Source organism: Tachyglossus aculeatus, chromosome Y4, assembly GCF_015852505.1.
Source record: "Tachyglossus aculeatus isolate mTacAcu1 chromosome Y4, mTacAcu1.pri, whole genome shotgun sequence".
In the NCBI taxonomy this organism is placed as follows: Eukaryota; Metazoa; Chordata; class Mammalia; order Monotremata; family Tachyglossidae; genus Tachyglossus; species Tachyglossus aculeatus.
Window position 1 is genome coordinate 11164848 of NC_052096.1, and position 121916 is coordinate 11286763.

At 54.0% G+C, this 121916-nt stretch overlaps 3 protein-coding genes across 6 annotated transcripts; 2 read left to right on the plus strand and 1 right to left on the minus strand.

Annotated features, from left to right (window-relative positions):
* Nucleotides 1–11816: 11816 nt before the first annotated feature.
* Nucleotides 11817–52689, plus strand: INTS3 (integrator complex subunit 3). The gene is made up of 30 exons (XM_038769011.1): nucleotides 11817–12054; nucleotides 24147–24230; nucleotides 24321–24404; nucleotides 25562–25675; nucleotides 25760–25844; nucleotides 26474–26540; nucleotides 29997–30141; nucleotides 30247–30376; nucleotides 31819–31916; nucleotides 32015–32206; nucleotides 32301–32388; nucleotides 33402–33481; nucleotides 34079–34170; nucleotides 34294–34400; nucleotides 34999–35118; nucleotides 35227–35356; nucleotides 37590–37644; nucleotides 38404–38507; nucleotides 39676–39720; nucleotides 39802–39921; nucleotides 40022–40175; nucleotides 40331–40399; nucleotides 41097–41172; nucleotides 41387–41500; nucleotides 41596–41644; nucleotides 42023–42190; nucleotides 46084–46184; nucleotides 46300–46372; nucleotides 49197–49353; nucleotides 52441–52689. The coding sequence occupies exons 1-30, from the start codon at nucleotides 11941–11943 to the stop codon at nucleotides 52516–52518; spliced, it is 3093 nt and encodes a 1030-aa protein (XP_038624939.1). The 5' UTR covers nucleotides 11817–11940; the 3' UTR covers nucleotides 52519–52689.
* Nucleotides 52690–52859: 170 nt separating this feature from the next.
* Nucleotides 52860–68983, plus strand: SLC27A3 (solute carrier family 27 member 3). The gene is given in 11 exon segments (XM_038769013.1): nucleotides 52860–53248; nucleotides 53250–53452; nucleotides 59450–59671; nucleotides 59773–59931; nucleotides 60040–60164; nucleotides 61325–61519; nucleotides 61878–61968; nucleotides 65394–65592; nucleotides 65687–65784; nucleotides 68513–68643; nucleotides 68744–68983. Coding segments are annotated over 11 exon segments (1932 nt in total). The 5' UTR covers nucleotides 52860–52916; the 3' UTR covers nucleotides 68921–68983.
* A 14422-nt stretch (nucleotides 68984–83405) lies between these two features.
* Nucleotides 83406–119452, minus strand: GATAD2B (GATA zinc finger domain containing 2B). 4 transcript variants are annotated; one of them, XM_038769015.1, is made up of 12 exons: nucleotides 119344–119452; nucleotides 94681–95013; nucleotides 94395–94524; nucleotides 94174–94305; nucleotides 93896–94027; nucleotides 93616–93786; nucleotides 93073–93403; nucleotides 91822–92024; nucleotides 90394–90504; nucleotides 89978–90061; nucleotides 83679–83796; nucleotides 83406–83561 (listed from the first exon to the last, which is right to left on the minus strand). In XM_038769015.1, the coding sequence occupies exons 2-12, from the start codon at nucleotides 95010–95012 to the stop codon at nucleotides 83428–83430; spliced, it is 1878 nt and encodes a 625-aa protein (XP_038624943.1). In that variant the 5' UTR covers nucleotide 95013; nucleotides 119344–119452; the 3' UTR covers nucleotides 83406–83427. The 4 variants fall into 4 exon arrangements, with proteins under 4 accessions (XP_038624943.1, XP_038624942.1, XP_038624945.1 ...); XM_038769014.1 differs by having other exon boundaries at nucleotides 93073–93406; XM_038769017.1 differs by lacking the exon at nucleotides 93896–94027 and having other exon boundaries at nucleotides 93073–93406.
* Between the last annotated feature and the right edge of the window lie 2464 nt (nucleotides 119453–121916).

The window sequence follows — 121916 nt, forward strand, 5'->3', positions numbered from 1 at the left end:
ACTTACTATTCATTTATTTATTTATTTTACTTGTACCTATCTATTCTATTTATTTTATTTTGTTAGTATGTTTGGTTTTGTTCTCTGTCTCCCCCTTCTAGACTGTGAGCCCGCTGTTGGGTAGGGACCGTCTCTCTATGTTGCCAACTTGGACTTCCCAAGCGCTTAGTCCAGTGCTCCACACACAGTAAGCGCTCAATAAATCCGATTGATTGATTGATTGATTAAGGGCTTACTATGTGCCAAGCACTGTTCTAAGCGCTGGGGAGGTTACAAGGCCTGTTACCAGCGCTGTCACCTCCCCAGCGCCTAGAATGGTGCTTGGCACATAGTAAGCTATTTATTTACTTACTATTTATTTACTTATTTATTTTACTTGTACGTATCTATTCTATTTATTTTATTTTGTTAGTATGTTTGGTTTTGTTCTCTGTCTCCCCCTTCTAGACTGTGAGCCCGCTGTTGGGTAGGGACCATCTCTAGATGTTGCCACCTTGGACTTCCCAAGCGCTTACGACGGTGCTCTGCACATAGTAAGCGCTCAATAAATACAATTGATGATTGATGATGATGTTTAATGCCATCATTATTATGATTACTATAGCCGGCGCTCAAAAAAACACGATTGAATGAATAATGGAGGGGCCTGGGCCTCAGAGGCCTCTCCTCCATAAGGAAGTCCCCAGACCGCTGACCACCCTCTCCCCTACCCCCCATCCCTCCTCTCCCACCCTCTCTGCTTTTCCCAAAGGAAATGAGACCATATCCTCAAACACCGAAAATAAGGAAGGCGGAGATGGCGGAGGTGACGTCCACCCCAGCCCCCCTCGCCTCATTTCGGGGCCGAAGCTGGTTTCCTAATAAAGGCGGCGGGGGAGGCGGGCGGGAGATAAGCGAAAGGAAAAAGAAAATAATTATTATTTATACCTTTCAGGATGGAGCTTGGGAGATCCAATTAGCGGCTGGTTCGGAGGAGCGGTCCCCTCGGGGTCATTTTTAATTAAATAGCCGGGCTGGAAAAATAGAGAGAAATAAATCAATCTTTTTTTAAAAAAAGAAAATTAAAAATAACATCCCCGGAGATTTAATCTCGCCTAGTTGAAAAGCGGGGAAAGGAGTCCATGGGCGGGAGAACTGGCGACGGGATTGAGGAGTATTCATTCGTTCAGTCGGATTTATTGAGCGCTTTCTGTGTGCAGGGCACTGTACTAAGCGCTTGGTATTGCGATCTGATGAATTTGAAGACTAATTAGGTGAGATAAAGTTGGGGGGTGGGGGGGTTCTCACCCTGCCTCTCAGCTCCGCTAATTTTAAGTGGCTCCTCTCAAAGAGAAGGGGCCTTTAAGATTTCACCTCCTCCCCGCCATTCCCTGCATAATAATAATAATAATAATAATAATAACGATAATGGTATTTGTTAAGCACTTACTATGTGCCAAGCACTGCTCTAAGCACTGGGGGAGATCCAAAGTGATCAGGTTGCCCCACGTGGGGCGCGCAGTTCTTCATCCCCATTTTCCAGATGAGGTCACTGAGGCCCGGAGAAGTGAAGTGACTTGCCCAAAGTCACCCAGCTGACAAGTGGCGGGGCCGGGATTTGAACCCATGACCTCTGACTCCAAAGCCCGGGCTGTGTATATGTTCATATTGATCATTCTATTCATTGATATTACTGATGTGTGTATATCTATAATTCTGATCACCTTGTAACCTCCCCAGCGCTTAGAACAGTGCTTTGCACATAGTAAGCGCTTAATAAATGCCATTATTATTATTATTATTATTTATTTATATTGATGCTATTCATGCCTGTTTACTTGTTTTGATGTCTGGCTCTCCCCCTTCTAAATTATGAGTCCATTGTGGGCAGGGATTGTCACTATTAGGGAAGCAGTGTGGTTCAGTGGAAAGAACAGGGGCTTTGGAGTCAGAGGTCATGGGTTCAAATCCCGGCTCCGCCAATTGTCAGCTGTGTGACTTTGGACAAGTCACTTCACTTCTCTGGGCCTCAGTGACCTCATCTGCAAAATGGGGATTAAGACTGTGACCCCCCCGTGGGACAACCTGATCACCTTGTAACCTCCCCAGCGCTTAGAACAGGGCTTTGCACATAGTAAGCGCTTAATAAATGTCGTCATTCCAGCATAGCTCAGTGGAATAGAGCACGGGCTTTGGAGTCAGAGGTCATGGGTTCAAATCCCGGCTCCGCCAATTGTCAGCTGTGTGATTTTGGGCAAGTCACTTCACTTCTCTGGGCCTCAGTTACCTCATCTGTAAAATGGGGATTAAGACTGTGAGCCCCCCGTGGGACAACCTGATCACCTTGTAACCTCCCCAGCGCTTAGAACAGTGCTTTGCACATAGTAAGCGCTTAAGAAATGCCATTATTATTATTATTATTATCATTATTCGCAATCCCCATTTTACAGATGAGGTAACCAAGGCATAGAGAAGTGAAGTGATTTGCCCAAGGTCGTTTATTTCTATTAATGTCCGTCCCGCCACCCACAGATGGTAAGGTCGTTATGGGAAGGGAATGTGTTTACTGTTGTACTGTACTCTCCCAAACGCTTAGTACAGTGCTCTGCACACAGTAAGCGCTTAGTAAATATGATTGAATGAAGGTGGCAGTTCTCAAGCAGCGTGGCTCAGTGGAAAGAGCCCGGGCTTTGGAGTCATTCATTCAATCGTATTTATTGAGCGCTAACTGTGTGCAGAGCACTGTACTAAACGCTTGGGAAGTCCAAATCGGCAACATCTAGAGACGGTCCCTACCCAACAGCGGGTTCACAGTCTAGAAGGGGGAGACAAACAACAGAACATATAAACCAAGAGTCAGAGGTCATGGGTTCAAATCCCGGCTCTGCCACTTGTCAGCTGTGTGACTTTGGGCAAGTCACTTCACTTACCTGTATATATGTATATATGTTTGTACATATTTATTACTCTATTTATTTATTTATCTTACTTGTACATATCTATTCTATTTATTTTATTTTGTTAGTATGTTTGGTTTGGTTCTCTGTCTCCCCCTTCTAGACTGTGAGCCCACTGTTCATCATCATCATCATCAATCGTATTTATTGAGCGCTTACTGTGTGCAGAGCACTGTACTAAGCGCTTGGGAAGTACAAGTTGGTAACAAATAGAGACGGTCCCTACCCAGCAGTGGGCTCATAGTCTACTTGGACTTCCCAAGTGCTTAGTACAGTGCCCTGCACACAGTAAGCGCTCAATAAATACGATTGATTGATTGATTGATTCACTTGCCTGTATATATGTTTGTACATATTTATTACTCTATTTATTCATTTATTTATCTTACTTGTACATATCTATTCTATTTATTTTATTTTGTTAGTATGTTTGGTTTGGTTCTCTGTCTCCCCCTTCTAGACCGTGAGCCCACTGTTGGGTAGGGACTGTCTCTAGATGTTGCCAACTTGGACTTCCCAAGCGCTTAGTACAGTGCCCTGCACACAGTAAGCGCTCAATAAATACGATTGATTGATTCTCTGTGCCTCAGGTCCCTCATCTGTAAAGTGGGGACTAAGATTGTGAGCCCTCTGTGGGACCACTCCCCAGCGCTTAGAACAGTGCTTGGCACATAGTAAGCGCTTAACATTATTAAGCATTATTTAATAAGCATTATTAATTATTAAGCATTATCATTAATGCTTAATAATGCTTAAGTATTATTATTATTATTATTATTATTATTATTATTATTATTATTAAAGGCTATTCATTGGAGTCCTGGAAGGGAAGACAAAAGGAAAAAGGGTGTCTGAGGGTGAGGACCCAGAAGGAGGGGAGAGAGGGTGACCCTCTCCTGCCCTCCCTTTCTTTGAGTAGAGGCAAAGCAGCAGGAAGGATGGAGATTAGACCAGGAAACTCCTTAGGGCCGCGGGGGGTTGGGGGGCTCCGGCTCCTATTCTCCTTTCCTGGAGACAGCAGGAAATGGGTAGGAGCGATGCAGCAGGAAGGATGGAGGTTAGACCTCAGAACTCCTTAGGACTATGATCACCAGGGTGAGCTGCGGGAGGGGCCCGCCGGGATGTCCAGAGGCAGAGGGATGGATGAGATGAAGCTCAACCGGAAGAGGCTGGAGGCCCTCTTCAAATGATGGATAATAATTATCGTGGTGTTTATTAAGCGCTACGTGCTAAGCACTGTAATAATAATAACGATGGCATTTGTTAAGTGCTTACTATCAATCAATCAATCAATCGTATTTATTGAGCGCTTACTGTATGCAGAGCGCTGTCCCAGTTGGCAACATATACAGACAGTCCCTACCCAACAGTCAATCAATCCATCAATCAATCAATCGTATTTATTGAGCGTTTACTGTGTGCAGAGCACTGTACTAAGCGCTTGGGAAGTCCAAGTTGGCAACATATAGAGACAGTCCCTACCCAACAGTGGGCTCATAGTCTAGAAGGGGGAGACAGAGAACAAAACCAAACATACTGACAAAATAAAATAAATAGGGTAGATATGTACAAGTAAAATAAATAAATAAATAGAGTAAATAAATAAATTAAATAAATAAAGTAAATAAATAAAGTAAATAAATAAATAAATGAATGAATAAATAAATAAATAAATAGAGTAACAAATATGTACAAACATATATATAACTGTATATATATATACAGTTGATCACCAGGGTGAGCCGTCGGGATGTCCAGAGGCAGAGGGATGGATGAGATGAAGCTCTTCAAATGATAGATAATAATTATCGTGGTGTTTATTAAGCGCTACGTGCCAAGCACTGTAATAATAATAACGATGATGGCATTTGTTAAGTGCTATCAATCAATCAATCATATTTATTGAGCGCTTACTGTATGCAGAGCACTGTACTAAGCGCTTGGGAAGTCCCAGTTGGCAACTTATACAGACAGTCCCTACCCATCAATCAGTCAATCAATCAATTGTATTTATTGAGCACTTACTGTGCGCAGAGGACTGTACTAAGCGCTTGGGAAGTCCAAGTTGGCAACATCTAGAGACAGTCCCTACCCAACAGCGGGCTCACAGTCTAGAAGGGGGAGACAGAGAACAAAACCAAGTATATTAACAAAATAAAATAAATAGAATAGATATGTACAAGTAAAATAGAGTAATAACTATGCACAAATATATATACATAGATACAGGTGCTGTGGGGAAGGGAAGGAGGTAAGATGGGGGATGGAGAGGGGGACGAGGGGCAGTGCTTACTATGTGCTTACTATTTGCAAAGCACTGTTCTAAGCGCTGGGTAGGATACAAGGTGATCAGGTTGTCCCATGTGAGGATCAAAGTTTTCATCCCCATTTTACAGTTGAGGGTACTGAGGCCCAGAGAAGTGAAGTGACTTGCCCAAAGTCACACAGCTGACAAGTGGCGGAGCTGGGATTTGAACCCATGACCTCTGACTCCCAAGCCCAGGCTCTTTCCATTGAGCCACGCTGTTTCTCTATAATAATAATAATGATGGCATTTGTTAAGCGCTTACTATGTGCAAAGCACTGTTCTAAGCGCTGGGGAGGATACAAGGTGATCAGGTTGTCCCATGTGAGGCTCACAGTTTTCATCCCCATTTTACGGTTGAGGGAACTGAGGCCCAGAGAAGTGAAGTGACTTGCCCAAAGTCACACAGCTGACAAGTGGCGGAGCCGGGATTTGAACCCACGACCTCTGACTCCCAAGCCCAGGCTCTTTCCATTGAGCCATGCTGTTTCTCTATAATAATAATAATGATGGCATTTGTTAAGTGCTTACTATGTGCAAAGCACTATTCTAAGCGCTGGGGAGGTTACAAGGTGATCAGGTTGTCCCACGGGGGGCTCACAGCCTTAATACCCATTTTACAGATGAGGGAACTGAGGCCCAGAGAAGTGACGTGACTTGCCCAAAGTCACACAGCTGACCTTTGGCGGAGCTGGGATTTGAACCCATGACCTCTGACTCCAAAACCTGGGCTCTTTCCACTGAGCCACGTGATTCATTCATTCAATCGTATTCATTCATTCATTCATTCAATCGTATTTATTGAGCGCTTACTGTGTAGTACAGTGCTCTGCACACAGTAAGCGCTCATTAAATACGATTCATTCATTCATTCAATCGTATTCATTCATTCATTCATTCAATCAATCATATTTATTGAGCACTTACTGTGCAGTACAGCACTCTGCACACAGTAAGCGCTCATTAAATACGATGCATTCATTCATTCAATCGTATTTATTCATTCATTCAATCAATCGTATTTATTGAGCGCTTACTGTGTAGTACAGTGCTCTGCACACAGTAAGCGCTCATTAAATACTATTCATTCATTCGTTCATTCAATCAAGGATATTTACTGAGCGCTTACCCTGTAGTACAGTGCTCTGCACACAGTAAGCGCTCATTAAATACGATGCATTCATTCATTCAATCGTATTTATTCATTCATTTAATCAAACGTATTTATTGAGCGCTTACTGTGTAGTACAAGGCTCTGCACACAGTAAGCACTCATTAAATACAATTCCTTCATTCATTCAATCGTATTTATTCATTCATTCAATCAATCGTATTTATTGAGCGCTTACTGTGTAGTACAGTGCTCTGCACACAGTAAACGCTCATTAAATACGATTGATGATGATGATTAAATACGATTCATTCATGCATTCTATCCTATTTATTCATTCATTCATTCGTATTTATTGAGCGCTTACTGTGTAGTACAGCGCTCTGCACACAGTAAGCCCTCATTAAATACGATTCATTCATTCAATCGTATTTATTCATTCATTCATTCAATCATATTTATTAAGCGCTTACTGTGTAGTACAGCGCTCTGCACACAGTAAGCGCTCATTAAATACGATTCATTCATTCATATTTATTCATTCATTCAATCAATCATATTTATTGAGCGCTTACTGTGTAGTACAGTGCTCTGCAAACAGTAAGCGCTCATTCAATACGATTCATTCATTCATTCAATCATATTTATTCATTCATTCATTCGTATTTATTGAGCGCTTACTGTGTGGTACAGTGCTCTGCACACAGTAAGCTCTCATTCAATACAATTCATTCATTCATTCAATCGTATTTATTCATTCATTCAATCGTATTTATTGAGCGCTTACTGTGTAGTACAGTGCTCTGCGCAAAGTAAGCGCTCATTAAATACGATTCACTCATTCAATCGAGCGTACTTATTGAGCGCTTACTGTGTAGTACAGTGCTCTGCACGCAGTAAGCGCTCATTCAATACGATTCATTCATTCAATCGTATTTATTCATTCATTCATTCAATCAAGTGTATTTACTGAGCGCTTACTGCGTGCAGAGCACTGGACTAAGCGCTTGGGAAGTCCAAGTTGGCAACAAATAGGGACGGTCCCCACCCAACAGCAGGCTCGCTGAATGAATGAATGAGTGAATGAATGAATGAGTGAGTGAATGAATGAATGAATGAATGAATGAATGAATGAGTAATTACTCTCTCGCGCTACCGCGGCCTGAGGTAAACGTGGTGGGGGGGGGTGGAGAAGGAAGCCGCCCCGGCCCCTTCTGCGCACGCGCGCCGCCCTTCCGGGCGAGCGGGCCGATCCGAGACGCGATTGGCCGACGGCGCCGCCCGTCAGGCCGGCCTCCGGAGGCGATTGGCGGCGGCCCGACGGCGGTGCCGCCCCCCTCCCTCCCGCCCTTTTCCCCTCAATCGTATTCATTCATTCATTCAATCGTGTTTATTGAGCTCTTACTGCGTAGTACAGTGCTCTGCGTACAGTAAGCGCTCATTAAATACGATTCATTCATTCAATCGTATTTATTCATTCATTCAATCAATCGTATTTATTGAGCGCTCACTGTGCAGAACAGTGCTCTGCACGCAGTAAGCACTCATTCAGTACGATTCATTCAATCGTATTTATTCATTCAATCAATCGTATTTATTGAGCGTTTAGTGCGTGCACAGCACTGGACTAAGCGCTTGGGAAGTCCAAGTTGGCAACAACTAGGGACGGTCCACACCCAACAGCGGGCTCGCCGAATGAATGAATGAACGAATGAATGAATGAATGAGTAATTACTCTCTCGCGCTACCGCGGCCTGAGGTAAACGTGGTGGGGGGTGGAGAAGGAAGCCGCCCCGGCCCCTTCTGCGCACGCGCGCCGCCCTTCCGGGCGAGCGGGCCGATCCGAGACGTGATTGGCCGACGGCGCCGCCCGTCAGGCCGGCCTCCGGAGGCGATTGGCGGCGGCCCGAGGGCGGTGCCGCCCCCTTCCCTCCCGCCCTTTTCCCCTCAATCGTATTCATTCATTCATTCAATCAATCGTGTTTATTGAGCGCTTACTGCGTAGTACAGTGCTCTGCACACAGTAAGCACTCATTAAATACGATTCATTCATTCATTCAATCGTATTTATTGAGCGCTTACTGTGTAGTGCAGTGCTCTGCGCACAGTAAGCGCTCATTAAATACGATTCATTCATTCAATCGTATTCATTCAATCAATCGTATTTATTGGGCGCTTACTGTGTGGTACGGTGCTCTGCACACAGTAAGCGCTCATTAAATGCGATTCATTCATTCATTCAATCAAGCATATTTATTGAGCGCTTACTGTGTGCAGAGCACTGTACTAAGCGCTTGGGAAGTCCAAGTTGGCAACAACTAGGGACGGTCCCCACCCAACAGCGGGCTCGCTGAGTGAATGAATGAACGAATGAATGAATGAATGAGTAATTAGTCTCTCGCGCTACCGCGGCCTGAGGTAAACGTGGTGGGGGTGGAGAAGGAAGCCGCCCCGGCCCCTTCTGCGCACGCGCGCCGCCCTTCCGGGGAGCGGGCCGATCCGAGACGTGATTGGCCGACGGCGCCGCCCGTCAGGCCGGCCTCCGGAGGCGATTGGCGGCGGCCCGACGGCGGTGCCGCCCCCTTCCCTCCCGCCCTTTTCCACTCAATCGTATTCATTCATTCATTCAATCGTGTTTATTGAGCTCTTACTGCGTAGTACAGTGCTCTGCGTACAGTAAGCGCTCATTAAATACGATTCATTCATTCAATCGTATTTATTCATTCATTCAATCAATCGTATTTATTGAGCGCTCACTGTGCAGAACAGTGCTCTGCACGCAGTAAGCACTCATTCAGTACGATTCATTCAATCGTATTTATTCATTCAATCAATCGTATTTATTGAGCGTTTACTGCGTGCACAGCACTGGACTAAGCGCTTGGGAAGTCCAAGTTGGCAACAACTAGGGACGGTCCACACCCAACAGCGGGCTCGCCGAATGAATGAATGAACGAATGAATGAATGAATGAATGAATGAATGAGTAATTACTCTCTCGCGCTACCGCGGCCTGAGGTAAACGTGGTGGGAGGGTGGAGAAGGAAGCCGCCCCGGCCCCTTCTGCGCACGCGCGCCGCCCTTCCGGGCGAGCGGGCCGATCCGAGACGCGATTGGCCGACGGCGCCGCCCGTCAGGCCGGCCTCCGGAGGCGATTGGCGGCGGCCCGGGTACGGCGCCGCCCCCGTCCCTCCCGCCCTTTTCCCCTCAATCGTATTCATTCATTCATTCAATCAATCGTGTTTATTGAGCGCTTACTGTGTAGTACAGTGCTCTGCGCGCAGTAAGCGCTCACTAAACACGATTCATTCATTCAATCAATCGTATTTATTGAGCGCTTACTGTGTAGTACAGCACTCTGCACACAGTAAGCGCTCATTAAATATGATTCATTCATTCAATCGTATTCATTCAATCAATCGTATTTATTGGGCGCTTACTGTGTGGTACGGTGCTCTGCACACAGTAAGCGCTCATTAAATGCGATTCATTCATTCATTCAATCAAGCATATTTATTGAGCGCTTACTGTGTGCAGAGCACTGTACTAAGCGCTTGGGAAGTCCAAGTTGGCAACAACTAGGGACGGTCCCCACCCAACAGCGGGCTCGCTGAGTGAATGAATGAATGAATGAATGAATGAATGAATGAGTAATTAGTCTCTCGCGCTACCGCGGCCTGAGGTAAACGTGGTGGGGGGTGGAGAAGGAAGCCGCCCCGGCCCCTTCTGCGCACGCGCGCCGCCCTTCCGGGCGAGCGGGCCGATCCGAGACGTGATTGGCCGACGGCGCCGCCCGTCAGGCCGGCCTCCGGAGGCGATTGGCGGCGGCCCGACGGCGGTGCCGCCCCCTTCCCTCCCGCCCTTTTCCCCTCAATCGTATTCATTCATTCATTCAATCGTGTTTATTGAGCTCTTACTGTGTAGTACAGTGCTCTGCACACAGTAACCGCTCATTAAATACGATTCATTCATTCAATCGTATTCATTCAATCAATCGTATTTATTGGGCGCTTACTGTGTGGTACGGTGCTCTGCACACAGTAAGCGCTCATTAAATGCGATTCATTCATTCAATCAAGCGTATTTATTGAGCTCTGCATTAAGCGCTTGGGAAGTCCAAGTTGGCAACAACTAGGGACGGTCCCCAACCTACAGCGGGCTCGCTGAATGAACGAATGAATGAATGAATGAGTAATTACTCTCTCGCGCTACCGCGGCCTGAGGTAAACGTGGTGGGGGGCTGGAGAAGGAAGCCGCCCCTGCCCCTTCTGCGCACGCGCGCCGCCCTTCCGGGCGAGCGGGCCGATCCGAGACGCGATTGGCCGACGGCGCCGCCCGTCAGGCCGGCCTCCGGAGGCGATTGGCGGCGGCCCGGGTGCGGCACCGCCCCCTTCCCTCCCGCCCTTTTCCCCTCAATCGTATTCATTCATTCATTCATTCAATCAATCGTGTTTATTGAGCGCTTACTGTGTAGTACAGTGCTCTGTGTGCAGTAAGCGCTCACTAAATACGATTCATTCATTCAATCAATCGTATTTATTGAGTGCTTACTGTGTAGTACAGTGCTCTGTACACAGTAAGCGCTCATTAAATACGATTCATTCATTCATTCAATCAATCGTATTTATTGGGCGCTTACTGTGTAGTACAGTGCTCTGCACACAGTAAGCGCTCATTAAATACGATCCATTCAATCAAGCGTATTTATTGAGCGCTTACTGCGTGCAGAGCACTGTACTAAGCGCTTGGGAAGTCCAAGTTGGCAACAACTAGGGACGGTCCCCACCCAACAGCGGGCTCGCTGAATGAATGAACGAACGAACGAACGAACGAATGAATGAATGAGTAATTAGTCTCTCGCGCTACCGCTGCCTGAGGTAAACGTGGTGGGGGGGGTGGAGAAGGAAGCCGCCCCGGCCCCTTCTGCGCACGCGCGCCGCCCTTCCGGGCGAGCGGGCCGATCCGAGACCTGATTGGCCGACGGCGCCGCCCGTCAGGCCGGCCTCCGGAGGCGATTGGCGGCGGCCGGGGTGCGGCACCGCCCCCTTCCCTCCCGCCCTTTTCCCCGCCCTCCTCGGGCCGCCCGGCTCTAGCCCCGCCCCCCGCGGCGGCGGAGCGCGCTGATTGGCCGCGGGCGAGGCCGGGCGAGCGGTCTCTTCCGGTGCCGAGGGGGGCCCCGCCTCGCTTCCCTCAGCAACGGTCCCCCTTCCACCATGGCGGCCTGTGGGCGCTGTGGGCAGGGCCCGGGGCCCCGTGCCCCCGTGTAGAGACCCCCTGACAGCCTCCCCGGGGGGCGGGAAGCAGCGAGGGCCGGGCCTCCCCTCAGGGGCGGGATCCTTAGGGAGCCCCCTCCTCCATTTCTCCTCAGGACTTTGGGGGTTCACCTCCCCTGAGGGGGGTGTGTAGAAGTGGGGGGTCCTCCCCACCTTGGCCTAAAGCCAGTTTTGGCGGGGTTTCCTGGGTGGGGGGGGGGTGGGCCCACATTGGAAGGGGCCTCCCCCCCTTTCATCCTCATCTTGGGGGGGTTGGGGTGCACCCCTGACCCCCCCCACACGCCCCCCTAAGTCCCCCCAAACCCATTAGGCCCCCATGGAGCTGCAGAAGGGGAAGGGGCCCGGCCCCGTGGGTCCCCCAGGCGCCCCCGCCATCGCGGGGAGGCTGCTCCTGTCCACCAGTTTGGACGCCAAGGATGAGTTAGAGGAGGTAGGTTGGGGGGGGGGGGGGCGTCCAGCTCGCTCAGGGGGACGTCGTGAGCGCCCACCACGTGCGAAGCGCCCGGGGAGGACAGGCTGGTGGCCTGGAGGGCGGGGGAGGGGGATGACTTCCGGGAGGACGTCGCCATGGAAACGGTTGCTGGGGGGGGATGGATGCATAATGAGAATCAGCAGCAGCAGCATCAGTCGTATTTATTGAGCGCTTACTATGTGCGGAGCACTAGACTAAGCGCTTGGGAAGTCCAAATTGGCAACATCGAGAGGCAGTCCCTACCCAACAGTGGGCTCACAGTCTAAAAGGATAATAGTGATGGCGTTTATTAAGCGCTTAGTAGGTGCAGACTGGTACTATATGTTGCCAACTTGGACTTCCCAGTCAATCATTCGTATTTAGTGAGCGCTTACTGTGTGCAGAGCACCGGACTAAGCGCTTGGGAAGTCCAAGTTGGCAACATCGAGAGACAGGCCCTACCCAACAGTGGGCTCACAGTCTAAAAGGATAATAATGATGGCGTTTATTAAGCGCTTAGTAGGTGCAGACTGGTACTATATGTTGCCAACTTGGACTTCCCAGTCAATCATTCGTATTTAGTGAGCGCTTACTGTGTGCAGAGCACCGGACTAAGCGCTTGGGAAGTCCAAGTTGGCAACATCGAGAGACAGGCCCTACCCAACAGTGGGCTCACAGTCTAAAAGGATAATAATGATGGCGTTTATTAAGCGCTTAGTAGGTGCAGACTGGTACTATATGTTGCCAACTTGGACTTCCCAGTCAATCATTCGTATTTAGTGAGCGCTTACTGTGTGCAGAGCACCGGACTAAGCGCTTGGGAAGTCCAAGTTGGCAACATCGAGAGACAGTCCCTACCCAACAGTGGGCTCACAGTCTAAAAGGATAATAATGATGGCGTTTATTAAGCGCTTAGTAGGTGCAGACTGGTACTATATGTTGCCAACGTGTACTTCCCAATCAATCAATCAATCGTATTTATTGAGCGCTTACTATCAATCAATCAATCGTATTTATTGAGCGCTTACTATGTGCAGAGCACTGTACTAAGCGCTTGGGAAGTACAAATTGGCATCACATAGAGACAGTCCCTACCCAACAGTGGGCTCACAGTCTAAAAGGGGGAGACAGAGAACAGAACCAAACGTACCAACAAAATGAAATAAATAGGATAGAAATGTACAAGTAAAATAAATAAATAAATAAATAAATAGAGTAATAAATATGTACAACCATATATACATAGATACAGGTGCTGTGGGGAAGGGAAGGAGGTAAGACGGGGGGGATGGAGAGGGGGACGAGGGGGAGAGGAAAGAAGGGGCTCAGTCTGGGAAGGCCTGGAGGAGGTGAGCTCTCAGCAGGGCCTTGAAGGGAGGAAGAGAGCTAGCTTGGCGCTTAGTAGGTGCAAACTGGTACTATATGTTGCCAACTTGTACTTCCCAATCAATCAATCGTATTTAGTGAGTGCTTACTGTGTGCAGAGCACCGGACTAAGCGCTTGGGAAGTCCAAGTTGGCAACATCTAGAGACAGTCCCTACCCAACAGTGGGCTCACAGTCTAAAAGGATAATAATGATGGCGTTTATTAAGCGCTTAGTAGGTGCAGACTGGTACTATATGTTGCCAACTTGGACTTCCCAATCAATCAATCAGTCGTATTTATTGAGCGCTTACTATCAATCAATCAATCAATCAATCGTATTTATTGAGCGCTTACTCTGTGCAGAGCACTGTACTAAGCGCTTGGGAAGTACAAATTGGCATCACATAGAGACAGTCCCTACCCAACAGTGGGCTCACATTCTAAAAAGTGGGCTCACAATCAATCAATCGTATTTATTGAGCGCTTACTCTGTGCAGAGCACTGTACTAAGCGCTTGGGAAGTACAAATTGGCAACACATAGAGACAGTCCCTACCCAACAGTGGGCTCACAGTCTAAAAGGGGGAGACAGAGAACAGAACCAAACGTACCAACAGAATGAAATAAATAGGATAGAAATGTACAAGTAAAATAAATAAATAAATAGAGTAATAAGTATGTACAACCATATATACGTATGTACAGGTGCTGTGGGGAAGGGAAGGAGGTAAGACGGGGGGATGGAGAGGGGGACGAGGGGGAGAGGAAAGAAGGGGCTCAGTCTGGGAAGGCCTGCTGGAGGAGGTGAGCTCTCAGCAGGGCCTTGAAGGGAGGAAGAGAGCTAGCTTGGCGCTTAGTAGGTGCAAGCTGGTACTATATGTTGCCAACTTGTACTTCCCAATCAATCAATCAATCGTATTTAGTGAGCGCTTACTGCGTGCAGAGCACCGGACTAAGCGCTTGGGAAGTCCAGGTTGGCAACATAGAGAGACAGTCCCTACCCAACAGTGGGCTCACAGTCTAAAAGGATAATAATGATGGCGTTTATTAAGCACTTAGTAGGTGCAAACTGGTGCTATATGTTGCCAACTTGTACTTCCCAGTCAATCAATCAATCAATCGTATTTAGTGAGCGTTTACTGTGTGCAGAGCACTGGACTAAGCGCTTGGGAAGTCCAGGTTGGCAACATCGAGAGACAGTCCCTACCCAACAGTGGGCTCACAGTCTAAAAGGATAATAATGATGGCGTTTATTAAGCGCTTAGTAGGTGCAAACTGGTACTATATGTTGCCAACTTGTACTTCCCAGTCAATCAGTCAGTCAGTCGTATTTATTGAGCGCTTACTGTGTGCAGAGCACTGGACTAAGCGCTTGGGAAATCCAGGTTGGCAACATATAGAGACAGTCCCTACCCAACAGTGGGCGCGCTTAGTACAGTGCTCTGCACACAGTAAGCGCTCAGTAAATACGATTGATGAGGATGATGATGCAAAGCACTGGTCTAAGCGCAGGGGAGGTTACGAGGCGATCAGGTTGTCCCTTGGGAGGACTCACAGTCTTAATCCCCATTTTGCAGATGAGGTCAGTGAGGCCCAGAGAAGTGAAGTGACTCGCCCAAAGTCACACAGTTGACAATTGGCCGAGCCGGGATTTGAACCCATGACCTCTGACTCCAAAGCCCGGGCTCTTTTCCACTGAGCCACTCTGCTTTTCTTATAAATATGTACAAACATATATACAGGTGCTGTGAGGAAGGGAAGTGACTCACCCAAGCGCTTAATATATGCAAAGCACTGCTCTAAGCACAGGGGAGGTTACGAGGCGATCAGGCTGTCCCTTGGGGGACTCACAGTCTTAATCCCCATTTTACAGATGGAGTCACTGAGGCCCAGAGAAGTGAAGTGACTCGCCCACAGTCACACAGCTGACAATGGGCAGAGCCGGGATTTGAACCCATGACCTCTGACTCCAAAGCCCGGGCCCTGTTCCACTGAGCCATGCCGCTTCTCAAATATGTACAAACATATATACAGGTGCTGTGAGGAAGGGAAGTGACTCGCCCAAGCGCTTAGTATGTGCAAAGCACTGTTCTAAGCACTGGGGGGAATACAAGGTGATCAGGTTGTCCCACATGGGGCTCACAGTTTTAATACCCATTTTGCAGATGAGGGAACTGAGGCCCAGGGAAGTGAAGTGACTCGCCCAAAATCACACAGCTGACAAGTGGCGGAGTCGGGATTAGAACCCATGACCTGTGGCTCCCAAGTCCGTGCTCTTTCCACTGAGCCACGCTGCTTCTCTTAATAACAATAATAATACTAATGATGGTATTTGTTAAGCGCTTACTATGTGCGAAGCACCGTTCTAAGCACCGGGGAGGTTACAAGGTGATCAGGTTCGGGGCGCACAGTTTTAATCCCCATTTTGCAGATGAGGTAACAGAGGCACAGAGAATCAATCAATCATATTGAGCGCTTACTGTGTGCAGAGCACTGTACTAAGCGCTTGGGAAGTACAAGTTGAAGCGTGGCCCAGTGGAAAGAGCCCGGGCTTTGGAGCCAAAAGTCATGGGTTCGAATCCCGTGCCGGCCCTTGTCAGCTGTGTGACTTTGGGCAGGTCACTTCACTTCTCTGTGCCTCAGTTCCCTCATCTGGAAAATGGGGATTAAGACTGTGAGCCCCCTCGTGGGACAACCTGCTCACCTTGTAACCTCCCCAGCGCTTAGAACAGTGCTTTGCACATAGTAAGCGCTTAATAAATGCCAAATATATATATATAAATATATATATATATATATATATATATATATATACACAAGTTGGCAACATATAGAGATGGTCCCTACCCAGAGAAGTGAGGTGACTTGCCCAAAGTCACACAGCTGACAGTTGGCGGAGCTGGGATTTGAACCCGTGACCTCTGACTCCAAAGCCCGGGCTCTTTCCACTGAGCCACGCCGAGCGCACCCCCTCCCTTCAATAATGCTAATGAAAAATCATAAGAGTGGTGGTTGGCGGAGCTGGGATTTGAACCCGTGACCTCTGACTCCAAAGCCCGGGCTCTTTCCACTGAGCCATGCTGAGCGCACCCCCTCCCTTCAATAATGCTAATGAATAATCATTAGAGTGGTGGCATTTGTTCAGCGCTGACTATGTGCCAAACACTATTCTAATAATTGTAATAATAATAATAATGTTGAGGTTACAGGGTGATCGGGTTGTCCCACGGGGGGCTCACGGTCTTCATCCCCATTTGACAGATGAGGGAACCGAGGCCCAGAGAAGTGAAGTGACTTGTCCAAAGTCACACAGCTGACAAGTGGCAGAGCCGGGGTTTGAACCCATAATAGTAATAATGTTGGTATCTGTTAAGCGCTTACTATGTGCCAAACACTGTTCTAAGCGCTGGGGGAGATACAAGGTGATCGGGTTGTCCCATGTGGGGCGCACAGTCTTCATCCCCATTTGACAGATGAGAGAACTGAGGCCCAGAGAAGTGAAGTGACTTGCCCAAGGTCACCCAGCTGAATTGTAAGAATAATAATAATAATAATAATAATAATAATGTTGAGGTTACAAGGTGATCGGGTTGTCCCACGGGGGGCTCACGGTCTTCATCCCCATTTGACAGATGAGGGAACCGAGGCCCAGAGAAGTGAAGTGACTTGCCCAAAGTCACACAGCTGACAAGTGGCAGAGCCGGGGTTTGAACCCGTAATAGTAATAATGTTGGTATCTGTTAAGCGCTTACTATGTGCCAAACACTGTTCTAAGCGCTGGGGGAGATACAAGGTGATCGGGTTGTCCCATGTGGGGCGCGCACAGTCTTCATCCCCATTTGACAGATGAGGGAACTGAGGCCCAGAGAAGTGAAGTGACTTGCCCAAGGTCACCCAGCTGAATTGTAATAATAATAATAATAATAATGTTGAGGTTACAAGGTGATCGGGTTGTCCCACGGGGGGCTCACGGTCTTCATCCCCATTTGACAGATGAGGGAACCGAGGCCCAGAGAAGTGAAGTGACTTGCCCAAAGTCACACAGCTGACAAGTGGCAGAGCCGGGGTTTGAACCCATAATAGTAATAATGTTGGTATCTGTTAAGCGCTTACTATGTGCCAAACACTGTTCTAAGCGCTGGGGGAGATACAAGGTGATCGGGTTGTCCCATGTGGGGCGCACAGTCTTCATCCCCATTTGACAGATGAGAGAACTGAGGCCCAGAGAAGTGAAGTGACTTGCCCAAGGTCACCCAGCTGAATTGTAATAATAATAATAATAATAATGTTGAGGTTACAAGGTGATCGGGTTGTCCCACGGGGGGCTCACGGTCTTCATCCCCATTTGACAGATGAGGGAACCGAGGCCCAGAGAAGTGAAGTGACTTGCCCAAAGTCACACAGCTGACAAGTGGCAGAGCCGGGGTTTGAACCCGTAATAGTAATAATGTTGGTATCTGTTAAGCGCTTACTATGTGCCAAACACTGTTCTAAGCGCTGGGGGAGATACAAGGTGATCGGGTTGTCCCATGTGGGGCGCGCACAGTCTTCATCCCCATTTGACAGATGAGGGAACCGAGGCCCAGAGAAGTGAAGTGACTTGCCCAAGGTCACCCAGCTGAATTGTAATAATAATAATAATGTTGAGGTTACAAGGTGATCAGGTTGTCCCACGGGGGGCTCACGGTCTTCATCCCCATTTGACAGATGAGGGAACCGCGGCCCAGAGAAGTGAAGTGACTTGTCCAAAGTCACACAGCTGACAAGTGGCAGAGCCGGGGTTTGAACCCATAATAGTAATAATGTTGGTATCTGTTAAGCGCTTACTATGTGCCAAACACTGTTCTAAGCGCTGGGGGAGATACAAGGTGATCGGGTTGTCCCATGTGGGGCGCGCACAGTCTTCATCCCCATTTGACAGATGAGGGAACCGAGGCCCAGAGAAGTGAAGTGACTTGCCCAAGGTCACCCAGCAGACAAGTGGTGGAGCGGGATTAGAATCCAGGTCCTTCTGATTCCCAGACCCAGATTCTACTAGGCCATGCTGCTTCCTTAAGCATTCCCCCGCCGCACTTAGACTGTAGAACAGGGGTTGGTTTGAACTTGATTATCTTGTGTCTACCCCAGTGCTTAGCACAGAGTGGCTCCCAAATACAATTATTATTATTATTATCATTATCATTATTATTATTATTATTATTATTATTATTATTATTATTATCGGGCTGGGGGTTGCAGAGGGGGCAAGTGCTGGGCTGGTTTCGGTGTGGTGGGCCTCTGGGTAGCAAGCTCATTTAGGGTGGAGACCTTTCACCCCCAGCTTGGAGCTAATAATAATAATAATAATGATGGCATTTATTAAGCGCTTACTATGTACAAAGCACTGTTCTAAGCACTGGGGAGGTTACAAGATGATAAGGATGTCCCACTTGGGGGGCCTCACAGTCTTAATCCCCATTTTACAGATGAGGTAGCTGAGGCACAGAGAAGTTGGGTGACCTGCCCAAAGCCACACAGCCGACAATTGCCAGAGCCAGGATTTGAACCCATGACCTCTGACTCCAAAGCCCGGGCTCTTTCCACTGAGCCACGCTGCTTCTCTAGGATGGGGTGGAGGTGTGTGTTTTTTGGGGGGGGGGGGTCCTCTGCCAAGGGGTCCTGATGGGAGCTGGGGGGAAGCAGACCCTCTTCCCCCCAGAGGGAAGCAGCGTGGCTCAGCGGAAAGAGCCCGGGCTTTGGAGTCAGAGGTCATGGGTTCGAATCCCGACTCCGCCCCATGTCTGCTGTGTGACCTTGGGCAAGTCACTGGACTTCTCTGAGCCTCAGTTCCCTCCTCTGTAAAATGGGGATTAAGACTGTGAGCCCCCCGTGGGACAACCTGATCGCCTTGTATCCCCCAGCGCTTAGAACAGTGCTTTGCACATAGTAAGCGCTTAACAAATGCCATCATCATCACAGCCTCCCGCTGCTCCCCCACCCCTCTGCAAGGGCTCGGCCACGTCCCACTCGCCCGAGCAGACAGGCCTTGAAACTGCAACCGGAAGGAGTTAGGTTAGACCTCAGATAAGTGACTTGGGACTAGCCGGGGGCCTCCAGATCTCCCTGGCGGAGATTTGATCCCCCCCCCCGCCCCCCCAAATCCCGAGCCGGGTGTCCCCTCCGACCTTTCCCCCATCCCTGTGGCTGTCTCAGCAAGAGGAGCTGGTGGGGAGGAGGGGGCGTGGAGTTAGTTGCATTCGACCAGGGGACCATTAACCAAAGGAAATGACTATAATCAGCTCCAAAATTACTCCCTCGCCCGCGAGTGACCCTTCAATGGGGGCCGGGGAGGGGGGCCCCTCATCCCGCACGTCCGAAAGTGCCCGTGCCCTTTGCCGGGAGATTCTCTGGGATCTCGGAGCAGGGGAGGAAGCGGGTGGACGTGAGGGCCAGAGCTGCGCTGGACTGGGCTATCCGCCCGCCGCCTCAGGAAGCCCGGAGGGGCCGCCCCCAGGGTTAGGAACGGACCCTCCGACACCCCGACTTCCCCTTCTCCATCCCCGACCCACCACCGGTGACCCAGCACGGACCACCCAATCAATCAGTCAATCAGTCGTATTTATTGAGCGCTTACTGGGTGCAGAGCACTGGACTAAGCGCTTGGGAAGTCCAAGTTGGCAACGTATAGAGGCGGTCCCTACCCAACGGTGGGCTCACAGTCTAAGAGGGGGAGACAGAGAGCAAAACCAAACATACTAACAAAATAAAATAAATAGAATAGATAGGTACAAGTAAAATAAACAAATAGAGTAATAAATACATAGGAACATACATACATATATACAGGTGCTGTGGGGAAGGGAAGGAGGTAAGGCGGGGGAGATGGAGAGGGGGAGGAGGGGGAGAGGAAGGAGGGGGCTCAGTCTGGGAAGGCCTCCTGGAGGAGGTGAGCCCTCAGTAGGGCCTTGAGCTCTCAGTGGTCACCCAACACCCTGACCCTCCCCTCTCCTTTCCCCGCCTCTCCCCCAGTGATCCAGCATGGACCCCCCAACACCCCTGACTCTCCCCCAGTGACCCAACAAGAACCATCCAACACCCCGACTCTCCCCCATTCATTCATTCATTCATTCATTCATTCAATCGTATTTATTGAGCGCTTACTCTGTGCAGGGCACTGGACTAAGCACTTGGGAAGTACAGGTTGGCAACATACAGAGACGGTCCCTACCCAACAGCGGGCTCACAGTCTAGAAGGGGGAGACAGACAACAAAACAAAAGATATTGACAAAATAAACAGAACAGTAAGTATGTACAAGTAAAATAGAGTAATCTGTACAGACAGGTAGGTGCTGTGGGGAGGGGAGGGAGGTTGGAGGAGAGGAAAAGGCTCAGTCTGGGAAGGCCTCCTGGAGGAGGTGAGCTCTCAGGAGGGCTTTGAAGGGAGGAAGAGAGCGAGCTTGGTGGATGGGCAGAGGGATTGGGGGCATTCCAGGCCCGGGGGATGACGTGGGCCGGGGGTCGACATTGGGACGGGCAAGAACGAGGCCTAACGGGGAGGAGATTAGCGGCGGAGGAGCGGAGGGTGCGGGCTGGGCTGGAGAAGGGCAGAAGGGAGGGGAGGTAGGAGGGGGCGAGGTGATGGACAGCCTTGAAGCCCAGGGTGAGGAGTTTCTGCCTGATGCACAGATTGATTGGTAGCCACTGGAGATTTTTGAGGAGGGGAGTAACAGGCCCAGAGCGTTTCTTCACAAAGATGATCCGGGCAGCAGCATGAAGTATAGATTAAAGTGGGGCGAGACAGGAGGATGGGAGATCGGAGAGGAGGCCGATGCAGTAATCCAGTCGGGATAGGATGAGAGCTTGAACGAGCAGGGCAGCGGTTTGGATGGAGAGGAAAGGGCGGATCTTGGCGATGTTGCGGAGGTGAGACCGGCAGGTTTTGGTGACGGCTTGGATGTGAGGGGTGAACGAGAGAGCGGAGTCGAGGACGACACCAAGGTTGCGGGCTTGTGAGGCGGGAAGGATGGTAGTGCCGTCCACAGTGATGGGAAAGTCAGGGAGAGGGCAGGTTTGGGAGGCGAGATAAGGAGTTCAGTCTTCAGTTCAGTTCCCCCAGTGACCCAGCCTAAGCATCTCATCCTTCGGTCTGTCCTCTGGGACCCACTGATAATCATTGTGGTGTTTGTGAAGTGCTTACTACGTGCCAAGCACTGTTCTAAGCGCTTTAGACTGTGAGCCCACTATTGGGTAGGGACTGTCTCTCTATGTTGCCAAATTGTACTTCCCAAGCGCTTAGTACAGTGCTGTGCACACAGTAAGCGCTCAATAAATACGATTGATGATGATGATGGGGTCGCTACAAGGTGATCAAGTTGGACACAGCCCTTGTCCCTCGTGGGGCACGCAGTCTTGATCCCCATTTTACAGATGAGGTAACCGGGGCCCAGAGAAGTGAAGCGACTTGCCCAAGGTCACACAGCAGACAGGTGGCAGAGCCGGGATTAGAACCCACAACCTCAGGCTCCCAGGCCCTCGATCTTTTCACTAGGCCGCGCCGCCGGCCTTCCAGCTCCCTAGGGCAGTCGAACCCCCCCCGGTCCCCCGACCCTAACCCGGACCAAGGATCTCTGACACCCAATCCGATTCCACCCTGAGCCCAAGCCGTTGATTGATTATTAATCACTAATTAGCAGTATTGAATGTCTGCCTCAGGAAGAACACTATGCTAAGCGCTTAGGAGAGTACGCTAGAGGTAGACACGATTCCTGGCCTCAAGGAGCTTGAGGATTAGAGACGGGAGGAGGTGATAACCCGTATATGATACAGTCCATAAGTGCTCCTGGGGTTAGCGCTTAGTACAGTGCTCTGCACACAGTAAGTGCTCAATAAATGTGATTGATGATGATGATATTTATTCTATTTATTTTATTTTGTTAATATGCTTTGTTGTCTGTCTCCCCCTTCTAGACTGCGAGCCCGCTGTTGGGTAGGGATCGTCAAGTTGCCAACTTGGACTTCCCAAGCGCTTAGTACAGTGCTCTGCACACAGTAAGCGCTCAATAAATACGATTGAATGAATGAATGAATCAGTACTTTGCACTCAGTAAGTGTTCAGTAAGCACCACTGATTGATTAACTGCCTAGGGGGTGCTGAAATATGTTGCCAATTTGTACTTCCCAAGCGCTTAGTACAGTGCTCTGCACATAGTAAGCACTCAATAAATACGATTGATGATGATGATGATGAAATGGCAGATGGGGGAAATGAGAGGTGAATCCAGGGAGGCCTCCTGGAGGAGCTGGAATTTCGGGAGGGGAAAGCTGTGTGATCTACAGGACATTAAAGAATGAGAAGCAGCGTGGCTCAGTGGACAGAGCCCGGGCTTTGGAGTCAGAGGTACTACACAGTAAGCGCTCAATAAATACGATTGAATGAATGAATGAATATGACTGAATGAATGAATCGTATTTAATGAGTGCTTACTGTGTGCAGAGCACTGTACTACACAGTAAGCACTCAATAAATACAATTGATTGAATGAATGAATAAATACGATTGAATGAATGAATGAGTCGTATTGAATGAGTGCTTACTGTGTGCAGAGCACCGTACCACACAGTAAGCACTCAGTAAATATGATTGATTGAATGAATGAATACGATTGAATGAATGAATGAGTCGTATTTAATGAGCACTTACTGTGTGCAGAGCACTGTACTACACAGTAAACGCTCAATAAATACGACTGAATGAATGAATGAATAAATACGATTGAATGAAAGAATCGCGTGGCTCAGTGGAAAGAGCCCAGGTTTTGGAGTCAGAGGTCGTGGGTTCAAATCCCGGCTCCGCCAACCGTCAGCTGTGTGACTTTGGGCAAGTCACTTCGCTTCTCTGGGCCTCAGTTCCCTCATCTGTAAAATGGGGATTAAGACTGTGAGTCCCCCGGGACAACCCGAGGCCCTTGTAACCTCCCCAGCGCTTAGAACAGTGCTTTGCACATAGTAAGCGCTTAATAAATGCCATCATTATTAGAGGGCATGGCGCACATACATGTGTGTGCATGTGAGCGCATATGTGTGTGTCCCCGTGGGGATGGGTCTCTGTGAGCATCTCTCTCCCAGGGGGTGAGCCCCTTGTGGGACAACCTGAGGATTAAGACTGTGAGCCCCCTGTGGGACTCACTTAAGCGCTTAGTACAGTGCTCTGCACACAGTAAGCGCTCAATAAATACGATTGATGACAACCTGATCACCTTGTAACCTCCCCAGCGCTTAGAACAGTGCTTTGCACATAGTAAGCGCTTAACAAATACCATTGTCGTCGTCGTTGTCTCTGTGTCTCGGGGTATGTCTCTGTGTCCCGGTGGGTGCCAGTCCACGTCTGGGAGGATGCCCCTATTGATGGGTGGCATCTGGGCAGAAGGCAGGGGGGTCCCACCTCTGTGGGGGGAGGTTGGCAGGAGGCGCGGGGTGGCAGTCGAGGCTTGGGGCTGAGTGGTGGTGGGAGAGTGGATGGCGGGAGGGGAGGGCACCTCACGTTTGGACGGATGGACGGATGGACGGGCCTGAGCCTCACCGGGAAGGGGAAGGCATCCCGGAGGCGGTGGTCGGGGGAAGAAGGGAGGGCCGGGACCGGCAGAGCGGCTGGGGCCGAGGAGAGGGAGGGGGGTCCCGTCCTCCCGACCCCGGGGCCGCCCCCCGACCGCCCCGCGTGTCCCGCCAGAGACTGGAGCGCTGCATGAGCATCGTCACCTCCATGACCAGCGGCGTCTCGGAGCGGGAGGCCAACGACGCCCTCAACGCTCACGTGAGTAGCCGCCGTCCCTCCCCACCGCGACCCCCGGCCTCTCCCCGTCCCCCTCCCGGGGACCTCACGGCCACCGTCTCCCCGCTCCAGGTTTGCAAAGGGTCCCCGCAGCACGAGGAGGTCTGCCTCGGCCTCTTCACCCTCATCCTCACCGAGCCCCTTCAGGCCCAGAAGGTAAGGGGCGTCCCCCCCCCACAGCGGCAGAGGGGCCGGGGGACCCAGGAGAGGAGGGGGGCCGGACTCAGCCAAAGGGGGATGTGAGATAATAATAATAATAGTAATAATAATGGTTTTTATTAAGCGCTTACTATGTGCAATGCACTGTTCTAAGTGTTGGGGAAGTTACAAGGTGATCAGGTTGTCCCACGGGGGGCTCACAGTTTTAATGCCCATTTTCCGGATGAGGGAACTGAGGCCCAGAGAAGCGAAGTGACTTGCCCAGAGTCACCCAGCTGACAGGTGGCGGAGCCGGGATTCGAACCCACGACCTCTGACTCCAAAGCCCGGGCTCTTTCCACTGAGCCCCCCGGCTACCCCCCTCCCCGCCCCATCTCCGGACCGGCGCGAGGGTCAGAATCAGGAGTGCCCCTCGGGGCGGGGTACTTTAGAGTCACCGTCTGGTGTCGGGGTCCCGGCCGGTGGCGGTGGGAGGCGTTTGGGCGTGTGTTGCCCCCTCCCTCACCTGAGGGGCAAGGGTGGGCCGATCTGTGGGCGACCCCCTCCCCCCTGCCCTTCCATCCCTTGATTTTCCCTCTGCTTGAGGCTGAACCTCCACCCCACCTTTGGCGGGCGGCAAGGGGCACTGCGGGCATCCTGAGACGCCTCTGCGTCAGCCCCGAGGCGGGTGGGGGGCGAGTGGGGAGGGGTAGGGTGTCAGGGGTAGGGTGTCTGACCTTTGGAGTCAGAGGTCATGGGTTCAAACCCCGGCTCTGCCAATTGTCAGCTGTGTGACTTTGGGCAAGTCACTTCACTTCTCTGTGCCTCAGTTACCCCATCTGTAAAATGGGGATTGAGACTGTGAGCCCCATGTGGGACAACCTGATCACCTTGTAACATCCCCAGCGCTTAGAACAGTGCTTTGCACATAGGAAGCGCTTAATAAATGCCATTATTATTATTAGGGTGGCCCCTTGCTTCCCCCCCAGGCTGGGTCCTGACCCCCTGGAGGGGGACTGGTGGGCATGTCGGGGGTCGGACGTGCCTTGGGCCTGGTGGTCAGCGGAGAGACGGAAGGTGGGCAGGTCTCTCCTGGCCACTGGGCTTCCGGGAGTGGGTTGGGGAGCACTCGCTGCCGCTGGGGCCACCCCTCAAAGACCCCCCCCCACCCCCAGTGCTACCGCGACCTGGCCCTGGTGAGCCGCGACGGCATGAACATCGTCCTCAACAAGATCAACCAGGTCCTCATGGAGAAGTACCTGAAGCTGCAGGACCCCTGCCGCACCCAGGTGAGCGGGCGGGAGGCCCGCGGCGGGGGGCGGGAGGGTGGGCGGGCGGGCCACCGGCCTCTGACCCCCTCCAACCCCCCGCAGCTGGTTTGGCTGGTGCGGGAACTGGTCAAGAGTGGGGTGCTGGGAGCCGACGGCGTCTGCATGACCTTCATGAAGCAGATCGCAGGTGAGGGGCCGGGGGGCTTTCGGGGGGCCCGGGAGTCCCGTCCCCCCACTCCCGCTTCCCTCCTCCCTCCCCTTGCCGGCTTGACGTGGGCCCTCTGGGGAGGGAGGCTGGGGGGAGCGCGGCCGAAACCGCGGCGGTCCAGAAACTGACATTTGGCTTTTATGGCTCTGTGGGGGTGGAAGGATGGGGCGGGGCCCCGAGGACACTGGGGTCCAAGGCCCCGGCTGGGCCCGGATGGACATGGGCCCATGGTGGGGGGGGGGGGTGCAGGCACGTGTGTGCATGTGTGTGCACGCGTGAGTGTAAAACTTTACAGTGCTGAGGGTCAGTAGTGAGGGAGGATATGGGATCCAGGGAGACTGCCAGGGGCCCGGGTGTCATCGGGGGCGGGCTGTGTTTGTGTGAGGCCATCGAGGGGAGGGGGTGTTTGGGGTGACCCCGCGTGACTGCAGCTCTGTGCCTGGGAGAATGTTTTCTTGGGCCTCGAGACGGGGTCTGGTTATTTCTGTCCCATCTCCCGGCCCCAGAGCCCCCCGCCCCCGGCCGGGGCTCGGGATCCGTCCAAGCAGTCCCCAGCCCCGCTCACCTCCCCACTCCTCCTCGTCCTCGTGTGTGTATGTGTGCGTCAGGCGGAGACGTTACAGCGAAAAACATCTGGTTGGCAGAAAGCGTCCTCGAGATCCTGACGGAACAGAGGTGCCGGGACGGGGGCGGGGGGTGGTCGAGGGGAGGGGTCAAGGACCCGCCCGAGCGGGCCGGACACCAAAGAAAGCCTTCTTCCGCGGCCGATAAGGATTTATTTTTGTCTCCAAGGCTCCTTGGAATGTTTGTCTTGGGGGGCGGTTGGCGGCCCTGAGCCGGGCGCTGCGGGCGGGCCCCGTCGGACAGGTGCCCGGCTGCTCCCACGCTGGCCGAATCAGGGGTGGGAATCGGGGGTGGGAACAGAGAGGACCCCCCCCATCTCCTGTCCCCACCGTTGGGTAGGGACTGTCTCTATATGTTGCCAACTTGTACTTCCCAAGCGCTTAGTACAGTGCTCTGCACACAGTAAGCGCTCAATAAATACGATTGGTGATGAGGGACCTTTGAGTGGCAGAGGGCAGGGTGTGAACAGAGAGGGACCCCCCCCCCCATCTCCTGTCCCCACCGTTGGGTAGGGACTGTCTGTATGTGTTGCCAACTTGTACTTCCCAAGCGCTTAGTACAGTGCTCTGCACACAGTAAGCGCTCAATAAATACGATTGATTGGTGATGAGGGACCTTTGAGTGGCAGAGGGCAGGGTGTGAACAGAGAGGGACCCCCCCCCCATCTCCTGTCCCCACCGTTGGGTAGGGACTGTCTGTACGTGTTGCCAACTTGTACTTCCCAAGCGCTTAGTACGGTGCTCTGCACACAGTAAGCGCTCAATAAATACGATTGATTGATTGGTGGTGAGGGACCTTTGAGTGGCAGAGGGCATTGCCCGTGTTTTCCTGTCCGGAGACCGCCCCGTACCATCACCCTGGCCTTGGCGCCAGCCCCGACAGCCTCCATCCCAGCTCTGCCCGGCTACTGGCAGTGACCAGGCCTGCCAACTGTACTTCCCAAGCGCTTAGTACAGTGCTCTGCACACAGTAATCGCTCCGTAAATACGATTGAATGAATGAATGAATAGTACAGTGCTCTGCACACAGTAAGCTCTCAATAAATACGATTGAATGAATGAATGAATAGTATAGTGCTCTGCACACAGTAAGCACTCAATCAATACGATTGAATGAATGAATAGTACAGTGCTCTGCACACAGTAAGCACTCCGTAAATACGATTGAATGAATGAATGAATAGTACAGTGCTCTGCGCACAGTAAGCGCTCCATAAATATGATTGAATGAATGAATAGTACAGTGCTCTGCACACAGTAAGCGCTCCGTAAATACGAGTGAATGAATGAATGAATGAATAGTACAGTGCTGTGCACACAGTAAGCGCTCAATAAATACGATTGAATGAATGAATGAATAGTACAGTGCTCTGCACCCAGTAATCGCTCCGTAAATACAATTGAATAAATGAATGAATAGTACAGTGCTCTGCACACACTAAGCACTCAATCAATACGATTGAATGAATAGTACAGTGCTCTGCACACAGTAAGCGCTCCATAAATACGATTGAATGAATGAATGAATAGTACAGTGCTCTGCACCCAGTAATCGCTCCGTAAATACAATTGAATAAATGAATGAATAGTACAGTGCTCTGCACACACTAAGCACTCAATCAATACGATTGAATGAATAGTACAGTGCTCTGCACACAGTAAGCGCTCCATAAATACGATTGAATGAATGAATGAATAGTACAGTGCTCTGCGCACAGTAAGCGCTCCGTAAATACGATTGAATGAATGAATAGTGCAGTGCTCTGTGCACAGTAAGTGCTCCGTAAATACGATTGAATGAGTGAATGAATAGTACAGTGCCCTGCACACAGTAAGCGCTCCGTAAGTACGATTGAATGAGTGAATGAATAGTACAGTGCTCTGCACACAGTAAGCGCTCCATAAATGTGATTGAATGAATGAATAGTACAGTGCTCTGCACACAGTAAGTGCTCAGTAAATACGATTGAATGAATGAATGAATGAGCCAGCCTGTTCTGCCGCAGGGTTTAGATTGGGCGCCCCCCACCCCACCCCCAAACAATGGTGTTTATAGAGCACTTACTGTGTGCCGAGCACCATACTAGATGCTTGGAAGAGGACAGTCATTCAATCATTCAATCGTATTTATTGAGCGCTCACTGTGTGCAGAACACTGTACTAAGCGCTTGGGAAGTCCAAGTTGGCAACATATAGAGGCGGTCCCCACCCAACAATGGGTTCACAGTCTAGAAGATGAAGCCCCCCTCCCAAACGATGGTGTTTATAGAGCACTTACTGTGTGCCGAGCACTGTACTAGATGCTTGGGAGAGGACAGTCATTCATTCAGTCGTATTTATTGAGCGCTTACTGTGTGCAGAGCACTGTACTAAGCGCTTGGGAAGTCCAAGTTGGCAACATATAGAGGCGGTCCCTACCCAACAACGGGTTCACAGTCTAGAAGATGAAGCCCCCCTCCCAAACGATGGTGTTTATAGAGCACTTACTGTGTGCCGAGCACCGTACTAGATGCTTGGGAGGGGACAGTCATTCATTCAGTCGTATTTATTGAGCGCTTACTGTGTGCAGAACACTGTACTAAGCGCTTGGGAAGTACAAGTTGGCAACATATAGAGGCGGTCCCTACCCAACAACGGGTTCACAGTCTAGAAGATGAAGCCCCCCTCCCAAACGATGGTGTTTATAGAGCACTTACTGTGTGCCGAGCACCGTACTAGATGCTTGGGAGAGGACAGTCATTCATTCAATCGTATTTATTGAGTGCTTACTGTGTGCAGAACACTGTACTAAGCGCTTGGGAAGTACAAGTTGGCAACATATAGAGGCGGTCCCTACCCAACAGCGGGCTCACAGTCTAGAAGATGAAGCCTTCCCCCCGCCCCCCCAAACAATGGTATTTATAGAGCACTTACTGTGTGCCAAGCACTGTACTAGATGCTTGGGAGAGGACAGTCATTCATTCATTCAGTCAATCATATTTATTGAGCACATACTGTGTGCAGAGCACTGTACTAAGTGCTTGGGAAGTGCAGGTTGGCAACATATAGAGACGGTCCCTACCCAACAGCGGGCTCACAGTCTAGAAGATGAAGCTCCTCCCCGCCCCAAACGATGGTATTTATAGAGCACTTACTGTGTGCCAAGCACCGTCATTCATTCATTCAGTCAATCGTATTTATTGAGCGCTTACTGTGTGCAGAACACTGTACTAAGTGCTTGGGAAGTAGAGGTTGGCAACATATAGAGACGGTCCGTACCCAACAGCGGGCTCACAGTCTAGAAGGGGGAGACAGTCAGTCGATCGAGTGGTTACTATGTGTCGAGCACTATACAAGCGAATCGGCAGCCCCGTTCCCTGCCCTCAACGAGCTTCCAGTCTAGAGGGGGAGACGGACACTGAAATGAACTGGAGAGAGGGGACGTGGGTGTGTCCAAGGGGGCCGAGGGTGGGGTAGGTGGGGGGGGGGGGGCACGGTGACAGGCGCGTCCCCTGCCTCCACCCCCCAGGGAGTGGGTCCTGAAGAACAGCCTGTTGGTGGCCATGACGGTCTACACGTACCTGCGACTCATCGTAGACCACCACGGGACCCCCCAGCTGCAGGCCCTGCGCCAGAGGGAGGTCGACTTCTGCGTCTCGTTGCTGCGGGAGCGGGTGAGCGGGGCGGCGGGGTGGGGGGGGGGGGTGCCCGGCCCCGGCCGGCCCCGGCCGGCCCCGGCCCGCCCGGTCAGTTAACGGCGTCCTCCCTGTCCGGCCCAGTTCATGGACTGCGTCATGATCGGCCGAGACCTGGTCCGGCTGCTGCAGAACGTCGCCCGCATCCCGGAGTTCGAGCTGCTCTGGAGAGAGATCATCCATCAGCCGCAGGCCTTGAGCCCCCAGTTCACAGGTCGGGGCGGCGGGGGGGGGGACCGGGGTTGGGCGGGGAGGGTCATCATCATCATCATCATCATCATCATCAATCGTATTTATTGAGCGCTTACTGTGTGCAGAGCACTGGACTAAGCGCTTGGGAAGTCCAAGTTGGCAACATCTAGAGACGGTCCCTACCCAACAGTGGGCTCACAGTCTAAAACACTTCTCTGAGCCTCAGTTCCCTCATCTGTCTAATGGGGATGAAGGCTGTGAGCCCCACGTGGGACAGCCTGATGACCTTGTATCTGCCTCCGTCCCCCGCCCGAGCGCTTAGTGCTTCGCACGTAGTAAGCGCTTAACAAATGCCATCATTATCATTATTAGGAGCCGGCCCTGAGTCGACAGGCAGGAGGTTCCGGGGGTGGGAGTGTGGGGGTCGAACCTGATGACCTTGCATCTGCCTCCGCCCCCCCGCCCGAGCGCTTAGTGCTTCGCACATAGTAAGCGCTTAACAAATGCCATCGTTATCATTATTAGGAGCCGGCCCTGAGTCGACAGGCAGGAGGTTCCAGGGGTGGGAGTGTGGGGGTCGAACCTGATCATCATCATCAATCGTATTTATTGAGCGCTTACTATGTGCAGAGCACTGTACTAAGCGCTTGGGAAGTACAAATTGGCAACATATAGAAACCTGATGACCTTGTATCTGCCTCCGCCCCCCACCCGAGCGCTTAGTGCTTCGCACATAGTAAGCGCTTAACAAATGCCATCATTATCATTATTAGGAGCCGGCCCTGAGTCGACAGGCAGGAGGTTCCGGGGGTGGGAGTGTGGGGGTCGAACCTGATGACCTTGTATCTGCCTCCGCGCCCCCCGCCCTAGCGCTTAGTGCTTCGCACATAGTAAGCGCTTAACAAATGCCATCGTTATCATTATTAGGAGCCGGCCCTGAGTCGACAGGCAGGAGGTTCCGGGGGTGGGAGTGTGGGGGTCGAACCTGATCATCATCATCAATCGTATTTATTGAGTGCTTACTATGTGCAGAGCACTGTACTAAGCACTTGGGAAGTACAAATTGGCAACATATAGAAACCTGATGACCCTGTATCTGCCTCCGCCCCCCACCCGAGCGCTTAGTGCTTCGCACATAGTAAGCGCTTAACAAATGCCATCATTATCACTATTAGGAGCCGGCCCTGAGTCGACAGGCAGGAGGTTCCGGGGGTGGGAGCGTGGGGGTCTTGTGCCAGTCTTGAGCCCCCCAAGGGGGCTGTCAGGGGAGGGAGGCCCAGAGGGGCAGGTGGACAATCAATCAATCAATCAATCGTATTTATTGAGCGCCTACTGTGTGCAGAGCACTGTACTAAGCGCTTGGGAAGTCCAAATTGGCAACACATAGAGACAGTCCCTACCCAACAGTGGGCTCACAGTCGAAAAGACTGACAGGGTTGACGGAGGGGGGTCCGCTCCCCGCAGGCGTCCTGCAACTCCTGCTCTCCCGGACGTCCCGCAAGTTCCTGGCCTGCCGCCTCACCCCGGACATGGAGACCAAGCTGCTCTTCATGACGTCCCGGGTGAGGGGGCTCTCGGGGGGCTTCCCGGGTGCCCCGGAGAGGGGAGGGTGCCGGGGGGGAGAAGGGGCGTCCGCGAGCGGCCGGCTCGGTCCCCCCAGGTGCGGTTCGGCCAGCAGAAACGCTACCAGGACTGGTTCCAGCGGCAGTACCTGGCCACCCCCGACAGCCAGTCCCTGCGCTGCGACCTGATCCGCTACATCTGCGGCGTCGTGCACCCCTCCAACGAGGTGCTCAGCTCCGACGTCCTGCCCCGCTGGGCCATCATCGGCTGGCTGCTCACCACCTGCACGGTGCGGGGGCGGGCGGGGGGCGGGCCGGGGGCGGGGGAGCCTGGGGGGACGGGGGCCGCCGGCCACACTGAAGCGGCCCCCCCCACCCCCACAGTCCAACGTGGCCGCGTCCAACGCCAAGCTGGCCCTGTTCTACGACTGGCTGTTCTTCAGCCCCGACAAGGACAGCATCATGAACATCGGTAAGGGCCGTTATCGTCATCATCAGTCGTATTTATGTGCGGAGCACTGTACTAAGCGCTTGGGAAGTCCAAGCTGGCAACATCTAGAGACGGTCCCTACCCAACGGTGGGCTCACGGTCTAAAAGGGGGAGGCGGAGAACCAAACCAAACATACTAACAAAATTAAATAAATAGAATAGATAGGTACAAGTAAAATAAATAGAGTAATAAATACGTACAAACGTATATACGTAGATACAGGTGCTGTGGGGAAGGAAAGGAGGTAAGATGGGGGGATGGAGAGGGACGAGGGGGAGAGGAAGGAAGGGGCTCAGTGTGGGAAGGCCTCCTGGAGGAGGTGAGCTCTCAGTAGGGCCTTGAAGGGAGGAAGAGAGCTAGCTTGGCGGATGGGCAGAGGGATTGGGGGCATTCCAGGCCCGGGGGAGGATGTGGGCCGGGGGTTGATGGCGGGACGGGTGAGAACGAGGTACGGTGAGGAGATTAGCGGCGGAGGAGCGGAGGGTGCGGGCTGGGCTGGAGAAGGAAAGAAGGGAGGTGAGGTAGGAGGGGGTGAGGGGATGGGTGGACAGCCTGGAAGCCCAGGGTGTGAGGAGTTTCGGCCTGATGCGCAGATTGATTGGTAGCCACTGGAGATTTTTGAGGAGGGGAGTAATATGCCCAGAGCGTTTCTGGACAAAGATAATCCGGGCAGCAGCGTGAAGTATGGATTGAGGTGGGGAGAGACACCCGTTGTGGCCGGGTTGGGGAGGGTGGAGGCCGGGCTTCCTGTGCCGGAGACAGAGCCCCGGAGATCAGTCTCCGGTGGGGCCGTAAATCTGTCCCTGCTTATCTAGAAACAATTCTGCCCCCACCCCTGCCTTGACTCCGTGGGGAACAGTGCTTTGATGAGTTTTGGGACCCGTGTGTGAGAGGGAGAGCGGGAGACCTTGGGAGGGGAGGGGGGCAGGAGACACGGGGAAGAGGCCTCCCCACTCACTCCTGTTCCCCGCCGCCCCCCGACAAACAACAACAGAGCCGGCCATCCTAGTAATGCATCACTCCATGAAACCCCACCCGGCCATCACCGCCACCCTGCTGGACTTCATGTGCCGGGTGAGCCTTTACCCGCCCTACCCCGTCCTCCGTCCCCACCCGTCGTGCCCCCCAAACCGGCCCACCCCTCTCTCGGCCAGCGCCCACCCCTCCTTCTCTGACTGACCCTCACCCCCGGCCTTTCCCACAACCCTGACACCGGGAAATTGTCTTGTCCAACCCCCGATGCCACGTGCGCCCCGGCTGCCGAGGGGCTCCCTCCTCCCCGCGGCAAGATCTCCGCAGGAGCCCCCTGTCCCGTGATCCCACCCGTTCCCTCCCCCCGCCCCGTCCAGTGGCGGGTGTGTGTGTGTGGGGGTCACACGTGAAGCAGCGTGGCTCAGTGGAAAGAGCCCGGGCTTTGGAGTCAGAGGTCATGGATTCAAATCCCGGCTCCGCCACTTGTCAGCTGTGTGGCTTTGGGCAAGTCGCTTCACTTCTCTGGGCGTCAGTGACCCCATCTGGAAAATGGGGATGAAGACCGTGAGCCGCACGTGGGACAACCCGATCGCCTCGTAACCTCCCCAGCGCTTAGAGTACTGCTTAGCACATAGTGAGCGCTTAATAAATACCATCGTTATTATTATTATTATTCTCTGTACCCCCACGCCCCCCCAGATCATCCCCAACTTCTACCCGCCGCTGGAGAGCCACGTCCGCCAAGGGGTCTTCTGCTCCCTCAACCACATCGTGGAGAAGCGGGTGTTGGCGTGAGTGGGGGCCGGGGGGCGGGGAGGCCCGAGGGAAGGGAGCGGGGGAGCCGGTGGGGGAGGCGAGGGGCTCACGCTCCCTTCTCGCCCCCACCCCGCCCGGCACCCCCGGCCGCCCCGCAGCCACCTGGCCCCGCTGTTCGATAACCCCAAGCTGGACAAGGAGCTGCGGTCGATGTTGCGGGAGAAGTTCCCCGAGTTCTGCAGCTCGCCTTCTCCGCCTGTGGAAGGTGCGGGCCTCCCCCTTGTCCCACACGCCCCACCCCCCGACACCCCTGTGACCTTGGGACCCCCCCCCCAACTCCTCCACCCCCGAGACCGACAACTCCCTCCGACCACTCCATCCAACACCCCCGAGAACTTGGGTCCCCCTCCTACGCCCTCAAGACGGTGGGAAAACTCCCTTTAACCACTCTTTCCAGCACCCCTGAGACCTCAGGACCCCACCTGAGACGGTGGGACTCTTCCCCGACACCCCAAGACCCCCCTCCCCTGACTTCCCCTGGGCACCCCCCACCCCACTCCGCCTACGTCATCATCATCAATCGTATTTATTGAGCGCTTACTATGTGCAGAGCACCGTACTAAGCGCTTGGGTAGTACAAATTGGCAACATATAGAGACAGTCCCTACCCAGCAGTGGGCTCACAGACTACAGCATTGCAGGGAAATCTGTGCCCAGTACATAGTCCCCGTCCCCCTCCTGTGGTCCTCCTCGCTCACCCCGTTGTGGGGAGGGGGTGATTAGGATACAGGAAGGAAAATGGGGTGTCTAATTGTTTCTCTTCCGCATGCATGCCACCACCACCCCCCACCCGCCATCTCCAGTCAAAATCGAGGAGCCAGTTTCCATGGAGATGGAGAACCACATGTCGGACAAGGAGGACAGTTGCTATGACAACGCCGAAGCGGCTTTCAGTGATGATGAGGAGGATCTGAGCAATAAACGTGAGGGCTCCCGCCAGACCCTTCCGCCCCGTCCCCATCCGTCCCGGTCTTGACGCCCCCGGTCCCGGAGCCCGCCCGGCTGTGACGCCCCTCAATGCTGTGCCACAGGGAAGAAGCGGGAATTCCGTTTTCACCCGGTCAAGGAGGCGGTGGTGGAAGAGCCAGTCGACATCACCCCATTCCTGGACCAGCTGGACGAGTCTCTGAAAGACAAGGTCCTCTTGCTGCAGAAAGGGAGGTGGGTATCACCCCGGTCTCCCCGGGACCCCCTCCTCCCCGGTCACCCCAATCTTCCAGGATCCTTCCCGGTCATCTTAATCCCCCTACTCCTCATCCCAGTCGATCGATGCGCTGTGTTTATTGAGTGCTCACTGTGTGCAGAGCACTGAACTAAGCAGTTGAGAGAATTGACTACAGTAGAGTTGGTAGAACCAATCCCTGCCCTTGAGCTTCCAGTCTAGAGGGGAAGACAGATATTAACGTAATAATAATAATAATTGGGGTATTTAAGCGCTTCCTACGTGCCAGACACAGTTCCAAGCGCTGGAGAAGTTGAGGCATCAATCAATCAATCAATCGTATTTATTGAGCGCTTACTGTGCGCAGAGCACTGTACGAAGCGCTTGGGAAGTACAAGTTGGCAACATATAGATATAGACATATAGGCAACATATAGTTATAGATCGGGGAAATCAATCAGTCATATTTCTCGCGCGCTTACTGTGCGCAGATCATTACACTTAGGAGAGTACGGTATAACAGAGTTGGTAGACGTGTTCCCTGCCCACAGGGAGTTGACGATCTAGAGCGGGAGACGGATGTTAATATTCAGAAATTATGGATACGTCCCTAAGTGCCGTGGGGCTCAGGGTAGGGTGAATAAAGGGAGCAACTCCCAAGTGCAAGGGCGATGCAGGAGGGAATGGGAGAAGAAGAATTGAGGGCTTAGTTGGGAAGGAATAATAATAATAATAATGGTACTTGTTAAGCGCTTACTATGGGCCGAGCACTGTCCTAAGTGCCGGGGAAGATACAAGTTGATCGGGTTGGACACAGTCCCTGCTCGACATGGGGCTCGCAGTCGTAATCCCCGTGAGGGAACTGAGGCCTAGAGAGGTGAAGGGACTTGCCCAGGGTCACCTAGCAGTCCTGTGGCGGGGCTGAGATTAGAACCCAGGTCCTTCCGACTCCCAAGCCTGGGCTCGGTCCCCCAAGCGACACGGAGTCGAGGGATGTGGACTTAGGGGCTTGAGGGCTGAGGGCGGGGTGAATATCAAGCGCACAAAGGGGAGATCTGAGTGCGCAGATGATGCAGGAGGGAGACAGTGGGGTGGAGAAATGAGTTTAGTCGGGGAGGTCATCTTGGAGGATTTGGGATTTTAGGAGGGTTTCGAGGGGGTCAGCGGTCATCTGAGGCCATGGGCGAGCAGTGTCCCCCTGGCTGCGCCATCCCCCAGGATCCCTCCAATTCATTCACGTAATTGTATGTATTGAGCGCTTCCTGGATGCCCTACTGAGAGCTCACCTCCTCCAGGAGGCCTTCCCCTTCTTTCCTCTCCCCCTCGTCCCCCTCTCCATCCCCCTCATCTTACCTCCTTCCCTTCCCCGCAGCACCTGTATATATGTATATATGTTGGTATGTATTTATTACTCTATTTTACTTGTCCCTATCTATTCTATTTATTTTCTTTTGGTAGTACGTTTGGTTTCGTTCTCCGTCTCCCCCTTTTAGACCGTGAGCCCACTGTCGGGTAGGGACCGTCTCTAGATGTTGCCAACTTGGACTTCCCAAGCGCTTAGTCCAGTGCTCTGCACAAAGTAAGCGCTCAATAAATACGACTGATGATGATTTTACTTGTCCATATCTGTTCTATTTATTTTATTTTGGTAGTATGTTTCGTTTTGTTCTCCGTCTCCCCCTTTTAGACCGTGAGCCCACTGTCGGGTCGGGACCGTCTCTAGATGTTGCCAACTTGGACTTCTCAAGCGCTTAGTCCAGTGCTCTGCACACAGTAAGCGCTCAATAAATACGACTGATGATGATTTTACTTGTCCCTATCTATTCTATTTATTTTCTTTTGTTAGTATGTTTGGTTTCGTTCTCCGTCTCCCCCTTTCAGACTGCGAGCCCACTGTCGGGTAGGGACCGTCTCTAGATGTTGCCAACTTGGACTTCCCAAGGGCTTAGTCCAGTGCTCTGCACACAGTAAGCGCTCAATAAATACGATTGATGATGGATGCAGAGCACTGTTACTAGGCGCTCGGGAGAGGACCGTAGAAAAATAAACAGACGCGTTCCCTGCCCGCGTCATCCCATCTCCTCCAGGTGCCTCCTGCCACCCACCCCACCCCCTAGATCCCGCTCCCGGCCATCCTCTGCCCCCGATCCTCCTCATCGCTCACCCAGGCGCCTCCGCCCGATGACCCAGTTCCTCCTTTCCTTCTCTCCCTCCTTCCTTTCACATCCGCAGTGACACCGAGGCCCAGTGTGAGGCCATGCAGGAGATCGTGGATCAGGTGCTGGAGGTGAGAAGCTTCCACTGCCCCGGGGACGGAGCAGACGGGTGGGTGCGGAGGCGAAGGGGTGGGTCTGGGGTGCGAGGGGTGTCTGGCACGGCCCACCCGCGGACCGCGGCCCCACCGGGTCCAGCCCCCGTCCCCATCATCATCATCATCATCATCAATCGTATTTATTGAGCGCTTACTATGTGCAGAGCACTGTACTAAGCGCTTGGGAAGTACAGATTGGCAACATCTAGAGACAGTCCCTACCCAACAGTGGGCTCACAGTCTAAAAGGGGGAGACAGAGAACAAAACCAAACATACTAACAAAATAAAATAGAGTAATAAATATGTACAAACATATATACATATATACAGGTGCTGTGGGGAAGGGAAGGAGGTAAGATGGGGGGATGGAGATGGTAATTTGTACTTCCCAAGCGCTTAGTACAGTGCTCTGCACATAGTAAGCGCTCAATAAATACGACTGATGATGGAGAGGGGGACGAGGGGGAGAGGAAGCAAGGGGCTCAGGCTGGGAAGGCCTCCTGGAGGAGGTGAGCCCTCAGCAGGGCCTTGAAGGGAGGAAGGGGCTGCTACGCCGAAAGGGAAAGCGATCCCATTCTGCAGAGGGGGAGACCGAGGCCCAGAGAGGTCTCCGGCCGGGGTCTCTCCCCGCCCCTCCCGCCCCCATTCCTGCCCTCCTGCTCACAGGCTGGGGGAGTTGGGGGGGGGGGGAGCTGGGGGGCAGGCGGGGGGCCGTGACACATCTCTCCTGCCAGGACGACTTTGACTCCGAGCAGCTGTCCGTGCTGGCCTCCTGCCTGCAGGAGCTGTTCAAAGCCCACTTCCGGGGGGAGGTGCTTCCTGAGGAAGTCACGGAAGAGTAAGGGTTCCCCTCCCGCCCGCCCCCCAATCCATGCCCTCCTTCCCGGTCCCCCCCCACCCCCACCCCCAGCCCCTCCTGCTCGGTCTTTCTCTCAATAATAATGATGCTGGTGGCATTTATTAAGCGCCTACTATGCGCCAAGCACTGTTGTAAGTGCTGGGGAAGTCACGAGGCGATCAGGTTGTCCCGCGGGCGGCTCGCAGCCTCAACCCCCCACTTTCCAGATGAGGGAACTGAGGCCCGGAGACGTGAAGTGACTCGTCCAAAGTCGCCCAGCCGGCCTCTCCCCCCACCAACACCCCCAGTCCCCCCCTGCTTGCTCTTTCTCTCAATAATAATGATGATGGTGGCATTTATTAAGCGCCTACTATGCGCCAAGCACTGTTGTAAGCGCTGGGGAAGTCACGAGGCGATCAGGTTGTCCCGCGGGCGGCTCGCAGCCTCAACCTCCCCACTTTCCAGGTGAGGGAACTGAGGCCCGGAGACGTGAAGTGACTCGTCCAAAGTCACCCAGCCGGCCTCTCCCCCCACCCACACCCCCAGCCCCCCTGCTTGGTCTTTCTCTCAATAATAATGATGATGGTGGCATTTATTAAGCGCCTACCGTGCGCCAAGCACTGTTGTAAGCGCTGGGGAAGTCACGAGGCGATCAGGTTGTCCCGCGGGCGGCTCGCAGCCTCAACCCCCACTTTCCAGGTGAGGGAACTGAGGCCCGGAGACGTGAAGTGACTCGTCCAAAGTCGCCCAGCCGGCCTCTCCCCCCACCCACACCCCCAGTCCCCCCTGCTTGCTCTTTCTCTCAATAATAATGATGATGGTGGCATTTATTAAGCGCCTACTATGCGCCAAGCACTGTTGTAAGCGCTGGGGAAGTCACGAGGCGATCAGGTTGTCCCACGGGAGGCTCGCAGCCTCAACCCCCCCACTTTCCAGATGAGGGAACTGAGGCCCGGAGACGTGAAGTGACTCGCCCAAAGTCACCCAGCCGGCAGTTGGCTTTGAACCCGCGACCTCTGACTCCAAAGGCCGGGCCCTTTCCTCCTGAGCCACGCGGTGACCTCCATCCCGGCCCTCCCCCCCCCCCCGCAAGGTGCCTCAGTTTCACCTCTCGCCCCAGCCCCCATCCTGGGACCGTGGAGGAACTTCCCCATCTCCCCTCCCTTAGGTCCCTGGAGGAGTCCGTGGGGAAACCGCTGTACCTAATATTTAGGTGAGTGTGGACGCCCCCGTGAGCGGGGGGCAGGGGTGGGGGGCGGCAGGGGCCGAGGTCCCACCTCTCCCCGCTCCCCAGGAACCTGTGCCAGATGCAGGAAGACAACAGCAGCTTCTCTCTGCTTCTCGACCTGCTGTCGGAGCTCTACCAGAAGCAGCCCAAGATCGGCTACCACCTGTTGTACTACCTGCGGGCCAGGTCAGGGGACGTCCCGGGGCGGGGGCCCGGTCCCCGGGGGTCCCGGGGGGCGTGGGGAGGGGGGCCTGCGGTGGGAAGCTGAGGCGCCCGGTCTCCGCAGCAAGGCGGCGGTGGGGAAGATGAGCCTGTACGAGTCCTTCGCCCAGGCAACGCAGCTGGGAGACCTGCACACCTGCCTCATGATGGACATGAAGGCCTGCCAGGAGGACGACGTGCGGCTCCTGTGCCACCTCACGCCCTCCATCTACACCGAGGTGCGTCCCGCGCCCCCGTCCTCCGTCTCGTGCGCTCCCCTTCCGTGCGTTTCCCCCCTCGCCCCTCCGACGAGATGCGTGCCCTTCTCCGCCTCTCGTCTCCCCCTCCCTCCGTTTACACCGAGGCGTGTGTTCCTTGGACCCCTCCCCGCCAGTTTCCGGACGAGACCCTGCGGAGCGGGGAGCTGCTGAACATGATCGTGGCCGTCATCGACTCGGCTCAGGTAGGCGGCCCCCTCCCGGAGTCGGGGTCGGGATGGGTGAGGAGAGCGCGGTGGTGTTGGGGGGAAGGGGGCTGCCCTCTCCGCCTGGGCCCCTCCCTCAATCAATCAATCAATCAATCGTATTTATTGAGCGCTTACTATGTGCAGAGCACTGGACTAAGCGCTTGGGAAGTACAAATTGGCAACACATAGAGACGGTCCCTACCCAACAGCGGGCTCACAGTCTAAAAGGGGGAGACAGAGAACAGAACCAAACATACCAACAAAATAAAATAAATAGGATAGAAATGTACAAGTAAAATAAATAAATAAATAAATAAACAGGGTAATAAATATGTACAACCATATATACATGTATACAGGTGCTGTGGGGAGGGGAAGGAGGTAAGATGGGGGGATGGAGAGGGGGACGAGGGGGAGAGGAGGGAAGGGGCTCAGTCTGGGAAGGCCTCCTGGAGGAGGTGAGCTCTCAGCAGGGCCTTGAAGGGAGGAAGAGAGCTAGCTTGGCGGATGGGCAGAGGGATTGAGGGCATTCCAGGCCCGGGGCCCGCGGCCCTCCGGACGGTGTGGGGAGGAAGGGAGGGTCTCGAGAGACGCTGACGTTACCGTCTGGCCCCGGCCCCCCGGGGCGGGAGCCAAGGGTGGGGGTCCTCGGGGAGGTGAGGGGTGACCTCAGCTCTCCGCCCGCCCCTTCCAGCTGCAGGAGCTGGTGTGCCACGTGATGATGGGAAACCTGGTCATGTTCCGCAAGGATTCCGTCCTCAACATCCTCAGTGCGTGGGCGCCCGTCGCCGTCCGGGGCTGGGGGGGGGGGCCGGGGTGTGGGGGGGCCCGCTCCACACACAGTAAGCGCTCAATAAATATGAATGAATGGAAGGAGGGAGGGAGGCAGTCCTGCCGGAGCACCTCTGGCCCCCCCGACGTCACCCCTGAGTGCTCCCCACAGCCCCCCGTCCCTCCCCCCGCCACCCTCTCCCTCCCCCACAGTTCAGAGTCTGGACTGGGAGACGTTCGAGCAGTACTGTGCCTGGCAGCTCTTCTTGGCCCACAACATCCCACTGGAAACCATCATCCCCATCCTCCAGCACCTCAAGTATAAGGGTGAGGGCAGGGAGGGGGGCGGGAGGAGCCGGGGAGGGGGGCCGCCCTTCCTGATGACAACCCCTCCCCGACACACACACCTCCCGTCCCCACAGAGCACCCCGAGGCGCTTTCCTGTCTGCTGCTGCAGCTGCGGAGGGAGAAGTACGTCTATCCGCCTGTCCCGGGGGGCCTGGGCACGAGGGCCCGTCCCGGGTGGAAAGAGCCGGAGGGCCAGCTCACAACCAGGGCGAGGGTCCCCTAGACAACCCCCTCCGTGCCGGCAGCCGTCTCCGCACGCGTCGCCCGGCCAAGCGGGAGAAGGGTCAGAGGCGGCCGGGGGCCGGGGGTCGTCCCCCCCATCCCGCCCCCCGGCCTCCGCCCGGTCAGGAGGGCAGCGGCTGCAGCCGGTCCCGGCTTCCTTCCTGCCTCCACCCCTCCCGGCTCTTGGGGCGGGGGGCGGCGGGCCCCCGTGCCCGGACCCCGCGGGAGCCGGGGTCGAGGGCGGGAGTGAGGGGGTCCTGAGGGTCCCCCCGTCCTTAGGCCCAGCGAGGAGATGGTGAAGATGGTGCTGAGCCGGCCCTGTCACCCCGACGACCAGTTCACCACGAGCATCCTTCGCCACTGGTGCCTCAAGCACGACGACCTGCTGGCCGAGCACATCAAGTCGCTGCTCATCAAGAACAACAGCCTACCGCGCAAGCGCCAGAGGTAAGGGGCTGGGCCACGTGCCCCTGCCCATCCTGCAGCGCGCATGCTCGCACACGCACTCCCCCTCTAGCGCTCTCCCTCCTCCGGCCCCCGAGTCATTCATTCATTCAGTCCTATTGACTGAGCGCTGACTGTGTGCAGAGCACTGGACTAAACGCTTGGGAAGGACAAGTCGGCAACATCTAGAGACGGTCCCTACCCAACAGCGGGCTCACAGTCTAGAAGGGGGAGGCAGACGACAAGTCATGTTCATTCATTCATTCAGTCGTATTTATTGAGCGCTGACTGTGTGCAGAGCACTGGACTAAACGCTTGGGAAGGACAAGTCGGCAACATCTAGAGGCGGTCCCTACCCAACAGCGGGCTCACAGTCTAGAAGGGGGAGGCAGACGACAAGTCATGTTCATTCATTCATTCAATCGTATTTATTGAGCGCTGACTGTGTGCAGAGCACTGGACTAAACGCTTGGGAAGGACAAGTCGGCAACATATAGAGGCGGTCCCTACCCAACAGCGGGCTCACCGTCTAGAAGGGGGAGGCAGACGACAAGACATGTTTATTCATTCATTCAATCGTATTTATTGAGCGCTGACTGTGTGCAGAGCACTGTACTAAACGCTTGGGAAGGACAAGCACCTGTATATATGTATATATGGTTGTACATATTTATTACTCTGTTTATTTATTTATTTATTTTACTTGTACATTTCTGTCCTATTTATTTTATTTTGTTGGTATGTTTGGTTTTGTTCTCTGTCTCCCCCTTTTAGACTGTGAGCCCACTGTTGGGTAGGGACTGTCTCTATGTGTTGCCAATTTGTACTTCCCAAGCGCTTAGTACGGTGCTCTGCACATAGTAAGCGCTCAATAAATATGATTGATTGATTGACAAGTTGGCAACATCTAGAGACGGTCCCTACCCAGCAGCGGGCCCACAGTCTAGAAGGGGGAGACAGACGACAAGTCATGTTCATTCATTCATTCAATCGTATTTATTGAGCGCTGACTGTGTGCAGAGCACTGTACTAAACGCTTGGGAAGGACAAGTTGGCAACATATAGAGGCGGTCCCTACCCAACAGCGGGCTCACAGTCTAGAAGGGGGAGACAGACAACAAAACAAAACATGTAGAGAGGTGTCATCAGAATAAATAATAATAATAGTGTCATTTGTTAAGCGCTTACTATGTGCCAAGCACTGTTCTAAGCACTGGGGAGGATACAGGGTGATCAGGTTGTCCCGTGTGGGGCTCACAATCTTAATCCCCATTTTACAGATGAGGTAACTGAGGCACAGAGAAGTCGCCCAAAGTCACACAGCTGACAAGCGGCAGAGTCGGGATTTGAACCCATGTCCTCTGACTCCCAAGCCCGGGCTCTATGATAGGAATAGATATGAAGCATCAGAATAAATAGATACGAAGCTAGATAATAATATAATGATGGCATTTGTTAAGTGCTTACTATGTGCAAAGCACTGTTCTAAGCGCTGGGGAGGTTACAAGGTGATCAGGTTGTCCCACGGGGGGCTCACAGTCTTCAACCCCATTTTCCAGATGAGGTAACTGAGGCCCAGAGAAGTGAAGTGACTCGCCCAGAGTCACACAGCTGACAATTGGCGGAGCCGGGATTTGAACCCATGACCTCTGACTCCAAAGCCCGGGCTCTTTCCACTGAGCCACGCTGCTTTCTCTAGAGACGGTCCCTACCCAACAACGGGCTCACAGTCTAGAAGGGGGGGACAGACGACAAAACAAAACGCGTGGACGGGTGTCAAGTCATCTGAATAAATAGATATAAAGCTAGATAACGATGGCATTTGTTAAGCGCTTACTATGTGCAAGGCACTGTTCTAAGCGCTGGGGGGGATACAAGGTGATCAGGTTGTCCCACGGGGGGCTCACAGTCTTCATCCCCACTTGACAGATGAGGGAACTGAGGCCCAGAGAAGTGAAGTGACTCACCCAAAGTCACACAGCTGACAAGCGGCGGAGCCGGGATTTGAACCCACGGCCTCCGACTCCCAAGCCCGGGCTCTTTCCAGCGAACCACGCAGCTTCTCTAAATGCACGTCATTTAGAGATCACATCATCCTCATTCTCTAGATGTACATCATTAACAGAATAGGGTAGTAAATCTGTACAAGTAAAATAAAAAGAGTAATAAATCTGTACAAACATATATGCAGGTGCTGTGGGGAGGGGAAGGAGGTAGTGTTGGGGGGGATGGGGAGGAGGAGAGGAAAAGGGGGGCTCAGTGTGGGAAGGCCTCCTGGAGGAGGTGAGCTCTCAGTAAGGCTTTGAAGGGAGGAAGAGAGAGAGTTTGGCGGAGGGAGGCGAGAACGAGCGCCTAGCGCTGTACTAATCAATCAATCAATCAATCAATCAATCAATCGTATTTATTGAGCGCTTACTATGTGCAGAGCACTGTACTAAGCGCTTGGGAAGTACAAATTGGCAACACATAGAGACAGTCCCTACCCAACAGTGGGCTCACAGTCTAAAAGGGGGAGACAGAGAACAGAACCAAACATACCAACAAAATAAAATAAATAGGATAGAAATGTACAAGTAAAATAAATAAATAAATAAATAGAGTAATATACTGTACTAAGCGCTTAGTACAGTGCTCTGCACACAGTAAGCGCTCAATAAATACGACTGTGAGCCCACTGTTGGGTAGGGACCGTCTCTAGATGTTGCCAATTTGTACTTCCCAAGCGCTTAGTACAGTGCTCCGCACACAGTAAGCGCTCAATAAATACGATTGATGGTGATGATTGAATGAACGAGGCCCAGTGAGGAGGTGAGCGGCGGCAGAGGAGCGGAGGGTGCAGGCTGGGCTGTGGTGAGTCCGTTGTCGGGTAGGGGCCGTCCCTAGATGTTGCCAACTTGGACTTCCCAAGCGCTTAGTCCAATCAATCAATCAATCAATCAATCGTATTTATTGAGCGCTTACTATGTGCAGAGCAGAGTGGTGTTGGGGGGAAGGGGGCTGCCCTCTCCGCCTGGGCCCCTCCCTCAATCAATCAATCAATCAATCAACCAATCGTATTTATTGAGCGCTTACTATGTGCAGAGCACTGTACTAAGCGCTTGGGAAGTACAAATTGGCTTCACATAGAGACAGTCCCTACCCAACAGTGGGCTCACAGTCTAAAAGGGGGAGACAGAGAACAGAACCAAACATACCAACAAAATAAAATAAGTAGGATAGAAATGTACAGGTAAAATAAATAAATAAATAAATAGAGTAATAAATATGTACAACCATATATACATATATACAGTCCAGTGCTCAGCACGCAGTAAGCGCTCAATAAACACGACTGAACGAATGAATGAGCATGTCTTGTCGTCCGTCTCACGACTGAATGACAATTCAGTCTCCCTTCAAGGCCCTACTGAGAGCTCACCTCCTCCAGGAGGCCTTCCCAGCCTGAGCCCCTTCCTTCCTCTCCCCCTCGTCCCCCTCTCCACCCCCCCATCTTACCCCCTTCCCTTCCCCACAGCACCTGGATATCTGTATACATGTTTGTACAGATTTATTACTCTATTTTACTTGTACCTATCTATTTTATTTTGTTAGTACGTTTGGTTTTGTCTTCCCCCTTTTAGACTGTGAGCCCGCTGTTGGGTAGGGACTGTCTCTCTAGGTTGCCAACCTGGACTTCCCAAGCGCTTAGTCCAGTGCTCTGCACATAGTAAGCGCTCAATAAATACGATTGATTGATTGATTGAATGAATGAATGACCATGTCTTGTTGTCTGTCTCGCGACTGAATGAATGAGAAGGGAGGGGGGGAGTCGGCGGGGCAGCACCGGTCCCAGGGGTTTGGGCGGGGGTCCCCCGGCCTCGCCAGGCCGTGACACCCCCCCTTTCCCTCCTTTCCAGCTTGAGGAGCTCCAGCAGCAAACTGGCCCAGCTCACCCTGGAGCAGATTCTGGAACATCTGGACAGCCTGCGGCTCAGCCTCACCAACACCAAGCAGAACTGTAGGCGCCCCGTCCCTCCCCGAACCCCGACCGGAGGGACGGAGGGGGGCCCGGGGTGGGGGGGAGACCCCCGTCCGTCGGTCCCGGCCCTGACTTCTCCCCGTCCTCCCCGCAGTTTTCAACCAGACGCCGATCCTGCAGGCTCTGCAACACGTGCAGGCCAGCTGCGACGAGGCCCACAAGATGAAGTAAGACTCGTTCAATCGTATTTATTGAGCGCTCACTGTGTGCACAGCACCGGACTAAGCGCTTGGGAAGTCCAAGTTGGCAACACATAGAGAGACGGTCCCTACCCCACAGGGGGCTCGCAGTCTAGAAGGGGGAGACAGAGAACAAAACAAAACATATTACCAAAATCAAATAAATAGAATATGGACAAATAAAATAGTCATAAATACGTACAAACATATATACAGGTGCTTAATCCAGCACTTAGTGCTTTGCACATAGTAAGCGCTTCCTGTATATATGTATATATATATATATGTTTTACTTGTACTAAGCGCTTCCTGTATATATGTTTGTATACATTTATTACTCTGACTAGTGCATATCTATTCTATTTATTTTATTTTGTTAGTATATTTGGTTTCGTTCTGTCTCCCCCCTTTTAGACTGTGAGCCCACTGTTGGGTAGGGACTGTCTCTAGATGTTGCCAACTTGGACTTCCCAAGCGCTTAGTCCAGTGCTCTGCACACAGTAAGTGCTCAATAAATACGATTGATTGATTGATTAATAAATGCCATTATTATTATTAATCCCCATTTTCCAGTTGAGGCAACTGAGCCCCCACCCCCAACCAACCTCCGGGGCAATAATAATAATGATGGCATTTATTAAGCACTTACTATGTGGAAAGCGCTGTTCTAAGCGCTGGGGAGGTTACAAGGTGATCAGATTGTCCCACGGGGGGCTCACAGTCTTAATCCTTTATTCTATTTAGTTCATATGTTTTGCTTTGTTGTCTGTCTCCCCCTTCTAGACTGTGAGCCCGCTGTTGGGTCGGGACCGTCTCTAAGTGTTGCCAACTTGCGCTTCCCAAGCACTTAGTACAGTGCTCTGCACACAGGAAGCGCTCAATAAATACGATTGAATGAATGAATGAAAATATGATTAATAATCTGTTTTGTTTTGTTGTCTGTCTCCCCCTTCTAGACTGTGAACCCGCTGTTGGGTAGGGACCGGCTCTATATGTTGCCAACTTGTGCTTCCCAAGCGCTTAGCCCGGTGCTCTGCACACAGTAAGCGCTCAATACATCCAATTGAATGAATGAATTGAATGAATCCCCATTTTACAGATGAGGGAACCGAGGCCCAGAGAAGTTGAGTGATTGCCCCAAGTCAAAGTGGCGGAGCCGGCATTTGAACCCATGACCTCTGACTCCAAAGCCCAGGCTCTTTCCACTGAGCCACACTGTAATCGGTGTGTGCCGATCACCCCCCGCCCCCACACACACATTCATTCATTCAATCGTATTTATTGAGCGCTTACTGTGTGCAGAGCACTGGACTAAGCGCTTGGGAAGTACAGGTCGGCAACATATAGAGACGGTCCCTACCCAACAACAGGCTCATAGTCTAGAATACTCTGTAGAGTTTATTCATTCATTCATTCAGTCGTATTTATTGAGCGCTTACTGTGTGCAGAGCACCGGACTGAGCGCTTGGGAAGTACAAGTCGGCGACATTCATTCAGTCGTATTTATTGAGCGCTCACTGTGTGCAGAGCACTGGACTAAGCGCTTGGGAAGTACAGGTTGGCAACATATAGAGACGGTCCCTACCCAACAACAGGCTCATAATCTAGAATACTCTGTATAGTTCATTCATTCATTCAATCGTATTTATTGAGCGCTTACTGTGTGCAGAGCACTGGACTGAGCGCTTGGGAAGTACAAGTCGGTGACATTCATTCAATCGTATTTATGGAGCGCTCACTGTGTGAAGAGCACTGGACTAAGCGCTTGGGAAGTACAAGTCGGCGACATTCAATCGTATTTATTGAGCGCTCACTGTGTGCAGAGCACTGTACTAAGCGCTTGGGAAGTACGAGTTGGCAACATCTAGAGACGGTCCCTACCCAACAATGGGCTCACGGTCTAGAAGGGGGAGACAGACAACAAAACAAAGCATGTAGAGGGGTGTCAAAGTCGTCAGAACAAATAGAATTAAAGGTAAATGCACATCATTAACAAAATAAATAGAATAGTAAATATGCCCAAGTGAAATAGAGTAATAAATCTGTGCAAACATATATTCAGGTGAGAAGCAGCGTGGCTCAGTGGAAAGAACCCGGGCTTTGGAGTCAGAGGTCATGGGTTCGAATCCCGTCTCTGCCGATTGTCGGCTGTGTGACTTTGGGCCAGTCACTTTACTTCTCTGTGCCTCAGCTACCTCATCTGTAAAATGGGGATGAAGACTGTGAGCCCCCTGTAGGACAACCTGATCACCCTGTAACCTCCCCAGCGCTTAGAACAGTGCTTGGCGCATAGTAAGCGCTTAATAAATGCCATCAGTATTATTACAGGTGCTGTGGGGAGGGGAAGGAGGTAGGGCGGGGAGGAGGAGAGGAAAAAGGAGGCTTAGTGTGGGAAGGCCTCTTGGAGGAGGCGAGCTCTCAGTAGGGCTTTGAAGGGAGGAAGAGAGCTAGCAGAGAAGTGGAAAGAGCCCGGGCTCGGGAGTCCGAGGTCACGGGTTCCAATCCCGGCTCCGCCGCTGGCCGGCTGTGTGACTTTGGGCCAGTCGCTTCCCTTCTCTGTGCCTCAGTTCCCTCATCTGTAAAATGGGGATGAATGACTGGGAGCCCCCCCGTGGGACAACCTGATGGCCTCGTGTACCCGCCCCAGCGCTTAGCACATAGTAAGCGCTTAACAAATGCCGTCATTGTCATTATACGGGTCTGTCTCCCTGCCTTGACCGTCAGCCCGTTGTGGCCAGCCCTTCGCACAGTGCTGGGCAGGAGGGAAGGGCCGAGGGGCTAGGACTGACGGGGGGCCCCTGCCGCCCCCCAGGTTCAGCGACCTCTTTTCTCTGGCGGAGGAGTACGAGGACTCGTCCAGCAAACCGCCCAAGACCCGGCGCAAGGCGGCCCTGGCCAGCCCCCGCAGCCGCAAGAGCGCCGCGCAGCCCCCCAACGCCGAGGAGGAGTCGGCCTCCAGCAGCGCCTCGGTGAGCCCCCCAAACCCCCTTCCCCTCCTCCTCCCGCGCCCCCATCCCTCCCTGGAAAGAGCCCAGACTTGGGAGTCACAGGTCATGGGTTCAAGTCCCGGCTCCACCGACTGTCAGCCGGGTGACTTTGGGCAAGTCCCTTCCCTGGGCCTCAGTGCCCTCATCTGGAAAAGGAGAAGCAGCGTGGCTCGGTGGAAAAGAGCCCCGGCTTTGGGGTCAGAGGTCGTGGGTTCTAATCCCAGCTCTGTGACTTTGGGCAAGTCACTTCTCTGGGCCTCAGTTCCCTCATCTGTAAAATGGGGATGAAGACTGAGCCCCCCGTGGGACAACCTGATCCCCTTGCAACCTCCCCGGTGCTTAGAACAGTGCTTTGCACATAGTAAGCGCTTAACAAATAACATCATCATTATTATTATTATTAAAATGGGGGTGAAGACTGTGAGCCCCCCGTGGGACAACCCGATCCCCTTGTAACCTCCCCGGCGCTTAGAACAGTGCTTTGCATATAGTAAGTGCTTAACAAATAACATCATCATCATTATTATTAAAATGGGGGTGAAGACTGTGAGCCCCTCATGGGACAACCCGATCCCCTTGTAACCATCCCAGCGTTTAGAACAGTGCTTTGCATATAGTAAGCGCTTAACAAATAACATCATCATCATTATTACTATTATTAAAATGGGGGTGAAGACTGTGAGCCCCCCGTGGGACAACCCGATTCCCTTGTAACCTCCCCGGCGCTTAGAACAGTGCCCGGCACATAGTAAGCGCTTAATAAATGCCATTCCGGGGTGAAGAGTGTGCTCCCCCCGTGGGACAACCCGATCCCCTTGTAACCTCCCCGACACATAGTGAGCGCTTAATAAATGCCATTCGGGGGTGAAGAGTGTGAGCCCCCCGGGGGACAACCCGATCCCCTTGCAACCTCCCCGGCGGTTAGAACAGTGCCCGGCACATAGTAAGCGCTTAAATGCCATCATTATTATTATTATTATAATAAATGCCATTCGGGGGTGAAGAGTGTGAGCCCCCCGGGGGACAACCCGATCCCCTTGTAACCTCCCCGGCGCTTAGAACAGTGCCCGGCACATAGTAAGCGCTTAATAAATGCCATTCGGGGGTGAAGAGTGTGAGACCCCTGTGGGACAACCTGATCCCCTTGCAATCTGCCCGGCACATAGTAAGCGCTTAATAAATGCCACTCGGGGGTGAAGAGTGTGAGTCCCCCGGGGGACAACCCGATCCCCTTGTAACCTCCCCGGCGCCTAGAACTGTGCTTTGCACATAGTAAGCGCTTAATAAATGCCATCATTATTATTATCATAATAAATGCCATTCGGGGGTGAAGAGTGTGAGCCCCCGTGGGACAACCCGATCCCCTTGTAACCTCCCCGGTGCTTAGAACAGGGCCCTGCACAGAGTAAGCGCTCAATAAATGCCATTCGGGGGTGAAGAGTGTGAGCCCCCCGTGGGACAACCCGATCCCCTTGCAAACTCCCCGGCGCCTAGAACAGTGCTTTGCACATAGTAAGCGCTTAATAAATGCCTTTCGGGGGTGAAGAGTGTGAGCCCCCAGTGGGACAACCCGATCCTCTTGTAACCTCCCCGGCGCTTAGAACAGTGCCCTGCACATAGTAAGCGCTCAATAAATGGCATTCGGGGGTGAAGAATGTGAACCCCCCCGTGGGACAACCCGATCCTCTTGTAACCTTCCCGACACATAGTAAGCGCTTAATAAATGCCATTCGGGGGTGAAGAGTGTGAGCCCCCCGGGGGACACCCCATCCCCTTGCAACCTGCCCGGCACATAGTAAGCGCTTAATAAATGCCACTCGGGGGTGAAGAGTGTGAGTCCCCCGGGGGGCAACCCGATCCCCTTGTAACCTCCCCAGCGCTTAGAACAGTGCTTTGCACATAGTAAGCGCTTAATAAATGCCATCATTATTATCATTATTATAATAAATGCCATTCGGGGGTGAAGAGTGTGAGCCCCCCGTGGGACAACCCGATCCCCTTGTAACCTCCCTGGCGCTTAGAACAGTGCCCGGCACATAGTAAGCGCTCAATAAATGCCATTCGGGGGTGAAGAGTGTGAGCCCCCCGTGGGACAACCCGATCCCCTTGCAAACTCCCCGGCGCCTAGAACAGTGCTTTGCACATAGTAAGCGCTTAATAAATGCCTTTCGGGGGTGAAGAGTGTGAGCCCCCAGTGGGACAACCCGATCCGCTTGCAAACTCCCCGGTGCCTAGAACAGTGCTTTGCACATAGTAAGCGCTTAATAAATGCCTTTCGGGGGTGAAGAGTGTGAGCCCCCAGTGGGACAACCCGATCCTCTTGTAACCTCCCCGGCGCTTAGAACAGTGCCCTGCACATAGTAAGCGCTCAATAAATGGCATTCGGGGGTGAAGAATGTGAACCCCCCCGTGGGACAACCCGATCCTCTTGTAACCTTCCCGACACATAGTAAGCGCTTAATAAATGCCATTGGGGGGGAAGAGTGTGAGCCCCCCGGGGGACAACCCGATCCCCTTGCAACCTCCCCGGTACATAGTAAGCGCTCAATAAATGCCATTCGGGGGGGAAGAGTGTGAGCCCCCCGGGGGACAACCCGATACCCTTGTAACCTCCCCGGTACATAGTAAGCGCTCAATAAATGCCATTCGGGGGGGAAGAGTGTGAGCCCCCCGGGGGACAACCCGATCCCCTCGCAACCTCCCCTGCGCTTAGAACAGTGCGCGGCCCATAGTAAGCGCCTAATAAATGCCATCATTATTATTATTATCATAATAAATGCCATTCGGGGGTGAAGAGTGTGAGCCCCCCGGGGGACAACCCGATCCCCTTGCAACCTCCCCGGCGCTTAGAACAGTGCCCGGCACATAGCAAGCGCTCAATAAATGCCGTTCGGGGGTGAAGAGTGTGTGTCCCCCGTGGGACACCCCAATCAATCAATCATATTTATTGGGCGCTTACTATGTGCAGAGCACCGATCCCCTTGCAACCTCCCCGGCGCTTAGAACAGTGCCCGGCCCATAGTAAGCGCCTAATAAATACCATTATTATTATTATTATTATCCCGGCAGGAGGAGGAGGACACCAAGCCAAAGCCCACGAAGCGGAAACGGAAGGGGTCGTCGGCGGTGGGGTCGGACAGCGACTGAGCCCCCACCCTGATGACGTCACCCTGACCGTGCGACCCCCCCCCAAAAAACACACACACACACACACACACACACACACAGAGACCCCCAGCCCCTCGCCGTGGTCTTACTGTGACTGGGGGGGCGGAGGACGAGGGGCGCCCGCCCGCCCCGGCACTGGTTTGGACCGAAGCCGCCGGGCGGGCGGGGGGAGGGGGTGGGGGCGTCTCCCCCGCCCCCGGCCCCCTCCCCCGCTTTCCGCCGGCGGGGCCGTTCAGGGGGGTTTTTAAAGGTGTTTTTAAAGCGACCAATAAAAGCAGCCCGTGCCCGGTTTTTCTACCAAAGGAGGCCGCGCCGTCGGTCGGGGGCGGGGCGCCGTGCCCGCGCAGGCGCGCCCCCGAGCCGCCGGGGGGGGAGGCATGGACCCTCCGCTGCCGGTGGTGGTCGCGGTGGTGACGGTGGTGACGGTGGCGGTGGCGGTGGTGGTCTTGGGGCTGCTCCCCGGGGGTGTGCGCTGGCTGCCCCACGACGTGTGCTTCGCCGTGCGCGCCGCGCGGTGCCGGCGGGCCCTCGGGGCGCGGGCCGGGCGCGGGCCCGGGCCGGGGGAGCGCCTGGCGCGGCTGTCCCGGGAGCAGCCCGACCGCGCCTTCCTGCTGCACGGCGGGCGGGTCTACACCTACGGCCGGGCCGAGCGGGAGACCAACCGCGCGGCGCGCGCCTTCCTGCGCGGGGCCGCCAAGGGGGGAGGGGCCGGAGGGGCCACCGCGGGGGGGGACCGAGACCGGGCCCGCGCCCGTGGCGCTGCTGCTGCCGTCCGGGCCCGAGTTCGTGTGGCTGTGGCTGGGGCTGGCCAAGGCCGGGCTGCCGGCCGCCTTTCTGCCCGGCGCCCTGCGCAGGGCCCCGCTGCTCCACTGCCTCCGAGCCTGCCGCCCGCGGGCCCTCGTCGTGGCGCCAGGTGACGGGGGGGACCGGGGGAGGGGCGGAGGGGGGCGGGGCCAGACGAGCTCTGAAAAGGGGCGGGGCCGGCGGTTTAGGGCGTGTGCGCGGCCGGCCGCGTTCGGAAAGAGGCGGGGCCGGCGAGTTCGGGCACGTGTGCGGCCGCGTTCGGAAAGGGGCGGAGCCGGCGACTTCCGGCGTGTGTGCGGCTGCGTTCGGAAAGGGGCGGGGCCGGCGAGCTCGGGCGTGTGCGTCCGCGTTCGGAAAGGGGCGGGGCCGGCGATTTAGGGCGTGTGTGCGGCCGGCCGCGTTCGGAAAGAGGCGGAGCCAGCGAGTTCGGGCACGTGTGCGGCCGCGTTCGGAAAGGGGCGGAGCCGGCGACTTCCGGCGTGTGTGCGGCTGCGTTCGGAAAGGGGCGGGGCCGGCGAGCTCGGGCGTGTGCGTCCGTGTTCGGAAAGGGGCGGGGCCGGCGAGCTCGGGCGTGTGTGCGGCCGCGTTCGGAAAGGGGCGGAGCCGGCGATTTAGGGCGTGTGTGCGGCCGGCCGCGTTCGGAAAGAGGCGGGGCCAGCGAGTTCGGGCACGTGTGCGGCCGCGTTCGGAAAGGGGCGGAGCCGGCGACTTCCGGCGTGTGTGCGGCTGCGTTCGGAAGGGGGCGGGGCCGGCGAGCTCGGGCGTGTGTGCGGCCGCGTTCGGAAAGGGGCGGGGCCGGTGGCTTCGGACATGTGTGTGGCCGCGTTCGGAAAGGGGCGGGGCCAGCGAGTTCGGGCACGTGTGCGGCCGCGTTCGGAAAGGGGCGGAGCCGGCGACTTCCGGCGTGTGTGCGGCTGCGTTCGGAAAGGGGCGGGGCCGGCGAGCTCGGGCGTGTGCGTCCGTGTTCGGAAAGGGGCGGGGCCGGCGAGCTCGGGCGTGTGTGCGGCCGCGTTCGGAAAGGGGCGGGGCCGGTGGCTTCGGGCGTGTGTGTGGCCGCGTTCGGAAAGGGGCGGGGCCGGCGAGCTCGGGCCTGTGTGCGGCCGCGTTCGGAAAGGGGCGGGGCCGGCGATTTAGGGCGTGTGTGCGGCCGGCCGCGTTCGGAAAGAGGCGGGGCCAGCGAGTTCGGGCACGTGTGCGGCCGCGTTCGGAAAGGGGCGGAGCCGGCGACTTCCGGCGTGTGTGCGGCTGCGTTCGGAAAGGGGCGGGGCCGGCGAGCTCGGGCCTGTGTGCGGCCGCGTTGGGAAAGGGGCGGGGCCGAATTCTGAAAAGGGGCGGGGCCGGCGACTTCGGGGGTGTGTGCAGCCGCGTCCGGAAAGAGGCGGGGCCGCGTTCGGAATGGAGCGGGGCCGAGCTCTGGAAATGGGCGGGGCCAGCGAGTTCGGGTGTGTGTGCGGCCGCGTTCGGAAAGGGGCGGGGCCAGCGAGCTCGGGCGTGTGTGCGCGGAGCCAGGGAGTTAGGGATGGGGCGGGGCCAGAGCGTTCGCGAGTGGGCGGGGCCAGCGAGATCGGACTCGTGCGGCCGCCTTCGGAAAGGGGCGGGGCCAGCGAGTTCGGGCGTGAGAGCTGCAGCGTTCGGAAAGAGGCGGGACCAGCGACTTCGGGCGTGTGTGCGGCCGCGTTCGGGGAGGGGCGGGGCCGAGCTCTGGAAAGGGGCGGGGCCGGCGAGTTCGGGCGTGTGTGCGGCCGCGTTCGGAAAGAGGCGGGGCCGGCGAGTTCGGGCGTGTGTGCGGCCGCGTTCGGGAAGGGGCGGGGCCGGCGAGTTCGGGCGTGTGCGCGGCCGCGTTCGGAAAGAGGCGGGGCCGGCGAGTTCGGGCATGTGCGTCCAAGTTCGGAAAGGGGCGGGGCCAGCGAGTTCGGAATGGGGCGGAGCCAGTGAGTTCGAAAAGGGGCGGGGACAGCGAGCTGGGGCATGAGCGCGGCCGCGTTCGGAAAGGGGCGGGGCCGGCGAGCTCGGAAAGGGGGCGGGGCCAGCGACTTCAGGAAGTGCGCGTAGCCGCGCTCCGAAAGGGGGCGGGACCGGCGAGTTCGGAAAAGGGCGGGGCCGGTGCGTTCGGAAAGGGGGCGGGGCCGGCGAGCTCGGGCGTGTGTGCGGCCGCGTTCGGGAAGGGGCGGGGCCGGCGAGTTCGGAATGGGGCGGAGCTAGTGAGTTCGAAAAGGGGCGGGGCCAGCGAGTTCGGGCGTGAGTGCGGCCGCGTTCGGAAAGGGGCGGGGCCGGCGAGCTCGTAAAGGGGGCAGGACCAATGGCTTCGGGAGTGGGCGCGGCCGCGTTCGGGAAGGGGCGGGTCATCGGAGCTCGGAAAGGGGGCGGGGCCAGCGAGTTCGGGAAGGGGCGGGCCATCGGAGTTCGGAGGGGGGCGGGGCCAGTGCGTTCGGAATGAGGCGTGGCCGCGTTCGGGAAAGGGGCGTGACCAGTGAGCTCGGAAAGGGGGCGGGGCCGGTGCGGCCGGAAAGGGGCGGGGCCTCGGGGTTCGGACAGGCCCTCAGCCCTATTTTGCATTAGTATTAATAAGAACAATGACAGGTAATAATCGTCGTTTTTGTTAAGCGCTTCCGATGTGTCCAGCCCTGTCCTAAGCGCTGGGGGAGATGATAGAAGGTACTTCATTCAATCGTATTTATTGAGCGCCTACTGTGTGCAGAGCACCGGACTGAGCGCTTGGGAAGCCCAAGTTGGCAACATAGAAGGAAGGTCCCTACCGCACAGCGGGCTCACAGTCTAGAAGGTCATCAGGTTGGAACCATCATCAATCGTATTTATTGAGCGCTTACTGTGTGCAGAGCACTGGACTAAGCGCTTGAACCAGTCCCTGTCCCCCCCTGGGGCTCACAGTCGTACTTCCCAAGCGCTTAGTCCAGTGCTCTGCACACAGTAAGCGCTCAATAAATACGATTGATTGATTGATTGGTCACAGAGAAGCAGCCTGGCTTCTAGACTGTGAGCCCGCTGTTGGGTAGGGACCGTCTCTATACGTTGCCAACTTGTACTCCCCAAGCGCTTAGTGCAGTGCTCTGCACACAGGAAGCACTCAATAAATACGATTGAATGAATGAATGGAAAAGAGCCCGGGCTTTGGAGTCAGAGGTCATGGGTTCAAATCCCGGCTCCGCCACTTGTCGGCTGGGTGACTTTGGGCGAGTCACTTCACTTCTCAGGGCCTCAGTTCCCTCATCTGTCAAATGGGGATGAAGACTGTGAGCCCCCGTGGGACCGCCTCATCACCTTGTAACCTCCCCAGCACTTAGAACAGTGCTTTGCACATAGTAAGCTCTTAATAAATGCCATTATTATTATTATTATCCCCATTTCTCAGATGAGGGAACCAAGGCCCTGAGAAGTGAAGTGACTTGCCCGAGGTCACCCAGCGGACAAATGGCCGATCCGGGATTAGAACCCAGGTCCCTTTGACTTCCAGGCCTGGGCTCTAGCCACTAGGCCACGCTGCTTCTATGTTGCCAACTTGTACTTTCCAAGCGCTTAGTACAGTGCTCTGCACACAGTAAGCGCTCAATAAATATGATTGAATGAATGAATGCTTCTCCCCTTGTAGACTGTGAGCCCGTTGTTGGGTAGGGATTGCCCCATCTGTTGCCGAGTCGTACTTTCGAAGCGCTTAGTCCGGTGCTCTGCACACAGTAAGCGCTCAGTAAATACGATTGAGTGAATGAATGAATGAATGAAGGCTGCTTCCCTGAGTGCTTACTGTGTGCAGAGCACTGGGGAAAGTACAGTGTCATAGTACAAAAGACTTATGTACCTATCTGTCATTTAATTATTTTTATTAACGTCTGTCTCCTCCTCTAGACTGTAAGTTCATTGCAGGCAGGGAATGTGTTCATTCATTCAATTCAGCTCTCATCCTATCCCGTCTGGACTACTGCATCAGCCTTCTCTCTGATCTCCCATCCTCGTGTCTCTCTCCACTTCAATCCATACTTCATGCTGCTGCCCGGATTATCTTTGTCCAGAAACGCTCTGGGCATATCACTCCCCTCCTCAAAAATCTCCAGTGGCTCCCAATCAATCTGCACATCAGGCAGAAACTCCTCACCCTGGGCTTCCAGGCTGGCCATCCATCCCCTGGCCCCCTCCTACCTCCCCTCCCTTCTCTCCTTCTCCAGCCCAGCCCGCACCCTCCGCTCTTCCGCTGCTAATCTCCTCACCGTACCTCGTTCTCGCCCGTCCCGCCATCGACCCCCGGCCCCCGTCCTCCCCCGGGCCCGGAATGCCCCCAATCCCTCTGCCCCTCCGCCAAGCTAGCTCTCTTCCTCCCTTCAAGGCCCTTCTGAGAGCTCACCTCCTCCAGGAGGCCTTCCCACACTCAGCCCCTTCCTTCCTCTCCCCCTCGTCCCCCTCTCCATCCCCCCCACCTTACCTCCTTCCCTTCCCCACAGCACCTGTTTATATGTATATATGTTTGTACATATTTGTTACTCTATTTTACTTGTACATATCTATTCTATTTATTTTATGTTGTTAGTATGTTTGGTTTTGTTCTCTGTCTCCCCCTCTTAGACTGTGAGCCCACTGTTGGGTAGGGACTGTCTCTGTATGTTGCCAATTTGTACTTACCAAGCGCTTAGTACAGTGCTCCGCACATAGTAAGCGCTCAATAAATACGATTGATGATGATGATTTATTGAGCGCTTACTGTGGGCAGAGCACTGGACTCAGCACTTGGGAAGTACGGGTCGGCAACATCTAGAGACGGTCCCTACCCAACGACGGGCTCACAGTCTAGAAGGGCGAGACAGACGACAAAACAAAACACGGGGATGGGTGTCAAGTCATTGGAACAGATAGAATTAAAGCTAAATAATAGTAGTCATCATCATCATCATCATCATCATCAATCGTATTTGTTGAACAACTTACTGTGTGCAGAGCACTGTACTAAGCGCTTGGGAAATACACATTGGCAACATATAGAGACAGTTCCTCCCCAACAGTGGGCTCACAGTTTAAAAGAATAATAATAATAGTGATAATAGTATCCCTACCCAACAGTGGGCTCACAGTCTAAAAGAATAATAATAATAATAATAGTAATAATAATGATGGGATTTATGAAGCGCTTACTATGTGCAAAGCACTGTTCTAAGCGCTGGGGAGGATGCGAGGTGATCAGGTTGTCCCATGGGGGGCTCACAGTCTTCATCCCTGCACATCGTTAACAAAATCTGTACAAACGTATATACAGGTGCTGTGGGGAGGGGAATCAAACAATCAATCGTATTTATTGAGCGCTTACTGTGTGCAGAGCACTGGACTAAGCGCTTGGGAAGTCCAAGTTGGCAACATCTAGAGACGGTCCCTACCCAGCGACGGGCTCACAGCCTAGAAGGGCGAGACAGACGACAAAACAAAACATGGGAATGGGTGTCAAGTCGTCGGAACAGATAGAATTAAAGCTAAATAATAGTAATCACCAGCATCATCAATCGTATTTATTGAGCGCTTACTGTGCGCAGAGCGCTGTACTAAGCGCTTGGGAAGTACAAGTTGGCAACATATAGAGACGGTCCCTACCCAGTGACGGGCTCACAGTCTAGAAGGGCGAGACAGACGACAAAACAAAACACGGGGATGGGTGTCAAGTCGTCGGAACAGATAGAATTAAAGCTAAATAATAGTAATCATCATCATCAATCGTATTTATTGAGCGCTTACTGTGTGCAGAGCGCTGTACTAAGCGCTTGGGAAGTCCAAGTTGGCAACATCTAGAGACGGTCCCTACCCAATGACGGGCTCACAGCCTAGAAGGGCGAGACAGACGACAAAACAAAACCCGGGGATGGGTGTCAAGTCGTCGGAACAGATAGCATCATCATCAATCGTATTTATTGAGCGCTTACTGTGTGCAGAGCACTGGACTAAGTGCTTGGGAAGTCCAAGTTGGCAACACATAGAGACGGTCCCTACCCAACGGTGGGCTCGCAGTCTGAAAGAGTGGGCTCACGGTCCGGCAGGGCGCTGCAGTCGGTACAGCGCTCTCCGCTCAGTAAGCGCTCAGTAAATACGATTGACTGACCGACTCCGTCTCACCTAGAGTTCCTGGAGAGCCTGGAGCCGGACCTGGCCGCCCTCCGGGCGTTGGGGCTGCAGCTGTGGTCGGCGGGCCCGGGCCCCGGCTCCTCCCCGCTGCCCGCCGGCTTCTCCGACCTGCTGGCGCAGATGGAGGAGGAGGGGGAGGCCCCGCTGCCCGAGCACCTGTCGGCCCCCGCGGACATGCTGGACGCCAGCCTCTACATCTTCACCTCGGGCACCACCGGTGAGCGGGCCCCCCGGGGCGGGCGGGAGGGGGACCGGGCCCCGCGGGCCCCCTCCGCCAGCCGGAGCGGGACGCGGGGCTCAGGGCGTCCCCCGCCCCAGGGCTCCCCAAAGCCGCCGTCGTCAGCCACCTCAAGGTGCTGCAGTGCCAGGGCTTCTACCGGCTGTGCGGAGCCACGCGGGACGACGTCGTCTACCTGGCCCTCCCTCTCTACCACATGGCGGGCTCCCTGCTGGGCATCGTGGGCTGCCTGGGCATCGGTCAGTGCCTCGGGGGCGCGGGCACCGTGGACCGGGGGGCTGATGGCCCTCCATGATGATGATGATGATGATGGTGGCGGGGGCGCCCACCCCATCCTCCTCCCCCAGGGGCCACGGTGGTGCTGAAGACCAAATTCTCGGCCGGCCAGTTCTGGGACGACTGCCGTGCCCACGGGGTCACCGTGTTCCAGTACATCGGCGAGCTCTGCCGCTACCTCGTCAACCAGCCGCCGGTCAGTGTGAGCCCGCCGTCGGGTAGGGACCGTCTCTAGGCGTTGCCAACTTGGACTTCCCAAGCGCTCAGTCCAGTGCTCTGCCCACACAGGAAGCGCTCAGTAAATACGATTGATCATGGTGATGATGACGGGCCCGGGCAGGGGCTGGGCCGGAGTGGGTCCAGTCCAGAGGCTCAGAGAAGCGAAGTGACTTGCCCAAGGTCACACAGCAGACATGTGGCGGAGCTGGGATTCGAACCCATGACTTCTGACTCCGAAGCCCGGGCTCTTTCCACTGAGCCACGCTGCTTCTCTAACAGATGCCACCGTTGTCGTTGTCATTATTAGAGGGTGGCGAGGGTGCCCGCGGAGAGGGCGGGGTGGGCCTGGTCGTTGGGAGTGCCCAGGGAGAGCGCGGCACCGGACTTGTCGGCGGGGGTGCCCGGGGAGAGGGTGGCACGGGTCTGGTCAGCGAGGGTGACCGGGGAGAGGAGGGTGGCACGGGTCTGGTCAGCGAGGGTGCCCGGGGAGAGGAGGGTGGCACGGGTCTGGTCAGCGAGGGTGACGGGGAGAGGAGGGTGGCACAGGTCTGGTCAGCGGGGGTGCCCGGGGAGAGGGTGGCACAGGTCTGCTCAGCGAGGGTGACCGTGGAGAGGAGGGTGGCACAGGTCTGGTCAGCGGGGGTGCCCGGGGAGAGGGTGGCATGGGGCCAGTCAGCGAGGGTGCCTGGGGAGAGGGTGGCACAGGTCTGGTCAGTGAGGGTGCCCGGGGAGAGGAGGGTGGCACAGGCCTGGTTGGCGAGGGTGACCAGGGAGAGGAGGGTGGCACAGGTCTGGTCAGCGAGGGTGCCCGGGGAGAGGAGGGTGGCACAGGCCTGGCCAGCGGGAGTGCCTGGGGAGAGGGTGGCACAGGTCTGGTCAGTGAGGGTGACCGGGGAGAGGAGGGTGGCACAGGTCTGGTCGGCGGGGGTGCCTGGGGAGAGGGCGGCACGGGTCTGGTTAGCAAGGGTGCCCGGGGAGAGGGTGGCACAGGTCTGGTCAGCGAGGGGGCCTGGGGAGAGGGTGGCACAGGTCTGGTCAGCGAGGGGGCCCGGGGAGAGGGTGGCACGGGGCCGGTCGTCGGGGGCACCCCGGAAGGCCCTGCGCTTCTGACCCCGTCCCTTCTCCTTGGGGCCTCAGAGCCCCAGAGACCGTGCCCACAAGGTGCGGCTGGCGGTGGGCAGCGGCTTGCGGCCGGACGTGTGGGCGCGTTTCCTGCGGCGGTTCGGGCCTCTGCGGGTGCTGGAGACCTACGGGCTGACCGAGGGAAACGTGGCGCTCTTCAACTACACCGGCCGCCTGGGCGCCGTCGGCCGCGACTGCTGGCTGTACAAGGTGGGCGCGCCAGGGGTCGGGGGGTGGATCCGGGGCTGGGGGGGACGCCCCCCAACTCGGTGACCCCCTCCTGCCCCAGTGGTAAGAGCCCGGGCTTTGGAGTCAGAGGTCCCGGGTTCAAATCCCAGCTCCGCCAACTGTCAGCTGTGTGACTTTGGGCATGGCACTTCGCTTCTCTGGGCCTCAGTGACCTCATCTGTCAAATGGGGATTAAGACTGTGAGCCCCTTATGGTGCAACCTGATCACCTTGTGACCTCCCCAGCGCTTAGAACAGCGCTTTGCACATAGTAAGCGCTTAATAAATCCCGTTATCATTATTATTATTATTATTATTATCTCCCCTCCACCCCAACACAGCGATTCTCCCCTTTCTCGCTGATTCGCTACGACGTGGTGGCCGGCCGACCCCTGAGAGATGCCCGGGGGCTCTGCGTGCCCGTGGCTGATGGTGAGGAGTTGGGTTGGGGAAGGGGATTGGCGGGGGGCCGGGCGGCGGGGAGGAGTAGCCGAGAAGCAGCGTGACTCAGTGGAAAGAGCCCGGGCTTTGGAGTCAGAGGTCATGGGTTCGAATCCCACCTCCGCCAGGCGTCAGCTGCGTGACTCTGGGCAAGTCACTTCACTTCTCTGGGCCTCAGTTCCCTCATCTGGAAAATGGGGCTTAAGATGGTGAGCCCCCCGTGGGACAACCTGATCACCTTGTAACCTCCCCAGCGCTTAGAACAGTCAATCGTCAATCAATCAATCATATTTATTGAGCGCTTACTGTGTGCAGAGCACTGTACTAAGCTCTTGGGAAGTACAAGTTGGCTTTGCACATAGTAAGCGCTTAATAAATGCCATTAAGCACATCCTTCCCCTCCCCACAGCACCTGTATATATGTATATACGTTTGTACGTGTTTATTACTCTATTTTATTTGTACATATTTATTCTAATTATTTTATTTTGTTAGTATGTTTGTTTTCTTGTCTGTCTCCCCCTTCTAGACTGTGAGCCCGCTGTTGGGTAGGGACTGTCTCTAGATGTTGCCAGCTTGGACTTCCCAAGCGCTTAGTCCAGTGCTCTGCACACAGTAAGCGCTCAATAAATACGATTGATGATGATGATGACCGTCTCTAGATGTTCAATCAATCGTATTTATTGAGCGCTTACTGTGTGCAGAGCACTGGACTAAGCGCATGGGAAGTCCAAGTTGGCAACATCTAGAGACAGTCCCTACCCAACAGTGGGCTCACAGTCTAAAAGGGGGAGATAGAGAACAAAACCAAACATACTAACAAAATAAAATAAATAGAATAGATATGGACAAGTAAAATAAATAAATATATAGAGTAATAAATATGTACAAACATATTTATGTATACATATACATATATGTATGTATACATACATATATCCAGGTGCTGTGGGGAAGGGAAGGAGGTAAGATGGGGGGGATGGAGAGGGGGACGAGGGGGAGAGGAAGGAAGGGATGTTGCCAACTTGTACTTCCCAAGCGCTTAGTCCAGTGCTCTGCACACAGTAAGCGCTCGCTCAATAAATACGATCGAATGAATGAATGAACATTAAAAAAATAAAGAGTAGCCTCGGCCGGGGACCGCCGGGCACCCTGGTCACTTAGTCGTATTTATCGAGTGCTTACTATGTGCAGAGCACTGTACTAGGCGTTTGGAAGAGGACACTGGAACAATAAACAGGCACAATCCCTGCCCACGAGGAGTTTATAGTCTAGCGGGGGAGACAGACGTTAATAGAAATAAAATGAGGGATGTGGACTTGGGCGGTGTGGGGCTGGGAGGGGACGATGAATGAAGGGAGCAAGTCAGGGCGACGGCAGAAGTGGGTGGGAAATGCATTTAACAAATACTACAATTCTTCAATCAATCAATCAATCGTATTTATTGAGCGCTTACTGTGTGCAGAGCACTGTACTGAGCGCTTGGAAAGTCCAAGTTGGCAACATCTAGAGACGGTCCCTACCCAACAGTGGGCTCACAGTCTCAAAGGCAATTCTTCTTCTCTGTGCCTCAGTGACCTCATCTGCAAAATGGGGATGGAGACTGTGAGCCCCCACAGGGGACAGGGGACTGTGTCCAATCCGATTTGCTTCGATCCACGGTGCTTAGTTTGGTGTCCAGCGCGTAGTAAGTGCTTAACAATCAATCAATCGTATTTATTGAGCGCTTACTGTGTGCAGAGCACTGGACTAAGCGCTTGGGAAGTCCAAGTTGGCAACATCTAGAGACGGTCCCGACCCGACAGCGGGCTCACAGTCTAGGAGGGGGAGACAGAGAACAAAACAAAACATATTAACAAAATAAAATAAATAGAATAGATAAGTACAAGTAAAATAAATAAATAAATAGAGCAATAAAGACGTACAAACATATAATAGAGTAATAAATACGTACAAACATATATGCATACATATATACAGGTGTGTATATATATATATATATTTGCTTCTCTTATATATCAATCAATCAATCAATCGTATTTATTGAGCACTTACTGTGTGCAGAGCACTGTACTAAGCGTTTGGGAAGTACAAGTTGGCAACATATAGAGACGGTCCCGACCTGACAGCGGGCTCACAGTCTAGAAGGGGGAGACAGAGAACAAAACAAAACATATTGACAAAATAAAATAAATAGAATAGATAAGTACAAGTAAAATAAATAAATAGAGTAATAAAGACGTACAAACATATAATAGAGTAATAAATACGTACAAACATATATGCATACATATATACAGGTATATATATATATATATATTTGCTTCTTTTATATATCAATCAATCGTATTTATTGAGCGCTTACTGTGTGCAGAGCACTGTACTAAGCACTTGGGAAGTACAAGTTGGCAACATATAGAGATGGTCCCGACCCGACAGCGGGCTCACAGTCTAGGAGGGGGAGACAGAGAACAAAACAAAACATATTGACAAAATAAAATAAATAGAACGGATATGTACAAGTAAAATAAATAGAGTAATAAATACGTACAAACATATAATAGAGTAATAAATATGTACAAACCTATGCATACATATATACAGATATATATATATTTGCTTCTCATATATCAATCAATCAATCGTATTTATTGAGCGCTTACTGTGTGCAGAGCACTGTACTAAGCGCTTGGGAAGTACAAGTTGGCAACATATAGAGGGCTCACAGTCTAGGAGGAGGAGACAGAGAACAAAACAAAACATATTGACAAAATAAAATAAATAGAATAGATAAGTACAAGTAAAATAAATAGAGTAATAAAGACGTACAAACATATAATAGAGTAATAAATATGTACATACATATGCATACATATATACAGGTATATATATATATTTGCTTCTCATATATCAATCAATCAATCGTATTTATTGAGCACTTACTGTGTGCAGAGCACTGTACTAAGCGCTTGGGAAGTACAAGCTGGCAACATACAGAGACAGTCCCTACCCAACAGTGGGCTCACAGTCTAGAAGGGGGAGACAGACAACAAAAGCAAGCATACTAACAAAATAAAATAGAATACATAGGTACAAGTAAAATAGTTCAATAAATAGAGTAGTAAATATATACAGAGAAGCAGCATGGCTCAGTGGAAAGGGCCCAGGCTTTGGAGTCAGAGGTCAGGGGTTCGAATCCCAGCTCTGCCAATTGTCAGCTGGGCGATCTTGGGCACTGAACTTCTCTGTGCCTCAGTGGCCTCATCCGTACAATGGGGGTGAAGACTGTGGGCCCCAAGTGGGACCACCTGATCACCTTGTAACCTCCCCAGCACTTAGAACATAGTAAGTGCTTAATAAATGCCGTTATTATTATTATTATTATTATTAACGAATAGCATCGTTCTTCTCATCAGGGGAGCCGGGGCTGCTGGTGGCCCCGGTGGGGCCGACGTCCCCGTTCCTGGGGTACGTCGGGGGCCCCGAGCTGGCGCGGGGGCGGCTGCTGTCGGACGTCCAGCGCCCGGGGGACCTCTTCTTCAACACCGGCGACCTGCTGTGCCGCGACGCTGACGGATTCCTCACCTTCCACGACCGCACCGGGGACACCTTCCGGTACCCGCGCCCCCCCGCCCCGCCGCCCCCCGGGCCCCCGGACCCCCTGGCACCCCCATCTCTCACTTTTCCTCCTTCGCCCCCTCTGTGGCAGCTGGAAGGGCGAGAACGTGGCGACCACAGAGGTGGCACTGATGCTGGGAGCCTTGGACTTCCTGCAGGACGTGGGCGTCTACGGGGTCACCGTGCCAGGTGGGTGCGGGGGCGTCGCGGGCATCGCGGGGTGGGGGGCGGTCACTTGGCCGTAAGGCGGGAGCCGACCGTACCAGGTAAACAGAAGGCCACCGTACATATTTATTACTCTATTTATTTTACTTGTACCTATCTATTCTATTTATTTTATCTTGTTAGTATGTTTGGTTTTGTTCTCCGTCTCCCCCTTTTAGACCGCGAGCCCACTGTTGGGTAGGGACTGTCTCTAGATGTTGCCAATTTGTACTTCCCAAGCGCTTAGTCCAGTGCTCTGCACACAGTCAGCGCTCAATAAATACGATTGATGATGATGATATGTTGCCAATTTGTACTTCCCAAGCGCTTAATCCAGTGCTCTGCACACAGTCAGCGCTCAATAAATACGATTGATGATGATGATATGTTGCCAATTTGTACTTCCCAAGCGCTTAATCCAGTGCTCTGCACACAGTCAGCGCTCAATAAATACGATTGATGATGATGATATGTTGCCAATTTGTACTTCCCAAGCGCTTAGTCCAGTGCTGTGCACACAGTCAGCGCTCAATAAATACGATTGATGATGATGATATGTTGCCAATTTGTACTTCCCAAGTGCTTAGTCCAGTGCTCTGCACACAGTCAGCGCTCAATAAATACGATTGATGATGATGATGATGATGTGGCATCATAATAACGATCAATCAATCATATTTATTGAGCGCTTACGGTGTGCAGAGCACTGGACTAAGCGCTTGGGAAGTCCAAGTTGGCAACATCTAGAGACAGTCCCTACCCAACAGTGGGCTCGCAGTCTGAAAGGGGGAGACGGAGAACAAAACCCAACATACTAACAAAGTAAAATAAATAGAATAGATATGTACAAGTAAAATAAATAAATAATAGAATGATAAATATGTACAAACATATATACAGGATGATGGCGTTTATTTAAGCGCTTACTATGTGCAAAGCACCGTTCTAAGCGCTGGGGAGGTTACAAGGTGATCAGGTTGTCCCAAGTGGGGCTCACAGTCTTCATCCCCATTTTCCAGGTGAGGTCACTGAGGCCCAGAGAAGTGAAGTGACTCGCCCAAAGTCACACAGCTGGCAGTTGGCGGAGCCGGAATTCGAACCCATGATCTCTGACTCCAAAGCCCGCGCTCTTTCCACTGAGCCACGCTGCTTCTCACCTCTCCCCCTTCTCCCTGTCCTACCTCCTTCCCCTCCCCACAGCACCTGTCTATATGTATAGATGTTTGTACATATTTATGACTCTGTTTTACTTGTGGTACATATTTATTCTAGTTATTTTATTTTGTTAACATGTTTGGTTTCGTTGCATGTCTCCCCCTTCTAGACTGTGAGCCCGCTGTTGGGTAGGGACCGTCTCTAGATTTTGCCAACGTGGACCTCCCAAGTGCTTATTAGTCCAATCAATCAATCAATCAATCGTATTTATTGAGCGCTTACTATGTGCAGAGCACTGTACTAACGATAGAATTTATTAAGCGCTGACTATGTGCAAAGCACTGTTCTAAGCGCTGGGGAGGTTACATGGTGATCGGGTTGTCCCACGGGGGGGGGTCACAGTCTTAATCCTCATTTTACAGATGAGGTAACTGAGGCACAGAGAAGTTACATGACTTGCCCAAAGTCACCCAGCTGACAGTTGGCAGAGTCAGGATTTGAACCCATGACCTCTGACTCCAAAGCCCGGGCTCTTTCCACTGAGCCACGCTGCTTCTCTAAGCGCTTGGGAAGTCCAGGTTGGCAACATATAGAGACAGTTCCTACCCAACAGTGAGTTCACAGTCTAAAAGGGGGAGGCAGAGAACAAAAACCAAACATACTAACAAAATAAAATAAATAGAATAGACATGTACAAGTAAAATAAATGAATAGAGTAATAAATCTGTACAAACATCTATACATATATACAGGTGCTGTGGGGAAGGGAAGGAGGTAAGATGGGGGGATGGAGAGGGGGACGAGGGGGAATAAATATGTAATAAATATGTACAAACATATATACATATATACTATTTATCTATTTTATTTTGTTTCTATTTATTTTATTTTGTTAGTATGTTTGGTTTTGTTCTCTGTCTCCCCCTTTTAGACTGTGAGCCTGCTGTTGGGTAGGGACTGTATATGTTGCCACTTTGTACTTCCCAAGCGCTTAGTACAGTGCTCTGCACATAGTAAGCACTCAATAAATACGATTGATTGATATACAGGTGCTGTGGGGAAGGGAAGGAGGTAAGATGGGGGGGATGGAGAGGGGGACTTCCTTGTGCTGTACCCGCCAGTGCCCTGCACACAGTAAGCGCTCAATAAATACGATTGATTGATATACAGGTGCTGTGGGGAAGGGAAGGAGGTAAGATGGGGGGGATGGAGAGGGGGACCTCCTTGTGCTCTACCCGCCAGTGCCCTGCACACAGTAAGCGCTCAATAAATACGATTGATTGATATACAGGTGCTGTGGGGAAGGGAAGGAGGTAAGATGGGGGGGGATGGAGAGGGGGACCTCCTTGTGCTCTACCCGCCAGTGCCCTGCACACAGTAAGCGCTCAATAAATACGATTGATTGATATACAGGTGCTGTGGGGAAGGGAAGGAGGTAAGATGGGGGGGGATGGAGAGGGGGACCTCCTTGTGCTCGCTCTGCACGCAGTAAGTGCTCAGTAAATGCGACTGAATGAATAAATGAATGAACCTGTGCCCCCGACTCGTCCTTCCCCAGGGCAGGAGGGGCGGGCGGGCATGGCCGCCCTGGTCCCGCACCCAGACCACCAGCTGGACCTGGCCCGGCTGCACGCCCACGTCACCGAGATGCTGCCGCCGTACGCCCGGCCCCGCTTCCTGCGCCTCCAGGTAAACCCGGGTACCGCTCTGCCCTGGCTCGGCCCCCGGGGCCCTGCCCGCGCCCGCGTTGGCACGTGCCCGCTCGAACCCCCTCCCGACCCGTCCCCAGGCGAGCCTGCCCACCACGGAAACCTTCAAGCAGCAGAAAACCCGCCTGGCGGGAGAGGGCTTCGACCCGGGCGTCGTGTCGGACCCGCTGTTCGTCCTGGACCCGGAGGCCGGCGCCTACGTGCCCCTGACCCCGGCCCGCCACCGGGCCCTGCTGGACGGACGCTTCCGCCTCTGACCCTCGGCCGCCGGGCCGCGACGCCCGGCAGCTTTGTAATAAACCGAGGCCGGATCCTTGGTCTCTCCTGTCCTTACCTTTTAATAATAATAACAATAATAATGGCATTTATTAAGCGCTTACTATGTGCCAAGCACTGTCCTAAGCGCTGGGGAGGTTACAAGGTGATCAGGTTGGCCCTCGGAGGGCTCACAGTCTTCATCCCCAGTTGACAGATGAGGTCCTCACTGAGGCTCAGAGAAGTTAAGTGACTTGCCCAAGGTCACACAGCAGACATGTGGCGGATCTGGGATTAGAACCCATGACCTCTGACTCCCAATTCCGGGTTCTTTCCACTGAGCCATGCTGCTTCCCATAATGAATACTTGAAGGGCGATGAAGCCCGGTGTGGGCAGGGATTGTCTCTCTTTATTGCTGAACTGTACTTTCCAAGCGCTTAGTACAGTGCTCCGCACACAGTAAGCGCTCAATACGACTGACTGAATGAATGCTTGAAGGACGATGAAGCCCGGTGTGGGCAGGGATTGTATCTCTCTATTGCTGAACTGTACTTTCCAAGCGCTTAGTACAGTGCTCTGCACACAGTGAGCGCTCAATACGACTGACTGAATGAATGCTTGAAGGACGATGAAGCCCGGTGTGGGCAGGGATTGTCTCTATTGCTGAACTATAGAGAAGCAGCGTGGCTCACTGGAGAAGAGCCCAGGCTTGGGAGTCAGAGGTCATGGGTGCAAATCCAGGCTCCGCCACTTGTCAGCTGTGTGACTTTGGGCAAGTCACTTTACTTCTCTGGGCCTCAGTTCCCTCATCTGAAAAATGGGGATGAAGACTGTGAGCCTCCCGTGGGACAACCCGATCACCTTGTAACCTCCCCAGCGCTTAGAACAGTGCTTTGCACATAGTAATGGCTTAATAAATGCCATCATTAACGGTACTTTCCCAGCGCTTAGTACTAGTGCTCTGCACCCAGTAAGCCCTCAATAGGACTGACTGAATGAGTGCTTGAAGGACGATGAAGCCCGGTGTGGGCAGGGATCGTCTCTTTATTGCTGAACTGTACTTTCCAAGCGTTTAGTACAGTGCACTGCACCCAGTAAGCGCTCAATATATAGGATTGAATGAATGAATGAATGAATGATTACTTGAAGGCCGATTTTCCCCAGCTGTGTCGGGGAGGGGAGGGGGCGGGTTTCCCGCGCCTGCGTGGCTTTCGGCCGCGCTCGCCCTCTGGCGGCCACGAGAGGAAGCGCCGCCTTCTGCCCCCCCCCCTCGGCGAAGGTTCGGCTGATCGTGACTACGCATGCGCCAGCCCGCCCGGGCCCGGTGGGCGGGAAGACTCCGCCGCCAGCCAATGGGAGCGCGGGACGGCCCAAGGCCCGCCCCCCTCCCCTCAGCCCAGTCACTCATTCGCCCGTCAACCAGTCAATCAAGCAGTCCGCCCGTCCGTCACTCACTCTCAGTCCATCGGAGTCACCCGACACTGATTGGGGGCAGAGCACTGTACTAAGCGCTCGGGAGCGCTCGAGAGAAGCAGCGTGGCTCAGTGGAAAGAGCCCGGGCTTGGGAGTCAGAGGTCATCATCAACATCAATCGTATTTATTGAGCGCTTACTGTGTGCAGAGCACTGTACTAAGCGTTTGGGAAGTACAAATTGGCAACATATAGAGACAGTCCCTGCCCAACAGTGGGCTCACAGTCTAAAAGGGGGAGACAGAGAACAAAACCAAACATACTAACAACATAAAATAAATAGAATAGATATGTACAAGTAAAATAAATAAATAGAGTAATAAATATGTACATGGGTTCTAATCCCGGCTCTGCCACTTGTCAGTTGGGTGACTTTGGGCAAGTCACTTCACTTCTATGGGCCTCAGTTCCCTCATCTGGAAAATGAGGATGAAGACTGAGCTCCCCCCGTGGGACAACCTGATCACCTTGTAACCTCCCCAGCGCTTAGAACAGTGCTTGGCACATAGTAAGCGCTTAACAAATGCCATCATTAACTGTACTTTCCAAGCGCTTAGTACTAGTGCTCCGCACCCAGTAAGCCCTCAATAGGACTGAAGGAATGCTTGAAGGACGATGAATAATAATAACGACATTTATTAAACACTTACTATATGCAAAGCACTGTTCTAAGCGCTGGGGAGGTTACAAGGTGAGCAGTTTGTCCCACGGGGGGGGGTCACAGTCTTCATCCCCATTTTACAGATGAGGTAACAGGCACAGAGAAGTTAAGTGACTTACCCAAATTCACCCAGCTGTCAAGTGGCGGAGCTAGGATTTGAACCCCTGACCTCTGATTCCAAAGCCCGGGCTCTTTCCACTGAGCCACGCTGCTTTCCCGATGAAACCCGGTGTTGGCAGGGATTGTCTCTCTTTATTGCTGAACTGTGCTTTCCAAGCGCTTAGTACAGTGTACTGCACCCAATAAGCGCTCAATACGACTGACTGATTGACTACTTGAGGGCCGATTTTCCCCAGCTGTGTCAGGGAGGGGAGGGGGCGGGTTTCCCGCGCCTGCGTGGCTTTCGGCCGCGCTCGCCCTCTGGCGGCCACGAGAGGAAGCGCCGCCTTCTGCCCGCCCCCGCTCGGCTAAGGTTCGGCTGATCGTGATTACGCATGCGCCTGCCCGCCCGGGCCCGGTGGGCGGGAAGACTCCTCCGCCAGCCAATGGGAGCGCGGGACGGGCCAAAGCCCGCCCCCCTCCCCTCGGCCCAGTCACTCATTCGTCCGTCAACCAGTCAATCAAGCAGTCCGCCTCTCCATCACTCAGTCCATCGGAGTCACCCGACCCTGACGAAGCAGAGCACTGTACTAAGCGCTTGGGAGCGTTTGTGAGAAGCAGCGTGGCTCAGTGGAAAGAGCCCGGGCTTGGGAGTCAGAGGTCATGGGTTCAAATCCCGGCTCCGCCACTTGTCAGCTGGGTGACTTTGGGCAAGTCACTTCACTTCTCTGGGCCTCAGTTCCCTCATCTGGAAAATGGGGATGATATCTGGGAAATGGGGATGAAAACCCTGAGCCCCCCGTGGGACAACCTGATCACCTTGTAACCTCCCCAGCGCTTACAACAGTGCTTTGCACATAGTAAGCGCTTAATCATCATCATCAATCGTATTTATTGAGTGCTTACTATGTGCAGAGCACTGTACTAAGCGCTTGGGAAGTACAAATTGGCAACACATAGAGACAGTCCCTACCCAACAGTGGGCTCACAGTCTAAAAGGGGGAGACAGAGAACAAAACCAAACATACCAACAAAATAAAATAAATAATAAATTCATTCAGTCGTATTTATTGAGCACTTACTGTGTGAAGAGCACTGTACTAAGCGCTTGGGAAGTATAAGTTGGCAACATATAGAGACGGTCCCTTCCCAACAGCGGGCTCACAGTCTAGAAGGGGTAGACAGACAACAAAACATATTAACAAAATAAAATAAATAGAATAAATATGTACAAGTAAAATAAACAGTAATGAATATGTACAAACATATATACAGGACAACTCATATATACACACACTCACAAACATATATATATATATATATATACACACACATCCATGTATGCATTTCACATAGTGATTGTTTAGGTCTAATGAAATATCATTGTCATGAAGCATTAATCAATGCCATCATTAACTGTACTTTCCAAGCGCTTAGTACTAGTGCTCTGCACCCAATAAGCCCTCAATAGGACTGACTGAATGCTTGAAGGGCGATGAAGCCCGGTAGGGGCAGGGATCGTCTCTTTATTGCTGAACTGTACTTTCCAATCAATCATCAATCATATTTATTGAGCGCTTACTGTGTGCAGAGCACTGTATTTAGAGCTTGGGAAGTCCAAGTTGGCAACATATAGAGACGGTCCCTACCCAACAGTGGGCTCACAGTCTAGAAGGGGGAGACAGAGAACAAAACCAAACATATTAACAAAATAAAATAAATAGAATAGATATGTACAAGTAAAATAAATAGAGTAATAAATATGTACAAACATATATACAGGTGCTGTGGGGAAGGCAAGGAGGTAAGACGGGGGGGGATGGGGAGGGGGACGAGGGGGAGAGGAAGGAGGGGGCTCAGTCTGGGAAGGCCTGAGCCCTTTCCAAGCGCTTAGTACAGTGCACTGCACCCAATAAGAGCTCAATATATATGACTTCTAGACTGTGAGCCCACTGTTGGGTAGGGACTGTCTCTATATGTTGCCAGCTTGTACTTCCCAAGCGCTTAGTACAGTGCTCTGCACACAGGAAGCGCTCAATAAATACGATTGATTGATTGATTGATTGATTGACTGACAATGAATGAATGAGTACTTGAAGGCCGATTTTCCCCAGCTGTGTCGGAGAGGGGAGGGGGCGGGTTTCCCGCGCCTGCGTGGCTTTCGGCCGCGCTCGCCCTCTGGCGGCCACGAGAGGAAACACCGCCTTCTGCCCCCCCCCCGCCCGGCGAAGGTTCGGCTGATCGTGACTACGCATGCGCCTGCCCCCCCTCCCGGGCCCGGTGGGCGGGAAGACTCCGACGCCAGCCAATGGGAGCGCGGGACGGCCCAAGGCCCGCCCCTCTCCCCTCAGCCCAGTCACTCATTCGTCCGTCAACCAGTCAATCAACCGTCCGTCACTCACTCAGTCCATCAGAGTCACCAGGCCCTGATTGGGGGCACAGCACTGGACTAAGCGCTTGGGAGCGTTCATTCAGTCATTCAGTCGTATTTATTGAACGCTTACCGTGTGCAGAGCACTGTACTAAGCGCTTGGGAAGTCCACGTGGGCAACATCTAGAGACGGTCCCTACCCAACAACGGGCTCCCAGTCTAGAAGGGGGAGACAGACGACAAAACCAAACATGGGGACGGGTGTCAAATCGTCAGAATAAATAGAAGTAAAGCTAGATGCACATCACTGGCAAAATAAATAGAATTGTAAATATGTACAAGCGTTCGAAAGAAGCAGCGTGGCTCAGTGGAACGATCCCGGGGTTGGGAGTCAGAGGTCATGGGTTCTAATCCCGACTGCCAGCTGTGTGACTTTGGACAAGTCACTTCACTTCTCTGGGCCTCAGTTCCCTCATCTGGAAAATGGGGATGAAGACTGGGAGCCCCATGGGGGACAACCTGATCTGCTTGTATCTCCCCCAGCGCTTAGAACAGTGTTTGGCACATAGTAAGCACTTAAGAAATACCAACATTATTATTATTCTCTGTGCCTCAGTTACCTCAGTGGAAAGAGCACGGGTTTGGGAGCCAGAGGTCGTGGGTTCTAATCCGGGTTCCGCCACTTGTCAGCTGGGTGACTTTGGACAAGTCACTTCACTTATCTGGGCCTCAGTTACCCTCTCTGTAAAATGGGGATGAAGACTGAGCCCCACGTGGGACAACCTGATCACCTTGAATCCCCCCAGTGCTTAGAACAGTGCTTTGCACATAATAAGCGCTTAAAAATGTCATTATTATTATTATTATTATTATTAAAATAGGGATTAAGACTGTGAGCCCCCCGTGGGACAACCTGACGACCTCGTAACCTCCCCAGCGCTTAGAACAGTGCTTTGCACATAGTAAGCACTTAACAAATGTCATCATTATTATTATTATTAAAATAGGGATTAAGACTGTGAGCCCCCCGTGGGACAACCTGATGACCTCGTAACCTCCCCAGCGCTTAGAACACTGCTTTGCACATAGTAAGCACTTAACAAATGTCATCATTATTATTATTATTAAAATAGGGATTAAGACTGTGAGTCCCCCGTGGGACAACATGATGACCTTGCAACCTCCCCAGCGCTTAGAACAGTGCTTTGCACGTAGTAAGCGCTTAACAAACCTCATTATAATTATTATTAAAATAGGGATTAAGACTGTGAGTACCCCGTGGGGCAACCTGATGACCTCGTAACCTCCCCAGCGCTTAGAACAGTGCTTTGCACATAGTAAGCACTTAACAAATGTCATTATTATTATTATTAAAATAGGGATTAAGACTGTGAGCCCCCCGTGGGACAACATGACGACCTTGCAACCTCCCCAGCGCTTAGAACAGTGCTTTGCACATAGTAAGCGCTTAACAAATCCCATTATAATTATTATTAAAATAGGGATTAAAACTGTGAGCCCCCCGTGGGCCAACCTAATGACCTCGTAACCTCCCCAGCGCTTAGAACACTGCTTTGCACATAGTAAGCACTTAACAAATGTCATCATTACTATTATTAAAATAGGGATTAAGACTGTGAGCCCCCCGTGGGACAACATGATGACCTTGTAACCTCCCCAGCGCTTAGAACAGTGCTTTGCACATAGTAAGCAGATGATAACAGACCCATTCCCTGCCCACAACCAGTTTACTAACAGGCGCGGAGACTATTTAGACTGTGCTTGGAGCATAGAAAGTGCTTAATAATAATAATAATAATGTTGGTATTTGTTAAGCGCTTACTATGTGCAAAGCATCATCATCAATCGTATCTATTGAGCGCTGACTATGTGCAGAGCACTGTACTAAGCGCTTGGGAAGTACAAATTGGCAACATCTAGAGACCGTCCCTACCCAACAGTGGGCTCACAGTCTAAAAGGGGGAGACAGAGAACAAAACCAAACATACTAATAAAATAAAACAAATAGAATAGATATGTACAAGTAAAATAAATAAATAAATAAATAAATAAAGTAATAAATATGTACAAAGCACTATTCTAAGCGCTGGGGGTAATGCAAGGAGATGAGGTTGTCCCATGGCAAATATCATTATTATTATTATTACTGGGCGCCGCATGTGGAACAGGGATTGTATCCGACCTGATTCACTTGGATCCACCCCGGTGCTTAACACATACGATAAAATTAAAAGAAAGGTAAACGACTCGCCCAAGGTCACTGTATCGCCTGTGTCTTTGGATCTGAGCCCTTTAAACACTCCATTATTCACCCCACAGCACTTGCATACAAATCCTCAGCTGTGAGCTCGTCGTGGGCAGGGATTGTCACTGTTTACTGTTGGATTGTCTCCCCAAGCGCTTAGTACAGTGCTCTGCACACAATAAGCACTTGATAAATACGACTGAATGGACGAATGAATGACCACAGGCTCCTGGTGAATAGAAAACACGTCTAACAACTCTATTATATTGATAGTACGACTGAATGAACATTGTTAGTGCTCAACATTGTAAGTACTCCTAAGTGCTCAGTACAGAGCTCCGCAGCAATTAAGCACCCGATACATACCGCTGATTGACTCATCAAAGTGTTGGAAACGGGATTAGAAACCAGGCCCTCCCCGACTCGCAGTCCTCAGTCCTTCCCAGCAGACACTTGGTGGAGGCGGAATTAGAACCCAGGTCCTTCCGACTCACAACAGACACCTGGCGGAGGTGGAATTAGAACCCAGGTCTTTCCGACCCACAACAGACACCTGGAGAAATCAGAATTAGAACCCAGGTCTTTCCGACCCAGAGCAGACACCTGGCGGAGGCAGAATTAGAACCCAGGTCCTTCTGCCCCACAGCAGACACCTGGCGGAGGCGGAATTAGAACCCAGGTCTTTCCGGCCCACAACAGACACCTGGCGGAGGCGGAATTAGAACCCAGGTCCTTCCGCCCCGCAGCAGACGCCTGGCGGAGGTGGAATTAGAACCCAGGTCCTTCCCACCCACAGCAGACACCTGGTGGAGGTGGAATTAGAACCCAGGTCCTTCTGCCCCACAGCAGACGCCTGGCGGAGGTGGAATTAGAACCCAGGTCCTTCTGACTCACAACAGACACCTGGAGAAATCAGAATTAGAACCCAGGTCCTTCCGACCCACAACAGACGCCTGGCGGAGGCGGAATTAGAACCCAGGTCCTTCCCACCCACAGCAGACGCCTGGCGGAGGTGGAATTAGAACCCAGGTCCTTCCGACCCGCAGCAGACGCCTGGTAGAGGTGAAATTAGAATCCAGGTCCTTCCGACCCACAGCAGACACCTGGCGGAGGCGGAATTAGAACCCAGGTCCTTCCGACCCACAGCAGACGCCTGGCGGAGGCGGAATTAGAACCCAGGTCTTTCCAACTCACAACAGACACCTGGAGGAGGCGGAATTAGAACCCAGGTCTTTCCGACCCACAACAGACACCTGGAGGGGGCGGAATTAGAACCCAGGTCCTTCCGACTGCCAGGCCCTAGCTCGGGGGGACCCGAGCTACTGGGTGCGTTACAGTCGGGTCCTGAAATCGAGATAAGACCCTAAAAGAGTGGGAGGGTGGGAGGCGAAGGGATTCCCACCCCATCCAGGGGTCTTCGCCGCCCCCCAACCCCCTTTTCCACCCACCTCCCTCCGACTCGTTTAGACTGTGAGCCCACTGTTGGGTAGGGACTATCTCTATGTTGCCAACTTGTACTTCCCAAGCGCTTAGTACAGTGCTCTGCACACAGTAAGCGCTCAATAAATACCATTGATTGATTGATTGATTGACCCCTCCCCAGAGCCAGCAGCAGCAGGCCCTCCAGGCCGGGCGGGGTCCCGGGACCCCCAAGCCGGCCACGGCAACTCACTTACCTTCCCTGGGCCTCAGTTTCCTCCTCTGGAAAATGGGGATGGAGACTGCGAGCCCCGCGTGGGACAGGGAGCGACTGCGGCCCACCCGACTGGCTCGGATCCACCCCGGCGCCTAGTACAGTGCCCGGCACAGAGTAAGCGCTTAAGAGAGCTCACCTCCTCCAGGAGGCCTTCCCAGACTGAGCCCCCTCCCCATTCCCCCCGCCTTACCTCCTTCCCCTCCCCACAGCACCTGTATATGTTTGTACAGATTTATTCTATTTATTTGATTTTGTTAATATGTTTTCTTTTGTTCTCTGTCTCCCTCTTCTAGACTGTGAGCCCGTTGTGGGGTAGGGACCGACTCTAGATGTTGCCAACTTGTACTACAGTGCTCTGCACACAGTAAGCGCTCAATAAATGCGATTGAATGAATGAATGAATGAACAAATACCACAATTAGGATTATTTTGATTAGCGTCCCTCTAGTCGGGCGTGGGGGCGGTGGGGTGGCCGCCTTGGACTTCCCAAGCGCTTAGTCCAGTGCTCTGCACACAGTAATAATAATGCTAATAATAATAATGGTATTTGTTAAGCATACTATGTGCAAAGCACTGTTCTAAGCACTGGAGGGATACAAGGTGATCAGGTTGTCCCACGTGGGGCTCAGTCAATCCCCATTTTACAGATGAGGTAACTGAGGCACAGAGAAGTTAAGTGACTTGCCCAAAGTCACATAGCTGACAATTGGCAGGGACGGGATCTGAACCCATGACCTCTGACTCCAAAGCCCGGGCTCTTTCCACTGAGCCACGCGGCTTCTCTAGATGTTGCCAACTTGTACTACAGTGCTCTGCACACAGTAAGCGCTCAATAAATGCGATTGAATGAATGAACGAATGAACAAATACCGCAATTAGGATTATTATGATTAGCGTCCCTTTAGTCAGGCGGTGGGGTGGCCGCCTTGGACTTCCCAAGCGCTTAGTCCAGTGCTCCGCACACAGTAAGCGCTCAATAAATGCGATTGAGTGAATGAATGAATGAAAGTAAGCGCTCAATAAATACGATTGAATGAATGAATGAATAAACACGATTGCTTGAATGAATGAATGAGGGGGGGAAAGGGGGGTTTTAGGGGAAAGGTCAGGATGGAGCCCCCTCCCCAATTTCCCCTGCCGGAAGCGGAAGCCGGGCAGTGGCCTGGGGGCCTAGAGGTGAAAGGTCACCAGGTCACCATGGGGACGGGGGGAGGGGGGGGTCCTGCCCGACGACCCCCTCCTCACCTATCGAAATCGGCTCCACTTCCAAATCCCCATCACGGCCAAGAGCCCCCCACCAAGGAAGCCGCCTTAATCGCTTTGTAATAATAATAATTAATAATAATAATTACGGTATTTGTTAAGCCAGGTTACTATGTGCCAAGCACTGTTCTAAGCACTGGGGGAGATACAATAATAATAATAATAATAATAATAATAATAATGGCATTTGTTAAGCGCTTACTATGTGCCACGCACTGTTCTAAGCGCTGGGGGAGATACAAGTTCATCAGGTTGTCCCACATTGGGCTCACAGTCTCAGTCCCCATTTTCCAGATGAGGTAACTGAGGCCCAGAGAATAATAATGATAATAATGGCATTTGTTAAGCGCTTACTATGTGCCATGCACTGTTCATTAAGGTCTTCAGGTTGTCCCACATTGGGCTCACAGTCTTAGCCCCCATTTTCCAGATGAGGTAACAGAGGCCCAGAGAATAATAATAATGATAATAATAATAATAATAATAATAATAATGGCATTTGTTAAGCGCTTACTATGGGCCACGCACTGTTCTAAGTGCTGGGGGAGATACAAGTTCATCAGGTTGTCCCACACTGGGCTCAGTCTCAGTCCCCATTTTCCAGATGAGGTAACTGAGGCCCAGAGAAAAATAATAATAATAATGGCATTTGTTAAGTGCTTACTATGTGCCACGCACTGTTCATTAAGGTCTTCAGGTTGTCCCACATCGGGCTCACAGTCTCAGTCCCCATTTTCCAGGTGAGGTAACTGAGGCCCAGAGAATAATAATAATAATAATGACATTTGTTAAGCACTTACTATGTGCCACGCACTGTTCTAAGCGCTGGGGGAGATACAAGGTCATCAGGTTGTCCCACATTGGGCTCACAGTCTCAGTCCCCATTTTCCAGATGAGGTAACTGAGGCCCAGAGAATAATAATAATAATAATGGCATTTGTTAAGCGCTTACTATGTGCCACACACTGTTCTAAGCACTGGGGGAGATACAAGGTCATCAGGTAACTGAGGCCCAGAGAATAATAATAATAATGGCATTTGTTAAGCGCTTACTATGTGCCACACACTGTTCTAAGCGCTGGGGGAGATACAAGGTGATCAGGTTGTCCCACATTGGGCTCACAGTCTTAGTCCCCATTTTCCAGATGAGGTAACTGAGGCCCTGAGAATAATAATAATAATAATAATAATAATAATAATAATGATGGCATTTGTTAAGTGCTTACTCTGTGCCACGCACAGTTCTAAGTGCCGGGGGAGTACAAGGTAATCAGGTTGTCCCACATGGAGCTCACAGTCTTAATCCCCATTTTACAGACGAGGGAACTGAGGCACAAAGAAGTGACTTGCCCAAAGTCACACAGCTGACAAGCGGCGGAGTAGGGGTTTGAACCCATGACCTCTGACTCCAAAGCCTGGGCTCTTTCCACTGGGCCACGCTGCTTCTCTGCAGAGAAGTGACTTCTCTAATAATAAAATAATAATAATAATGATGGCATTTGTTAAGCGTTTACTATGTGCCACGCACTGTTCTAAGCGCTGGGGCAGATACAGGGTGATTAGGTTGTCCCACATGGAGCTCACAGTCTTAATCCCCATTTGACAGATGAGGGAACTGAGGCCCAGAGAAGTGAAGTGACTTACCCAAAGTCACCCAGCTGACAAGTGGCGGCGCCGGGATTCGAACCTCCGACCTCCGACTCCCAAGCCCGGGCTCTTGTCACTCGGCCCTGCTGCTTGAGACCCTCTCCCCCCCAAAAAAAACACTGCAGTAGACCCCCTCCCAACCACCCCGCCCGTCATGTCGGGGATAATTACCAGAATAACAATCATAAAGATGGTATTTGTTAAGCGCTTCCAAAGTTGCCAACTTGTACTTCCCGAGCGCTTAGTCCAGTGCCCTGCACACAGTAAGCACTCAATAAATCCGATTTATTGATTGATTGATGTTCCAGGTAGTGTGCCAATCAATCCATCGTATTTATTGAGCGCTTACTGTGTGCAGGGCACTGGACTAAGCGCTCGGGAAGTACAAGTTGGCAACATATAGAGACAGTCGGGCCGGAGAGGGGGATTTGGGGGCCCACCGACCCGGCCCGGCCGCAGGGGACTGCCCTGGATGACCTCCTGCCTCCCCCCCCCCCCCCAACGAGGCCCTCCCCCAGCCATCCGCGACAGGCGGGAGTAGAAAGCATTCATCTCTTTATTAAACATAGCTTGCAAGTGATAAATATTACAAAGTTTTTTTTTTCCAACCTTTTTCCAAAAATTAGCTTATCGTGCTTGCCTCCCCGCTCCGTCCCTCCCCCACCAGGCCGGAGATCAGGGCGCCCCCCCCCACCCCTTAATTCCCCCTGCTCCCACCCACCCCCCAAACTCAAACACCACGCAGAAAAGGGGTTTTGTTGTTTTTTTTTGTTGCTGTCGTTTTCAGTTTTCTTAAGAAAAGTGGAAAGGGAGGATTTGGGGCGCCAGCCCCAACAACTGGCCCCGCTGACCCTTAAGCTGGGGCCAAAGGGGGGGGGGCCCCTCCACCCCCTCCCCTCCCCCGGGGGGGGGTCCCCAAAAGTGGGGAGGGGGGGCTGCTGAGGAAGAAGGTGTCACAGCACGTGTTGTTGTATAACGGTATATTGTGTGTACATGCTGACGACGGCCAGAGAGGAGGAGAGAACAGTGCAAATACAGTTACAGACCAATAATACTCGGTTTCAGGGACCCCCACCCTCCTCGGGCTGGCTGCTGGTGGCCGGGGGGGGGGGGGGGGGGGGGAAGGAAAGGGGTCCAAAGGGGGAGGGGGGCAAGGCACAGTTTGGGGGGGGGGGATGACAGACAGGTGGCATCTGCACGGGAGGGGGGAGAGGGAGGGTCTCCCCCAGCCCCCCTCCACGGATCATACACAGGACGGACACGGTACAGAATGACGTCACACAGCATCACAATATCCATGGTGGGGGGGTGGGGGGCGGGAGAACGACCCCTTTTTTTTTTTTGTCGGTGGTTTTTGTTTTTTTCCCCTTTTTTTCTACACAATGTACAGTTCCCGGTGGTTTTTTTTTTGTGGCTTTTTTTTTTTGTTTTGTTTTTTTGTCCTTAAATGGGTCAAAGAAAGAGCTTATATACATTGAACGGGTTTCTTGTTCTAGCATGTCGGCGGCAAATATTATCACCCTAATGGGGAGGGTCTGGGGGTGGGGGGGCCGGGCTGGGGGGGGGGGGAAATGAATCCAACACGAAAAGTAAAATAGCAAGAAGCGTCTTTACAAAGCGGCTGTCTAGCTGTCTCCTTTAAAAATAAAAAAAAAATTAAACAAAAATAGACAAACCCCGCCCCCCCCACCCCCAAAAAGAAGTCAGGGTTGGGTTGGGGGGGAGGGGGCGGTCTCTCTGGGCCTTGGAAAACTGGGGGGGGGGTGATCCCGGGAATTCTGGGCGGGAGGGGCTGGGAAGAGAGGGAAAAAGGAGGGGGCGGTGGGAGGGGCTGGGAACAGCCGGGGGGGGGAGGCGGGAGGGGCTGGGAAGAGCGGGGGCAGCGGCGGCGGGAGGTGCGGGAACAGCCGGGGCGTCCCTCCCCCGCCCCCGCGCGGCTGCGGCCGGTATTGCACATTCGCACCAGCTCTTCCCGCCCCCCCCCCCGCGCCGCGCGCCCACTGCGCCTGCGCGCCTCCGGGCGCCACGAAGACCCGGCCCGGACTCCGCTCCCCGCCCCGGACGGGATCCCACCCAACCATTTGAGGGGTGGGGGGCGGCTAAAACGTTCCCGAGAGAGAGAGCTCGGACAGGGAGGGTGGGGAGGGGGCTGAGAGGCATAAGAATATATATTTATATATATATAATATATATATATATGGATACAGAGAGAGAATTTTTAAATGATTCCGGCCCGAGGGGGATGACGGGCCCATCATGAACCCCACTTTCCCCCCCGACACACACACCTCCCTCCCTAAGTGCTCGTTGAATTGGGGAGGGGGGGTCCCCCTTGGCTTATCCCAGCCTTCCCGTGGGCTGTGCAGTCTTTACAAAGTGCCTTTACAGTCTTCAGATGGGGAAGGTGGGTGGGGGGCGGCGGGGCGGGCCCCTGGGCAAGCCCGGGACCCTCCTCCGGCCCAGGTGGCAGGCGCAGGGGATGGGGAGCACCCCGTTAGGCCCGGGAGTGTCACCTCCCACCCCCCAGCATTTCTCGGGCCTGCCGTCCCGTCCCGCTGCGGACCCCCGGAGCCCCCCGCCCTCGCCGGACAAACGCAGCCACGCGAGGGCCTGGTGTTGGTTTGAGTCGACGTCATTTAAAGAATGGAAAAGGGGGGCTTGAGGTTGAGAGACAGGCAGAGACAGAGAGAGATAGAGAGAGATAGAGAGAGAGAGATGGCGGCTGGGAGGCTGAGTGGGGGGCCGGCGCGGGAAGGCCCCGCTCTCCGGCCAGGAGGAAAACGGATGGGTGGCCGCCCGTGGGCTGGGGGAGAGCGTCGGGGGCGATGGCTGGGGAGGGGGCACACGCCTCCGGCCCCCAACCCTCCCGCAGAGCCGGGACCAGGAGAGGGGGCCGAGCAGGTGTCGTCGGGGGGGGTTTCTATTATCCGGTCATTTTTCCGTGTGGAGCAGGCACCAGTAACGGGACCGCATGCGGCAGGGAGGGGTCCGGGGGCTGGGGGGGGTGGGAGGGTCCGGGGGTCTGGGGCTGGGGCTATTTCTGTCCGCTGATGGACTGCGATATAGAGCGGGGCGGGATCATGTCCAGCAGGTATTCCCGCTGCCGGTCCGCCAGGCTGGGGGTTTTGTGGCCTCCGATGCCCGTGTTCAGGTAAGCGATGTTGACACCTAGGCACGGGGTGGGGCGGCCCGGGGGTCAGCGCGGCGCGGCTCGCCCCCGCCTCGCCCCGGCGGTGCCCCCCGCCCTGCCCGGTCCCCGCCAGCCCCCGGCTGCCCCTCGCCTACCTGGCATGCCGAGGAGGCCGCCCGCCACCGACAGCTGAGGCGCCTGTGCGAAGTTGGAGAGCATGGAGCGGGCGGAGGTGGGGACCCCGCGCTGCAGAGAGCTCTGGGGCTGGGGGGCCTGCGGGGCGGGAGGGCGATAAGAACGGTCATCACAACGACTATGGCATCCGCTAAGCGCTTCCGAAGCCGCCCGGCACCGTTCCGAGCGCTTTTATTGAGCGCTTACTAGGTGCAGAGCACTGTACTAAGCGCTTGGGAAGTACAAATTGGCAACGTAGAGAGACGGTCCCTACCCAACAGCAGGCTCACGGTCTAAAAAGGGGAGACGGAGAACCAAACCATACTAACAAAATAAAATAAATAGAATAGATATGGACACAAGAGAAGCAGCGCGGCCCGGTGGGAAGAGCCCGGGCTTTGGAGTCGGGAGGTCGTGGGTTCAGATCCCGGCTCCGCCAACTGTCAGCTGGGTGGCTTTGGGCAAGCCGCTTGATTTCCCTGGGCCTCAGTTACCTCCATCTGTAAGATGGGGATTAAGCATGCGGGGGCAACCGGATCGCCTTGTAACCTCCCCAGCGCTTGGAACAGTGCTTTGCACATAGTAAGCGCTTAATAAGCGCTTAGCACAGTGCTCTGCACACAGTCAGCGCTCAATAAATACGACTGATGATGATGATGATGGTTCCAAAATAGTCTGCGGTGGTTGAACCTTCAAGCATTCTCTTTCCTCTGCTAAGACTAAATCTGACCCCGATAACCCATCGGCTTGGCAAACAGCCTTCCTTGCCAGCTGGCATACAGCTGAGGAATAGGCTAGTCCCTTTCACATAAGCATAGCAAAAATATTAAATGATTTTCCTTTGGACCTTGAAAAAAAAATAATAATAAATAAATAAAATGCCATTGTTATTATTACAGGGTAATCGGGCTGTCCTACGTGGGGGCTCGCAGTCTTCCTTCCCATTTGACAGATGGGGTCGCTGAGGCCCGGAGAAGTCAGGTGGCTCGGCCGAGGTCACGCGGCGGACGAGAGGCGGAGCCGGGATTAGAACCCAGGGCCTCGGACTGGCAGACCCGGGCTCTTTCCACTAAGCCACACTGCTCCGCTAGCTCTCTTCCTCCCTTCAAGGCCCTGCTGAGAGCTCACCTCCTCCAAGAGGCCTTCCCAGACTGAGCCCCTTCCTTCCTCTCCCCCTCGTCCCCCTCTCCATCCCCCCATTTTACCTCCTTCCCTTCCCCACAGCACCTGTATATATGGATATATGTTTGTACATATTTATTCCTCTATTTATTTATTTATTTTACTTGTACATACCTATTCTATTTATTTTATTTTATTTTGTTAGTATGTTTGGTTATGTTCTCTGTCTCCCCCTTTTAGACTGTGAGCCCACTGTTGGGTAGGGACTGTCTCTATATGCTGCCAATTTGTACTTCCCAAGCGCTTAGTACAGTGCTCTGCACATAGTAAGTGCTCAATAAATACGATTGATTGATTGATTGATTGATTGATTGCTCCGGGTGGGTGGTCTGACCCTGGGGGGGATGGGGTGCCGGGGCGGGGGAGGTTGACACACACATCTCTAAAACCCTCCCTCACCCACCACCCCAACTTATTTATCTGTATTAATGTCCGTCTCCCCCTTCTCCGGACTCTAAGCTCACTGCGGGCAGGGAACGTGTCCGTTTACTGCCGTACTGCACAGTCCCAAGCGCTTACTACAGTGCTCCGCACACAGGCAGCGCTCCATAAATACACGGCATAGTGGGTAGACCGTAGGCCTAGGAGTCACAGGGTCATAGTAAATAAATAATGATGGCATTTGTTAAGCGCTTACTATGTGCAAAGCACTGTTCTAAGCGCTGGGGAGATTATAAGATGATTGGGTTGTCCCACATAATAGTAATAATGGCATTTATTAAGCGCTTACTATGTGCAAAACAAAACATGTGGGCAGGTGTCAAGTCAGAATAAATAGAAGTAAAGCTAGATAATAATAATAATAATAATGATGGCATTTGTTAAGTGCTTACTATGTGCAAAGCACTGTTCTAAGCGCTGGGGAGATTATAAGATGATTGGGTTGTCCCACATAATAATAATAATGGCATTTATTAAGCGCTTACTATGTGCAAAACAAAACAAAACGTGGGCAGGTGTCAGAATAAATAGAAGGCTACATAATAATAATAATAATAATAATAATAATAATGATGGCATTTGTTAAGCGCTTACTATGTACAAAGCACTGTTCTAAGTGCTGGGGAGATCATAAGATGATTGGGTTGTCCCACAATAATAATAATAGCATTTATTAAGCGCTTACTATGTGCAAAAAACAAAACATGTGGACAGGTGTCAAGTCGTCAGAATAAATAGAAGCTAGATGATAATAATAATGATGGCATTTGTTAAGCGCTTACTATGTGCAAAGCACTGTTCTAAGCGCTGGGGAGACTATAAGATGATTGGCTTGTCCCACATAATAATGATAATGGCATTTATTAAGCGCTTACTATGTGCAAAACAAAACAAAACACGTGGGCAGGTGTCATCAGAATAAATAGAAGTGAAGCTAGATAATAATAATAATAATGATGGCATTTGTTAAGCGCTTACTATGTGCAAAGCACTGTTCTAAGCGCTGGGGAGACTATAAGATGATTGGCTTGTCCCACATAATAATGATAATGGCATTTATTAAGCGCTTACTATGTGCAAAACAAAACAAAACACGTGGGCAGGTGTCATCAGAATAAATAGAAGTGAAGCTAGATAATAATAATAATAATGATGGCATTTGTTAAGCGCTTACTATGTGCAAAGCACTGTTCTAAGCGCTGGGGAGATTATAAAATGATTGGGTTGTCCCACATAATAATAATAATGGCATTTATTAAGCGCTTACTGTGTGCAAAACAAAACAAAACATGGGCAGGTGTCAGAATAAATAGAAGTAAAGCTAGATAATAATAATAATAATAATGATGGCATTTGTTAAGCGCTTACTATGTGCAAAGCACTGTTCTAAGCTCTGGGGAGATTATAAAATGACTGGGTTGTCCCACATAATAGTAATAATGGCATTTATTAAGCGCTTACTATGTGCAAAACAAAACATGTGGACAGGTGTCAAGTCGTCAGAATAAATAGAAGCTAGATAACAATAATGATGGCATTTGTTAAGCGCTTACTATGTGCAAAGCACTGTTCTAAGCGCTGGGGAGATTATAAGATGATTGGGTTGTCCCACATAATAATAATGGCATTTATTAAGCACTTACTATGTGCAAAACAAAACATGTGGACAGGTGTCATCAGAATAAATAGAAGTGAAGCTAGATAATAATAATAATAATGATTGCATTTGTTAAGCACTTACTATGTGCAAAGCACTGTTCTGAGTGCTGGGGAGATTATAAGATGATTGGGTTGTCCCATAAAATAATAATAATGGCATTTATTAAGCGCTTACTATGTGCAAAAAACAAAACAAAATGTGGGCAGGCGTCAAGTCGTCAGAATAAATAGAAGTAAAACTAGATAATAATAATAATAATAATGATGGCATTTGTTAAGCGCTTACTATGTGCAAAGCACTGTTCTGAGCGCTGGGGAGATTATAAGATGATTGGGTTGTCCCACATAATAATAATAATGGCATTTATTAAGCGCTTACTATGTACAAAAAACAAAACATGGGCAGGTGTCAAGTCGTCAGAATAAATAGAAGTAAAGCTAGATAATGATAATAATAATAATGATGGCATTTGTTAGGCGCTTACTATGTGCACAGCACTGTTCTGAGCGCTGGGAGGGGGATGCAAGGCGATCAGGTTGTCCCACGTGGGGCTCACAGTCTTCATCCCCATTTTACAGATGAGGTCACTGAGGCTCAGAGAAGTTAAGTGACTTGCCCAAGGTCACACAGCAGATACGTGGCGGAGCCGGGATTCGAACCCATGACCTCAGACTCCCAAGCCCGGGCTCTCTCCACTGAGCCACGCTGCTTCTCATGGGTTCTAATTCCGGCTCCGCCACTCGCCTGCGTTGTGACCGTGGGCAGGTCACTTCGCTGGGCCTCAGTTCCCTCATCTGTAAAATGGGGATGAAGACTGTGAGCCCCCCGTGGGACAACCTGATCACCTTGGAACCTCCCCAGCGCTTAGAACAGTGCTTGGCACATAGTAAGCGCTTCTAGACTGTGCGTCCCGCATGGGACGGGGACTGACTGTGTCCAACCCGATTTGCTTGGATCCACCCTGCACTTAGTACAGAGCCTGGCATCATCATCATCATCAACAATCGTATTTATTGAGCGCTTACTATGTGCAGAACACTGGCACAGAGCAAGCGCTAACAGATGCCATATTTGTTAGCTGAGAGGCGGCGTGGCTCAGTGGAAAGAGCCCGGGCTTTGGAGTCGGAGGTCACGGGTTCAAATCCCAGCTCCGCCAACTGTCAGATGTGTGACTCTGGGCAAGTCACTTCACTTCTCTGGGCCTCAGTTCCCTCATCTGTCAAATGGGGATGAAGACTGGGAGCCCCCTATGGTGCAACCTGATCACCTTGTAACCTCCCCAGCGCTTAGAACAGTGCTTTGCACATAGTAAGCGCTTCCAGACTGTGAGCCCACCGTTGGGTAGGGACCGTCCCTATATGTTGCCAATTTGTACTTCCCAAGCGCTTAGTACAGTGCTGTGCACACAGTAAGTGCTCAATAAATACAATTGAATGAATGAATGAATGAATGCCATCATTATTATTATTATTTTTATTATTCTCTGTGCCCCAGTTCCCTCATCTGTAACATGGGGATTAAGACTATGAGCCCCACGTGGGACAACCTGATTACTTTGTTACCTCCCCAGTGCTTAGAACAGTGCTTTGCACATAGTAAGCGCTTCCAGACTGTGAGCCCACTGTTGGGTAGGGACCGTCCCTATATGTTGCCAATTTGTACTTCCCAAGCGCTTAGTACAGTGCTGTGCACACAGTAAGCGCTCAATAAATACGACTGAATGAAAGAATGCCATTATTATTATTATTTTCTGTGCCCCAGTTACCTCATCTGTAAAATGGGGATGAAGACTGTGAGCCCCCTATGGTGCAACCTGATCACCTTGTAACCTCCTCAGCGCTTAGAACAGTGCTTTGCACATAGCGCTTCTAGACTGTGAGCCCACTGGTGGGTAGGGACCGCCTCTGTATGTTGCCAACTTGTACTTTCCAAGCGCTTAGTACAGTGCTCTGCACACAGTAAGCGCTCAATAAATACGACTGAATGAACTTAACAAGCATCATACTTATTATTACTATTAGCAGCCCGGGGCTGGGAGTCAAAAGGCTCTGAGTTCTAATCCCAGCTCCACCCCACGTCTGCAGTGCGACCTTGGGTAAGTCACTTCTTAGAGAAGCAGCGTGGCTCAGTGGAAAGAGCCCGGGCTTGGGAGTCAGAGGTCAAGGGTTCAAATCCCGCACACAGTAAGCGCTCAATAAACACGATTGAATGAATAAATGCCATCACTATTATTATTATTCTCTGTGCCCCAGTTCCCTCATCTGCAAAATGGGGATTAAGACTGTGAGCCCCCCGTGAGACAACCTGATTACTCCGTTACCTCCCCAGTGCTTAGAACAGTGCTTTGCACATAGTAAGCGCTTCCAGACTGTGAGCCCACTGTTGGGTAGGGACCGTCTCTATATGTTGCCAACTTGGACTTCCCAAGCGCTTAGTACAGTGCTGCGCACACAGTAAGTGCTCAATAAATACGATTGAATGGATGAATAAATGCCATCATTATTATTATTATTCTCTGTGCCCCAGTTCCCTCATCTGTAAAACGGGGATTAAGACTGTGAGCCCCACGTGGGACAACCTGATTACTCCGTTACCTCCCCAGCGCTCAGAACAGTGCTTTGCACGTAGTAAGCGCTTAGTAAATGCCATCATCATCATCATTATTATTATTAATAAATACAATCGGCTGAGTGAACGAATGCTCCCCTGCCGATCCGGCCTCTTCGCCTGTGGGCCTCCTCGCTGTCCTCCCTGCCTCCCGTCTCTTCCTCTTCCATTCCGGACTTGGCTCTTTGGCCCGGATCATTTTTCCGAAATGGGTTCAGCCTGCCTCCCCTCTCCTCGAGGAAGTCCAGGGGTCGCCCCTCCACCCCCGCGTCCCCTCCTCGCCCTCGGCGCCCCCCGTCACCTTGCCCGCTCCGAGCTCGCCCGGCCGATCTCCCGCCCCCCGCCCCAGCCCGCGCGCTGCGTCCGCTCCGTCGCCGGCAGCCCGCTCACCTCTTTCCCTCGCCGCCGACCCCCTGTCCGCGCACTCCCTCTGGCCTGTTGTACTGTACTCTCCCCAGAGTTTAGTACAGTGCTCTGCACACGGTAAGCGCTCAATAAATACGACAATAAACGAATGGAACTCCCTCCCCCTTCACGCCTGACAGACCGCCGCTCTCCCCGACTTCAAAACCCGCCCGATCGGTGAATCGTAGCGCTCTGCGCACGGGAAGCGCTCAATCAAGACGACTGACTTTGTAAAAGCACACCTCCTCCAGGAGGCCCTCCCCGACTAAGCCTTCGTCTCCCTGACTCCCCGCTGGGTGAGTCCCCTATGCGCTCGGCCCCGTCCCCCGCCGGCCGGCCCGCCCGCCCGCCGGCCCGCCCGCCCTCCGGCCCGCCCGCCGGCCCGCCCGCCGGCCGCTGACCTGGCGGAGCGTGTGGTGTCTCATGATGGTCTCTTGTTTAGCGACGCTGGAGCCGGCCGGGGCGGTGGTGGGGGACAGGGCCCCCTGCTGCTGTAACCGCTGCTCGATCTCCTGCGGGAGCGGGGTTTGGGGGGTTCGGGGGGTTCGGGGGGGGGGGGGGGGTCAGTTTGGACGAACCTCCCTCCCTCCCCGCCCCCAGTTTGGGGTGGACCTGCTTCCGGCAGAGCGGGGAAGAAGCCAGCCTCCCACTCCTCCTCCTCCTTCCGCTCCACCTCCTCTTCCTCCTTCCACTCCTCCTCCTCCCGCTCCACCTCCTCTTCCTCCTTCCACTCCTCCTCCTCCCGCTCCACCTCCTCTTCCTCCTTCCACTCCTCCTCCTCCCGCTCCACCTCCTCTTCCTCCTTCCACTCCTCCTCCTCCCGCTCCACCTCCTCTTCCTCCTTCCACTCCTCCTCCTCCCGCTCCACCTCCTCTTCCTCCTTCCACTCCTCCTCCTCCCACTCCACCTCCTCTTCCTCCTTCCACTCCTCCTCCTCCTCCCGCTCCACCTCCTCTTCCTCCTTCCACTCCTCCTCCTCCCGCTCCACCTCCTCTTCCTCCTTCCACTCCTCCTCCTCCTCCCGCTCCACCTCTTCTTCCTCCTTCCACTCCTCCTCCTCCCACTCCACCTCTTCCTCTTTCCACTCCTCCTCCTCCTTCCACTCCTCCTCCTCCTGCTCCACCTCCTCTTCCTCCTTCCACTCCTCCTCCTCTTCCTCCTTCCACTCCTCCTTCTCCCGCTCCACCTCCTTATCCTCTTCCTACTCCTCCCTCCTCCTCTCAATCCACTCCCGTCATCCTCCTCCCGCCCCTCCACCTCTTCCCCTCCTCCTCCTCCCTCCTGATCCTCCTCTCCTCCTCTACCTCTTCATACTCCTCCTTCCTCCTCCCACTCCACATCCTCCTCCAGCTCCACCTCCTCTTCCTTGTTCTCCTCCTCCTCCCTCCTGATCCTCCTCCCGCTCCACCTCCTCCTCTTTCCTCTCCTCCTCCACCTCCTCATGGTCCTCCTTCCTCCTCCAGCTCCACATCCTCATCCCGCTCCACATCCTCCCACTCCACGTCCTCTTCCTCCCACCTCCTTCCTCCTCCTCCCTCCTGACCCTCCTCCTCTCCCTCCTCATATTCCTCCTTCCTCCTCCACTCCACATCCTCATCCCATTCCACATCCTCATCCTCCCACTCCACCTCCTCTTCCTCCCACCTCCTCCTCTCCCTCCTCATATTCCTCCCTCCTCCTCCCACTCCACCTCTTCCTCCCACCTCCTTCCTGACCCTCCTCCTCCCTCTCCTCCTCCACCTCCTCATAGTCCTCCTTCCTCCTCCCACTCCACCTCCTCCTCCTCCTCCTCCTCCCACCCCACTTCCTTCTCCGGCGGCGGCCCCCACCTGCTCCTGCTGCAGGGCCTTGACGAAGGCGTTCTTGAGCCGGTTGGTGTGCTCCGCCTTGAGGGCCTTCTTCTGGTTGGAAGTCATGCACTGCTCGCACAGGATCTTCCCCGTCTTCTCCTGCTTCCAGTGCGGGGTGAAGTCCGTGCGGCACTGGGCACACACGAACGGCTCCACCCGCAGGAACGAGGCGCACCCTTTCCCTGCGGCGAGGGGGCACGCGCCCGTCAGGGCACGGGGTGGGGGACGGGGGCAACCCCCCCCCAACCCCCGGACCACCACCACCACCCCGCACGCTCTCCCGTCCCACTCCCACCCTGTCCCTGGCCCAACGGGAGCAAGAACCAGAGGCGATGCAGCGAGAGGGATCGGGGGCTAGACTGTCCCGGCAGAGGTTAGCGAGATGGAGGGGGGGGGACGAACCCAGTGGTGAGGGAGAGGCTGGAGGTGGGTGGACTGGACAGGCACGGAGACTCTTCTGAACTTTAACCTTATTACAGGCAGGGAACTGGCGTGTATATTGTTCTACTGGACTCTCCCAAGTGCTTAGTACAGTGCTCCGCACACAGTAAGCGCTCAATAAATACAACGGACCGACTGCCCAGAGGAGTGGGCTCAACGAAACAGCTCCTCTCTTCTCCTACCACACACCACCCCGCCGAAGGAATCCAGACATTTCTTCGGGTGGGGTGCGAGGAGGGATGCACTTATGGACGGAGACTCTCTCCCCAGGACCCCGCACGGCCAAATGGAGTCTTTCTCTAATAATAATAATGGCATTTATTAAGCGCTTCCTATGTGCCAAGCACCGTTCTAAGCGCTGGGGAGTTTACAAGGTGATCAGGCCGTCCCACGGGGGGGCTCACGATCTTCACCCCCATTTTCCAGACGAGGGAACTGAGGCCCAGAGAAGTGAAGTGACGAAGTCACACGGCTGACAAGTGGCGGGGCCGGGATTTGAACCCATGAACTCTGACTCCAAAGGCCGGGCCCCGCTGCATCTTCTCTAGCCTAGACCATCGAGTCTCTGGGGGCGGGGAAGGCGTCCGCTTCCCGTTCTAGCTCTCCCGGGCGCTCAGTACGGTGCTCTGCCAACACCGAACGCTCGGTAAGTACGACAATGAACGGAGGGCGCCCCGGAGGCTCCGTGCCGCTCGCCGTCGGAGATCTCCGCCGCCGACCCCCGCCTCCGACCCCGTCCCCCGGGCACACGAGAGCGCGGGGGGTCTCGGGCGGCCCCGCGGGCGCTACCTTGACTGTCGATGACGCTCTGGACCACCTCCTCCAGGCCCACCATGTAGATGAACTCGCTGTTGGCGGCGCTGGGCAGGAAGTGGAGCAGCGGGGCGGGCGGCTTCGGGGGCGGGATCTCCAGCAGCGTCTTCTCCAGCTGCTTGCGCAGGGCCAGCTTGGCCGCGGCCTGCGAGTTGGCGGCGTCGGCCAGGGCGCCGGGGCTGGGCAGCGGCGACGACCCGCGGGCCCCGGGCCCCGGCTGCATGTGGGACGCCAGGTTCATGTAGATGGCCGAGGAGGCCGCCGCCGCCGCCGCCGCCGTGCGCTGGCACGGGGCCGACGAGCTCGACTGCTGGCCGGGGCCGAGAGGCAGAGGGTTGGTTGGGGGGCGGCGGCGGGAGAGAGGGGGTCGGCGGCCCCGAGCCCCGCCCTCCGTGCCCGCTCCCGCCCATCGAGCCACCGCATCGTTTGCGCTGTAGTGAGCGCCACGTTCCCTCTCCCCCCCCCCCAGCCGGCCCCCGCGCCCCCTCTGCCCGCCCCCGGCCGGGGTCCCGCCCTCACCGGCTGGTAGTTGATGGGGGGGTTCATGTTGGGGGTGGCGGTGCGGACGAGGCCCGGCTTCGGGGGGCCGCGCTGGCCCTGCAGCTGGGTGGGGTTGGGAGCGATGACCCGCTGTGACATCAGCATGTGAGGGAGGGTCGCGTTGGTGGCCGAGCGGATGACGCTGTGACCCTGGGGGAGGGGAGGGGGCCGCGGAGGCCCGGCGGTCAGAGCCGGAGGGGTCGGGGGCCCCGAGGGGCCGGCCGGCCGCCGCCCTCCGGCCCGCGCCCCCCCCCCTCACCGGCAGCGTCCTCAGGTTCTGGGGCTCGGCCCCCTGGGCCCCGGGCCGGGCCGGCAGCTTGGACAGGCCCTGCTGACCGCCGTGGGCGGGAGACGGGGGGACGATGGACGCCGCGTTCTGCACCACGGGAGTCTGCCGGGGGGGGGGGAAGAGGAGGAGGAGGAGGGAGAGCGGGCCCGGCCCAGGCGATCCGTCAATCGGCGCCGCTTACCGGACCGCTCGCCGCACTCGGGGCGCCGGACGGATCCCCCTTCCCCGCCCACGGCGACCGCCCTCACCTTCTGGACCACGTTTTCCTTCTGCAGCTGGCTCTGCCTCAGTTTCTTCAGCAGCACCAGGCGGGCCTCCTCCAGCCGGAGCTCGTCCCGCAGCTGCTTGATGAGCTGCTGCCGCTCCTCCGTGCCCTTGCCCTGGGCGACCCGGACGGCGGGGCGTCAGTCCCGCCGCCCCGCCCCGCGGCCGGCCGCGCGCCCCGCTCTCCCCCCGCCGCCCCCTCCACCTTAAACATCTCCAGGTTGGCCGCCTTGAGCCGCTCCTCCACGCGGGAGCCGGAGCGCGGGCTGGACGCCTCGTTGTCGGACAGGACGATGACGTCGGGAGACGGGGTGAGCCGCCCCCGGTCCGGCTCGCTGCGGTAGAGGGGGAGGCCGACGGTCAGCCCCGGGGGGGAGGGTCCGGACACCTCGCGCGGGCCCACCCCGCCCCGAGGAGAGAGGCCGCGTCTCCTCCTCCCGCCCGGCGTGAGTCGAGGGTCCGCGGGCCGGGGGAGCCGGGGGTACCGGTACCTGCGGCGGGCGCTCATGTCCACGGGCTCGTCGTTGATGTTCTCCTTGCCGGGCCGCCCGCCCGCCCGCCCGTCCCCGCCGTGGGGCCTCAGGCTCCCGTTGAGCTTCTCCTCGAAGGCCTTGGCGCCGTCCGGCTTGGCGGGCGGCTCGTGGGGCACCTCGAGGCCCGCCAGGTCCTTACGCTTGAGCAGCGCCAGCATTTTCAGCCGCTCCATGGCCTCGTGGCCCTCCACCTTGAGCCGCTTGGCCAGGGCGTCGTCTCGCTCGTCGGCCGGCTCCAGGCCGCGCTTCAGCAGGTTCAGGCGCAGCCCGTCCTCCGCCATCCTGTCCATCCTGCGGGGTGACAGGCACCGTCAGGGCGGGACGGCGGGCCGCCCGCGCGCCCTCGGGAGCCGGTCCCACAGGGTCGCTCGGGGCGATGCCAGCCTCCACCCTCCCGCCCGGTCCGTGCCCTCGGAGCGGGGTCGGGGTTTGCGGGGTGGGGCGGGGAGCAGCGTGGGGAGGGATGCCACCCTCCACCCCCCTGCCGGACACGCGTGCCCCCTGAGGGGGTTCTGCGGGGTCGGCGGGGACACGGGGTGACTTGGGGGGAGAGGCGGGGGGCCGCACACGCCCTCAGAGCGGGTTCCGTGGGGGGAGAGGAAATGATGGGACGGTGTGTGTGTCGGGGGGACGAGAGGGACGGGGACGACCTCCGGCCGGTCCAGCCCCCTGCCTCGGACCAAGCCACCGCCCGAACGAGGGCAGACTGGGTTTCGGGCGGGCTCCCGGGACGCGGGGTCCCCCAAACTCTCGGCCCGCCCGGGGGGCTTCCCGCCAGCCCGATGGGACGGGGGAGCTCGTTGCGGACAAGAACGGGTCGGCTGTCGCGGCGGCCCCTCCCGAGCGCTTAGTACGGTGCTTGGCACACGGTAAGCGCTCAACAGATACGACTGGCTGAATGGAAGGAAGGGGAGGAGGCGAGGCAGGGCGGGGGACGGGGGAAGGAAGCCAGGAGGGCCGACGGGGGAGGGCGGCCGCCCCACCCGAACCTCACCGCGCCACGGCCCGTTGCCGTGGCAGCCTCTGTGTCCTCAGAGGGCTCCACGCCCCCGCCCCCTTCCGCTCCCACCTCTGACCGGCTCCAATCAATCAATCAATCAATCGATCAATCCCACACAGGGCCCCGCCGGCGAGGAGCCTTCAATTCCCTCGCCCCCTCCCGCGTCGCCTCGTCGCTCTCCTACTCCAGGCCAGCTGGCGCTCTTCGCTCCTGATGCCAACCTTCTCACCGGGCCCCCACGTCGTCTATCTCGCCGCCGACCCCCGGCCCGGGACGCCCTCCCTCCTCACACCCCACAGACGACGACTACGACCCTCCCTCCCGCCTTCAGAGCCTTCCTGAAGGCCCACCTCCTCCGAGAGGCCTGCCCTGACTAAGCCCTGCTTCCCTCTCCTCCCACTCCCTTCTGCGTCGCCCTGACTCGCTCCCTCAAATCATCCCCCGCAACCCCACGGCGCTTAGGTACATAACTGCGTGGCGATACATATATTAACACCCGTCTCCCCCTCCACACCGGAGGCTCGCTGCGGGCAGGGAGCGCGTCTGTTTACTGTTACGCTCTCCTCTCCCAAGCGCTTAGTACGGTGCTCTGCACACAGGAAGCGCCCAATAAACCCAACTGACGGAGGTCCCTGGCCTTAGGTAGCTTCCTTCCCAGCAGAAGACGGGAACGCTGACGGGTGAAAAGACGCTCGCGTAACTGCTCCGGGCTCCACCGAGGAAGGCCTCCCGGAGGAGGAGGAGGAGATCCAGGAAGGCGGGCTCCTCTCACTGTCCCTCGGGCCCCGGCGGGTTCAGAGCCTAACCCCCGTGCCCCTCTGCGGAGGGCACTCCCTCCCGCCCGGCCCCCCGATTCCCTTCCCCACGCCCTCGGCGACCCGGGCCCCGGCGTCCGACCCCCCACCTCCTCCCCACCGCCCAGTCGGTCCCGGACCCTCGGCCCGCCGCCCCGGCGGTCTGTCAGCCCGGCCTCCTCTGCGCTCGCCCGCGGGGTCCCCGGCCGCCCACGTCCCCGAGCCGGTCCCCGGGCGCGCGCCTGCACACACACGCTCCGCTGGGGTCAGGTTCCCTCTCTCCGGCCGTGAGGACCCCGGGGGGTCGGTGAGGGGAGGGGGCCGCTCCCATCATCCTCCTCTCCCACCGATGGGCCGGGATCCCAGGGATGGGGTCGTCCCCCCCTCGCCGCTCGCTCCCGGCCTCCTGGCCCACCCCCACCGGCTAATCCCGGCCAGATGGTCACCGCCCGCCCGCCCGCCGGGCCGGCCCGGGGCTCCCCTCCCCTTCCAGCCAGCCTCGCTCTCGCCACTTCCTCGCTGCAGAGAGACCCCCCCCCGCCCCCACCAAGGCGGCCCCATGTGTCCCCGACCCCCTCCTCTCTACGGGTGAGATGGGAATCGGGAATTGGGAGGGGACCCCCCCAAATTCAGGGGCTTGGGGCTTGGGCCAGGGACACACACACACACAACTGACCCACAGACCCCCCCCGCCGGGCGGCACGTACCCTGGCCCCACCGGGTGACCGTGCGCGTTGCGGTGAGGACGGTGGGCTCACCGGGCCCGCCGCCACGCTTTAGGGCCGGCGCCTGGCGCCCCCCGGCCCCCGGCAACTCTTTCCTCGGGTCCGGCTGCGCTCCCTCCTGCTGCGGCCCCGACCCCCGGCGTGGCAGATTGGCCCGCTCCCCGCCCCCCCCGCGAGGAGACGGTCCATCCCGGGCGCGGGACGGCGGCCGGACTCCGGGCCCCGTCCGCCCGCCCGCCCGCCCGCGCCCCGGAACCCCACCTGGGAGGCCGACAGAGGGGCGGGCCGCCCCCCAAGGCCGGGGGGGTGGGCGTGGGGGCCCTCTCGTCCAGGCGGCCGGGCCGGAGGGGGGACGGGGGGGAGCGTGGGCAGGGAGAGGCGGCCCCCCGGGTGGACCCGCTGGCCTCCGCCGTGGGGACCGAGGCGAGGGGGCGGGGTGACGCAGGCGCCCGGCTCTCCCGGCGGCGTCCGTCCGTCCGTCCGTGATTTCTCTCCTAGACTGCAGGGGCCTTCTTTGTGCTCCGCGCACACCACGCGCGCCCGGGGACACACACACACGCGCGCTCAGCCAGGCACACGCACACGCGCGGCCCCGCGGCCCCTGGCTGGGGGCCAGCGCCGGGCCCCCCGCCCGCCGGCCTGCTCCGTTCACAGACGGGGGCTGGAGACGAGGCTGGGGGAGGAGGAGGAGAGACGGACGGACGGAAAAAGCGAGAATCCATCAGTGCTACAGACAAAAGAAATTAAAACACACACACACACACACACACACACACACACACGTGCGCACGCGCGCACACGGATGGAGAAGGGGCCGGGGGACCCGGCGGACGGGGGTGGGAGGGTGGGGACCGCCGTGCCCGTCCTCCGGCCGGTTCGTTCATTCCGTCGGATTTATCGAGCGCTTGCAGGGCACTGGACTAGGCGCCTGGGAGAGGCGGTCCCTACCCAACAGCGGGCTCACAGTCTAGAAAGCTGGTCGGATCGACGCCCCCCATCCCAGACCCCCACCGCGGCCCTGGGGGTTCGCTCCTCCTCCCGAGGGACCCCAGGCCTCGACTGGGAGGTGACGGGACGGCACCGGGGAGGGGACGTGGTGGTGGTGGGGGGGGGTCCTGGCTTTCCGCCCCCTCCCCTCCGCCGGCCTCCCGAGCTCAGGGTGGTCTCCGGCGCTGGGCCGCCCCCCTGCCCGTCACACTCCGCGCTGTTTTCTTAAACAAAAGGCAAAGGGGGGGTGGGGGGGAAAGGGATGCTTTCCTTCTACCCATGCTGCCTCGCGGGGGCAGGAGGGGGGGGAAAAATAAAAAGAAGGGAGAGAGGAGGAGAGGGGTGTGGGGGGAGATGAGAGGGAAGAGAACCAGTTGTAGCCGGTTTATAACCTCAGGACATGGAATTATCTCTTAATTTTTTTTTTTTTTCAAGTCGTTTGCGGTGTAAAAGTCAGTTGGCCAACGCGGCCCGGCCCCCTCCCCGGACCCCCGGCCCCCTCCCCTCGGCCTGCGCTGGCGGCGGGCCAGAGGCCGGCCTGTCCGCCCGGCGCCCGCCTGCTTCCTCCAGGGCCGCCCTCTGACACCCCCCTGCCCACCGGCCCCCAGCCCAGCGGAAAAGTGGAAGAGGCGCCCGGGGATGGGGACTAGGGATGGCGGGCAAGCAGTGGGGCGGGGGTAGGGGGGCCTTGGACCACCTCCAGCCCCAGGCCGCCTGACGCCTCTCGCCTGCGCTGGGATGGACATGTGCCAAGCGCCGGACGGTCCGCTGGGTCGGCCGAGCCCCCAGCCGGCCTAGGGTCAGGCTGACCGGGGGCCGGCGGTGCCCACATCGCCCGGTCGCTCCTCTTGGCATGAGGGGCCACGCCCCAGGCCCACCCAACCTCCGGCCCCCCGGGTTCAGCAGTCCAGAGGCGGCGGGGGGTGCAAGGTGGGCCGCAGAGCCTGATGACCCTGGACCTCCTCCGCCTCCTCCAGCCTCGCGGATAACGGCCGGACCCGCGGGTCTGAGATGTCCGAGCACCATCCCGACCCCCACCCTCGTTCCTGCCCCGAGACCGAGGGCAGACGAGGGGAAGGGTCCCGTCCGCCCGGCCCACCCGGCCTTCTCCGGATCAAGCGGCCCGGAAGTTGGCAGATCATCATCATCATCATCAATCGTATTTATTGAACGCTTACTATGTGCAGAGCACTGGACTAAGCGCTTGGGAAGTACAAGTTGGCAACATATACAGACAGTCCCTACCCAACAGTGGGCTCGCAGTCTAAAAGATGGGCCCGTCCATCCCCCAACTCCAATCCGGCCCCACTCGACCCCGCTTCCCGGGAGCTCCGTCTCGAGGAGACCTCGGTGAGGTGTCCCGTCCGGCCCCTCGATCCCGTCGGGGACGGGGGGACGACGGGGGTCCGGACGCAAGCCCAGTGGCAAGCCTCTCCCATTCCCGGGCAGTCCCGCCGCCCCCCACAATATTCCTATCTCCCCTTCTGGACTGGAACCTCGACGAGGAAAGGGAAAGTGTCTGTTGTTGTGTAGCACTATCCTCTCCCGAGCGCTTAGTACAGCCCTCTGCGCACAGTAAACGCTCGACAGATCATCATCAATCATATTTATTGAGCGCTTACTATGTGCAGAGCACTGTACTAAGCGCTTGGGAAGTACAAATTGGCAACATCTAGAGACAGTCCCTACCCAACAGTGGGCTCACAGTCTAAAAATACAGATACGACCGATTGACAGACTGACAATCCGCCTCCTTGGCTGTGTGGGCTGGGGCGGGCCGCTGCCCTCACTGGGCCTCGGTTTCTCCCTCCTTAGACCGGGGGGAAGGTCTAAGTGGGAGTGGGGAGCCCCTCAGGGGCAGGGGCGGGGGGCCGGATCCCGTCCCCATCTCCCGCGAGGCCCATCTGCCGATCCCTGCTAGGAGCCCATCTCCTCCGGAAGGCCTTCCCTGACTCACCTCTCCCCTGCCCACCCTTCTGTGGCACTCAGGAACTTGGGGTGCGTGCCCCCCAAAGCCCTCCCCTCGCCCCCCTACCCCCAAGAACTTCCATCCTTATCCGGCCACTGCCGCTCCACCTGGGCGCCATTTGACTTAACGCCCATCACCCCCTGGTCCCTCCACTTCAAAGGCTTACTGAAGGCCCATCTCCTCCAGGAGGCCTTCCCTGACTGCACCCTCTTTTCCTCTTCTCCCACTCCCTTCTGCGTCCCCCCAACTGGCTCCCTTTATTCATCTCTCCCCCTCATCCCCCTCTCCATCCCCCCATCTTACCTCCTTCCCTTCCCCACAGCACCTGTATATATGTATATATGTTATACTATATTATACTATATAATATGTTATATTATATATAAGCACTTAGTACACTGCTCTGCACACAGTAGGGCTCAATAAATACGATTGATATATGTCTGTACTTTATTTATTTTACCTGTACCTATCTATTCTATTTATTTTACTTTGTTAGTCTGTTTGGTTTTGTTCTCCGTCTCCCCCTTTTAGACTGTGAGCCTACTGTTGGGTAGGGACTGTCCCTAGATGTTGCCAACTTGGACTTCCCAAGCGCTTAGTACAGTGCTCTGCGCACAGTAAGTGCTCAATAAATACGATTGATGATGATGATGATGACTGCCTCTACATGCTGCCAACTTGTACTTCCCAAGCGCTCAGTACAGTGCTCTGCACACAGTAAGCGCTCAATAAATACGATTGATTGATTGATCTCTCGTCCCAACCCCACACCATTTTACGTCCGTGTCTGCCATTTATCCTTTTCTGTTCACATCCGTCTCCCCCTCTAGACTGTCAGCCGGTTATGGGCAGGGAATGTGTCTCTTATAGTGTAACGTTGTCCTCGCCCGAGCGTTCAGTACAGTGCTCTGCACACAGTGAGGGCTCTATAAATACGACCGACTGACTGCTCGCCTGTTCTGGGTAGGGACGGGGCCTCCCGCCATCACTGATCTCCAACGTGTACTTCCCAAGCGCTTAGTACAGTGCTCTGCACAAAGTAAGCGCTCAATAAATACGATTGATGATGATGATCTCTCCCAAGAGCTTAGCACAGTGCTCTGCGCAGAAAAAAGACCCACGACACCCCCGCCAACTGAGGGATTGAGAGAGACCCTCTCCGAGTCCCGAGGGCAGCGCTTAGCACAGCACACTCCAGGAACCCAGCCATAGCAGCCACCCAGCACAGCGTCCTATATCATCATCATCATCATCATCATCAATCGTATTTATTAAGTGCTTACTAGGTGCAGAGCACTGTACTAAGCGCTTGGGAAGTACTAATTGGCAACATATAGAGACAGTCCCTACCCAACAGTGGGCTCACAGTCTAAACGGGGGAGACAGAGAACCAAACCAAACATACCAACAAAATAAAATAAATAGAATAGATATGCACATCAATCGTATTTATTAAGCGCTTACTATGTGCAGAGCACTGTACTAAGCGCTTGGGAAGTACAAATTGGCAACATATAGAGACAGTCCCCACCCAACAGTGGGCTCACAGTCTAAAAGGGGGAGACGGAGAACCAAACCAAACATACTAACAAAATAAAATAAATAGATATGTACAAGTAAAATAAATAAATAGAGTAATAAATCTGTACAAACATATATACAGGTGCTGTGGGGAAGGGAAGGAGGTAAGATGGGGGGGATGGAGAGGGGGACGAAGGGGAGAGGAAGGAAGAGGAGCCTAGTACAGGGCTCTACCCTGGAACCAGTGGACCCTGGGACGACAATAATGACAATAAAAACGACGGTATCTGTTAAGCGCTTACTACATACCAGGTATGGCACTAAGCGCTGCGGTAGATACGAGATCACGGGGTCAGACGCAGTCCCCGTCCCGCAAAGCGTTCCCGGTCTTTGTCCCCGTTTTACAGAGGAGATAACTGAGGCACGGAGAAGTTAAGCGGCTCGCCCGATCTCAGCTCCGTTACTTATAATAATGACGATGACGATGGTATTTGTTAAGCGCTTACTATGTGCAAAGCACTGTTCTAAGCGCTGGGGAGGTTACAAGGTGATCAGATTGTCCCACACGGGGGGGGCTCACAGTCTTAATCCCCATTTTACGGATGAGGTAACTGAGGCCCAGAGAAGTGAAGTGACTGGCCCAAAGTCACCCAGCTGACAACTGGAAGAGCCGGGATTCGAACCCATGACCTCTGGCTCCAAATAATGGCATTTATTAAGCGCTTACTATGTGCAAAGCACTGTTCTAAGCGCTGGGGAGGTTACAAGGTGATCAGGTTGTCCCACGTGAGGCTCACAGTCTTCATCCCCATCTTACAGATGAGGGAACTGAGGCTCAGAGAAGTGAAGTGACTGGCCCAAAGTCACCCAGATGACAACTGGAAGAGCCGGGATTCGAACCCATGACCTCTGGCTCCAAATAATGGCATTTATTAAGCGCTTACTATGTGCAAAACACTGTTCTAAGCGCTGGGGAGGTTACAAGGTGATCAGGCTGTCCCACGTGGGGCTCACAGTCTTAATCCCCATTTTACAGATGAGGGAACTTAGGCTCAGAGAAGGTAAGTGACTTGCCCAAGGTCACACAGCCGACATGTGGTGGCGTCGGCATTCGAACCCATGACCTCTGACTCCAGAGCCTGGGCTCTTTCCACTGAGCCACGCTGACACTATTCTCTTTTTCCAGGGCCTGGCGGCGGGCAGGACCCAGCGTGGCTCGGTGGAAAGAGCACGGGCTCTGGAGTCAGAGGTCGTGGGTTCAAATCCCGCCTCTGCCACTTGTCAGCTGGGTGACTTTGGGCAAGTCACTTCACTTCTCTGGGCCTCAGTTCCCACGTGGGACAACCTGATCTCCATGTAACCTCCCCAGCGCTTAGAACAGTGCTTTGCACATAGGAAGCGCTTAATAAATGCCAGCATTATGATTATTATAGTGTCTGCGACGGCCCCTGATTATATTTGTTAAGCGCTTACTATGTGGCGAGCGCTGGGGTAGGTACAAGGTAATCAGCTTGTCCCGCACGGGGCTCACAGTCTTCATCCCCATTGTACAGATGAGGTGACGGAGGCCTTGAGAAGTGAAGTGACTTGGCTAAGGTCACACGGCTGACGAGTGTCGGAACCGCGGTGATCCGATCCCGGGCCGGGGGCTGTGACAAACTCTCCGCCGCTCTCCGGGGGGCTGTGAGGGGATTGGGGGGTGGGGGGAGCCCCCCAAATCAGGACAGGCGAGGCCCGGACGCCCACGGCGGACAGGGTGACGTGCCCGTCCTCGCCGCCCACCCGCGCTCAATAAATACGATTGAATGAATCGTACTCCTTCTCCCTCCTTCCCCACGTGAGCTCAGCCCACTCCAAAGTGGAAACGGCCTCCAGACGGCAGCCGAGTCCCCGAGTCCGGGCCCGGGAGCCCGAGGTCGTGGGTTCTAATCCCGCCTCCTCCGCCCGTCCGCTGCGTGACCTCGGGCAAGTCCCTTCCCTTCTCTGGGCCTCAGTTCCCTCTTCTGGAAAATGGGGAGGGAGACTGTGAGCCCCACGCGGGACGGGGATCGGGTCCGACCTGATTGGGTGGGATCTACCCCGGCGCTTACTACAGTGCCGAGAACAGAGTGAGCACTTGAGACTGTGAGCCCGTTGTTGGGTGGGGACCGTCTCTATACGTTGCCAACTGTACTTCCCAAGCGCTTAGTACAGTGCTCTGCACACAGTAAGCGCTCACTAAATACGACAATGAGTGAATAGGTGGTGTGGGGCTGGAAGATTTATTTTGTTTTGTCATCTGTCTCCCCCTTCTAGACTGTGAGCCCGTTGTTGGGTAGGGACCGTCTCTAGACGTTGCCAACTTGTACTTCCCAAGCGCTTAGTCCAGTGCTCTGCACACAGTAAGCGCTCAATAAATATGACTGAATGAGTGAATAGGTGGTGTGGGGCTGGAAGATTTATTTTGTTTTGTTAATATGTTTTGTTTTGTCGTCTGTCTCCCCCTTAGACCGTGAGCCCGTTGTTGGGTAGGGACCGTCTCTATACGTTGCCAACTTGTGCTTCCCAAGCGCTTAGTCCAGTGCTCTGCACACAGTAAGCGCTCACTAAATACGACTGAATGAGTGAATAGGTGGTGTGGGGCTGGAAGATTTATTTTGTTTTGTTAATATGTTTTGTTTTGTCTGTCTCCCCCTTCTAGACTGTGAGCCCGTTGTTGGGTAGGGACCGTCTCTAGACGTTGCCAACTTGGACTTCCCAAGCGCTTAGTACAGTGCTCTGCACACAGTAAACGCTCAATAAATACGATTGAATGAATGAAGGAAGGAAGGCGGCTGGGCGAGCTCTGCGATCCGCCCGGGCTCGTGCTCGGCCCCTCGCTTCCCTCCTCTCCCCGTTTCGGAGCTCAGGGTCCACGGGGGAGGGAGACCCCTCGTGCCCCTCTCCATCCCCCCCATCTTACCTCCTTCCCTTCCCCACAGCACCTGTATATATGTATATATGTTTGTACATATTTATTACTCTATTTATTTTACTTGTCCATATCTATTCTATTTATTTTATTTTGTTAGCATGTCTGGTTTTGTTCTCTGTCTCCCCCTTTTAGACCGTGAGCCCACTGCTGGGTAGGGACCGTCTCTAGATGTTGCCAACTTGGACTTCCCAAGCGCTTAGTCCAGTGCTCTGCACACAGTAAGCGCTCAATAAATACGATTGATGATGATGAGGATGGCGGGCAGCCCCCCGCTCCGGCTGGACGTCCCACCCGAGGGAGGAGGGTGGGGTAGGGGAGACCCCCAAGGGGGGGGGGTCTCGCTTCCGCCAAGGCCGGAGCCTGTAGGAGGCAGGGAGCCCTCAGTCCCTTCTCCCTTTTAGACTGTGAACCCACTGTTGGGTAGGGACTGTCTCTATATGTTGCCAACTTGCGCTTAGTACAGTGCTCTGCACACAGTAAGCGCTCAATAAATACGACTGATTGATTCTCCGCCCCCAGCTCGGGGCCCTGGACCGACTCCAGCCCGTCGGGGTGGCAGCGGGAGCCGCTCTATCCCGCTGCCCCTGGCAGGGGCACCCGCTGGAATAATGGCAGTGGTTTTAAAAACACCTGCGGTACTTGTTAGCCGCCTGATTGACTGCCGGTTTGCTGCCGGGCTGCTCACTGAGTGTCAAGCACTGTAGTAAGCGCTGCGGCGGGTCCGAGAGCGAGAGCGGTAGATCAGACCCGGTCCCTGCCCGACATGGGGCTCGCAGCCTAAGCGGGAGAGAGAATGGATATTTAATCCCCGCTTGGCAGATGAGGAAACTGAGGCCCGGCAAATGGACCGGCCCAAGGTGACGCAGCAAGCCAGGCGCAGGGTCATCATCATCATCATCAATCGTATTTATTGAGCGCTTACTATGTGCAGAGCACTCGGGTTTAGAACCCAGCCCCTTCCTTCCTCTCCCCCTCGTCCCCCTCTCCATCCCCCCCATCTTACCTCTTTCCCTTCCCCACAGCACCTGTATATATGTTTGTACATATTTATTACTCTATTTATTTATTTTACTTGTCCATATCTATTCTATTTATTTTATTTTGTTAGTATGTTTAGTTTTGTTCTCTGTCTCCCCCTTTTAGACTGTGAGCCCACTGTTGGGTAGGGACTGTCTCTAGATGTTGCCAACTTGGACTTCCCAAGCGCTTAGTACAGTGCCCTGCACACAGTAAGTGCTCAATAAATACGATTGATTGATTGATTGATTGATTCCTCTGAGAAGCAGAGCGGCTCAGTGGAAAGAGCCCGGGCTTTGGAGTCAGAGGTCGTGGGTTCAAATCCCGGCTCCGCCAATTCTCAGCTGGGTGGCTTTGGGCAAGTCACTTCACTCCTCTGGGCCTCAGTTCCCTCATCTGGAAAATGGCGATTAAGACTGTGAGCCCCACGTGGGACAACCTGATCACCTTGTAACCTTCCCAGCGCTTAGAACAGTGCTTTGCACATAGTAAGCGCTTAAATACCATCGTTATTATCATTATTATTCCGCCTCCCGGCCTGGGCTCCTTCCACTAGGCCACACTGCTAGCTCAGGCCACCCTCCCACCCAGGGACGTCGGAAAACCCTCGGCCACGAGCCGTGGGCCGAGGGTCCGGTTGGGCTGCCTGTGCCCGGGGACACCCCACCTTTGCCTTGGATGCCACAGGGCCCGCACCCAGAACCCCCTAGCTGACCTCCATCCTCACTCGGACGGCCGGGGGTAGATACCCACGCCCCGGGCCGGACCCCCAAACCCGGAGGACTTTATCACCCTTACGGCCTCTGGCATCTCGCCAAGGGAACAAGCAGCCTCTTCCTCCCTGTGCCCACGCGTGGGTGTGCCCGCACACAGTGGCACAGAAGCGCTCACGCTCCAATGGAAGGCAATGTCTCCCCAGACCCCGCGGAGGAGGCCAGGGGCGAGGCGGCCTTGGCATCGTCCGGGCACCGACGCCATCATCATCAATCGTCATCATCAATCGTATTTATTGAGCGCTTACTATGTGCAGAGCACTGTACTTGGGAAGTACAAATTGGCAACATATAGAGACAGTCCCTACCCAACAGTGGGCTCACAGTCTAAAGGGGGGAGACGGAGAACAAAACCGAACATACTAACAAAATAAAATAGAATAGATATGTAGAAATAAATTAAATAGAGTAAAAAATATGTACAAACATATATACATATATACAGGTGCTGTGGGGAAGGGAGGGAGGTAAGATGGGGGGATGGAGAGGGGGACGAGGGGGAGAGGAAGGAAGGGGCTCAGTCTGGGAAGGCCTCCTGGAGGAGGTGAGCTCTCAGCAGGGCCATCAGAGCCCGTCCGCTTCAGCCCTTCGAGGTCCCACACTGCCCGCCGGGCAGAGAGCGGGCTCGGGCCGGGCGAGGCAGAGATGGGACGTGAGTTGCTAACGGGTGCGGTGGGGGTCCGGACCCGGTCTGGTCGACCGGGCTGTGCCCCCGACAATCCGGCCGGTCAACCGGGCACAGAGTGGCACAGCTGGCACAGCGGGACCCTTCCCGGACCCCTCTCCGCCGGCCGGCCTGGTGAAAGAGACCCCCAGTGCAGACCGCCCCGGCCGCTCCACCGCGGCTGGGGACTCGGTTTCCGCCGCCCCGGGGGTCACCCCGTCCATCCCCCCGCTCCCGGGCAGCGCGGGGCCTCCGGGTGCGGACCGAGGGTCGCCCGTCCGCGTCCTCCGGCAGCAGGTCCGGATGGCCGAGGTCTCTGGGCCTCAGGCCGGACAAATTCTTCTAATAATAGTAATAATGACAGCATTTATTAAGCGCTTACTATGTGCAAGGCACTGTTCTAGACTATGAGCCCGCTGTTGGGCAGGGATCGTCTCTATACGTTGCCAACTTGTACTTCCCAAGCGCTTAGTCCAGTGCTCTGCACACAGTAAGCGTTCAATAAATACGATTGAATGAACAGGGAGGTTACAAGGTGATCAGGTTGTCCCACGGGGGGCTCCCAGTCTTCATCCCCATTTTACAGATGAGGTGACTGAGGCCCAGAGAAGTGAAGCGCCTTGCCCCAAGTCACCCAGCTGGCAAGTGGTGGAGCCGGGATTTGAACTGTGAGCCCGTCGTTGGGCAGGGACCGTCTCCCCACGTTGCCGACTTGGGCTTCCCAAGCGCTCAGTCCGGTGCTCTGCACACAGTAAGCGCTCAATAAATAATAATAATAATAATAATGGTATTTATTAAGCGCTTACTATGTGCAAAGCACTGTTTGAAGCGCTGGAGAGATTACAAGGTGATCGGGTTGTCCCACGGGGGGCTCCCAGTCTGAGCCCACTGTTGGGTAGGGACTGTCTCTATATGTTGCCAATTTGGGCTTCCCAAGCGCTTAGTACAGTGCTCTGCACATAGTAAGCGCTCAATAAATACGATTGATGACGATGATGATGATTCCCCATTTTACAGATGAGGGAACTGAGGCCCAGAGAAGTGAAGTGGCTCGCCCGAAGTCACCCAGCTGACAAGTGGCGGAGCCGGGATTTGAACCCACGACCCCTGACTCCAAAGCCCGGGCTCTTTCCACTGAGCCACGCTGCTTCTCTATCCAACTTGTACTTCCCAAGCGCTCGGTCCGGTGCTCTGCACGCAGTAAGCGCTCAATAAATACGACTGAATGAATGAATGAATGAGGAAATACGACTGAATGACTGAACGAGCCGGGGATCCCACCTCCCCCGGGGCTCACGTGCCCCCGGCCGGCGTCGGGCACTGCCAACTTTGTGTGGCGTCGCCCGACAGGCTGGAGGCCGGGCCGGAGGTGGGGACGCTTTCTGCTGCCGGGATCAATCAATCAGTTGTATTTATTGAGCGCTTACTGTGTGCAGAGCACTGTACTAAGCGCTTGGGAAGTACAAGCCGGCAACAGCTTTATTGCAGGATCAGATTAACTGCCAATCTGCCGTGGAGGCGGGCAGGACGGACAGGCGATGGGAGGGAGGGAGGGAGGGAGGACAGGCCGGCCTGGAGATGGGGGGGACGTTTGGTTTGTCCCAGCATGCCCCGGGGCGGGGCGTTTAGTTCATCCCCGCATGCTCTGGGGCTGGGGGGCACTGAGGGCACCAACTTCTGGGCCGGCGGCCCCGCGCCCGGATGCTTTTTCCACCTCCCTTCGGGGCCGGGCCTTCCTCTTCCCCCCAGCCAGGGTCAATCAATCAATCAATCAATCGTATTTACTGAGCGCTTACTGCGTGCAGAGCACTGTACTAAGCGCTTGGGAAGCCCAAGTTGGCAACATATAGAGACAGTCCCTACCCAACAGCGGGCTCACAGTCTAAAAGGGTGGGCGTGGGGGGCCCCCTCCCCTGGGACCGGAAACCCTTGGTAGTAGTAGCAGTAATAATAATAATCATCATCATCAATCGTATTTATTGAGCGCTTACTGTGTGCAGAGCACTGTACTAAGCGCTTGGGAAGTACAGGTTGGCAACATAATAACAATGGCATTTATTAAGCGCTTACTATGTGCAAAGCACTGTTCTAAGCGCTGGGGAGGTGACCAGGTTGCCCCACGGGAGGCTCACAGTCTTCACCCCTATTTTACAGATGAGGGCACTGAGGCCCAGAGAAGCGAAGTGACTTGCCCAAAGTCCCACAGCTGACAGGCGCCGGAGCCGGGGTTTGAACCCATGACCTGTGACTCTCAAGCCCGTGCTCCTCCCACTGAGCCACGCTGCTTCTCTATTTATTAGTAATTATAATAATAATGGCGATAATCAGAGTGGTACTTGTCTCTAGATGTTGCCAACTTGTACTTCCCAAGCGCTTAGTCCAGTGCTCTGCACGCAGTAAGCGCTCAATAAATACGATAGAATGAATGAGAAGCAATGAGAAGCATATGTATATGTTTGCACACATTTATTACTCTATTTATTTATTTATTTTATTTGTACATATCTATTCTATTTATTTTATTTTGTTAGTATGTTTGGTTTTGTTCTCTGTCTCCCCCTTTTAGACTGGGAGCCCACTGTTGGGTAGGGACTGTCTCTAGATGTTGCCAATTTGTACTTCCCAAGCGCTTAGTGCAGTGCTCTGCACACAGTAAGCGCTCAATAAATACGATTGATGATGATGATGTGGCTTGCTTTGTTGTCCGTCTCCCCCTTCTAGACTGTGAGCCCGTTGTCGGGTAGGGACCGTCTCTATCGGTGGCCAACTTGGACTTTCCCAAGCGCTTAGTCCAGTGCTCTGCACATAGTAAGCGCTCAATAAATACGACTGAATGAATGAACTCCCTGGGCCTCTGGCTTCGGGTCCGGTTGCAGTGTGCCCGGCCGGGGGGTGGGCACACTTCCAGGGGCCCCCCCCGCCCCACCGCCAGCAAATCGGGAGGGGGGAGGGGAATCCAACTTGTTGGATATGTTGCCAACTTGTACTTCCCAAGCGCTTAGTCCAGTGCTCTGCACACAGTAAGCACTCAATAAATACAATTGAATGAATGAATGAGTCCCCCATATTTATTACTCTATTTATTTCTTGTACTTGTACAGACTTATTCTACTTATTTTAATTTGTTAATATGTTTTGTTTTGTCGTCTGTCTCCCCCCTTCTAGACTGTGAGCCCGCTGTTGGGTAGGGACCGTCTCTAGGTGTTGCCGCCTTGTACTTCCCAAGCGCTTAGTCCAGTGCTCTGCACACAGTGAGCGCTCGATAAATACGATTGAATGAATGAATGAATCCCCCATATTTATTACTCTCTTTCTTGTACTTGTACATATTTATTCTATTTATTTTATTTTGTTAATATGTTTTGTTTTGTCCTCTGTCTCCCCCTTGTAGACTGTGAGCCCGCTGTTGGGTAGGGACCGTCTCTAGATGTTGCCAACTTGGACTTCCCAAGCGCTTAGTACAGTGCTCTGCACACAGTAAGCGCTCGATAAATACGACAATGAATGAATCCCCCATATTCATCACTCTATTTCTTGTACTTATACATATTTATTCTACTTATTTTATTTTGTTAATATGTTTTGTTTTGTTGTCTGTCTCCCCCTTCTAAACTGTGAGCCCACTTTTGGGTAGGGACCATTTCTAGATGTTGCCAACTTGGACTTCCCAAGCGCTTAGTACAGTGCTCTGCAAACAGTAAAGCGCTTGATAAATACGATCGAATGAATGAATCCCCCATATTTATTACTCTCTTTCTTGTACTTGTACATATTTATTCTACTTATTTTATTTTGTTAATATGTTTTGTTTTGTTCTCTGTCTCCCCCTTCTAAACTGGGAGCCCGCTGTTGGGTAGGGACCGTCTCTAGATGTTGCCAACTTGGACTTCCCAAGCGCTTAGTCCAGTGCTCTGCACACTTTCATTCATTCATTCATATTTATTGAGCGCTTAGTGTGTGCAGAGCACTGGACTAGGCGCTTGGGAAGTACAAGTTGGCAACATATAGAGACGATCCCTACCCAACAGTGGGCTCACAGTAGGCGCTCAATAAATACGACTGAATGAATGAATGTCTGCACACTATCATTCATTCATTCATATTTATTGAGCGCTGTGTGCAGAGCACTGGACTAGGCGCTTGGGAAGTACAAACTGGCAATATCTAGAGATGGTCCCTACCCAACAGTGCGCTCACAGTAGGCGCTCAATACGACAATGAATGAATGTCTGCACACTCTCATTCAGTCATTCATTCAGTAGCATTTATTGAGCGCTATGTGCACAGCACTGGACTAGGCGCTTGGGAAGTACAAACTGGCAACATCTAGAGACGGTCCCTACCCATCAGTGGACTCACAGTAGGCGCTCAATAAATATGACTGAATGATTGAATGTCTGCACACTTTCATTCATTCAATAGTATTTATTGAGCGCTTATGGTGTGCAGAGCACTGGACTGGGCGCTTGGGAAGTCCAAGCTGGCAACATCTAGAGATGGTCCCTACCCAACAGTGGGCTCACAGTAGGCGCTCAATAAATACGATTGAATGACTGAATGCCTGCACACTTTCATTCATTTAGTAGTATTTATTGAGCGCTTACTGTGTGCAGAGCACTGGACTAGGCACTTGGGAAGTCCAAGCTGGCAACATCTAGAGACGGTCCCTACCCAACAGTGGGCTCACAGTAGGCGCTCAATAAATACGATTGAATGAATGAATGTCTGCAGAGTTTCATTCATTCATTCATTCAGTAGCATTTATTGAGCGCTTCCTGTGTGCAGAGCACTGGACTGGGCGCTTGGGAAGTCCAAGTTGGCAACATCTAGAGACGGTCCCTACCCAACAGGGGGCTCACGGTAGGCGCTCAATAAATACGATTGAATGACTGAATGTCTGCACACTTTCATTCATTCATTCATATTTATTGAGCGCTTACTGTGTGCAGAGCACTGGACTAGGCGCTTGGGAAGTCCAAGCTGGCAACATCTAGAGACGGTCCCTACCCAACAGTGGGCTCACAGTAGGCGCTCAATAAATACGATTGAATGAATGAATGTCTGCAGAGTTTCATTCATTCATTCATTCAGTAGCATTTATTGAGCGCTTCCTGTGTGCAGAGCACTGGACTGGGCGCTTGGGAAGTCCAAGTTGGCAACATCTAGAGACGGTCCCTACCCAACAGGGGGCTCACGGTAGGCACTCAATAAATACGATTAAATGACTGAATGTCTGCACTTTCATTCATTCAATAGTATTTATTGAGCACTTCCTGTGTGCAGAGCAATGGACTAGGCGCTTGGGAAGTCCAAGCTGGCAACATCTAGAGACGGTCCCTACCCAACAGTGGGCTCACGGTAGGCGCTCAATAAATACGATTGAATGACTGAATGTCTGCACACTTTCATTCATTCATTCATATTTATTGAGCGCTTACTGTGTGCAGAGCACTGGACTGGGCGCTTGGGAAGTCCAAGTTGGCAACATCTAGAGACGGTCCCTACCCAACAGTGGGCTCACAGTAGGCGCTCAATAAATACAATTGAATGACTGAATGCCTGCACACTTTCATTCATTCAGTAACATTTATTGAGCGCTGTGTGCAGAGCACTGGACTAGGCGCTTGGGAAGTCCAAGCTGGCAACATCTAGAGACGGTCCCTACCCAACAGTGGGCTCACAGTAGGCGCTCAAGAAATACGATTGAATGAATGAATATCTGCACACTTTCATTCATTCATTCACTCAGTAATATTTATTAAGCACTTACTGTGTGTAGAGCACTAGACTAGGCGCTTGGGAAGTCCAAACTGGCAACATCTAGAGACGGTCCCTACCCAACAGTGGGCTCACGGTAGGTGCTCAATAAATACGACTGAATGACTGAATGTCTGCACACTTTCATTCATTCATTCATTCGTATTTATTGAGCGCTTCCTGTGTGCAGAGCACTGGACTGGGCGCTTGGGAAGTCCAAACTGGCAACATCTAGAGACGGTCCCTACCCAACAGGGGGCTCACGGTAGGCGCTCAATAAATACGATTGATTGAATGAATGACTGAATGAATGACTGACTGAATGAATGAATGAATCCCCCCGCCCCGCGGGCTGCCGGGAGTTGGGGAGGGGGCTCTTCACCCCCCCACCGCCCCGGGGCCAAGATGGAGCCGCGACCGGAAGGGGGCGCGCGCCCTCCCCTACCCCCCCGCCCGCGCGCGCAGGGGGGCGCGCACGCACACGCGGGGCGCGCGCACGCACACGCGGCGCACGCGCACTCCCGCCGGGTGTCACGGAGATGGATTCCGCTGTCAGCCGCCATCATCCCCCCCCCACTCCATCGCTCAATAAACACCAATAATAATAACCCATCCACCGATCGATTGATTGATTGATTTCCTTCCTGAGCCCCTTCCTTCCCCTCCCCCTCGTCCCCCTCTCCATCCCCCCCCATCTTACCTCCTTCCCTTCCCCACAGCACCTGGACAGATGGATATCATCATCAATCGTATTTATTGAGCACTCACTATGTGCAGAGCACTGTACTAAGCGCTTGGGAAGTACAAATTGGCAACATTTAGAGACGGTCCCTACCCAACAGTGGGCTCACAGTCTAAAAAGGGGGAGACAGAGAACAAAACCAAACATACTAACAAAATAAAATAAATATGTATAGATGCTTGTACAGATTTATTACTCTATTTATTTATTTTGCTTGTACATATCTATTCTATTTATTTTATTTTGTTAGTATGTTTGGTTTTGTCTCCCCCTTTTAGACTGTGAGCCCACTGCTGGGTAGGGACCGTCTCTAGATGTTGCCAATTTGTACTTCCCAAGCGCTTAGTACAGTGCTCTGCACACAGTAAGCGCTCAATAAATACGATTGATGATGATGATGATGATTGATACGGAAGATGAAGGAATTGAGGGGGGCCGCCCTCCTGTTGCACAGAAAGACCCCGGATCTTTTTTTATGGAGGAAGGGGCTGCTCGGAGAATCAATCAATGAATCGTATTTATTGAGCGCTTACTGTGTGCAGAGCGCTGTACTAAGCGCTTGGGAAGTACAAGTTGGCAACATAGAGAGACGGTCCCTACCCAACAGTGGGCTCACAGTCTAATCAATCAATCAATCGTATTTATTGAGCGCTTACTGTGTGCAGAGCACTGTGCTAAGCGCTTGGGAAGTCCAAGTTGGGAATATAGAGAGCCGGTCCCTACCCAACAGTGGGCTCACAGGCTAAAAGAGAAGCAGCGTGGCTCAGAGGAAAGAGCCCGGGCTTTGGAGTCGGGGGTCATGGGTTCGAATTCTGCCCCCGCTACTTGTCAGCTGGGTGACTTGGGGCAAGTCACTTCTCTGGGCCTCAGTTCCCTCAACTGTAAAATGGGGATTAAGACTGCGAGCCCCACGTGGGACAACCTCATCACCTTGTATCCCCCCCAGCGCTTAGAACACTGCTTTGCACATAGTAAGCGCTTAACGAATGCCAACATTATTATTATTTAGTCACTTTACTTCTCTGGGCCTCAGTTCCCTCAACTGTAAAATGGGGATTAATACTGAGAGCCCCCCGTGGGACAACTTCATCACCTTGTAACCTCCCCAGTGCTTAGAACAGCGCTTTGCACATAGTAAGCGCTTAACAAATGCCATCATCATTATTATTGAGTCACTTCACTTCTCTGGGCCTCAGTTCCCTCAACTGTAAAATGGGGATTAAGACTGTGAGCCCCCCGTGGGACAACCTCATCACCTTGTAACCTCCCCAGTGCTTAGAACAGCGCTTTGCCCATAGTTAGCGCTTAACAAATGCCATCATCATCATTATTATTATTAAATCACTTCACTTCTCTGGGCCTCAGTTCCCTCGACTGTAAAATGGGGATTAAGACTGTGAGCCCCCCGTGGGACAACCTCATCACCTTGTAACCTCCCCAGTGCTTAGAAGAGCGCTTTGCACATAGTTAGCACTTAACAAACGCCATCATCATCATTATTATTATTAAGTCACTTCAGTTCTCTGGGCCTCAGTTCCCTCAACTGTAAAACGGGGATTAAGACTGCGAGCCCCTCGTGGGACCACCTCATCACCTTGTAACCTCCCCAGCCCTTAGAACAGCGTTTTGCACATAGTAAGCGCTTCACAAATGCCATCATTATTATTAAGTCACTTCACTTTCTGGGCCTCAGTTCCCTCAACTGTAAAACGGGGATGAAGACTGTGAACCCCCCGTGGGACAACCTCATCACCTTGTAACCTCCCTAGTGCTTAGCACATAATAAGCGCTTAACAAATGCCATCATTATTATTATTATTAAGTCACTTCACTTTCTGGGCCTCAGTTCCCTCAACTGTAAAACGAAGATGAAGACTGTGAGCCCCCCGTGGGACCACCTCATCACCTTGTAACCTCCCCAGCGTTTAGAACAGCGTTCTGCACATAGTAAGCGCTTCACAAATGCCATCATTATTATTACTGTCACTTCACTGGGCCTCAGTTCCCTCATCTGTAAAACGGGGATGAAGACTGTGAGCCCCCCGTGGGACGTCATCACCTTGTAACCTCCCCAGCGTTTAGAACAGCGTTTTGCACATAGTAAGCGCTTCACAAATGCCATCATTATTATTATTGTCACCTCACTGGGCCTCAGTTCCCTCATCTGTAAAATGGGGATGAAGACTGTAAGCCCCCCGTGGGACAACCTCATCACCTTATAACCTCCCCAGTGCTTAGCACATAGTTAGCGCTTAACAAATGCCATCATTATTATTATTATTATTATTATTATTATTATTATTACTATTATTAAGTCACTTCACTTTCTGTGCCTCAGTTCCCTCAACTGTAAAACGGGGATGAAGACTGTGAGCCCCCCGTGGGACCACCTCATCACCTTGTAACCTCCCCAGCGCTTAGAACAGCGCTTTGCACATAGTAAGCGATTCACAAATGCCATCATTATTATTATTGTCACTTCACTGGGCCTCAGTTCCCTCATCTGTAAAATGGGGATGAAGACTGTGAGCCCTCCGTGGGACAACCTCATCACCTTGTAACCACCCCAGCGCTTAGAGCAGCGCTCGGCATATAGGAAGCGCTTCACAAATGCCATCATTATTATTATTGTCACTTCACTGGGCCTCAGCTCCCTCATCTGTAAAACGGGGATTAAGACTATGAGCCCCCCGTGGGACAACCTCATCACCTTGTAACCTCCCCAGCGTTTAGAACAGCGTTTTGCACATAGTAAGCGCTTCACAAATGCCATCATTATTATTATTGTCACCTCACTGGGCCTCAGTTCCCTCATCTGTAAAATGGGGATGAAGACTGTAAGCCCCCCGTGGGACAACCTCATCACCGTATAACCTCCCCAGTGCTTAGCACATAGTTAGCGCTTAACAAATGCCATCATCATTATTATTATTATTAAGTCACTTCACTTTCTGTGCCTCAGTTCCCTCAACTGTAAAACGGGGATTAAGACTGTGAGCTCCCCGTGGGACCACCTCATCACCTTGCAACCTCCCCAGCGCTTAGAACGGCGCTTTACACACAGTAAGCGCTTCACAAATGCCATCATTATTATTATTGTCACTTCACTGGGCCTCAGTTCCCTCATCTGTAAAACGGGGATGAAGACTGTGAGCCCCCCGTGGGACCACCTCATCACCTTGTAACCTCCCCAGCGTTTAGAACAGTGCTTTGCCCATAGTAAGCGCTTCACAAATGCCATCATCATTATTATTGTCACTTCACTTGGCCTCAGTTCCCTCACCTGTAAAACGGGGATGAAGACTGTGAGCCCCCCGTGGGACCACCTCATCGCCTTGTAACTTCCCCAGCGCTTAGAACAGCGCTTGGCACATAGTAAGCGCTTCACAAATGCCATCATTATTATTACTGTCACCTCACTGGGCCTCAGTTCCCTCATCTGTAAAATGGGGATGAAGACTGTGAGCCCCCCGTGGGACCACCTCATCACCTTGTAACCTCTCCGGCGCTTAGAACAGCGCTTGGCACATAGTAAGCGCTTCACAAATGCCATCATTATTATTATTGTCACCTCACTGGGCCTCAGTTCCCTCATCTGTAAAATGGGGATGAAGACTGTGAGCCCCCCGTGGGACCACCTCATCACCTTGTAACCTCCCCGGCGCTTAGAACTGCGCTTGGCACATAGTAAGCGCTTCACAAATGCCATCATTATTATTATTGTCACTTCACTGGGCCTCAGTTCCCTCATCTGTAAAACGGGGATGAAGACTGTGAGCCCCCCGTGGGACCGCCTCATCACCTTGTAACCTCTCCGGCGCTTAGAACAGCGCTTGGCACATAGTAAGCGCTTCACAAATGCCATCATTATTATTACTGTCACCTCACTGGGCCTCAGTTCCCTCATCTGTAAAATGGGGATGAAAACTGCGAGCCCCCCGTGGGACCACCTCATCACCCTGTAACTTCCCCAGCGCTTAGAACAGCGCTTGGCACATAGTAAGCGCTTCACAAATGCCATCATTATTATTATTGTCACTTCACTGGGCCTCAGTTCCCTCATCTGTAAAATGGGGATGAAGACTGTGAGCCCCCCGTGGGACCACCTCATCACCTTGTAACCTCTCCGGCGCTTAGAACAGCGCTTGGCACATAGTAAGCGCTTCACAAATGCCATCATTATTATTACTGTCACCTCACTGGGCCTCAGTTCCCTCATCTGTAAAATGGGGATGAAGACTGTGAGCCCCCCGTGGGACCACCTCATCACCCTGTAACTTCCCCAGCGCTTAGAACAGCGCTTGGCACATAGTAAGCGCTTCACAAATGCCATCATTATTATTATTGTCACTTCACTGGGCCTCAGTTCCCTCATCTGTAAAACGGGGATGAAGACTGTGAGCCCCCCGTGGGACCGCCTCATCACCTTGTAACCTCTCCGGCGCTTAGAACAGCGCTTGGCACATAGTAAGCGCTTCACAAATGCCATCATTATTATTACTGTCACCTCACTGGGCCTCAGTTCCCTCATCTGTAAAATGGGGATGAAGACTGCGAGCCCCCCGTGGGACAACCTCATCACCCTGTAACTTCCCCAGCGCTTAGAACAGCGCTTGGCACATAGTAAGCGCTTCACAAATGCCATCATTATTATTATTGTCACTTCACTGGGCCTCAGTTCCCTCATCTGTAAAACGGGGATGAAGACTGTGAGCCCCCCGTGGGACCGCCTCATCACCTTGTAACCTCTCCGGCGCTTAGAACAGCGCTCGGCACATAGTAAGCGCTTCACAAATGCCATCATTATTATTACTGTCACCTCACTGGGCCTCAGTTCCCTCATCTGTAAAACGGGGATGAAGGCTGTGAGCCCCCCGTGGGACCGCCTCATCACCTTGTCACCTCCCCAGCGCTTAGCACACAGTAAGCGCTTAATAAATGCCATCACCGTGAGCCCACGGTTGGGTAATGTCTCTAATGTGTCGCCAACTTGGACTTCCCAAGCGCTTAGTACAGTGCTCTGCACACAGTAAGCGCCCAATAAATACGATTGATTGATTGATTGGTAAGGACTGTCTCTATATGTTGCCAACTTGGACTTCCCAAGCGCTTAGTACAGTGCTCTGCACACAGTAAGCGCTCAATAAATACGATTGATTGGTACGGACTGTCTCTATATGTTGCCAACTTGGACTTCCCAAGCGCTTAGTACAGTGCTCTGCACACAGTAAGCGCCCAACAAATACGATTGATTGATTGATTGGTAAAGACTGTCTCTATATGTTGCCAACCTGGACTTCCCAAGCGCTTAGTCCAGTGCTCTGCACACAGTTAAGCGCTCAATAAATACGATTGATCGATTGATTGATTATTATTATTACTCCGCCCCTCCCCCCGCCGGAAGCGGCCGCCCGAGGTCGCCCCCGCCCACGCGCGTGCGCAGAAGAAAAGGAAGCGGACCCCCCCCCGCCGCCCCTCCCCCACGAGGGGCGCCGCCGGGTGGGGGAGGGGCGCGCACGCGCGCGCGCGCTCCAGGAGCCGGGGGATGAGGAGAGCGCGCGTGCGCGCGCGGCGGGGGGGGGAGGGAGAGAGCGCGCGTGCGCCGTCGCGCGCGAGGCGGGGGAGGCGCGCGTGCGCGCGACAGCTCGCGCCCGCCCCTCCCCCACCCCCGCGGTGAGGGGGGGGGGAAGGGCCGGCTAGGCCGCGGCTCCCTCACCTGGAGGCGAGGAGGAGGTGGCGGCTCCCGTCTCCTCAGGCAGCCTCGGCTCCGCGGGGGGGAAGGGGGCTGCCGGCCGAGCGGCACCGGCGACACGGCGGGCGCGACGGCGGCGAGTGCACCGGCGACGGCGGCGACGGCGGCGGCACCACACAAACAAGGACGCTGATTGGGCAGCTGCCAAGCGGCCCGGGCCCGCCCCCTCCCCAAGCCACGACGCCCATTGGGCCCCCCGCGCCGGCGGCCCCGCCCCCGAGGCCCGCCTCGGCTTGCCCAATGGCGGCCCGGCTCCGCGGGGGGAGCCCCGCCCCCTGAGGCCCCATTGGCCGGCCAGGCGGCGGACGGACGCGGCGGCGGGCCAATGGGAAGGCCGGGTGGGGAGAGGGGGGGGGGCGCGCGCCTGTCCCAGTCACATCCGGGGCTCCCGTGAAGCGTCGGGGGTCAGAAAAGCGGGCCGGGCCGCAGCTTCGCCTTCGAGGCTTTTTGGCCCCCGGGCGGCCGCCGTAGGTGGGCCCGGCCCCTCCCCCGCCTCTAATGGCGCCTCGCCTCACGCCCTCTGAGGGGAAGCCCTCTTGGTCATTCATTCATTCAATCAATCAATCAATCGTATTTATTGAGCGCTTATTATGTGCAGAGCACTGTACTAAGCGCTTGGGAAGTACAAATTGGCAACACATAGAGACGGTCCCTACCCAACAGTGGGCTCACAGTCTAAAAGGGGGAGACAGAGAACAGAACCAAACATACCAACAAAATAAAATAAAATCGTACTTATTGAGCGCTTACTGGGTGCGGAGCACTGTACTGAGCGCTTGGGAAGTACAAGTTGGCAACATCTAGAAACAGTCCCTACCCAACAGCGAGCCCCCATCTTACCTCCTTCCCTTCCCCACAGCATCTGTATATATGTACATATGTTTGTACAGATTTATTACTCTATTTATTTTACTTGTCCATATCTATTCTATTTATTTTATTTTGTTAGCATGTTTGGTTTTGTCCTCTGTCTCCCCCTTTTAGACTGTGAGCCCACTGTTGGGTAGGGACTGTCTCTATGTGTTGCCAATTTGGACTTCCCAAGCGCTTAGTACAGTGCTCTGCACATAGTAAGCGCTCAATAAATACGATTGATTGATTGACCGTCTCTAGACGTTGCCAATTTGTACTTCCCAAGCGCTTAGTACAGTGCTCTGCACATAGTAAGCGCTCAATAAATGATTGATTGATTGATAGAAGGGGGAGACAGACTCACTACGGGCCCGGGCACTGTACTGAACGCCGGGGTGGGCCAAGCCGATCGGGTCGGGCGCAACCCCCACCTCATTTCATTCATTCATTCATTCATTCAATCAGTACAGTGTTCAGTAAATACGATTGAATGAATGAATCATCATCATCATCATCAGTCGTATTTATTGAGCGCTTACTGTGTGCAGAGCACTGTACTAAGCGCTTGGGAAGTACAAATTGGCAACATCTAGAGACAGTCCCTACCCAACAGCGGGCTCATGGTCTAGAAGGGGGAATATTTATAATACTTATAGTACTTTATATTTATAATACATTCATTCATTCAATCGTATTTATTGAGCATTTACTGTGTGCAGAGCACTGTACTAAGCGCTTGGGAAGTCCAAGGTGGCAACATCTAGAGACGGTCCCTACCCGACAGCGGGCTCACAGGCTAGAAGGGGGAGACAGACTCACTACGGGCCCGGGCACTGTACTGAACGCCAAGGTGGGGCCAAGCCGATGGGGTCGGGCGCATTATTATTATTATTCTTATTATATGGTATTCCTTAAGTGCTTACTGTGTGCCCAGCACTGTTGCAAGCGCCGGGGTAGATGCGAGGTCCCTGTCCCACGTGGGGCTCCCTGTCTCAATCCCCCTTTTCCAGATAATAATAATAATAATGATGGCATTTATTAAGCGCTTACTATGTGCAAAGCACTGTTCTAAGCGCTGGGGAGGTTACAAGGTGATGAGGTTGTCCCACGGGGGGCTCACAGTCTTAATCCCCATTTTCCAGATGAGGTCACTGAGGCCCAGAGAAGTGAAGTGACTCGCCCAAAGTCACACAGCTGACAATTGGCGGAGCCGGGATTTGAACCCATGACCTCTGACTCCAAAGCCCGGGCTCTTTTCCGTTGAGCCCACTGTTGGGTCGGGACCGTCTCTCGATGTTGCCAACTTGGACTTCCCAAGCGCTTAGTCCAGTGCTCCGCCCACAGTAAGCGCTCCATAAATACGATTGATTGAATCAGAGAAGCAGCGTGGCTCAGTGGAAAGAGCCCGGGCTTTGGAGTCAGAGGTCACGGGTTCAAATCCCGGCTCCGCCAACTGTCAGCTGTGTGACTTTGGGCCAGTCACTTCACTTCTCTGCGCCTCAGTGACCTCATCTGGAAAATGGGGATGAAGACTGGAGCCACCCGTGGGACATCCTGATCACCTTGTAACCTCCCCAGCGCTTAGAACGGTGCTTTGCACATAGTAAGCGCTTAATAAATGCCATTATTATTATTATTATTATTATTATTATTATTAATTGATGAGGGAACCGAGGCCCCGAGAA

Excerpts from the sequence above, each read along its gene's own strand:
- GATAD2B (XM_038769014.1), bottom strand. The coding sequence starts at position 95,012 with ATGGACAGGATGGCGGAGGACGGGCTGCGCCTGAACCTGCTGAAGCGC. Across the intron at positions 93,787-93,895 it reads AGAACCTGAGGACGCTGCCG|GGTCACAGCGTCATCCGCTC; the intron begins GTGAGGGGGGGG and ends CCCCTCCCCCAG. Across the intron at positions 93,407-93,615 it reads CCCCCATCAACTACCAGCCG|CAGTCGAGCTCGTCGGCCCC; the intron begins GTGAGGGCGGGA and ends GGCCCCGGCCAG.
- INTS3 (XM_038769011.1), top strand. The coding sequence starts at position 11,941 with ATGGAGCTGCAGAAGGGGAAGGGGCCCGGCCCCGTGGGTCCCCCAGGC. Across the intron at positions 25,845-26,473 it reads CTTCATGAAGCAGATCGCAG|GCGGAGACGTTACAGCGAAA; the intron begins GTGAGGGGCCGG and ends TGTGTGCGTCAG. Across the intron at positions 46,185-46,299 it reads CACCAACACCAAGCAGAACT|TTTTCAACCAGACGCCGATC; the intron begins GTAGGCGCCCCG and ends TCCTCCCCGCAG.